This window comes from Dermacentor variabilis, chromosome 10 (assembly GCF_050947875.1).
Source record: "Dermacentor variabilis isolate Ectoservices chromosome 10, ASM5094787v1, whole genome shotgun sequence".
Taxonomy (NCBI): Eukaryota; Metazoa; Arthropoda; class Arachnida; order Ixodida; family Ixodidae; genus Dermacentor; species Dermacentor variabilis.
In genome coordinates, this window is record NC_134577.1 from 98,713,342 (window position 1) to 98,857,520 (window position 144,179).

Here is a 144,179-nt window from a genome sequence, read left to right on the forward strand (position 1 = left end):
AGCTATGTGTGGTGCTGGATAACACTCCCAGGGCTCAACATAACACACACACACATAAAAGCAAGAGGGCAGGAAAACAGCTGCCACTGTACCTCAGTTGGTAGAGCATTGCACGCTTAATATGTAGAAGGTATGCGTTCCAACTCCCACCATCAGCAAGTTGTCTTTCCGTCCACTCTTATTTAACCTCTTACTTATTATAGTTCGATATTTCAATCAAAAGAACAGTTCATTTCTCCTATGCTTTCCCTGACTTCATTATCTGTTGGCTTCAAGAGGATGCATCTCAACAAGCATAGCAGGACTACCTGTGGTAATCTGCACAAAGCCATGCATGTGGCTCAGTACGAAAAAACAAAAAACAAAAGGTTTATTCCATTGAGCTTAGAAACAAGCAGGCAGTGGAGCCACATATGTACATGCGCCGAAATGTGATCGTCTAGTGGCCAATGTGGCCTCCTTAGAAGGACAATGTGTCCTTGAGCAGTTTCCGCATGGTGCTGCCCATCGATGGATTGTTACAGGGGCCGGATGTCTGGTAGCCCACCTGCATGTGCAACAGGGAAGCATTTCAGATCCAATGGGAGTCTTCATCATCATCATCACCCTACTGCACTTTTTTTTTTCGAAAATCAGTGCTAATGCAAGCAGACAAAAGGAAAAAAACACCCAGACATACACAAAACTCTAGTGCTGACTAATACCTCTTCGAGCAATTTCAGGCTAAAGTTGCTGACTGATCATTTGGACTCAACGGGGACTACCTAAATGTCTGAATAGTCAGGAGTGTGAAATATTGGATTCACCAGAAAACAAATGACTATTCTACAAGTGAGCAACAAAGCTTGTCAATGCATTGCTGCGCACATATACGCTCGCCTGCTACCTTGTCAGTCTATTTTAACAGTAGTCTACCTGTTGCAACAGATAGATAAAAGTCATAGTGTGTACCTAATCTCTATCCCGTGGTAACATTAAACAGAGGTCAACTGTGCGTCCATAGCAGAATGATTGCAGGTTTATTTGCAATGGTCATTGTCTGGCATTTCCTTGACTTATCACCTGAAGTCATGAGAAAGTACTGTTGCTGATATGACATCACGAAACTGTATTTGTAGAAGAAATCATCGATAGGTGTACCTGCTGCATATTTGTGTGTGAGTATCTTTTAGGACTAGTGTCTTTGCATCAGTGCCTGTTAATGCGTTAACACTAGGAATGTCGAAGTGGAAAAATGTGCATCTGTGTACAGTGGAAGCCCGTTCATTTGTCTTTCACCGGACCTTGGGAAAAAAAACTTAACAGCTAGGACAACGCAGCAGTGAGGAAAGCTCTACAAATGAACGAAAACAAGTGTAGTTTTCACTTGAGGCCACTTATTTCTACGAAGTTGCCTTTCAAGGCTTAATAAGGCTTAATGGAGGCTTGCCATTTTTTTTGCTCGCTGAACAGCACCATACGTTTCTCAATCGCCTGAAAGGTCGCATTGCTCTCAGTGTCGGTTTAAATTGTGATGTACCCGTGCAGCAGGTCCAGAGCCGCGACGGCTTCTGCAATGCTTGGATCTATTAAATCCCCAGAATCTTCTGGCTTGTGCTCATTGTCATCATTGCAGGCATGGGTGTCGTCACTTGTGACCGAGTTTGCAACGATCTCGACGATGCTCTGGCCCTTCGACGTTACGATGACACCGCCATTGTACGAGACCTTGATGGCACACAGTGTATCCATTGCCTCACTGAGCTCTTGGTCACTAGTGGCTGTTCCTGAATTTACAGGCTCTTCAGCTTGCGCCATGGTCGTTTCAACCTCTCCATCCATGCGGAAGCCACACCTCATGAAGCAGTGTCGTGCAGTTGATGTGCTCACTGTAGTCTCAGGGTGTCTACCAAGTTGACATTTCCAAATTCCCTGAGTTTTCCAGGTTTTCCCTGAGTGCCTTTGCACATTTCCCTGAGTGATGCAAAACTATGTTTTGTGTCAAGACAGGCTGAAAACATATCGCCTGATTCTGTCACTTTCGAGTAAGCGCATGAAAAATATAATAAAGCGACTTAATCCAATTTGAATACTAAGGAGTAGTGTTTATTCAGAAAGAGAATAGAAGGCAGGGGTTAGTAAAATGCACAGCAAATAAAGTGTCTTCGAAAAAAATTGCAAATGAAGTCAGACATTCACAAATATGAATAAAAAGGAGATGCAAATAGAAGCAAATATATTCGAATATGAGCTATTTCTATCAACTGATAGCAAGCTCAGTGGTACGAGGCCCGAACTCTGGCACAATTGAGATTCTCTCTCAACCGCTCGTAAGTCAACCTCAACTGTCCTGACATACTCTCAGCCCAAGCATGACGCCTGAGTGTTGTGTTTCACTGCTTTAACGAGTTTATTTTGGTTTGGATGAGGGACACCTGCATCTCGGCATCAGCCAAAACTTTGTTTTTTGAGCTCAAGCTCCTTCAAAACGGTGGCAGCAAGCTTCCTTTCCCATTTATTCCTCAATGCGTACATCATTTCTGTTCTTGTCCTCCTTCTGCCACTCGTTCGCCCCAAGGACCATTTGAAGCATTTTGGTCAGTTGCACAGGCCACGGCCGATTTTTAGAACTCCTTAGGGGTCGCGAATATGTTCGAAAAATCGGCCAGTTGGAAAAGAAATAAATGCGTGCCATTTACTGCCCTTAGGGGCTCAAACCGCCACAGGCACATTCGAAAACACTCTGAAGGCCTGTCGGTACACATATTAGGCATATTGGCGCACGTACTGTGACAGAAAATACCGGGTGCACGTGTGTATAATTAAGGAATACATACTGTTTTCCGTGGCAATAGCCCCTTCCCACGCTTGTTATGCTTCACTGCAATACTTTTGTGTATGCTTCACCATGTAACATTTCTGTACAGAGGCGAAGCTAACTTTCGGGAACCAGCATTATGCTGCGCGCCGTGTTTTTTAAGTTTCTAAGCCAATCGCGAGGAACCCAAAGGCGGAGTCCGTGCCATTGCTGACAGCAGCTAATTCTTTTAATAAAAAACTCGGCACCCAACAGCAAGAAGCTTCATAGTGAACGTCGAAGCAGCTAGGCCTAGCGTTGCCGCAGTGGTGGCAACGGCTGCCAGCGGATCCGCGTGCGAGAGTGCCGGTTCAAGGTGTTGACGTAACCAAAACGGCGGCGGTGGTGCCTTTGATTATTGCCGTTTCGGACCTGCGGTCAGGGCAAAACGTCCGGAAAATCGGACGGCGAAGAGTTCTTGCGTCCGAAATTTCACACGTTCTGATAAGCTGACTCTATGGGGTACGTGGCGGTGACGCGAAGCCGTCCAAATTATCGGGAATCTGCAAAGTCGGTCGTTGAGTGCACACTGGCAACTCCTCCAGCCGACGACAGGGTGTCAAAGACGATTCATTACGATTCCTGTCTGTTGCTCAAGCCAGCATTACCGCGACTTTCGACGCTTTCAATAAAATTGCCGCTAATTTTCCCTGATAGAGGCCCAAATTCCCCGAGTTTTCCCTGACTTTTTCCAGACTACTCAACATCCCTGAGAATTCCCGGTTTGTAGACACCCCGAGTCTATGCTGCAGTGATGTATTGCATCGCGTCAAGTATGGACATAGTTGCAGGCTGCTGTCCACGATCAATACATGCCAGATAGTGCTTCCCGATACACTTCCGACAGGAGTTCTTTAATTTCTTTATTATGCCAGCTTCAAATGGATTGTTAAATTCGGTGGAAGAAACACAAGCTTGATCTTCCGAAGAAATGGCAGATCTCTTGTGTGGGCTGCACAGTTGCCAATAAAAAGAACACTCCTGCACTGTGAACCCATCTTACTGTTGAAGTACCAAAGAAATTCTTCGAACAAAGAACAAGTCATCCACTGTTGCTTTTGTAATGGCATGGCAGTAGGCAAGTGTCCTTCAAGCACTGTTGATTGTGATACTTTCCAATCACCCATGGCTTTAGCTTGCCCGAACCGTCAATATTGCAACAAAGGAGCATGGTCAACTGGTCTTTGCTGCATTTGCCTCCGTGGCATGCTCCACCCTTCAGGCTTAGCGACTTTGATAGCTGTGCCTGAAAGAAGAGGCTGGTTTTGTCAGCACTATATATATTTCAAGGCTCATACCCCTCATTTATAGAGGAAAGTGTGACCTTCCAATCATCCGTTGTGCCCAAGTTGACACTCGCTGCTTCTGTGCTGACTGCCCTATAAGCAATGCCGTGCCTCTTTTGGAAATGGTCAATTCAGTCACGCTGCAAAGTCTATGATGCCCAGCCTGTCGGCTATTTCCACGACCTTCTCGCATGAAATGCTGCTTAAATGTTGCTTATCACAGCACCGTCAGTTTATAGCTGAAAAATACACCAAATCCCGGAGGTACAGAAACGCAAAAGGAAACAACAGATGAACAACTCATTGGCTTGTTCAATGTACCTATCTTCAACTCATATAGCTTGCTCACTTCAAACAAACTGTTAAATCTCTATTTGGCTTAGTTGGTGAAACAAATCTACCAATAAGGTACCAGTGCCAGGTTCAATCACCAAACAGGGTAATTTTTTTTCTTTAACTGTAAAACTTTCTAGGCTACCCGTATGGGTTTTCTTTGTAGCTCATGGGTACTTTCAAGTGGAGGCCGACTTTTCCTTGCACGAAATCCCTCCACCTTGTGAAGTGATGCAGAACTCATTCGCTTATTCAACAGCGGATAATGGCCGGAGCTGCTGGCAACAAAACGCTCTTGCCTTGGAAAGCACCCCCCGGGTGGGAACTTACCTTGAAGTGGTATGGCTGGACGTCAGGATAGCGGGTGTCAAAGACAAGCTCCAGGTCAGGCTCACTGGGCACCCGGGGCAGGTACTGGTGTCGGTTGATGGAGGCTGCCACAGCCACTACCTTCTCGGCCAGCTGCTCACCCAGGTTGGCGCGCTGCCGCTGCCGCTCTGCAAATTGAATTGAACTTTATTGGTGACAATAATGTCACGTAGTAGTGGCGGTGAATAATGCAGCAGCAAAACTGTGAATTACAAGATCTTTTTATTGGGTGAACTTGTGCCCACAAAAGCAAGTTACACTCAAAGCACAGCGATAGTGGTGAACACGGTCGGTGATTGTCGAAATTTGATCTGCCAGTCAAGCGCGTCAGCTTTTATACTTGATCCATCGAAGGTTCCAGAGTAATCGCTGGTGCCCGCGTATCTTCCAGAAAGTCCTACACAATCCACATTGCACATGCAGTCAGGTTACGCAAGCTTCGGTGACAACAGACAGCAGAAAGAACCATAGATATCGAGAAACTTCTGATACATGCAGGCGCGTCCCGTGCTGAGCGATAACATTTGTTAGACGGTGAAAAGCGGTCACCTGAAAAAGATAAACAAGTACTCGTGTCAATAGTCTCAGCTAACTGCTCATTTAGGCAAGCATGCTGCCAATCTGCAAATTGAATTGAATTTTATTTCCGACAATGCCGTGGGAGGTCAGGCTGCTCAAACAGCTTCAAGTGATCTGGTCATTTCAAGCACATGCCAATGCAATGTAGGTTTTATGAAGGGCAAAAGAGATGTGCACACAAATTGCAATGCAGCTTTTGCCTGCTGATGACACTAGGTACACATAAATTTCAATCAGAATTGGAATCAGAATCAGTTTTATTGTGATGATTAGAAAGATTGCAAGCTGTTAATATACAGAAGGAGGTCCCGAAGTCAAAGACTGCAATGGGACCTCATTTACAAAGTAAGCGTAGTGAAAAACACATTACGGCATTTTCAACAAATCATTAGCATGGAAGAATTGCAGGTTTTAGTATGAATAGCATGACTGAAGAATTACATGTGCATAGAGGTCATATAAAAAAGCACTGTAACATAATCTTGTTGACAACTAATAAAGTAACAGTGTAAGTGACATGACGTACACAGCATAGTTTGCGAGCTCGAATATATGTGCATGGCAAGGACATCAAACAGAAACCTAATGGTATCAGAATGAAAATGAAATGAAGGCACCCTGAAAGAATGGTTGCGAGTATGAACTAGGCATCAGTATACGACAGAATGCATTCTTTTATTTGTTTCTTGAATTTGTGAATTTTAAGTGTTTTTATATCTAATGGTAGTGTGTTCCAGAATGCGATAGATGGAAAATAGACGCTCTGCTTGCCATAATTAGTATATATTTTGGGTAAAGTGAAGTTCCTATTTATTGCAAACCTGGTAATATTAGTATTTATTGGAGAAGATTGTGGTATCAAGCTATCGCATCGTGTGTAATTGATTTGACGGAACAAAAAGGTACCTAGGTTATATTTAATGAGTTGTGTGACTGAAAGAATGTGATTAGTTCGTAAAAGATGGGAGGCATTGTTCGTATAATGGTCAAAGATGGGGAGACACAAAGAATACTGTTCATACCTTGCTCGTTGGGCAAGGTGATGACGTTGATGCGGATGCTCCACACCTCCCAGGGGATGTTCTCTGTGGGCAGGAGCCAATGGGTGCGCTTCTTCTGGAAGAACTCCAGCCAGATCTGTAGGACAGTCACCAGGAGAAGCAGTCATGCAGGAAATGAGACAAGCTAACAGCCCTTGTGACATAAAAAAAATTGCCAGCCTAACGATATGCTTTCTATCCGATTACGGCATATATTGAAGAACGGATAAAAATGCTGAGCTTTGCCTTGAGGCTGTGTTCCAATACCAAAGGGGACACCTGAAATATTTTGCGGCAGAATGGTACCCAATGTTCTGGGAGGTCTTCTCAAGATTTCATTGAGTCCAACACTGCTTAAAGGGGTCCTGAACCACTCCTTAGGCTTGGCGAAAAGACACAGTCCACAGACAGCATGCGCTGCTGTGAACATCTTGGCTATATTTTGCAGTCGTGTGCAGCACTTGAAAAAGTGGAGCGCAAAGTCACCTTTTTCTCAAACACTCTCTTTTCAACAGAAGCCCTCTCACTTTTTCCTGGCTGCTATATTTCATCATATAGCAGATTCCCATATGTGGCTGCTATTGGCATATAGCTGACATCAATCAAGAAGAGTGTCTGGGTCAGCGCGCTTCTTACTACAGCTACTGTGTATATTTAATGATGCAGTTTATTGAACAGGCTAAATTAAGCGAAAATCTTCATTTCGAATTTCAATAGGAATTAGTATGTACTTCTAGAAGTATGGCGTACTATCACCATCTATCGTCTGCAGACACTCAGCCGTGCCTGCCTGCATAGGAACGAAGCTTCGGCAACACTGCTTATCAGTGTCGTAGCTGTCGGGTCTCGCTAATATCTATTAGTTCTGAGCGTTCAACTAGCCTCGAACCATGCGAAACTTAAGGTCAGACCAGACGTACACGTTCCAGCATACAATCACTCCTGGCCACTCCTAACTAGATGCCTTCGCAGATTGTGCTTCGGATTAAGCTTTGCGCAAAATGCGCAATCTGGATGTGGCTACTATCAATGGGTCAATCTGGTGCAGAACAAAGCTGCTCTGCACCACATAGCACAGCCAGACTGGAGCACATGAGAGAGAGCTTCAGCACTGTTGTCCACATAAGTAGCCACTACTGTTGCATGCAGCTGCATCTGCAGCGTAGTGCAGAAACTGCGGCCGCTGCAGGGTGGCGCGAAAAGCATGCTCCGATTGGCATCCGTGGGTGACGTGACCAAAGCCTGAGCTACAACATCTGACGAACAAGCCATCTGCTTCCCGAGTTGCACACCCTCAAGGTGCATTGCCATTGCGGTAGAAGCTTATGTTAAGAATCCTTTCCACGGGAGTCCGAAGTGTGGCATCCATGGCTTAGCTGGATGTGCTCATTTCCGACGCACTCGCACGAGTGAACATGAAGATGAAGTTTGTTTGACCCTCAGAAACTGTGTGATTGTTGTAGAGATAAGTGCGAAACGACATGTGCTACTCATGTCACTCGGTGCGAGAATAGCCGTACGTAGCCACCCAGAACACTGTAGGCCGGACTCAAGCGTAAGCTCAGGCATAGCCCCCTAGTTTGGCAAGTCGTAGGCACCAAAGTTGGAAGCAGTTGCCTCAATGTGAACATCCAAAATCAGATTTGAACTGTGCGGTACGGTGTCATTCAGTATGCGGAGCATTGTAGGCACATGCCGCTCCGCTGTAGCCTTCGCATTGCAAGAGATTGAAGAAGGACTGGGAGCACCGCGAAGGGGATCATAGGCGATCTTTGATTGCCAATAGCTACGCTTCTGCATTGAAGTACAGTGGAACCTCGATAAACAGAAATCACTTAATTAAATGGAACTGCCTCTTAAATGGAACACCAGCCTCACGATTGGATGGTTTTGTATTCATATAGTTGTATTCAGCTTTGTCTCTCAGTAAATGGAACTCCTGATAAACAGAACCAATTTCCCTGGTCTCTTGAGCTTTCGTTTAAAGAGAGCCTACTGTGCGTTTTGCAGCAAAGTATCTCTGAAATACTGCATTTACTCGCATAATGATCGCACCCCTGAATTTTGTCATCAAAATTGGATTTTTTTATCTCCTGTGTAATGATCGCACCACGAACTTGCCGCAGCGATATGTCGTATGTTAAGTCTAGCTAATAATGATTGCGCTTACCATCTCTCGTATGCTACGCAAACGTCTCTTCAAGACAAACCAAGTGGTCTGCATGCACCAAACATTCTTAAGTAGATGCCTCATTTCATTACTTTCATCAGTTTCCGCACTTCCATGACAAAAAGCGGTACAACCAAACTTGCCTTTATTATGTGTAGGCTTTATAATGGCTGTGGTCAACAACAAAAAAGGCGTCTTTCGATTCTTCTCGTCTGCACTCGTGGGTACGCAACAAATCGAGAGCGGCAACAATAGTAGCCACATTTACACTGATACGTTAAAAGTTTACCCTATTCATACGCTGACGCTAGTAACACAGCTAAGATATTTGCCCACCCTTAGCGGAAACATGCCGTATTAGGATAGTAGTGAAGACAGACGCCGCAGTTTCTGCAGCATGCCGGCCATGTGTTTCTATGTCACTGGCAGCTAAGCGCGCCCATCTGCTTCTCAAAGTGGACATGGCTCCTCAAAGTGGACATGGCTACATTATTGCCGCAAGCTTGCCAATATTAAAGATATTATTCATTACAGATACGGAAGAAATTGTTTTAATGCATGTAATGTACTCACGAAAAAAAAAAAAAAGCGTTCGGCGCGTTCTGCTTGCTCCGCCGGCTGCCATATTTGTTTTGGTGTTCCGCACCAACGCGGGACACCAGCATCCTGCAGCAAACGCGAGACGACTTTTTTTTTTTTTTTTTTGCGGGAAATTTAACTCGCGTAATGATCGCACCCCTGAAATTGCGTCAATTTTTCTGACAAAAAAGTGTGATCATTATGCAAGTAAATACGGTAGTCTGTTTAACGTCAAATGCATTTTTTGACTTCGATAAAAAGTGGTTCAGGACCCCTTTAAGGCTAAGTGAGACAAAATTTCTTTAGCTAAATTGGTTACAAAGGAGTAGCGTACTTGATTTTATTTAATTTCCTCAATCATAGCCTTTAAATAGCACCAGAGCAGAGAAACGGTGGTTAGCGAATATGACACAAATCGAGGACCATGGCGTCCGAGATTTTAAGCGTGCTGCCAAATCTTGGAGGTCATAATGAGAGGTTACACTGCCTCTAAAGATTAAAAATATTTAAAAGAAGGGAAAAAAAAATGTCACACAACCAGATGTAAAATGAAGCCAAAAGAGCTTTGCAGCTGATGAACCTGCATTACTGCCTTTCTAGGGCAGTCGCTCCACTGACTCAGCTGATTAGCAGGCTAGCAGACGGTATAGTAAGTGCAAATTATTCGGCACAACTTGATGTGCAGAAACATAGAACAAGCAAATAAGTTGCTGCATTCGAGTAGTGACGCCAGCTTTTTCCCTTTCATGAAATTTCCTTGCCCTTGCATATTTCTGTAGAACTCATTTGGGCCTATTCAATATCACAAAGCGAGAGTGGCATCTGGATGGATTTTATATAGCTATAAATCACATGTTCACTCTGCCAAAGAGAGCAAGTAAGAAAGGCCAGTGCCCTCAAGAATTTTACAGCAATTGGCAGCCTACGTTAACACTTTCTGTGTTGGCCCTAAACTTGCCCAAAGCAGCACCACAACTGCAACTCACCTGGCCAGTGCGTGGACCATCATGGCTGCGCAGGCGGTCGCTGAAGGCGGTCACGTCGCGACACACCGCCTCGTTCAGCTCGTCTGAGGCACAGCGTACCTGGGCATAGCCAGCAAAAAGATGTCCGCTCAACAAGAAGGCCCCGCAAAGGAAGACTGAACCTGTCCCAGCAGCTCCTTGCCAGTTACACATGTCAAAACACTTTCATATCTAAGACAAATGTGATGGAATGCTACATTAGCATGGAAACAAGATTATTTCCATACTCTGTCTCATAATTAGCATGAAACTTTGAGGAAACTACACAAGTAGCCCAATCATGGAAACCTCACCCTGCATTTTGCAGCGTAGTTGTGTTGGATTTGTAAAGCCTTCTAGGGAATACCATATTCACTCAAATGTAATGCGAATTTTTCCCCAAGATTTTTGTTGCTTAAGTCGACCCTCGCAATAGAGTCAAATAACAGCAAAACTCACCATATTCTAAATCCCTATGAAAAACACAATGTAGCTTACATTAGGTACAAAAAAAAATCGGGCTACGTTTTCTTAAGCACAGATGACTCCTGCTCAGCTGGCATCTTGTTTGGACATCAAAGCATCCTGCATCATATTTTACTTTGACGCTGTCTTTGCAAAGTTGTCATCTTTGATGGCTTGGTCAGTAAACAGTGCTGTTCGCTTAGCCACCTACTTTGCCATATACAGAAAGTATTGGGACACAGCCTTTGTTTCCACAAACCAAAAGATGCCATTTCCACTGTGCTCGTGAGTGGTGGCATGGTTACGGTGCTTCGGTATGCTGAAGCTTCTCATGCTTGAGCTCCGTTCATTCGTGACGTTATGGTGACAATGCAAGTTTGGCATGACACCCACTTTAAGAAACAAGCAATTTTGATGGATAAAGAGGTGGGAAATTCTGCTGCAGCTTGGCATCAATGAGCTGCCAATTCGCGGATGGTGGGGCCAGTGGGAGGCCCTCTTTAAAGTAAGGCCGATCAGAAGGGCTTCCGTGGATCTTGTCGAGGCATGGTATGGTTTACTGGATGAAATGGTCGCACAGTCTTTAAGTTCTCAATTTCAAACGAGCTCAATGGCACGGGTGATGACTTGATCTGGAAGTTGGATAAGAACAAAGAAAGCAACGCCTCCTTCTCCTCAGATGAGTTAAGAGAACTTGTTTCCAAATACAACCAAAGCCACTTACAACAACATTCAAGTGCCAAGAAAATCCCATTGTTAAATCCGGTAATTGTTATAAGCAGGCTGCACGAAAAATAATAATAATAATATTTGGGGTTTTACGTGCCAAAACCACTTTCTGATTATGAGGCACGCCGTAGTGGAGGACTCCGGAAATTTTGACCACCTGGGGTTCTTTAACGTGCACCTAAATCTAAGCACACGGGTGTTTTCGCATTTCGCCCCCATCGAAATGCGGCCGCCGTGGCCGGGATTCGATCCCGCGACCTCGTGCGCTGCACGAAAAAAGCAGAGGGGATAAACATCCAAATATTCTAATTAGACAGAAAGACATACAATCGAACCCACTTATAGCACTGCCTGTTTTAACAATACTCGTATGTAACATTGAGACACTGAAGCACCGTGAACACTTGTGCGCCTACTATGGTAAAATAAATCACTTACTACAGTGTTCACATGCCACATTATTGGCTATACCAATGATATGTGGCTACTGGGTGTCTGCGGCAAAAAAATAAAAGGAACACGAAATCCAGAAAAAGAAAGAAAATGCGAGCTGCTCACACAAGTTTACTGTGCCGCATTGTACTAAGCAGTTTGTTTTGCCATAGAACACATACAAAAGTTGATGCATCGGTTGCTCATTGTTATAGAAAATACATTGTTAAAACCGGTTATCGCTACAAACGATTTCAACTGTAGTGATTCCTTGAATAAAGGTACAGTAAAACCTCGTTAAACTGCGCCCGCTTAAACAGTAGTTTCGTTTTAAAAGTAGTAAAGTCAAATACCTGACTCAGCGGCCATTGAACATAATGTGTTTTGTATCAGCATAAACCGTACCAGCTTATTGCGTACACATCAGTTAAAACGTAGCATTTCCACTTTTCTTTGCGCGAACACGGCGGTGCGTCATTTCCATCGGGCAGCCCTGCAGTACAACAAGCCTCAGACATCGGAACAACGGCCTCCAAGCGCCCTGTGCGTTTGCGCATGAAGCCACATCAACATCAACATCATTTCGATGCCCTGCCAGAGAGTGTTGTGGCGTCGTGCAAGCGAGGACTCTCGTCACGCCGAAGCTCGGATAAAAAGGACGCCGAGTGTTCAGCATAGAAGAAAAATTAGACGTCGTCCGTGCTATTGAACGTGACATGAAGAAGTTGGCACTGGCACGTGACAGAGATCTGCTGTTGACTACAGTGTGTGGCATTTGGAATGTGAAGAAGTTGCTCGGCAGCGCTGCTGTGACCGCGAAGAGATGTCAGCTACGAGGAGGTTCCACTTTTCGACATCGTTGCCTCTGTTGTTGCCGAAGTGTCGACTAGCGACAGTGATAAGGACAACACGGAAAGCGACAGCACGGGCGATTCAGGCCCGACAGTGGCAGAAGGTGTGCGTTACGCGCAGCCTCATGAATGCAATCGTCGCGACGAGAACAGGGGCGTGATAACGTAACTATTCCAAACGAAAATTATTCTGAACTCCCGCACCCGGCAATGAAAAAGGCACCCCGGGACTTCTGCAGCACTACTAAGCGCGTGCACGGAGAATACGTAACGCCAACGAGGAATCTGCCATGCGAGTGTTTGCCGAGAAGAGCGGGCTGGCTGAAAAGCTGGCACACAGCTTCAGTAAGTTTGAGGCCGCTGTCATCGTGCTGGGCCGCTGCAACATCAAACGAAAACAACACTTTTGTCACGCGAAGTGAATAAATACTGCATGTTTTTTTCCCCTTTCATCGCACTCTCTCTGAGTTCAGTTTCCTACAAGTAAGTGGGCAAGCTCATGCTATTTCAGTTTAACAGTACTACTGTTTAGTACATACTTTTTCCGAGCTCCGGCCAACTACGGTTTAACGAGGTTTCACTGTACCATCTCTTTTGCCGTTCATCTCGTGTTACACTCGAGTTTTTTTTTTCTGTCAAGTTACAATTAAGTAACTACGGTAACTACTACTTTAAAATAACAGTCGCACTACATTCGAGCAAATACATTAACTACTGCATTCAACAATCCTTATATGCTGAGGAGCTCAACAGATGTTGAGGACCTCGTCTACTCGATACTGCATCAAAGTCTCTGCTTCTGTACGTGAGCACGTCGAACAATCTGGAGAGGTGAGCTTCCAAAATACAACTAAACACTCTTTACAACTTTTAGGTTTTTTTCTTCGGTTGACTGTTACCACGCTTAATACTCAGAATTAGCTTCAAAAAGCTGGCATACGGTATAGGCTCATTCGTAGCACCGGTGTTATGCGACATCTACTTAGCACTAGATGACATGCGTATTAAGGCTAGGAACGCCGATTCTGAAGTCATCAGTGTTTTTAGATATGTTGACTACTACCTAGTATTATTGCCCACCCCATGTATGACCGATTGTGAAAATGTCATCGAGATTATTACTAACATTTTTGCTTAAAAATCATGTAATCACAATACAATCACAATAACTGCATAAAGTTCCTAGACCTCAAGCTAATTTTTACCAATGACCACGTGTGCTGGATGGATAACCCCCGCACAAACGAGAACCTTTGTCCTTATGACAGTGTGCACACTAAGCTTGTGAGATCACAATGTATCACAATGACTGCTGTAAAAGATTCGCTAACGGAAAGTTGTTGCCGCACCACCTCAGAAAGTATAAGCAATCCAGTTGAGCATGTAGCCACTGCTGGATTTCCCATAGCTCTAGTCACAGCCGTGTGCGAGTCAGTCCAGGATTTCAAGACGAGAGACCCAGGTCAGAAATTGGAAAACGACAAATGACAACCTCAGGTTATTCCCTACATCCATAGGGTTTTACACAATATTAAAGGTAGCTAACAGGTATGACGTCTGAGTCGTTTTTTCTGCCACATGTAGGTTAGCACAAATTTGTCCTCTGCTAGCCAATAAAAAGCGGGAATCTTGTACGAAGCATGTTCACTGATACACTGATTGTACAATGCAAGTGGTGTACAAAGTTCTGCTAAGTTGTGGCTGAATGTACAACGGTCAGATGGGACACTGATTCAATGTGAGAGCGCATGTACATGACCTTAAAGTAAACAACAAATTCGGAGGACAGCTCACTGTAACCGATGTGGGTGCACACAACACTTAGATAAGACCACATTCTTAAAACATTAATAAACAAAACGAGAGATAACAGAAGGAGTGCACATTAAGAAAACTGGCGATATCTGTGCGGCGCCCCTAGCGCCAACATCACTGATAAAGAAGTGCAGTTTCTGAATGGTCATTTTTGAAACCTATTCTTTGCCTGACAATATGCATGCATGTATTTAAGTTTATGCAACGTTTTTTAAAGTAAAGTAGCTGGAAGTCAACGCCTGTCTACATCGTTCTGTGTTTCTTCATCTCCTGTTTATTTTGCAATGAACAAAGTAAGTCACAAATGGTGGGGGACAAAAAATTAATGCATTGAAATTCTGTAAGTTGGTGTTACGACTTCACGACAGAGTTCTGGCACAACGAGGGTGCACATTCAACAAGAATTCTGCTACTCGGCTTTCCTTTCAGTTGTCACAGGGAGAAAACAAACAAGCACGAGAGAAAGAAATCCAGAACCAGGCCAGCAATACTCACGTATGTAAAGTCGACAAAGTCGCATGTGACATCTTCAAATCCAACAGTGCCCACAGAGTAGCTGCCTTCCCTCTTGTAGTGGAACTGCAAATGGGCAATAATTGAGAGCGAATGCTGCTTCACATGAAAAAGACAACCCCTAGACATGGCAGCAGTTCCACACTGAATCTGTATTTACATGCAGAACTGTCAGTTGATTTGACTCCAGTTAACTAGAATGTTTGGACCTGCTGAAGGTCCCGGCCAGCGCCCAAACATTTCTATAAGCCCACTTATTTCGATACTAAAATTGGCCTTTGCTGGGTAATTCAAACTTGACTGGTTGGCACGCCTGACCCGAATAGCGACTCCAGTAGCGCCACTTTTAGCGGTGTCGGTCTCGGTCGAGCTTATAAGGGTACAGTTAATGTGTTGAACATATTTCATCCCAGTTGAAGACGGATATTTTCAGCCTGCCCTAGGAAGATTTTCAAGCAGAAAATGTAGTTCACAATGAACGATTACAGTATTTACCTGATTCTAAGCTGAGACATTTTTTTCCCCGGATGAAATTGGTATGAAAATTGCTTCAGTGCAATCTGATATGAAACCACAACCACGTTCGCGATGTTTTCAACAGCCTACCGTCAGCACCAGCCTAGCCGGCGTCATTGCCACTACCATCTCAAGATGGCAACAGAAGTATATTTCATGTAGCGTGAGACAACGATGCACCACTTTTCCAATTATGAAAGCTCTTTCAAAAGATCAAACTATTTTACATGCTAAGCTAGCGACAAGTCCTGTCACGCTGCAGGATGAAATAGTGAAGTGGCTAGTCTAGGCATATCCCACCATCCCGTTGGTGACTGTAGTGCAGTCGTTTCATAAACGTAGAATAACAAATGCGAGATAGACCGTCTGAAGGATATCTTGCGGTTCATAGACAGCGATAAAGTGCTGCCCGACAGTGATGATGATGTACAACAGGCATAAATTAAATTCTTTTTTCCAATTTGCTGGTTTTATATTTTTCTCATTGCTAGAATCACAGGCATGCTACATTTCTCTAGCTAAGAAATTGTGTGCGCACTCAATTTCTACCTTGTTAAGGAACTTGAATGCCATTTCTATTTTGGTCTTCTATTTTGAACATGCAGAAGGTGGGTGTGTATTCAATTTGGGGGGCACGTTAGAATTGAGCAAATACCGCCACATGAATCAGTGGCACGTTTCAGCATTATCTGCTGGTTCTTGCGTAATTTAGCCAACCAGACAACCCAATCACTTTGGTGGTCTCGTCAGGGTCGAATTCACGGAAGTCGACTGTATTGTATATCTGTGAAGCCTTACAATCGAGGTCATGAACTCACCACCATGAGGTGTTGAGGGCAAAGACGGCAAACAAGTCAGGAGAGAAAATTTGTGTGGCAACACAAATGACTGTGTCTTGCTTTCTAAGGCCTGAGTTGGCTGCTAAGGGCAAGACATACAGGAGAAAATGTTCGTAACAAGGCAAGACTTTGCCTGCTGATGGAATGCGAGTATATCTGGGATGTGAGGACAACTTTAGGGAACATCCACCTTCCAGAAGTGCTGAGGCTCAAACCTGATCGGAGCATTAACTGGTCATCCGTTGAGATAAGCAAGAGATGTTTACAGTGTCGGAGATAAAAAAAAAGGAAGATAGAGAAGGTGGCGGCATTGCTGCAGATTTAGGTAACTTTACGAGATAAAGCAGAAAAAAAAAATTAAATTATAGGGTTTTAAGTGCCAAAACCACTTTCTGATTATGAGGCACGCCGTAGTGGAGGACTCCAGTGATTTTGACCACCTGGGGTTCTTTAACATGAACCTAAATCTAAGTACACGTGTGTTTTCGCATTTCGCCAACATAAAGCAGAGATAGCCAGAGCGCTAGACTACGATATAGTAACATGTAAGTAGCTCATGCAGTCTAGGTGACTATTTGCCACCACCACGATTTAAGGAGAATGCCATTAGAAATCATCATCGTACAAGCAGCTCGGTAAGATCTTGGTACTTCAGCGCCTCACAGCAATGTTTACGCAAGAGAGACAGAGAGGTTTCAAAGGCAGCTCGAGATGATGGCCCAGGTAAAAACCCAACGTGCCACTACAGATGATTAGGGTGAAAGATAGAACAATAGCTTGGTGCTCAGTGATGTACATTATCGTTTATGCATGTGTGCGTGGTCATGAAAATGTTTGAGTAGGAATTACAGCAGCAAACAAATGTCACATTTTCTTTTGTGTAAAACTGGGAAAGAGTGGGAGTGAAATATGAGAAACGTTAATCGAGGTATATGGAGAGAATGGCATGAAAAAAACAAAAAAACAGTGGTGCACAAATAGATTAACAGTTTGCTCAAAGGGAAGGAAACAAACTTGTGCTCCTCAGACCTTGGCTCCAGATGCCGTCCTCCTTTACCCAAAAATCAAAGACGTTTTGAAAGAAAGATATTCTGACGACACTGAAGGTGTTAAGGCGAGAGCTCCAAGAGTGTTTCGAAAAGTGGAGTAGGTGCTGGCACAGCTTTCCAAGGGGAGCACATTGAAGGTGAACACTACAGTATTCAGCAGTAAGGTATACAGCACATTTTCAAGTTTAAATCGTCAGTCCTTGCGTGCCTTGCACATTTATGCATGGCACTGCAAGTTGCGCTGTCAAAAGCAACAAATATTTCAATAATTTGCGGGGCAAGAAGCATTTAAGTGAAGTGTTCAACATCAGAAACACTGAAATGTTTGAACAAGCCCACAGATAATGACAAGGAATTGTAGCTATGCTCTTTGCATAGCCTGACATGTACTGGCACGAACTGGTGGCTTCACGGCACCCAAGGGCAGGTGCACACATGTTCTGAGCATGGTCAGACCATTTGATTTCTGGTTACCACGGTTTCCAGAATTGAACTTATCCTCTCTTTCTTTGAGAGGTCTATGGTACAAACTACTGGGGATCTCATCAAAAGCAAGGTCCCAGCACTGGCACACTCACCTTTCCGAGCGTACGATGGAAGAGAAGTGTGTGGAAGATGCCAGAGACAGCCTCCTGGACCTGGCGCCCTTCCAGGCACTGGAAACGCCATACCCAAGAATCCTTGTTAACTCTTTCATGAAGACGCATAATTTTTGTAATAGAACTGAATATCTTTTTCAGGCACCAATTTCATTGTTCGCATTGAAAACTTAGCTTCGCCTAATTTCTTGTACGTATCTTCAGAATCATGAAATGCATAGAACTGCAGAACAGATTATGAAATTGAAATTATTCGTTGAGCTCAGTCAAGTAACAGAAGGTGAACTCCATGCAAGCAACTCTCTACAGGAACTGTTTCATGTCTTGCATAGTAGGAAAGCACCTGTCCAGGACTTCATAGTGAAATATTTAGCGCGCACAATCGACAAGGACACAGTGAAGGGGAACACTCGAGCGCTTCTTGTCCTCGTCGATTGTGCGCGCTAAATATTTCACTATGTATTCATACCAAATCGCCCAACTATTTCTGCTGCAGACCTATCCAGGAACTTAAAAAAAATGTAGCTGATGCAAAACATCTTAAAAAAGAATTAAAGAAGCGAAGCCACTACATCACAACATCCAGGCAGTTAGAGCAAATGCCTGGCCTTTCAATTGATTTTACTGAAACACATATTAGTTGAATTTGAAGCAAAGGTCTGATAAGAATGGTTTTGAGATGTTATGCGAAACAATTAAAATACACTTATTTTCACTAGTGCTTATGCTTTTGGTATACTATTTTGACATGCACAATTGTACACACAGTACAGAGAGAGAGAGAGAGAGAGAGAGAGAGAGAGAGAGAGAGAGAGAGAGAGAGAGAGAGAGAGAGGTCCGTTTCACATGGTGCAATTTCACACATGTGATGGCAGATGGCACTAGTGCAGCAGATGAGTTGTTGGCTTCTTTGTACGCATGTTTTTTTTAAGGCTCAGCCTTGCTAAACCTTCATGTGAAAGCACTCGTGTGATATGAATGGAGAAAGATAACAGTGCAGCAAGTCAAACATGTCACTATGCGTCTTGTTCACAGAAAATTATGTAAAACACAAGTATGAAGTAGCTCCATGGAAATGTTTTCTAATTTGATATATTTTGTTTTTATCAGAGCAGACTAAGTAAACTGAGGTTAGTAATAACTGATTCTTCACAAACACTAAAATGCTGCCACACTGAGTTTTAACAGCCAGGGCATGCTTAGCAAACATGATGTCAAGCAGTCGTGTCACAATTTCAAGCGATTACACGAAAGAGAAGTTCTACTTTGTTTCTTACAGTCCACATTTTATTAAGGCTTCACATATTAGGTTAAGTACTTGCAGGTTGCATTGCTGCGTGCCTGCGGTAGCTGTTGTGTGCACTTGTACAAACTGGCTTGTTGCTGTTGCAAATGTGCCCCACTTGCCTAGATGGTTGCACATGGATTCCTGACAGATAAAGGGCACTGCTTGCTAGTAATTGAGCAACAATGTCTGCCTGATTGATGCACGATTACTTCGGCAGCATTATTTGTTTGCCCCCGGCTATCACATGTAGGGCAGAAAGCAGCAAATCGAAGTCTGCTCAACCCTTGTTTGTATCTCTGTCACCTTTCAACTACAAGGCACACACGCTACATGTGGAGTAATGGCAATGTGCAGTGCCGTAGAGGTTCCACAGTAAATGATAAAATCTGGAATGGGCTACTACAAAAATAATCTACACACTTATCACTACACGAATTGCACCTGCCGTATTTTTTCTAAATCGGTCAGTTAGCCATGTGTTGTTGTACGGCAGCACATTTGATCTGCTGCCAATCAACCTATAAACAGGCCTGCATTGTGCTGTGTGGATACCGCCCCCCCCCCCCCCCTTTCCTCCTGTGAACGTTTTTATCTAACCCATTTTTCGAAAACACGCAAGACGAGCCAAACCACACACCAGCTCTCAATCAGCAGGGGCATTTAGATGACGTAGGAAACCGTTGGGCTAGTTTGGCTTGCGTAACGGTTGAAGGAAACTATAGCGCTAATTCCCCTCAACGTTTGGACTGCGAACCTGAACAGTGTTTTCGCTTTTCTCAAAAGGCGATCGCTTTCGGCGACACCTTCACGTGACTAGTGCAGGACGCAGCAGTTTCTACACTTGACATCGTAATCCTAATAACACGACACATGCTAGGAACGCTGCCCTCCGTAGAGGCGCCTACGCTTATCGCGCGAAAGCGTCTGCCTGCGACTGCGTCACCGAAGCCCTGCGTGTGGTGTGGAGCCGAACCACGAGGGTGTTAGTGGCAACAAAACAGCGCCGACGAGCACAACATACAACGGCGCGCGTGCGCACGCTCAATTAAGCACAAGGGATCGAGCTTTCCATTTTTTAAAGTCCTCAGCGCAACTAGATGAACGCAGTGCTTACCTGAAATAATAGTCACGATTATTTGAACTGTGCACACAGCAAAAACACTTTCAACGGGCTGCTTTCATCGTGCCTCCTTTCTTTAGATCATGGTAAAAGCAGCGAGCACTTTCGTTTCTAGCGCGGTTATGAATGGGGTAGCCCAGACCCAAGCTTTTCTCAACGGTGCTATGAACGCGCACGAGGAACCAACTTCCGAAGCCCGAACGATTGCAGGAGCTCAAACGGGGCATCTGTCAGCGAGGACGACGTAACAAAGAACTGCGAGAACAGCTGATCGCTCAGCGGGCTACACATATGCTTACCAACTCGAAAACCTCGGATCTTGCATTCATGTCTCCCTCATTACAATGCAGGCAAGGAAAGGCGCCTCAACGTTCAATCCGGGACGATATTTTCCAACGCTGCTATTGCGGTTAGCACAAAGGGCACAACAATCGCCACTCACGAGTACACACAAACTACTGCTGGCTCGCGTTGTCTGCAAACTCTGGTGAGTGCTGTAGGCGATGATAATTGCTTTCCTTTAGTTAGCGGCACGTCTCTAGTTTCGTTTTCTGTGGCTTTGCTATCAGTTTCGTTTTTTCCACTCCTGTTACAGCCCCTGAATGAGGCTGACAGTATTAATAAATGAAATGAAAATGAAAGCACCAGTCGCCATGCCGGAAGCACATCATTGCTGTGTGAGATTAGTGGGTGTCAGATTGTAGTGGAAGCGGACATTTATGTGTGAATATATGTGAATATGAATCAGGATAAGGCTAGCGCTATGTGTCACGACTCTTTTTCGAACTTCGCCATATTGTCACTCTGGGGAATTTCAGTAGAACGTGTGCACGTTTTGTTGTGTCGTGGCTTCTATAGAGAGACAATTATGTCAAGTTTAGTGCAACACGCACCATACTTTCCACTATTCCAGTATGATTTGCGCAACACAGCCGATACTTCTGCTTTGCAGGGGTCTCGCATGCAGAGACTTCAAGCGGTATCTTTTAGCAGCACACGAAAACAAAGTGCAACTGCCGAATGGTGCACTAAAGACGATCTCATCAGCCACGGTCGGTAGCGTTTGTTGGCTATATAGGAAGCTATGATTGGCTCAGCGGCTCGGCTTTGGCTTGCACTTGGCGGTTCGCTAGTGGCGCGCTCAGCAGCCAAGCAGCAGCGATACAAGCGAGGAAATGCGGGGGGGGGGGGGGGGGGGGGGAGAGAGCCTTTGACTGCTTCGACCACTTGGACGGGACGCAGCGGTGTGTGTTGTATCAATGGTTGTGTAGTGCTCGTTGTAGGCACCGCTGTCAGCTGCCGCAGGATAGCAGCTTGGGTTTGGAGTTAAGTCAGTGCAGCTCTTGTGAAATAGTTTGGCATGCAGTCGTGAGTTCGGATGCGGGCGGCATCAATGACACTGTTTGGAGTTCATTTCTCGCGCTGGACCGCCGATTTGTCGACCAGTTCGCATCGTTGTTTGCGCCGGCGTTATCAATGCTAGGCCTACTGCAGCCGCCTTCAGCTGGTCGCTTTGCCTCCAGACAAGCCAGCATACCAGCAAGACCAGAAGGATTGCGCCAGCTGGGACCGACCTTGAAGGCTTTTTCTGTCGCACCTGCGCTGTCGCCAAGCGGGAAGATGCGGCTCGCTTGAGCACCTTTTGTTCCCAACCGGTGCGCGTGTGTTAGTGCGTGAGCGCCAGTGCGACCAGTCTCTTCCTTCCTGCCTCACCATGGATCGTGCCAGCCGGGCCATCCGACGGTGAGTGTGCTCGGAAAGGTACTTTACACGTTGTCTTCGTCTCGACGTGCTCGTCGAGCGCCCGCGCAACGAGCGTGAATAAGCGCTTTTGCACGCTCGCGTGCCGTGTCGATTCGCTCGACTGGACGCTCGGCAACTGGCGCTGCTGCCAAGTCTGGCCGTGCCGTGCTTGTGCGCCAGTCCGCGTCGGGCAAAAAGGACACCGGCGCGTCGTCGAGCACGATGGTACTACGCCGCGTTTATTCTTGGCCACGATGGTGGCTGGACCGCAGTGCGAAGCGACCTGAAGGCAAAGGACAACAGCTGCCTGTGTTCATTATATCTGACTCGCGTTATGACTGGCTGCAAACTAGAGACGTTGAGCAAAAAGTCGTCGTTTAACGCGCTTTGTTTACTGTAGCTGCGCTTTCGAGTCGCTCGCGTGTTTGGCGCGGAGTCCAAGGGCGCATGCTTGGGTTAGATTTAGGCAAGCGCCGCGCGTTTGAGATTCCTATAGGGGAAAAAAAAAAAAGAAAAACGCGCGTTGAAAAACACGTTAAACGTAACGCGAGCAAGTGAATGGGGGCCGCTGCTGGCCGGTGTGCGGGCCGCTTCACGTATTTATCTCTGCTTTAACGTTTTTGCCCACCTTCTCATCCGCAAAAAAGTGAAACTTTTCAGAACACTTGTAATGCCCTTCTTCTCGTCCATTTGAATGCACCATGGGACGCGCAAACACAGCCGTATCTACATGTCATGTTTGATAGCTCGCACGCATCGTTAATCGCCTGACGTTACCTATTGAACACCGGTTCCAAAATGTTTGCACAATTTATCGTGCGATTTCGTCGCACGAAAACAGTCGCCGTCACTTCAGAGTGAATGTTTCACCTCCCACATGTGCGCCGTGTACTTCCCGGTGGGATCGCGTTTCCGAGTTGACGGAAGGAGAGGCTCACAAGAATGGTGACTATCATTATTATTAATTTAGGAGGCTGCTCCTCAAGAGGCGTAAAGACAGGGGGCAAAATGGGTCTGTTCGATTCGCTAACACCACCTGAACCAGTTCACAAGGTGCTGCATCCTGCCATTCATTTCAGTAATGGGGCCCTCTGAACCGCGCTGTTCATTTAAAAAAGTGCAGGGCTGGTTCACTATTTTTCTGCACCCTCCCTACTGTTGGTGCCAACTTGTTGGACATACAGGTGGGAAGCAGTACACATGCGTAACCGCCATTGAGAGCCTGCTTACACTTGCCTTCTTTGTCTGCACAAGCGCGCGGTGTAGTTGCGCCTCGGAAGCCAGTCGTACCTCCGTTTCGGAACCTCAAACTTGCGCACAAGGCACGCACTAGTTGGACAAAACGTACAGTCTGCACCTCGGCATTCATTTCGAGTGTCACTTTGTGCTGAAATCATGCTCAATAATGTCTCAATTTCTTGTGCTCCACCAGGAACTGGTTCACAGTGGTGCAAGCAAATTGAATGGACCTAATAATACGGGATCTGTGAGTGCATGTCAAATTGAATTTGTGCACTCTCTGACAAAGCAAGCGCCCGGTGTCGAGACATGGCACAGAGCATGCTCATCCTTTCTTGCTTGTCTGCCAATAGGCCCACATTTTGTCAACCTGCAGTCATAATTGCGATGATTGAAGAAGGTTACACTAGTAGAGTGGGGTCTGTTTTGGCCTTTGTGTTGTGCAACAGTACACTGCTGCACTCGTCGTCGGCCGAAACACACCGCTACGCTGTGCACGACGCGAAGTTCGCAACAGACACCACTGTCCTATCGTAATCTTCTGCAGTCTGAATTCTAACTTCGGGCAGACAAAAAAAGGGGCCTGTAGACGTGTTTACATGAATGCGACAGTAGCACATCACGAGTAATGCGATGCACTTGCGTTTACATGTGGCGCATCACCCCTGGTGCAATGGTGGTGGCACATGGTGTCACACATTGAAGGCAAAGTAGTGCTTGCAGACACTTTCGGCATCATGCCACACTGCGGCTTGGCAAGTGCAGCAGATCCAAAGCAAATTGCATTTCCTATAATTGCTAATGCAATGCGATCATGCTTACATGCACTGCGAAAGTCAGCTTACTCACAGAAGACAGGACAACAAGGGAGACACGGACAACAGCACTGACTTACAACCAAGTGTCTTTAGTCTTTCAGTCAGCCTATATATATATATTCTCTACCACTAGTGCAAAACACGATAAAAGCAACAGAAATTCAGCATGCACAAGGGTAATAAATTGTAATCGGTGAGATAAGAAGGCTACCTCCTTCGGGAGGAGTGAAATCGAGGGGAAGCTTACACATGCGCTGCTACTATTATGGATGTGAAAGGCTATGCCCCTCTTTTTGCCCTGTCATTTACCGTTGTTTTCTGCTCGTAATCATGAACCAAACAGCCCAAATGTGTACTCTTCTACTTGTCTCTATCCACCCCTTTCTGGTGCATTATTGTGACGTGCTTTCCTAGCACATTAGCCTCATTTACGTTAATCAGATGCGATACGCTATAAAGTTGATGCGATGGGCCAGTTGTCTTATTCACACGAGCATGAAAGGACGTGCATGCGCTGTGCCATGTCTCGACATCAGGTGCTTGCTTCTCCAGAGGGCGCAAGAATGTAGTTAGATCCACACTATTATTAGATCGCAGATCCCGTACTATTTTGTCCCCGTCTGTATATACATTTAGAAGTGAGCTCAGTAATGTGTGAACAGTCAGTGGTATGTCGGGCCAGCAGTTGGAAAGAAATGGCCATGCCACTTGAGTGTAGCAGCTGACATACCAAAAGCTTTTGGCTGCAACATGTGCTTATTATTTTTTTCTTGCATAATACCTGTTATTTCTTGTGTGCAGCAGAGAATGCATGTATAGTGTACTGCGAAGCTTCTTTGCTGCCCTTGTGATGAGAGCGAGACTTCTGAACAATCAAGGTGCTTGTCACTTTCGTTGGGGCAGTTGCCATGTCACTTATTGGTCAGTTAGTGAATGCTTCTTCTAATACTTAGAAATTCCCTATACATTTTTGGTGAAAAAAAGGTGAAGACGTGAGTTGTCACTGCATCGGTGACACTATGCAAACTTTTTTGGAGGAAAAAGGACGATCCTAATAAGCAACACTTTGAGTCTTTGTGGGTTGGGAAAGTTCAGAACATGGGAAGGCATTGTCCTAGAACACATCCGTAACTGGACTTGAATGTATTGCCCCTCTATGTGTGTGCTGCCTTTGGGCCACTAGGTTGGCAGATCTGTTTTACTGTAAGCTGGAAATGACTCTACGTGGCTGCCGTGCCTTGTGTTTGTTGCAGGAGTGGTGCCCGGCTCAAAGCGCTCAATGGGGGTCACGCTGACCTGAACTTGGTCATCTCGGAGCTCCGGGACATCCGCCTTGCCATGAAGTCCTTCCTTACGGCACAGAATGCAGGTGAGTCCACTGTCAGCTGCCTGCGGTGTCAGTGGATCACGTCACTGCCATCAGGTTGTAATCAGCTGTTAGCAGGACACTAGGAGTGTTGTTCTTCACACTGCCAAATTCTGTCATGTTGACGTTAAGCCAGTCGGAGATGGTGGTGATGGCCGCCATCTCAGTCTGTCGGAGTGCAGAAAATGCTAAATATGTCAGTGTGCATAAGGATGTCTGGGGCTGGATGTCCTGCTGCAGTGTGCATTTCAATGTCCAGAAAATTCATGTGACAGGTTTGCATCTCACTGATGCCTTGTATGAATGCTGACAGCCTTCAGTTCTGCAATTGTGACTTGAGCCACAATATCCTAGGGATGCCTTTTGATGCTATTGCTTTTTGTGTTTTTCATGCTTTGTCAGTGGTCAGAGCAATGCTGCACCCCATGTTTCCAGTTGGGATCAGCTGGTTGTGAACGATAGATAATAAGAATCCGAACGACATAGAATCAAGCAAAAGGCATTGCTAAAAATTTGCGGCCCTGTGCTAAAGTCAATTAAGGACTCCCTTCAGACTGTATGAAAGCACTTGATTTTTATTTCAGGTACATGTACAGTTGGCTTTCCAGCTGTTAAAGGGTGTGCTGTGGTTTAAAATAAGTTTTCCATATGATATATTGCTCCTGAAAAACAAGGAATGTACAAGGTTGGTACGCAACAAAGTGAATACTTATGCATAGTAGCATCTGAAAACGTACAATGTAGTACACTTCAGAGTCGTAAAATAAACGAACTACATAAATGCAAGCATTCACGATAAAATGTACATGAATGCGAGCATAGTCTGTGTAAAAAGTTATAGGGCACGAGGTCTTCAAACAACTGGAATATTCTTGCAGCCTCGAATTAAGACCCGCAGACCAAACTGTTGTCTCCTTCAGAAGCTGTGTCCCCAATTTTCAAAACAGTGCACAAAATACAATATACGGATGAAACTAATGGTATTTAAAACATGTCTTCAGACACTTCTGATTGGGCTTGTGCTGGAAGTTTCATCAATATTTAGTGAAATGAGTTGAAAGGTTAGGTGTTCGCTCCTGTTTTCAGTACCTCATCATGTAGAGGGTTTACTCTTTCATTGTCGTTTTACGTGGTTTTATATCAGGCATACTTTTCAAGCGGTTGGACAGGTGCTTTAAAAAAATATATTTCTGTGGTTTTGCATACCAAAAGCACAATATGATTTATGAGGCGTGCCGTAGTGTGGGACTCATAGGTTTTTCTTTTTTGACCACCTGGTTTTCTCTAATGGGCACCCAATGCATGGTACACAGGTGTTTCTGCATTTCTCCCCCATCAAAATGCGTTTGATTCCGCTCCCTCTGGCTTAACAGTGCAATGCCAAAGCCATAGTACTATGCCACCGCGGTGGGTATAGGTATTTTCCAAGTATGCTAGATAAGATATAGATGATAGTCTCGTTTAATGTCTGACATTCCTGTAGAGAGCTCTCTTATGAAGTCCACATTCTCTAAGCTTGATAAAGCTCTCTTAAAGACTGAAAATTCTTAGTTTGTTCTGCAACTGTGTGCACTGCATTATTCTGAAAATGCGAGAAGTGAGAAGTGAAAATAGATTTTCAGTGCACATACTTAATTGGCACCTCAAGGGGTGTATGCGACCAATGCAATGGTGTGCCATGTTACTGGCTTCAGGCAATAAATGAGTGAGAACAGAGTTACTTCACAGAATGTGCTTCCGGTAAACTTTTCACATTTTCATCATTTTTGTAAAGTTCTGTTAATGCTCTCACGAAGGGTACTTCCAAGACACTAACACCGGAGCTACAGTAAACTTGCCAGCTGTCCTGAATTTTGTGGGGGTGATCCAGTTTTGCAGTAGTGCAAGTACTGCCTGTCGTCAGAAGCAAGTCAGCAGCCGACAGAAATCGGATGCATATGTGACACATTCTGTTCAGAGCTTAATGATAGAGTGAGTTCCTTCTAAAATTCGATTGCATAAAATAATAGATTGCATCTACTGTGCACAGAAAAAAAGCCAAGACAAGCATAGTTTGAATCTTAAAATCGACCCAAATTCCAGTTTCATCACTACTCTTTGCGACTTTTTGCCTGCACCGTTTTTATAACCTGGTGCAACAGTGTTGGCAACATAAATTATGACCATCGTTACCATATGGTACTGTTGCCAGGATTTTATATGGAGAGAGATTTCCAGTATGCCATTTACATGTATTACATATATTGTGAGAAGGGGTGGGACCGGGCCTAATGCGCTGCCCATTTCCTTCCTTTGTACACAGCTGCCGGCATGTGGTTTGCACATACCACTGAAAAAAAATTTAAAAAAAGACGGAACTTGCATTAGTGTTGCGTCTTGGGCTGTTAATAGCAAAGTAGTATACAATTGTCCCTGAACGTTTAATTACCACTGTGCATACTGTTGCAATGAATGGAGAGCATCTGTGCGTTTTATGTTTGCCAGGAAGCAGATTTTAGCCCATGTGTTAAGACGAGAGCTCGTTACTACCTGTTTGTACAGTAAAAGCAGTTATGCAGCAAATGCATTTTTTCATAGGCTGAGGAGAATGTTTTGGTGCATGCTGCTGTAGTGCCGAGTGCAAGCTGCAGTTGTTACGCATCACTGAAAGTTCGTTTTCCCCATTGACATGTCAGGTGCATCGAAGCAGAGTTCCCTGCACTGTCATTTCGTGGTGATGGTGATTACCTTGACTTCTGGCAGCTTCAAAGCAGCAGCCTACTTGCAAACACTGCACAGCTTTGCACATCTGTTTCATTCGAACATCACAATTTGTGCAGTGATTGTTTCAAGCACGCATTTGCATCAGTCTTTCAGAAGGAGCACTGTTGACGGGAAAAACTCTTACTTCAATATATGGCCACAGTGGGGCCCATTGTGTTCAGAAGACTTGCATCAGTGTGACTCGTACGTGTTAAGCCACGCTGTCTGAGGTTATGATTCATCTTTCTAATCTTGCTTATCTTTGGACTGACAAGCTACTATCGGTCCAGTAATACTCTTGAAAGTGGCTATTTTTGTTTCCTGGGTGTCTGTTGCCTCGAAAGGCCCAGATGCCCACTTGGTAGTGGCTTATCAGATGGCACATTCAATGCGCTTTAAATGCAAGCGTGTTGACACATAGTGCAATTTTACATAAGAACATTGGTGCATTTTGGATGGAAAAACAAGACACATTCTATGCACCCTAATTTTTTGGTCATTGCAGCCTTCTTGACTTCTAGCAGCGCTTTGTACCAGCCTACTTGACAAACTCAGTGACAGCTTCTAAAGTTTCATTGAATGTCAAAGACCGCGCAGTGATTGTTTCAACCGCTTGTTTACACAAAAGTCTTAAAGCTCTTACTTCAAGAGATATGACTACAGTGAGACTTATCGTGTTCAGTAGACTTGCATTCATGTGACTTGTACATGTCTATGGGTCAACTGTGCTTCTTCAAATCGTGATTCATCCTTTGAACCTTATCTTTGAACTAAGTGGCTGCTGCTTCTACGGTCATACTGATAAGAGTGGTTATATTTGTTCAGTGGCTATCTGTTTACTGAAAAGGCTCAACAGGTAAGCTGTAGGTGCATATGTGCCAGTGCAATCACTGCAGTTTGCTTTTCTTTATATGGATGACATGTTGTGGGTGACAAGCAAGAAGTACACAATAAGCTCACATTGCGTAAAGGTCAACTGCAGCCATGTTCAGACCATGTGAAAAGCTTAGTTTCAGTGATCGTGTATGGAGCAGCCCCCATGCAAAATTGTGCGTTTAAAATGTGAGTGGATGTGGCACAAAAAAACTAGTGCAGATAGATAGATGTTTTTATGATGAAAACTAAACATCCACCTGTATTGCTTGCTGGAAATTATGGACATAGAATGTTGAGAAACAGTGCAGTGCCTGGGCCCGACTTCCGAGATCAGGTGGCACCTGTGGCAAGCTGGAAATCTGAGGCCATGTCCTGAGATTTGTTTCATATCCACTTACCACCAGATGCATGCATCATCTGCCTAATCCTATTTAAATTCTGTTAATAAATAAGTTAGTGAATTACCAGCCATGCATCTTTGTTAAAATTACCTATATGACGTATGCTATTCATTTAATAACCAGGTTAGGCAAAATGAAATTTCATTGCTAAGCAGTGCCAAAAAAACTCGCAGACAAGGTGGAGCACAGGACCAGTGCTGTTTTTTTTTCTGTTTTTTCTTTCGGAAGGCGTGCACAAGAGCTGAACAAATCGATAACTCAGAGAAAACACTAAAAGGAACACTGCTCGCAGATTATAAATGATAAATTAGAAGGGTTTTGGGTTGCTATTATTGGCCTTTCACTATCTCGGCACAGACCTCGCACTTCGCCTTTTCCTTCTGTATTCATTCAGTACTGTCAAATTGTTAAGAGCCGCTGAATTGGCGAGACCGTATGAATCTAGAATTCTTTGGTGAATTTTTGGAATGGTTAAGTTATCGGACCTGCCGTTGTGTTTTAGTGGCTTTGGCATTGCGCTGCTGAGCCTGAAGTTGCGGGATCAAATAGCGGTTGTGGTAGTTGCATTTTGACGGGGTAGAAATGCAATGACGCCCGTGTGCCAGGCATTGGGTGCATGTCAAAGAAACCCAACTGGTCTAAATTGATCTGCAGTCCCCCACACAGTGTGCCGCATGATCATATTCTAGTTTTGGCACGTGAAACCTCAATGAAATATAAAAAAAAATAACTTTTTGAGTTACCATGTCTGTGAAACTGCCTAATAACACGAGACCATATGCCCCGTGAAGCGGAAAATCTGGTGCTGGTGTGACCATGCTGTGGTCTGGAAAGGCTACGAACCCACGGCCTTTGGTGTTCAAACGAAATTAAAAAAAAGTGGTGTTTGCATGACTGCACCATGGTCCTAAAAAGCTACAGACCCACAACCTTTAGTGTTAATTGAGGCGATATTAATTCAGGCCAGCATTGGCGTGACCACGCCATGGTCTGAAATAAGAGTCGGATCCACAGCCTTTGGTGTTAAAGGGACACTAAAGGCGAATATTAAGTCAAGCTAAAGTGATAGATTAGTGCTTGAGAAACTAAAGCGTAAATATTGCTGCGAACAAAGCCTTAATAATAGAGACATTTAGGTAAATGTAGGACATGATTAAAGACTCCCCCGGAATATTCAAGTACTTGCCCAATGATGGAAGCACTCCTCAGTTAGATTCTGGCACTACTACTCAACCACTCATTACAAAAAAAAAATCCTTGTATTGTATTATTAGAGGAAATAAAATGCTGCTTGTCCAGTTCTATTTCATATTTAGAAAAAAGAACTCATTCAAATTAACCTCGACAATGATGCGTGCGGTTTAAAGGTTTTGTTTTCGCTCCACTCTGCCCATGCTTTCGCGTTTCAGTAGTTTCGTTATCGCTTATTCGTGTGCTGATTTTGCTGGCTCGCGAAACTCGCACAATCTGCAAGTAGCAGAGAATTGAACTTCCATGTGACGTCGCGGGATGCCTGAATGGTCTGCGTCACTTAACCAAGAAGCAGCTGCAGCAGCTAATCCTCCTGGCTTCGCTTGGTAATGTCATCTGTCGAGCACCCTTTTAATCACCGACGGCAGCAGAGGGTGTTGATGGCATATGCAACGTCACCACTTCCTGTGTTGGGTGGCGGGAGATTTGAATTTGGACAAAGGTATTCGGACTGTTCCGATGCAATTTTATCATAAATGAAGTCTTTTCTTGGCATGAAACAAGCGTTGCAAAGTTTCTGGAATGGCATAAAAAGGCGTAAATATTACTGCTAACAAAGCCTTAATAATCGAGAAATTGAGGTAAATGTAGGACATGATTAGAGAGACTCCCCCGGAATATTCAAGTTCCGATGCAATTTTATCATCGGAACATCGGCTTACATTGACTTATTATTTGCCTTTAGTGTCCCTTTAATTCAGGCTGGCATTGGCATGATCCCGCCATGGTCTGAAAAGGCTACGAACCCACAACCTTTGGTGTTAATTTAGTGTTAAAAAATTATGCAGATCCCACGCACTATGGGAATCGATGTAAGCGAGGCTTTCCATGCTGGATGCTTTGATTGACAATAATTAGCAGTGATGTTGACGGCTAAAGCTTAGTTTCTTCCAACATTTAGGCTGACACGAGAGTGGCGAGTGGATGTTGAATGTTACCTTACATGCACCACTGCTGTTTGTCTGCGTAGTACACAGAACACACAGGGAGAGGTGTTTGCTTGAGGTGGTGTTGTCCACCATACTTTATAACCTCTTAGAGGGTTGAGCGTTGTCATTTCCTCATATGGCACATTGCATTGTGGCAGAAGTCTTAAACTTGAATTAGATTATGGGTCTGTATGTGTCAAAACCACACTCGGACTATGAGGCAAGCTGTAGTGGCGGACTCCGGATTAATTTTGACACTGTGATGTTCTTTACAATATCATCATCATCATTATCTTCATGATCGTCATATTTTATGTCCACTGCAGGACGAAGGCCTCTCCCTGCGATATCCAATTACCCCTTTTCTGCGCCAGCTGATTCCAACTAGCACCCGCAAATTTCTTAATTTCGTCGCACCACCTAGTCATCTGTCATCCTCTACTGCGCTTCCCTTCTTTTGATACCCATTCTGTCACCCTAATGGTCCAACGGTTATCTACTCTACGCATTATATGGCCTACCCAGTACCATTTTTTTCACTTCATGTCAATTATAATGTCGTCTATACCTGTTTGCTCTCTGATCCAAACAGTTCTCTTTCTGCCTCCTAAAATTATGCCTAGCATTCTTCGTTCCATTGCTCTTTGCGCAGTCCTTAATTTGTTCTCAAGCTTTTGTCAGTCTCCAAGTCTCTGCCCCATATGTCATCACTGGTAAAATGTACTGATTGTATACCTTCCTTTTCAATGATCACTGTAAGTTTCCAGTCAGTGCTCACAGTGCTCACTCACAGTGCTCACTCACAGTGCTCACTCACAGTGCTCAGTCACAGTGCTCAGTCCAGTGCTCACAATGTCTGCCGTGTGCAATCCAACCCATTTTTATTCTTCTATGAATTTCCTTCTCATGGTCAGGGTTCCCTGTGATTAGTTGACCTAGGTAAACATACACCTTCACAGACTCTAGAAGCTGACTGACAATCCTGAATGTTCTTTAACGTGTCCCAAAATCTAAGTACACGTGCGTTTTCTGTTTTGCCCCAGTCGAAATGTGGCTGCGGCAATTGGGATCAAATCCACAACCTCTAACAATGCCATAGCCGCAAAGCTAATGTGGCGGGTACAGAAGTGTTGATTTGATGGTTGACGGCTTCCGTAGTGTCTCCTGGACCCTGCGGTGCGCTTTAATTAATGCAGCTCTGCTTCTGCACGCCCTGCATAAGTTGCCCGCTTGACATATTTGCTTGTTGTTTATATTGTCATATTCAGAAATAGCAGCAATGTACTGTACCGTATCTTGAACTTAAGCTTAACCTGTTTCCCCGAAACCGCTGTCGTATAGTAGCGGAGTTTCCTTGTCTTCTCACGTCACCTCCCCGCTCTCTTATATAGGAGCTCCCTCTCCTCCTCCTCTTCGTCTCCTCTATACAGTTCCATCTGTGTCCCCCCTCTGGCCTCCCACGTTAGTAAAGAGAAGCACTGTAGTTTCTGCAATGCTTCTGAGAGGAGTCACGGATAATTACAGCTGTCAAGTGGCTAACGTGGCGATGGCCAGGAAGCTCCAGAGTTCATTCTGCAGATTCGACACGGTGGGGTGAAAATGTTTCTGGGGTCGCCTTTCCTATCTTACTCCTCCGGCCTGCCATCTATATGTCATCTATGTGCGACAGCAGCAGCAGCAGTGGGAAAGTCAAAGGAAGAGGCAAAGAAAGCTTGGCTTTAATAATTGGTGGGGATTGCACCCATGACCTTAGGTGTTAGTTAAGGCTGGCGCTGGCATGACCACGCCGTGGTCCAAAAACTAGTGTGTTATTAATGTGTGTGAATGCGTGCTATGTCTTCTAAGCCAAGTACGTAAAAAAGTACACTCCTCATGCACATCAAAACGTTTCGGTCAAGAAGATAACGACTAAAAGAGCATAGGCATTGCGCGGGGCTCTCAATGCTTTCGCATTCACCCACATAGTGATAACTAAGTTTCCTTTGAATTTTTCATCGCAGAATCAAAAAGCGTAGTGATGGAAGGAGCACTGCCTTCTTATTTGTGCTCGAATGAGCTTATGGTGTCTTTTTCCTTCATCAGTTTAATGTTGCCGCTCATCATATTTTTAGCTTTTGTCGGTGACCACTTTCAATAAACTGTCATTGAGTCATGACCCTTGCCCAAAACATGCGAGCATTGTCCTGAATTTTGTGGTGAGAAGGCGTGTCCAGAAGGACTGTACGTATCATGCGAACTGTGTTGTGCAATCTCAAGTATTCAGTATCCATGCACACCCTGCGATTGCCCTAGAATGTACAGCAGTGCTTGTATTGTGGGGGCTCCGGCTAATGTGGCTGGTACTGTCTAGCTAAGGTCTAAATGTTGGACACGTGCCTCGTCTTGACACGTGCCTTGTCAGGTGCTGCAGTCTGCTCACTGTCAATGCATAGGCAGACAACTCCTGTGACAGATCCAAAGAAGGGGGTTATTATCTTGTGGTTACAACAAAGGATTCAGGCACTAGTGTGCAGTTGAGGGCGAGGGCGGAGACTTCCTGGGAAGTTTGCTCAGCTACATTGGTGCTAAAGAGTGTCTGGTTCACCACAAAGGGAAGGAGGCTGCTTTGCTCAGTGGGGAATGACCCCCTTGCTTCTTCCCCCCACCTCACTACGGCCAGTTCTTCACAGTATAAATATTTGACCAGCTTGAGCCATTCAAATGACTTGACGATTGTGTTTGCCTCTTATCATTGTCATTGGAGAGTTTCTCAAATGACAAAGGGGCCCTTAATATTTCTTAAAAACAGCTTTTTGTGAACTCCTTGAAACGCTGTAGGCACAAAGGAAAATCTCTGTATAGTAACTAACATGACTTCAAAAGGCAGTGCGGAGCTTGGCAGAACTTCATAATGTAGCCCATCTCGCAATCAGTTGCCTTCATTACATGACAAGGTCATACTACCGTCATGACAGGAGCTTCAGAATGGGTGCACAGCTTTTGCACATACCAAGGCTAAACATGATGCATCTCTTTTCATGCATAGTTTGCTACAAAAATTACAAGATAAAGGCACTACAATGTCTATGGAAGGTGCAAGCACGGTGGCTCGGTCAGTAGTGCAATGATTGGTATAGTTCACGAGTTTGCCTAAGTGTCGCCTATCTCACTTCAAACATCTTTGTGTCTTTGCAGTTGTATAATTTTCAATGAAATATTCCATTATAACTTCAGCAATTCACAATGATCATGCAAATTGTTGTATTGCTAATTATTACATTGCTTTGTAAAGAAAAATACGAGCAACTTTGGCATTGCATTGTTGAGCACAAGGCTGCATGTTTGCACCTGGCCATAGTGGCCTCATTCCCATAGAGGTGGAATGCAAAAGTAATTATATACCATGCAGTGAGTGCACCTTAAAGAACTCCTGGTGGTAAAAATTGATTCAGATTCCCCTACTATAGCATGGCATGTTAAACCACAGAATTTCGTTTCTTTAAAAAACGAAGATTGCTTGGAAATTTAGAAATTGAGCATAATAAATAATGGAACAAGAATTTCTGAAGCCACACACACAGATTGTACAAGTTTGTGTATGTCTTACTATTTCCACGGCATTTGAACAATCGCAGACGCAGAGTTTCCTCTAGTAGTTTGTCGAAAATAGTTATGTAGGAAACTGTCTTAGTCTGTGCTAACAGCTTCTGACAAAATGGCCATGCAAGAAGCGGTCTTCTAGTTACAATTTGCAGGTTAAATAAAGGGAATGTGAACATCCATCAATTCAAGTTTGTGAATGAGGCCTGCTTCGGGTGTCATCGAATTTTGCCGTCGTCATCCTGGGAGTCTTTGAATTTTGAGTCGGATATACTCTATGAACCCTGTGGAGACACATTGTTGAGCGCTGACTCTGGCATGTTCTTGCAGTGGCCCAGGACATGGTGCTGTGGGCCCAGGCTGACGAGAACAGGATAATTCAGGTGAGAACAGCCTTGAAAGTACGGGCCAGAAATAGGCTCCCTGTTGTGTCCCGGCAGCTTTTACGTCAGCTACGTTCTATAGGCTGCAAGCATGCTTAAGTATGCTAGAAGAGTGAGCGTTTGTGCAAGGTTGTGTACCTGCTGCAGTGCTTAGTGTGAGATGGCTTTGACAGCTTGTTGCTGTAACCCTTTGCAATCGTGTCGGGCCCCTCCCAGAATTTGAAAATATCAGTTCGAGTCAGATGCCAGCGCATGAGCGATGCGCACTTGTTGGTTTTTCTTTGTGATTGTTGCAGCACATTTCTGAAGCTTTTTTTAGCTATAGATAACTGTGTTGTGTAGTGTCTGTGTGGAAGGACAGCACTTTTTGATGGTACACTTGAAGGAACCCATATACATGGTTTTTGTTGCGCGAGGCACTGGGGATGGTGTCGTTTTCTTTGTGCACGTTTTACTGAAACAACTTGCATGAGTCTAGGGAATCTGAAGCTTATCTTATTTATCAGGAGGAGTATGGTATTCCACTTTCAGACGACCAACAAACGTTCTCGGATCAAAGCACTGAAAATAAAAGTTATGATGAGGACCCTACAGAAAACAGTTTGTGTGCTGATCACCCACTGTGTGATGCAGGCTGGAGACTGCAAAGTGTACGAGATCACTGGTTATTGAAAAAAAATTTCTGAAATAAGTAAAATACATGTTAGCTCACCGAAAAGCTCTTCCTGCATGGCATCGTAAACTTGAAATTACCGTATTTACTTGCATAATGATTGCACTTTCTTGTAAAAAAAATTGATGCAAATTCAGAGGTGGGATCATGACACGGGTAAAATTTTCTGCGAAAATGTTTTTTTTTTTTTCATCCCGCATTTGCTGCGGGGTGACAACAGGTCAACAAATAGACGGCTGCCGCTGTAACAGAGCACACCAAAGCAAAAATAGCGGCCGGCGGAGCAAGCGGATTGCGCTGAACACGATTTTTGTTCTTTTCGTGAGTACATTACGCGCATTGAAACAGTTTCTTCTGTATCAGTAATGAGTAATGTCGTTGCTATCGGCAAGTTTGCAACAATAAGGTAGCCATCACCACTTTGAGGGGACAGAAACAGAGATGGGCCCACTTAGCTACCAGTGACATAGAAACGCAAGGCGGGCATGCTGTGGAAACTGCGGCATTTGTCTTCACTAGTATCTGAATATGGCACGCTTCCGCTAAGGGTGGGCGACTATCTTAGCTGTGTTACAAGTGTCGGCGTAGGAATAGGGTACACTTATAACGTATCAGTGTAAACGGGGCGACTATCGTTGCTGCTCGCGATTTGTTGCATGCCCATGAGTGCAGACGAGAATAATCGAAAGGCGCCTTTTTTGTTGTTGTTGACCACAACCATTATAAAGCCTACAAATACCGTAATAATAAAGCCAAGGCAAGTTTGGTTGTAGCTTTTCTTTTTTTTTTTTTCATGGAAGTGTGGAAAGTTATGAAATGGGGGCATCTGCTTAAGAATGTTTGGTGCGTGCGGACCGCTTGGTATGTCTTGAAGAGACGTTCGCGCAGCATTCGACAGATGCTAAGTGCGATCATCATTAGCTAGACATGGCACACAACATATTGCTGTGGTAAGTTAGGGGTGCGATCATTACACGGGAAAGGAAAAAAATGGTATTTTGACGACAAAATTCAGGGGTATGATCATTACGCGAGTGCGATCATTATGCAAGTAAATACGGTAATTTTAATCTGAAGTTGGCTGATATTTGTCGTGTGCATTGTCATGTCTTTCGCTTGGCTGTCCTTTGTTTTCGGTAAAAAGTTCATCTGCTAACTTGAAATGCAAAGGGGATGATTTGCATATAGTATATATCTTTTTCGCCTTGATTCATGCAGGACGTCATGGCGCAGTTGGTAGAACTGAATGCTCTCTGGACGGACATCCAGAAGGATTTTGTGGGTGAGTGACATTTAGTCGATCACCAGTTACTTTCGAGGGAGTGTACCCTCCTTCTTGATGTGCCCACATAAGTTGTGCCAGCACTGTTTAGAAAATTTTTGTGAAGTTTAATGTTCTAGCTTAGAATTGTTACTCAATAAGGAGGTTTAGAACAGGGGTCTACACCTGAAGGTACCCCAAAAGGCAACCGCTTTGTGTTCACGGTCTGCCCTGTTAAAAAGTATACCTGAGAGTTTATTATTTTCAATGAGGAGACGTGACATTTATTATTTTCGATGAGGAGATGTTGAGATGACACAAAGCTGGTTTGGGGCACCCACATTATTTTTGAAATTTACCATAGGGGCGTGTGAAAACCAAGACCCAACGATACTGTTTATGTTCGGCGCATGTGCTGTGAGGTACTAATCCATAGGGGCCCCCTATCTTTGAGGACCCCTATTCTAAAACAGCGTATTGTACACGTTTTCAATGGCACTTGTGAACACTCAAGTTTGGTGGGCAGCGGGAAGTTGAAGTGTTTGTTCTTCTTTAAGGCGGGACACTGCTTCATGTAATCGAAAATTGGTCCAGGTTGGTGTAGAGCATTTATTTTTGCATAATAGGACACCTGTACCATCCTTGATCAATTCAGCCTTGGCCATAATCACCATGATAATCTCGTGAAATGTTTTTCTACATTTTCTCAAAACAGAATTTCTGATGGTATTGCAGTTTTGGAGTGACGATATCTCTGGTTCTACTTGTCCTATGGCAATAATTTTTTTCCCAGTAAGGTAGATAAGAGCGAAGTAGGCCTAAAATATTGAGACCGCCCTTTCACTTAGTGCCAACTGTTTAAGTTATTGCTCGGCACAAGGCGTGCCGACGTATATGAACATTCTCGTTTGTCGAAGATTTTATGCGTTGTCTATGTCGTTGCTAAACATTGTATAATTGGATTTCATGCATGATGCAACAGTGTTGTACATTCTAGAATGTATGTGAGCGCTTGCAATTACACTGGAATGTATGCCAAATCATGCATAAATAGCCGATGCCACCTTATCTGCAGATCAGATTTAGACGATTGACGTATGGGCTCATCACTATTGTTCTGCCTGAGTATAACTTGTTCATACCTGCCAACTCTTCCGAATTTTCCTTAAATTTATGAATTTCAAGCAGTCTTACGATTTTGTATTTGCAAAAAGAAAAACATTGTACTTGCAAAAAAAAAGTGAAAATGTAGTAGAACTACACCCTGGTGCCTGGCGCTGCCACGCGAGGCCAATATGTATGCATGGTATCATCAGCAGCTGCAAGGTTATAGTGACTTCTGTCTTCTTCTAGGGTGGTCACGAAACCATATCCAAAGCTTAATGGTGCCTTTAGCGCCACCACAAACCTGTTGCCATGCCGTTGCCTTTGTTTGTGCTGGCACGTGGGTTTGGACATGAGTCTCTACTGTGTTGGCCTCGCCTTTTGTGTGACTAGCTGCCGCGTCGGACGCAGTGCGACTCTTGGAAATCTTGGAAACCCCGACAGTACTTCCAAGTGCTTTTTAAATCATACACAGCAGAATTTCTGTGCTTCGTGCTGTCGAAGAAAGGGGAGAAGTTCGGATTCTGCACGATGTGTGCCTGTGATGTGAACATCTCGCATGGCGGCAAGTCTGACATCAAGGTCCACAACGCTTTGAGAAAGCATCAGGGATACACGGGAGCCGTTGACAGTCAGCCAAGGCTAGAAAGTTTTGTACGCAGTGACAGCGACCTCGGTATGATTTGTGCAGAGTGCCTCTTTGAGGTAGAAGTTCTGCGGAAACCCGCAAGGTGGAGAGAAGTAATGAATAAAGGGAAATTGCTACGAACGGGTGGATGTCTGATTTTCCCTTTATTCAGAGCGCCTCTTAACGGCATATTTAGTTGAACATAATATCTCAATGAATGTCAGCGATCATGCCAGACCGCATTTCCGGAAGATGTTCCCCAAGTGCGAAAAAGCGAAACGCTATGCCTGTGGACAAACGACGACGTCAATTGTTCGGGAAATGGCCACTAGTGCAGAGTCTCCTTTGCTGGATGCCCTAAAAAAAGTATTTTTGATCACTGATAACAGTAGGGGTATGCAGCATTACACTATTGTTGCGACATATTTCGTTAAAGAAACGAGTTGAGTTGAAAGCCACCTTCTTTGCCTTGGGACAGTCCGAGTGGAAGTGACAAATCACAAGATTGCAAATCTGGTTCTGGACGAGATGAAGTCTCGGAATTTGCCTGTTGGAAACCTGTTGGCTGGTATTTAAACAGTCCACATCGTCTTGGATGTTGCTGTGGGTTCTTACTTTTATATGTTTGACATGGCACAAGTCACACTGTGGCATGGCATAAGTCACTGGGCATAGGGCTAGAACATTCATTCTTGCAGCACAACTCTGATCATTCAAGATTATTTCGATCTGTCAGTTTCCTTTATAACAACTGGCATTTATAATACCTCACCTCACACAGAAACATATTTCGTAATATTTTAAGTACTCCTTGTAGCACAGGTAAATAAACTGCATATTTGAAATCAGTATGTCTAAATTCATGTGATGCAAAAGAGAACTTCTTGCTGGGCAAGTTGGTATTGAATCATTATGCCTATTTTGAAGGCACCAAAAAACAACATATAGCACACATGAGGGGACAGCGGGACAGAGTGCCACTCACAACTACTATATTTTTATAGAAGACACATGCATATAGTATACCCTCAGTGAGTGCCTGCGCAACAAGCCCCCAAGCATCAAATGCGGCACGATAAGTACCTTTCAACAAACTTTTTCTCTGACTTAGACAATGATAGGCGTCTCACTGACACACAAGCTACCTTTCTTACTGATATGAAATGCTTCCATTATTTCACTAGCTTTTGTATTTTTGCTTCTGGCCAGAATCCGCGCACCAGAAACTGCCCCTCGTGTTCTTGTGAGGCACCCTTGAGCATTGTCCTGACACCATCAGAAAAAAAAAAAAAAAAAGAAAAACTGCAGCCAGCAGTGGTCCACTGTCACTACCTTGTTAACCAGTATCATTAAACAGGGTAGCTGGGCATGAGTACATGTGCTCTGGTGCCGACTGCCTTAGCTCGTAGCCCTGTAAGTACTGCCAAGTTCAGTTCGCAGACCTCAGAAAATATCTGCCCTATTTCTGCATAGCCCTTGCCTTCATTCGGTTACATGACACCTTGGAACCTGTTCTTGCCTGGGATCCTTGACCCTCCCTCCCTCTCTTGTCTTAGGCATTCATTAACTGCTCAAGGCGTTGATCAAGGTTCTAATGGTCGTCTGCTCGAGAGCATTGTTTCGTGCACAACATGCAACCGATGTGGTGTGGCAGGCTGACACCGCTTACCGTTTGTGTGCGGCAGAGCACCTGAAGACGTTCCGACACCAGTTTGAGCTGATCCTGGAAGGGGAGCGGCAGGTGGACCACTCCCGCAATGCCCTGGCCGCTTGCGAGCAGAAGGAGCTGCGCATCAAGAAGGAACTCAAACGGGCTGCCAAGGTAATGCACGCACCTTGCACACTCTTCTGTTGGGCCAAGCGTGTGCACGTGCTTTGTGTGTCCAAGCAAGATATACCTCAGCCTGGAGCCGATGTTTCGACAGTAGAACTTTGTCAGGGAGAAAGGGCTACATTGACACCAGGTGCAACCTGTCTATAGGCCCCGAACTGTCAGCTGGCCTTCGGCCCAGCTTGTCCCTGCTGCCCCCGGCTCCCCTTGTGTTGCCGTCAAGGCACTGGGACCTGTCAAAAGTGTAGCTGTGCCCAAGTTGCCCACCTGACTACCATCTGCGGATCTATGGTCCCCACCATAAAACCCTGCTGAAGTTCTTTGAGTGTAACACTGTACGTGTGACATGCTTCACTTGTTTTATGCCACCGGGCAAACTTGTCAAAATGGACAAAAATTGATGTCCCCTTGTCAAAATGTTGGCTTTGGGCTGCTCTTGTGGGGCCACTGAGGATCACTTCGTCCCTGGCTTACCCTGGGCCATTTATAGTGTGTAATGTTTCATATGTGCTAATAAACTATGCCTCATAATGTGTACTGACAGAGATTGGCTAAATGGCAAATAATATTAATGTGAACATCGTTTTATAATGATACATAAGAATTCTGTTCATCATATTTGGTGTTTGATTTAAGTCTCAATGACTGCTATTTGCCCACCCCTAGCGTATTGTCCTGTACCTTGAAAAAAAAATTAGCTTGTTCAGCAATGAAGCTTGCAGTGTTGCACTCTTGAGTGTTAACCGTTGTGTGTCTGGTTGTGCTCTGCAGAAGGCCACTGTGGAGGAGATTAGCAACCTGGAACTGAAGCTGGCTCAGGCTGAGCGGGCCAAGGACCTTGCCCAGTTCGAAAGTGAGTTGCACGGTTTGCCATTGCAAGCTGGTCTAGCACTGCATGCATTGGGCTACTTTGCATCACGCTGCAGGATCCATGTGACACATTATCTGCTGCTATGATTCAGTGGTTATGGCATTCTGTTGCCAAGTGCAACATCACGGGTTTAATTCCATGCTGTGACGGCTGGATTAAGAGCAGGGCGGAATGTATGTAATCCCGTGTACCATGCTTTGGGTGTTTGTTTTAGAATCCCGGGTGGTCAAAATTTATCTGGAGTCCCTCATCACCCATTATGCAGTTGCAGGAAATTAAGCCACAATATTTTAACATGCAATGTGTGGTGATGCATTGTCCACAAAAGCAAATGTGAACACTTGTCGGGGTTTCGAAAGTGAGTTAACTGGAATGTGAGGGTTTTGACAAGGGAGTTTTTGTGTTCCACAAACACCTGAATCAATGTGTGCAGCCCTGTTCTGTGCACGTTCCTCTTAAGTTTGACAGCTTGGTGCAAACTTCTTAGTTCAGCGTGCACCTGTCAACAAGTATTTACTTAAATGGCCTGTGCCAAAGTGTACTAGAAGTGGCTGCAGGTAGTAGTCTCCTATGTTCTTGCTTGTTCAGTGTGGCATCTTGTGAAATGGTCTTCTGACCTTTCTGTTGTACGAGACTCAAGACTGGCCTTGAATGTACGTTCAAGGCCAGAATGTACGTACATTCTTGCCTAAAGCACCACTGATCTGTTTTCCACATCTGTGCGGCTTCTGTGCTCGTTTCTATTCTGTTGTATAATAAATCTTTCATTGCAAGATCAGCGCAGGCCCCTTGCTTTTAGGAGCTAAGGGCATAGCTGGCCCAGAACTGGCAAGTCTTAAAGTGCCGATTTGCAAGTCAAAGTGTTGATGGTGTAAAAATTGACAGGATTGTGTCGCTTGAATTAACAAACGTTGGATGCGCAGAACTTGCTCAACAAACTGTAAATGCAGCTGTTACAGCTTCGCAGCGTGGCTTGTCTCGTGGTTTGGATGTGGCAGGAGATTACTGGATCAACTACCGTAAAAACCAGAATGTTTTTAGAAAAACAGTTGGGGGGGGGGGGGGGGCGACCTATATTCCAGTTCTAACGGTAGGCTTTGCTATCTTAGGGTCTCGAGGCGGTACCGGCAACATCACCAAAGACCATGCTGGTGATGTGCCAAGACAAAAACATCGCTCTATCTGCTCGATAATTGGCGAATTATCAAATGGTGCGCTGGAAGGTCTCTGAAATTTCTGTCGTCCGTGTGCATTGTTTGTGGAACCGTGGCAATGCCTTTCAGTTGTCAGAATTATTGGCGTCTGAGTTATCGGTCTGATTGGATATATTAACGATACTTTTATGTGAGATGTGATTACGTTTTAGCAAGGTGTGATTTCAATATATGGGACACCTGTGGCAATTTGTCGGTGTGCAGCACTAGAGAAGGTGCAGGAGCACGAAGCTGTCAAGTTGATCCGGCTCAAGCAGGGTCTGCTGCAGCTGAGCGACGCCTACCTCGCCCTGGCCAACAAGGGGGCCCTGCTGTTTGAGGCCCAGCGCGAAATTGCTGCCCACATGCCGGACGTGCCACCCCACTCAGCCCTACACGACTTCAAGTACACCGGTAGGCCCCTTCCCCTCTCCAGGTTGCCCTTTGGTACCAGCGACAGCGTGTCTGGTTCTTAAACATTTCGTGTGGCAGTAAAATTTCAAAAATTGGCTCGCCATCCTGGCCCTGCGAAAGTGGATGAGCAACAAAGCTGTTGAAAACTACCACTACAACTGCTGAGGGGGTATGAAATGCTTTATTGCTGTATAGTGGCGGTAGTAATGGTAATGTAGAGTAATCGGAGTAATGCTTATTTGGGAAAGCATGGTCGTAGTGCCGTCTTTTCCCCTATGTCGCTCCTCGTATTGACACTGCTCCTGCTTGAGACACTTGTTATGTGGGTTTTAATCTGTCCAGCACCGGATGAGTTCCAAATAATTTTTTTTTAAATTGAAGACCGGTGCTAGAACGACATACAGGCACAAGGTGGCCTAAGTAGGGTAAGAATGCTAATTGCGTTAAAGGTGTTGCAATGGAGGAAGCTCAGCAAGAGTGACATCCACCCTTCAGCCATTGGATGTACAGACGATCCCGGATCCAGCAGTCCGAAAAATCAAACAGTCCGAAAACTTATCCACCTAAAAAAATTGTTAGGCTTACTGCGGCTTAAAAAATCTCTTATAATGCTCTGCCTTATGCTACACTTTGAAGTCATTGATTTGCTTGGATTTGCACAAGAGTGACGTGTCCATATACAACTGACAAGAGCATCACCGCGTTGGCGATCTCCATTGCCGGAGATCGCCATAGAAATAGAAGAAATGAGCCACATTTTTTTGCACGACTTGGCTCTTCTAAAGGCTTCACAGGAGGTGGTGCCGTTCAAAGAGATGTGAAGCCGCACAAACACGCAGAAAGATGCAGCAGAATCTTTGAGACACCGCATGCAAAAAGCAACCGAAACGAAAAAAGAACATACAAATAAAATGGATCCTGCATTAACACCTTGCCGATCATGACAACCTAACTTACAAAACGGGCACAATGCCTTCGAAAGCACAGCCCCTTCAGCTGCAGGCTTCTTGGATTACAGCAATTTTTGATCCCACTGCTAATAGCTTGTCAGTATTGTAGCTTTGGTTCCATCATCCTCAGCTTATTTTATGTCCATTGCAGGCTGAAGGCCTGTCCCTGTGATCTCCAATTACCACTGTCCTGTGCCAACCGATTCCAACTAGCACCCGCGAATTTCCCAATTTCATCTCACCACCTAGTCTTCTGCCGTCCTCCACTGCGCTTTCCTTCTCTTGGTACCCATTCTGTAGCCCTAATGGACCAACGGTTATCTAACCTGTGCATTACATGACCAGCCCAGCGCACTTTTTTTCTCTTACTGTGAATTAGAATATCGGTTATACCAGCTTGCTCTCTGATCCAAGCTGCTTTTTTCCTGTCTCATAACGTTATGCCTAGCATTCTTCTTTCCATCACTCTTTGCGTGATCAATAACATGTTCTCAAGCCTCTTTGTCAGTCTCCAAGTCTCTGCCCCATACGTCAGCACTAATAAAATGCACTGATTGTACACCTTCCTTTTCAATGATAATGGTAAGTTTCCAGTCTGGAGCTGACAATGTCTGCCATATGTGCTCCAGCCCATGTTTATTCTTCTGTAAATTTACTTCTCATGATCAGAGTTCCCTGTGATTAATTGGCCTAGGTAAACATACTCCTTAACAGACTCTAGAGGCTGACTGGCGATTCTGAACTCTTGTTCCGTTGTCTGGCTATTGATGCATTTATCTTCGTCTTCTGCATATTAATCTTCAACCCCACTCTTACACTCTCTCTGTTAAGGTCTTCAATCATTTGTTGTAACTTGTCTGCAGTGTTGCTGAATAGAACAATGTCACCTGCGAACCGAAGGTTGCTGATATATTCACCGTCGATCCTTACTCCTAAGCCTTCCCAGTTTAATAGCTTGAATACTTCCAAGCATGCAGAGAATAGCATCGGAGAGATTGTCTCTCCTTGTCTGACCCCTTTCTTTATAAGTATATTCCTACTTTTCTTTTGTAGAAATAAGGTAGCTGTGGGAATCTCTGGAGATATTTTCCAAGATATTTACGTAAGCGGTCTGTGTACTCCTCATCATGTAATGCCTTTATGACTGCTGGTATATGTACTGAATCAAATGCCTTTTCGTAATCTATGAAAGCCACATAGGCTGATTGTACTCTGCGATTTCTCGATTACCTGATTGATGACATGGATGTGATCCATTGTAGAGTATCCCTTCCTGAAACCTGCCTGTCCCCTTGGTTTACTAAAGTCCAGTGTTGCCCTCATTCTATTGGAGATTATCTTGGTGAATATATAATACTGGGAGTAAGCTAATGGGCCTATAATTTTTCAAATCTTTAACATCTCCCTTTTTGCGGATTACTGTAATGTTTGCATTCTTGCAGTTTTCTAGGACCCTTGCAGCTGATAGACGCTTCGTATAGAGAATTGCTAGTTTTCCAAGCATTATATGTCTCCTTCATCTTGGATTAAATCAACTGTTGTTCGATCTTCTCCTGCCACTCTTCCTGGTTTCATGTCTTGCAAGGCCCTTGTGACTCCTTCGCTAGTTATAGCAGGCGTTTCTGTATCCTGTTCATTACTGTTTCGAATGGAGTTATCCCGAGTCATCCGGATACTGCACAGGTCAGTATAGAATTCTTCCGCTGCTTTTACTATACCTTCGAGATTGCTTATGATATTGCCTTGCTTATCTTTCAGTGCATACATCTTGGCTTGTCCTATGCCGAGTTTCCTTCTCACTGATTTCAGGCTGCATCTGTTTCTTACAGCTTTTTTAGTCTTTGTCATGTTATAATTTTTAATATCACTTATTCTTGCCTTGTTGATCAGTTTTGACAGCTCCGTGAATTTTATCTTATCTCTTGTGTTGGACACTTTCATTCTTTGTTGTTTCTTTATTAGATCCTTTGCTGCTTGGGAGAGCTTGCCTACTGGTTGCCTTGGTGGCTTGCCTCCTACTTCAGTTGCTTCCTCTGAAGCCAGCTTATTTCCGGTTTCATTCATTACCTCTATGTCATCTTCATCTCTCTTCTAATGCTGCATATTTGTTTGAAAGTACCAGCCTGAATTTGCCCACTTTTGCCCTTACTGCCTCTAGGTTGACCTGTTTTTTCTTGACCAATTTTACTCTGTCTCTGTTCAAATTGAGGTGAATCTTGGCCCTCACTAACTTATAATCGCTGCACTTTACACTACCTATCACTTCTACATCCTGCACTATACTGGTATTGGCAGAAAGTACGAAATCAATTTCATTTCTTGTTTCACCATTAGGGCTTTTTCAGGTCCACTTTCTCTTGTTATGCTACCTGAAAAAGGTGTTCATTATTCTCAGCTTATTCCTTTTTGCAAATTCTATCAGCATCTCTCCTCTAGCACTCCAAGAATTGACACCATAGTTGCCAATTGCTTGTTCACCAGCCTGCTTTTTCCCCATTTTTGCATTGAAGTCGGCCCATGACTACAGTATACTGAGTTTGCACTTCTCTCATCGGTAATTCATCATTTTCATAAAACTGATTTACTTTATCATCATTGTGACTAGATTTTGGGGCGTAGGCTTGTACTACCTTTAATCTATACCTCTTAAGTTTGATTATGACTACTGCTACCCTCTCTACAATGCTGTAGAATTCATCAGTGTTGCCTGCTATATCCTTCTAAATTAGGAATGCTAGCCGGTATTGCTTCTTGTCTGGGAGACCTCTATAGCAGAGGACATGGCTGTTAGTCAGCTCTGTATAAGCCTCACCAGTTCTTCTGATCTCACTAGGGCCGATGATATCTCAAACAATGTCTAATAGTTCCTCAAAGAATCCTGCTGAGCTAGTCTCACTTGGCAGAGTTTGGGTGTTAAAGGTTGCCAGGGTCACTTTCCATTGAGGGTGCTAAGAATCTCTCTGAGTCCAGAGATTTTTAGCACCCTCTGCTGCATTGCAGGTCTGACCACCGCCTTGGTCAGCTGCTTCGCAGCTGCTGGGGACTGAGGGCCATGGGATAATTGTAGGAGTCATGAGGGGAGGGGGTGGCTGAATAACCGCACCAGGGAGGCCGATTCCTGTTCTGGGGAGGGAGTGTCTTTGTTGAAGTTTGGTGGGCCTTCCTAATTTGGTTTTATCTGGATTAGTATAGCCTCACTCGCTCTCGGCATCTTTTGCCGATGTTAGGCGTCACTTCAAGGCTTCAGATGTAGTGCACTGGAGGAGGTCAAATTCAGGCACATCATGGTTAGATTAAAAAAAAAACGAAGAGGGGGATTCGAACTTCCGATTATCGCAACCGAGCATTCGACATAGCCCAGTCAGATAATCCTGCAGGTGGCGAGGCTACCCCATCACCGAAAATTACAGCACAATGGGCCCTACATGCCTAAGAGATTCGTCGATTTATCCGCTACTGCAGGTTTTACCGACTGTCATAAGTTGCACAATACAGTGTCAATTCTCAGTGGTCCTGACATTGCGTTTCCCGAATCTCAACGCACGCATGTGGCTTTGAACGCGCCTAGGTACACAACATACTTTTGATGAATTTGAACAACACTTAAATCTTCTGTGAAAAAAGTAAGAAAAGGAAAATGTTCTCAGCGCTTACAGAGAAGCCCTAAGCCATGTATCGTCTGCTCGTTGTCTTGTATGCCTGCCTCCTGCCGTCCGAAACTTGTGCTCCCGGGTAAATATGAAGAGTGGGGAGAACGGCCGCCTGATCAATGCGGTGCTGAGCCTTGGTTCCATACTCGATTCTAATGCGCATGGGATTTCCCACTGAAATTTCTATTCTGTGGTGTTCATGGCAAAATAGGACAAGTTCTTGCCCTGCCCTCCTCTCTGCCCCTGGGACTGCGTCTTTTCCGTGCTGCTTTTGCCATTACTGATGTGAACTTGCGGTGTTCTTGTGCTGCCCACGAAGAGCAGCATTTGAGCGTCGGTGATGCGGGGTCTTGATTGCAGGCTCGGGGGCCATGAAGCAAGCCGTGCAGCGAGCCAAGGACCGCGTCGAGCAGTACCACTGCTACCAGTACCGCCTCATCCCCCACTGCCCCTCCGTCGGTGAGTTTAGCTCTGCTGCACAGTTTTGAGCCTTTCCTCTTTGCCACCGCGCTCAGACGTATGACTCTTGTTTCGTCCACTTGTTTGCTTCAGCATACAACGTGTTGCTACGTGCAAACCAACTCTGACTGCAACATCTTCGTTTCTGAATTGGGCTCTTGGGGCAAAGGAACGACAACGTAGTAGTGCAGACAATCACTGTAACCACTGTAACCACTGTAAGTTGCTGGTGACAGCGACGTCCTATGCCGTCACCACCACTCTGCACCTTGTCGCAATGTGGAAATAGGAGACAGCAGGCCGGCAGAGCGCCAGACCACTGCTGTAACTGGCCAGCGGCTTGCCAGCCACTCCTGGAATGTCTTGGTTCCCAGCACGAAGCACTGCACCAGGCTGCTATGAGAACATGTTGGCAGTGCGCAGGAGAGCACAGTCACGAGTGGGATCTGAGCTCAGGTCCACACGGTAGCAGGACACCCGGTCGCCAGTACTCGAGCCTCGACCGCTTGTCAGCAAGCTGCCGTTTCAGCCGCCTACTCGCTTTTACGCTCTCACGCACGCCGCTTCCTTGTTCGTCTCACGTGGTCGTCGTCCGTAATCACCATCATTAATTCTCCTCTTCTTGCCACATAATCACCATCACTCCAAGCTGGCTCGTCAAACAGTTTGTCTTGTCACGGCCACGTGCCACAATCCGCATCGTCACAAGTTTAGAGGGTTGTCTCACCCTCCGAGCTGTCATTTCATGCTGTCGACAGGGTGTCGACGGGGCTTCCATATACCGTATTTACTCGCATAATGATCGCACTTTTTGGTCAGAAAAAACTGATGCAAATTCAGGGGTGCGATCATTACGGGGGTTAAATTTCCCGCGAAAAAAAATTTTTTGCGTCCCGCGTTTGCTGCGGGATGCGGGTGCGGGACACCAAAACAAAAATGGCGGCCGGCGGAGCAAGCTGAATGCGCCGAACGCGATTTGTTTTTCTTCTCGCGAGTACATTACATGCATCGAAACAGTTTCTTCCGTATCAGTAATGAATAATACCGTTAATATCGGCAAGTTTGCGGCAATAACGTAGCTATGTCCACTTTGAGGGGGCAGAAACAGATGGGCGCGCTTCGCTGCCAGTGACATAGAAACACACGGCTGGCATGCTGCGGAAACTGCGGCATCTGTCTTCATTATTACCGTATTTACACGATTGTAAGTCGACTCGAATGTAAGTCAACCCCCCCATATCGCTTGACCGGAAAAAAAAAAAAAAACCGAGGGCGCATTCGATAACGAAAATTTATTAGTAGCTGACATGGTCACTGGACTACTCGTCTTCACTGGTGCTGCCATCGTCATCGTTGCTGCGGTCCCACAGCCCACCGTGGTCCAGCGATATTTCAAATTTGGCAAACGACCGCACCAGGACATCTTGCAGAACAGCAGCCTACGCCAAATGCACCGAACCACACGCAGACGTCAGGGAGGCTCTTTTGACAGGTCCGGTTGGCGTAATTTCGCAGTGTTCTGCCGCCAGCCACTCGTTGTACTCACGGCGGAGCAGAACCTTAAAATTAAGGTGAAGGTCCGGGTTTATTTCATGACCACGTCGCACTTCAATGGCAGGGACCGATCACGCATTTCAGCGACGTACGCCGCAAGCTTAGCCTACAGCTCCGGAAAGCGTCGACTTCGGCACGTGGGAAATTTCTCACTTGCCGCCACAGGGTGAAAATTTCGCTTCGCTGCAGTCGCCACTCTCGCACCACCCGTTTAGAAACATCGAAATTGCGGCCCGCTGCGCAGTGATTTGTTTCTTCAGCGTAAAGGATGGCAGCCCTCTTGAGCACTGCTGTGAACGAGTGCCGAACGATTAGTGGGCCTGCAGCACTCATGACTGGGGAAGCATAGAAGTAGCACGTAGCCGGCAGTCAAGTGGAGCGTGTCAAAAAGTTGGTCAAACCAATACCAATGCCTTTAAACAGAGAAAGAGAAACCCGCGAGCGGTGTCTGCTCTTCCATGAACTACCGATCGCCCGTTAAGAGGGTGCCGCTACCGAAGCGCCGCCGTTCTGAGGGTGCCGCCGCAAATGGGAACAGCGGCGCTTCCATCAACTATCGACACCCCCCATGAGTGTTGCATGCACTGTAAGACTCTCAAAAATGTTGAAAAACCCTTCCGAAAAGCGAAAAAACACGCGGGATAGCGAAAAGATATGGGTAGGGCCATAGAGCAAACATAAAATTGTAACTACGTTGTAGCTCTCGTTGGTATCGCTTTTTTTGGCGGGGCCATGTTTTGGTTTCGATTGTAAGTCGACCCCCCAACTTTAGACTTCCAAATTTTAAAAAAGGGGTCGACTTACAATCGTGTAAATACGGTATCCTAATACCGCACGTCTGCGCTAAGGGTGGGTGAATATCTTAGCTGTGTTACAAACGTTGGCGTATGAATAAGGTACACTTCTGACGTATCAGTGTAAACATGGCTACTATCATTGCGGCTCGCGATTTGTTGTAAGCCCATGAGTGCAGATGAGAAGAATCGAAAGGCGCTTTTTTTTTTTGTTCTTGTTGACCACAACCATTATAAAGCCGACACATAATAAAGGCAAGTTTGGTTGTGCCTCTTTTTGTCATGGAAGTGCGGAAAGTGATGAAAGTAATGAAATGAGGCATCTACTTAGGAATGTTTGGTGCGTGCAGACCGCTTGGTTTGTCTTGAAGAGTCGTTCGCGTAGCATTCGACAGATGGTAAGCGCGATCATTATTAGCTAGACTCGGCACGCGACATATCGCTGCGGCAAGTTCGGGGTGCAATCATTACACGGGGAAATAAAAAAAATCGAATTTTGACGACAAAATTCAGGGGTGCGATCATTACGCGAGTGCGATCATTATGCGAGTAAATACGGTAATTTGTAATCTACACATTCGAGTGACATGCCCTTGCTTAACGTATTGGCGGCATGCTGTACGAGTGTAGTAGCGCTGTTCCTCCTGGTGAGCTTCACTCTCACACCTACCGTATTTACACGATTGTAAGTCGACTCGAATGTAAGTCGACCCCCCATATTAGTAGCTGACATGGTAACTGGACTACTCGTCTTCACTAGTGCTGCCATCGTCATCGTTGCTGCAGTCCGACAGCGCGTCGTGGTCCAGCGAAATTTCACATTTCGCAAACGACCGCACCACGACATCTTGTGGAACAGCAGCCCACGCCGAATGCATCCAACCACACGCAGCCATCAGTGACGCTCTTTTGACAGGTCCGGTTGGCGTAATTTCGCGGTATTCTGCCGCCAGCCACTCGTACTCACGTCGGAGCAGGGCCTTAAAAGGCGAAGGTCCGGGCTTGTTTCATCACCATGTCGCACTTCACTGGCAGAGACCGATCACACATTTCAGCGACGTACACCGCAAGCCTAGCCTACAGCTCCGGAAAGCGTCCAGACTTCGGCATGTGGGAAATTTCTCACTTTCCGTCACAGGTGCAAATTTCGCTTCGCTGCGGTCGCCACTCTTGCACCACCCGTTCAGAAACATAGAAATTGCGGCCCGCTGTGCAGTGATTTGTTTCTTCGGCGTAAAGGATTGCAGCCCTCTTAAACGCTGCTGTGAACGAGTGCCGAACGATTAGTGGGCCTGGAGCATTCATGAAGACTGGGTAAGCATAGAAGTAGCACGTAGCCGGCAGTCAAGTGGAACGCGTCCCAATGCCTTTCAAACATGGAGGAAGGAAACTTTCAGCAGAGAAAGAGAAACCCGCTAGCGGTGTCTGCTCTTCCATGAACTGCCGATACTCTCCCCAAGCGCCGCCGTTCTGAGGGTGCCGCCGCAAATAGGAACAGCGGCGCTTCTATCAACTTTTGACTCCCCCCCCCCCCCATGAGTGTTGCGTGCACTGTAAAACTCTCCAAAATGTTGAAAAACCCTTCTGAAAAGCAAACAAACGCGAGATAGCGAACAGATACGGGTAGGGCCATAGAGCAAACATAAAATTGTAACTACGTTGTAGCTCCCGTTGGTCTCACTTTTTCGGCGGGGCGCCATGTTTTGGTTTCGATTGTAAGTCGACCCCCCAACTTCAGACTTTCAAATTTTAAAAAAGTGGTCGGCTTACAATCGTGTAAATACGGTAAGGCGAGGTGTCGTCTTTTCAGACTTTGGTTGCGTTTTTCCTGCCTGCATCTGTTGCTGCATGAAGGGGATGCTACGTTGATCTGTTGGCGGCATGTTTCGCACATTAGTGGCAGCGTTTTGAGCTGAGATGACAAAATCCTCTGCTTCCGCTAGCGTTAACTTCCTCAATGTGAGTGTCTTTTGTCTTCATCTGATACGCTGCACACGATTTGGTCTCACAGCATGTGTTCGAGAGATGCTCCAAAATAGCATTTTCCTGCCAGCTGCCATATTTCTGCAGTAAATTCCTGTATGCTTTCTTTTTCCGATCGGGTGAAAAAAAGCATGACTTGCCGCTATTTTGTTGACTTCCAGGGCATAGTATTTCTCGAGGTACCCCACGACTTCGTCGTAGTTGAGTACCTTGATCTGCTTCGGGGGACAGTGTCCCTTGACAACTTGAATTGCACTGTCCGGTCAGTGCGGCCATTAGCATTACTCGTCGTTTTGTCTAGTCTGGGAAGTCTTGTGCTTCAAAGTAGGCTTTGAGGCGAATTCGGAACGTTGACCACGCTCCTTCAAACACTGGCGGCCGTCCCATGCTCGTGGCTGAGTGGACAAATGGGGTCGGACGCGGGGACTTGTCGGCGCGGTATTTCTACATAGTGAATAGGTGGGTGAAGGAAATTGTGGCAGGAAATTGAAGAAGAAAGTACAGTCGAAACCCGCAATAACGAAATCGCCGGGGAAAGCAAAACATTTCGCTCTTGCGGGAATTTCGTTAGCGCGAGAATTAGGCAGAAAAAACAGGGATGGGAATTGGCTTGCAAAAAGAAAAAAGAAAAACAATAAAGCCGACTTCGTGATCTGTGCTGGACGAACTTGCGACGGGATGCTCGCGTATGGCGGGACGCTCACGTACGGCGAGACTCACTGGCATGCCGATTGTCACCGGTGAAGTAACACTGCGCCCGCGCTTCGACGGCGAAAGATTATGGTTCGTCTCACTATCGCTGGCTGATGCTCGACTCGGCGCAAGATCCCGCAGCCCGTTGGGCGAGAGATTGCACAGCACGTTGGGCGCATACTCCGCCGATTCTGAACAGACGCTCGGCTCGGCCGAACCACCTGCTGACAATTGCCGCTTCTTCCTTGCTGTGACGGGCTTGCGTTTACGCTTCTCGTAGGCATGCTTTGTCCGGTACTTTTTTTCGAACGTGCGCGGATCCATTGCACGTGGTCGAAGTCCTCGAAACACAAGAGAAGGAAAGGCCAGAAAGGCTTCCCAGCAGTGGACAAAAGCAGACTCTCCTTGCCTCAGCCGCCATTATGCCGCGGCGTCGGCCAATGAGGAGGCGCCTTACAACGCGCCGCGGCGCAGAGCCAATCGGGGCGCGGCAGCCATTGGCTACTCCGTGCAGCCACCCTCCAGTTTTTCTTTTTTTGTGCACTTTCTGGCTAGCAGGGGAGGAAGGGAAGGGCTGGGACAAAGAGTCGGGAGTCGGGCTTTCCAACGATACCAAAATGGCGGCGCTCTGTGGCGGGAAAGCCGAGCAGTCGCGCCTTGAACTTCGTGGCTTTTTTGCGATTTCGGGCGGATGTGGGGATGCCGGCACCGACAAATATATTTATTTTTAGTGCTTAGAGTTTGTTTTTAAGTGAAATACTTCAGTACAATATAGAAATGATGCTGTAGATACTGAAAAGCGTACCTTTCAAAAATCGATTTTTTTCGCGAACATTGCGATCTGATCCCCACTTCCCCCATCAAGTACTCTCCTATGCGCGGGCGGGGTGAGATGCGCAGCGTGGTAATGGCGGCAGATACGAACTTACGGAGGTAAGTATCACCTCGTCTCGACATCGTTCGTTTCAGGGAACTAAGCAACGCAAATGTTTCGATTATTTCGCGCGGAAATAGCCATCCGGATGGCAAAATTTTGATCGTTATATCCGATATGCAGTGAATAACCTATCGTTATAAATGGTTTTTTCCCCATAGACCTAATGCATAAAATGACACTCTCATGTCGACCCATCGTTATCGTTATATGTGGCATCGTTATAAGTGGACTGCACTGTACAGTAAAAGCTAGTTAATTCTGACTTCTAGGGACTGTAAATTATGTCAGAATTAACCGAGTGTCCGAATTATCGAGTGGACAAGAAAAACAATAAATGCACGACTTTCACCAACATATATTTACTGCGCAAAGTAATCGAGGATGCTTGTCTGCTTTCGCGCAGAAACTCGCACGGATACTATTTTTCGAAGTCCTTCCAGGTTCTTAGCAGCTCACATGCTGTCTGCAGTGTCCCAACAAAATTCTTCCAACACAGCGATGGCCTCCGCGGCTTCCTTCGCAGTGCTAGGGGGCCGAGGCTGCTCCTCTCGTGAGCCCTTCCTCCTCAGAATCTTCGCCGTGCAGCACGTCCCTGACAATTTTTTCATCGCTAAGAGAGCCGGCTGTAACAACGCCGTCATCAATGCTGACGTAATCAGCGAGTGTCACCGCATCTGGCAGAACTCCTCCGAAATCCTCGCAGTCATCTCCATTGTTGTCTAGCGACACTTCGGCCACTGCATCATCGCCAGGCTCACGCACAACGAAGCCACTGTGCCTGAAGCAGTTGGCGACGACGTGTGCGGGCGTGTTGTGCCAGACACGCTCAAGGTTCACGTCGTACTGCTTGCCGACTTCATGGCACAGGAGCATACGTTCCAGCATGCGCCTGGGGTATTTGGTCTTGACATACTGATATATGCCTTGGTCCATCGGTTGGAGGGCCAATGTTGTGTTCGGCGGCAAGAAAACAACTTCTATGTTGTCCAATCCGGTGACACTGTTATGCGCACTACAATTGTGCAGCACCATTAAGGGGGGACATGGGTTGCAAAGATAACGTCACTTATTTCTTAAGCAAATTAGATGAAACTGCACAGACTTGTTCAGTTTCTTCAGCTGATTTTAAATATGTAATTATATTTTAAATAGGTCAATTATTTCCTGAAATAATTAGTAATCATATTCTATTTGCTGAAACAATAAAAATATATTTTTTTAACATAACATTGTTATTAACACATGGATAGATCCTAGAATGCATAGATAGATACTAGAACGGCAACCTTTGATGCGGAAAAAGTGCCATTTTTGCTTAAATTTGTGTGCAGATTCACCTCACAGACATGTTACAAATTGAATTTGCGGCGAAAATAATAAGCTAGAAACTTGGCAAATTAGTGCAAAAATGGTTCTAGATTTCGAAAATGTCAGCTTCAAAAAGTCAATTTTTTCGCGATTTTCGGCCTTTTAAGACCCCTGTCTTTTTTTTTTTTTTTGTTAATGAGTGTATGTAAGCCGGCAAACATGGTTTATGCAGTCGTTTTTTTTTTAAACCTTGATGTAGCCGTAGACTGCATTTTCATTGAGGGTGTGGTAGGTTTTGCTGCCACCATCTGAAAGCATTGTAGTATACTGAAGCATATGCATATCGAGTGACCGCTGAAATACAGTCGCCGACCGATTTTCCGGACTCCAAAAATTCGGTCATGCTCGATTATTCGGTCTGCTTCGCGGCACCGCCATTCTCCCCATAGACCATAATGTATAACAACTGCCGAAAGTTCGGACACCTTGCAACCCCTCGTCCGATTTTTCGGACACTCCTTGAGCCAACTCGATCGAGAGCACCATGCACCGACTCTGACCGGTGCGTGGTTCGACTTGCTGAACGCCATTTTTGTTTTGAACGGAGCCTCCTTGCTGCCCCACGAAGTGGCGCTACTGCAAATCGCCGCTCATCATCATCGTTTCTGGCTGGTCCGATAGAGTGGCTCTGCAGCAGTTCCGGTTTCAGCTTAGTAAGCCATGTCAAGACAATCCAGCAGCTGATTTGTTTCTTCGCGCACGACGCTGCGAGTAGGCCACGTTTTTCGTTTGTGCGACTGGTGTCGGCATGGTGGTGTTTGCTTTGTGCGCTGTGTCGAGGTTTCGGTGATGCAACATGGCATACGGAAACATCGCTTCAATGTCTAAAGGCCGCCCCACATTCAGCGTTTCTACCGGCGTTTTTTGGCGTTGCGTCTCCCGGCGTGGTCGCATGAACGGCGCCAGAGAGGGCGTCCAGCCACATGAGCGGCACGCGGACCAGCGCTAGCGCAGCGTCGCACAATGTGACCAGATTTATTTTACCAGATACCTCCTAAGCTAATTGTGTAATATCAATAAAAAGAGCTGTCATAAGTATTCTTCAATGCAATACTTATGCCTTTTGCATAGTTTTACGCTAAATAAAATATTCAGGGCTGTGTAGAAAAATTACACAAGGCTAAGCTTCAGAAAACTGGCAGCAATATCGGCGTGAACATCACGAGCGGTCGGCGCGTCGGCGCGCGAAGCTGAGCATCGAGGGTTCTTTATTCTATGATAGAGGTGCGATAGGTGCTTTTTATTGCTAGACGCCATACGCCACATCATGGAAAGAAGGCAGCAGCCTTGCAGACTTGCATAAACAAGACTGCTCCAGAATCATTTTTACCTGCTTGAAAAATCACTGCAGGATCACTTTTGACATTCCCAACTCCTGTATGCGCATCAACTGTACTGTTTCTGTCAAAATGGAGTGACAATAAAAAATTCAGTTGTGGTGAGAGTCTGGTCTGTTTTCGGGTCATCGGTGTAGCACATCTCAGTACAGCAGGTAATTTACATTGTCCACGTTACACACATGAACACTAATTTCATGAAAAGTTAACTAGGTATATACTGCTACTTTCTGTCACGATTTTGTTCAGAAGAGAGTGGCTGTATTCATCATTTTTACTAAGCTAACGTCAACAGGTGTTGCGAAACTTGTCATACTCAATGCCAGCAATAGTGGCACTGTGTGCACAGATGCTCTCTCTGCTCGCAGTTTTCAAGTACAGCTGGTTATTTTACACATACGTACACATAGGGGCTGCAGTATGTGTAAAATAAATAACCAGCTGTACTGGCCTTTGCGATAAAATAGAATTCTGCGACATTATCACATTACATCAGAAGGCCATGCAAGCATTACTGTCCTTCTTGATTTTCATTGGCCTGAGTAAATGCCTTTTTCCACTACCTCCTAGTACAGGGCAGCAAAGTCAACCGATTAGGTGAATGGAAGTGAACCTTTAAAATTCTTTGTTTGTGTAGTCCTACAATGCAAATGATATTTATTCTGGAAGACAAAATCAGTTTCATATGTCCATTTATTTTCACTAGTCTTTAAATTCTTTTACAACCTGCAGCAGCTTCAGCTGCAGGTCAATCTTCTTTTCCGGCCTTACAGTTCGCATGTGTTCAAACAACGCGAGGGAGAAATGTTCGTCCACATCTCTTGGTTTGTAATTATTGAGTTGGTTAGCGACATTCTGCAGCTCCTTCTCATACACGTCCCTATTTCGTTTCTTTTTTGGTTGTGGCTGGATGGGCGTACAGGTTGGCTCGTTCAGTGTGCTCTCGTCCGAGATTGTGTCCTCTGCTGTGCCGGATGCCGGTGTCAGTGGCACATCTTGTGTGCACTCGGATGTCACTGACACAGCATCTATATCGCTGCAGCTGCCTTGGCTGCTGATGTCAAGCAGCAGTTGTTCGGCCGCTTTCATGTTGCCAGATGTTCTGAAAATGTATATATGATCACATTCAACACCAGTAAAAAAGACTAACAAGCATCCACATTTCTCCAAGTTGCCAAATGATGTTTGCGACATTTGATAAGTTGGGCTGCCAGCCTTTTTAAGGGAGCTATTTTAAGATGAACGCCCTTTCTCCAGAGTTTACAAGAATTGCTCACCATCTGACCAATCTGTTTATCATAAAGAAAAAGCTGCTGAAAGCACTGTAGCTTCTACCATGAACAAGCTATCCTACCTGCCTGAGTGTAAATGAGTCAAAGGTACTTTTATTTCTCCATGAGAAATATTGTGGTAGTGGGGAAAGAAAGCTGCATATTGCAGCTTGACGAGCCCCCTACAGAATTCAACAGCAAGTGAGCCATGGTTTAAGTCTAAATTATGTATGTGCAGGAACAAAAACTAAGTTCTGCACACCCAATAAACATAGAAAAAGGTATCAGTTGAGATGCATTCTTACAAAAAGCTGTGCAAAGCATTAAAAACCAAAACTATGACCGAAATAGAATAACACTTGGCTTATTAAACCCCAGGGTGTGCACTGAAGACAGGTTAGAATGCTAGCCATCCCGAATCTGCTATCTACTTGCACCACTCATTCTTGCACAAGAGCCTGTGACTGGTAATAACAATTGGCAATGAATTTTTAAATGTTTATCGCAACAACCAGTTGCACCATTCCATACCATGTATAAATGAAGGCCCCCAGTGATGCAAAGCAGAGATAAAACTCGGCTTTGCATACTTTAGAAGTGCAATGAACTGCAGTCCGACTATACACAGCATGAAGGAAGCGAGATTGATCTACCGATAATTAGTTCGTTAAAAGTGAACTTACAACTAATGTGTGCAGCAGCAATGTGTCACTATTTTTTTCTTTAGCTGAGCTGTAATGCTAAAGTTTATTTTAAGCCTGCACTAAATCTGGAAATTTAAGTTTTTTTTTTTCTTGCTTTCAACACAGTTTATGGGTGTTCTTTCTGCAATACAGGTTTTACAAAGTAGGCACTGCTGCCTAAACAGGTTCACCGATGAAAACATGACTGGTTCTAGAAGGTCACAAAATTTACCCAAAAAAACTTACGGCCTTCCTTCAACACTGTCTTTTAAGAACATTAGCCAAGAACAAATATGGCCAAGCCACGTGCTCTGTTGTATCCGTCTCCTCCGCACCGGCTCCACTCTTTTGTTCTTTCTTCATTGCCATAAGCAAGCGGCGGAACTTATCCCGCAGGGATTTCCATCGGGTCTGCACAATATTCTCTGCAAAAATCATAACACCTGTTAGCTTCGCAACTCCACACCTGGCAACCATGAACCTCAACTGCCCCAGACACTACACCTGCGTGTTTGGGGGGGGGGGGGGGGGGGGCAAAATGGCATGCATCTTTTTCTAGCCATGAACACTATTTGACGCATATATTTACCTTTTATTTAAGATCATTCACCTTCGGATGCAGCACACGCGGGGAAATAAAACTGGCACGGCACCCACTGACAAGAAACAGTCTTTAGTTTGCAGTTACTGTTTCAGTAGCTTCAACATTGTCAACTTTGCCTGCTTAAAGAACTTGTCTCTTGAAGTGTGTAAAAATTGGAGGCTTTCCAATAACGAGAAGAATATGGTCCTACTGCAATCAATCATCGAATCAAATAGTCATATTTTGAAATAAAATGCTGCGAATACTTTGTTGCGAGTACTCTGTTGCCGGCAGTACATGATGAAACAATGCAGTTAAGCAAAAATGCGATATTAATCCAATCCACAATGGCCATAACACACTGGAGCACGAAGCATTGCTCAGTTGGCCACACTTTCTCGGCTAAACATTATCACATGCAATAAATTGTTTAATCGCGGAATTCAGCAATGGGTAAAGTTTGACACCATTTACAGATTCAGCACCTGTGTCCACTCATCGCAGCATACTTTATACCATAGTAGTAGCATCAGCTGTGACAATTCAAAGAGAAAAAACAGCTTTCTGTTACAGCGAAGCTGTACATGACACCCGGGATCGTCTCCGTCGACACATCAATCTGCGAATTGAAGCGAAAAATGCACACCCCAGTGTTCGTTCAAATAAAAAACACGCAAGAGGTGTCAAAATTACATGCGCGTTCGAACAATGCAAAGCACATGGGGTCATTGCATGAGTTTCCCGGGAAGCAGCACTGTAGCCGTCACAGTGTGGATTGGTGCTGATTTTTTTTTCACTAACCCTAATTTTTTTTTTTCACTCTGCCATCGCCGCAGACTAGCATATCTGGTCGCGATGGTATACTGCGATATTAGGTTGATACGACATTCGTAAAATATTGTTAAACGATCCTGCATTCGTAAACGTTAAGACACATTTCAGAGAGTTGGAAGGCATGCAATTCAAACGCAGAAATCTTACCAGCATTTGGTACACCCGGCAGGACGATGGCGGCGACTTCAATCCACAAAACGTTTTTTTTAACACGATTCTTGTGTTCCTTGTGTTTGGTCTGCCACAATATCGGCCTTGCTTCTACGATGGCTATAAGAAGCTCGTTATCGATGTTCGCCGGTAGCATGATTGAAGCAACCAAACAAACAGCAATGGCGGCGCGAACTGCGAATCTGCGGAAGTTTCTTGCAAGAGTTGCCAGCAGCGCGGCCACGCCCTGCCACGCGCTGATTGGTCGGCGCTGTCGAGCCGCTTCCGACGGCGGCGGCGAGATCTGGTGTCCCTTGAGCACGACGTTTTGGCTTGGCGCCAGCCTCAGCGTCGACGCCGAGCGACGCCGGGTGACAAAACGCCAGAAAACGCCGGGAAAACGCTGAATGTGGGGCGGCCTTAATGGCGCCGACAGTGCCCGCGCAGACTGCGCTGGGGAATGCCGGCAAGCGGGTGCCGGGAGGCATAAGATTTATCGCCTTCCGATGTGCTCCCTACTGACGCAGAAAATGTTCTGCCGAGACCTGGGCAGTGGTTGCATTGCGATTCCGGACACCGTCTCATTTGACAGTTTCACAGGTGCTGATACTGCTGTACTCACATGCGCAGAACTCTACAACAGCGAGATCATTCGTCAGGTTTCTGCTGCACCACCGAACGATGACTCTGAGTCGTTAGATGACGCACCATGTGCTATGCTGCCGTCGCATGCGGAGCGTGTACAAGTAGTGACTGTGCTTTCAGCGGCCTTCAGTGACCATACGACCCCCTCCGAGATTCAGGCTTATCTGATTGTGCGTAAACGGAACAGCGTGCAACGGCGCATTCACGATTTCTTCAAGCCTACTGCCGAGCCCAAATAAGTGCGTGGAAATAAAGGATTTCATTTTTTTTTCTTAATCTGCTTTTTTGGACACCTGTTTATTCGGACATTTCCGCAGTCCCCGTGAGGTCCGAATAAATGGTCGGTGACTGTAATTGTAGGGCTGCTTCTACTTCCATCTGGCCAGCCTTACAATCAACATTTTTTTGGCACACAAGTGAATGCTCGATGAGCCAGGCAGCGACACACCTTCGTCGTCTTCTTTAGATCCTAAGGTGCACCCCAGGCAAAAGTTAGACAGCACAACATGGTCTCTTACTAAGCCTCTTTACATTTCAATTATACAGCCGACACATATATGCGAACTCTGCCCACGGGTCAAACAGATGCCGTCGTAGATAACTTCGACGTTCCCGGGTGTGTTGCCCAACTCCGCATACAAGACCTTGACGTGAGCAACATTAGCAGCTTCGCATTCCGCGGCAGTCGCACTGCAGGCTTTCCGCATTGTCTTCATGTGGCTTTGGTAGGTCTTGTGGTGAAGGCCTCGATGTAAAACATTCATGGCTGCAAAAAAAGTCCAATAGAGCTGTTGCCCCTTTACCGATACTGTTGATAGCTTTCATGGCACGAAAATTTACTTCAAAAGGCCTTATCTTGGCGTCACTATCACCGGATACTCTTGGGGACGAAAAACGTTCCTCAAGGAAGTCGCAGTCGTTGCACGAGAGCACAAGCTTTTAACGCAGCCCATAGTCTTTTCTCCCTTTCGAAAAGGCATGCTTTTCACGCCGCACTGCGGCGGGCAGACGACAAGCACAAAAAATGAGGTAATCACAGCCATATCGATAGTAGAGAATTCTGTGCCGTTTTCTTTGCCGTCGCTCTCCAGCTGAATGTCCAGTAGCTTGAACTTATGTTCAGTCTCGCACTGCGGTGCCAAGTGTGGGGCTTCGAGCTAACGTGCCCGGACCCGGCTAGCTAAGGTCTAAGGAGACAGGTAGCTTGTCCACACTCCGCAGCGCTTGCGAAGGGCTGCCGCGGTGGGTTCGCTGACTCACCGGCAAGGCGTAGAGACGACTCCAGCCGTTGTACCAACGAGGGGGGGTTTATTCCCTGTTATGTACAAATTGCGCGTACAATACCATACAATACAACGGCTGCCACTAGGGTGGCAGTCGCAGACTGTGGGTGAAAGCTCCCCGGAAGTCTGCTCCGCCACACTGGCTCTTCCGAGCAGGTTTGCCACACAGAAAGGGGTCGCCTTGCTCAGAGGGGCGTGGGACCAAGTGGGTCTGCCCGTCTGACAGCCAAGGGCACCGAAAGTCAATCTGTCGAGCGAAAGCACCTGCATACCTCCAATGCTAAAGGAGAGAGAAGCCAAAGAAAGGGCGAGAGGTGTCCGCTCCTCAGGCACTGTTCCTACGTGAAGCGCGTGGCATAACGTGAGCCGACCACGCAAGCAGCAGGCTCCGCGTCACGCCGGCACCAGCGGCCACGGGGAATGTATGTACACTATCCAAAATAAGGCTGGAACTGTGTGTCCCCAGCGATCGCACGGGTGAATGGCCCAAGTCGTGTGTGAACAGGAGATAGGGGTCTAAAAGGGGTCCCCACATCCCCCCCTCCTGAAGACTCGGGCTGGCCCATAATGGAGCCGACCGGAATCGGTGACAAAGCTGACGTCTGACCTGTTTTATTTCCTTAAGCAAAAATATCGAAGTCGGGACTCTCCAGGCAGGTCGCTGCCTCCGGCTTGCGGCGAAAGGACAGAACTGTGGAGGGGTGCCAGTGTAGTCGCCTGCTGGACAGCTGCCGCTATGGTTGCCGCGAACGCAGGGTCCGAAGTGAGAGTGCCGACAACTGAACGCAACACGGCAGGGTTGACGTCCGGGTCCATGTTCTTCAGGACCTGTGTGGCTGGATCCGTTCTGGGCTCCTCGGCGGCTGGCTCTGTCTTCTTCATGTGAAGCTTGTGCACCCTGCTGGAGTCATGGGACCAGCACAGCCGCAGTACACTGCCGAAGGGTCAGGGCTGATACCATGCGGCCGCGGAAGATGCGTGGGATCTCTCACCCGTTCATGTCATTCTCCACCTTTCTGTGTTCTCTCCGGCGTTTCGTCGACACGAAGCAAAGTGGCGCTTCGGAGCCGGATTGGAAGACCCACCTAGTAACATGGCGGCGTGAAGTCAAACGGGAACCTGGCTGTGGAGACGAAGGTAACGACAGCACCGGGAAGACTCTGGAGGTGGCATAAGCGCTAGATTGGACCATGGACATGCTGTGGTCTCAGGAGCGAGTACAACCGTACTGGGCTTCCCGGACGGCTTGCGACTGGAGGTGCCCGCGGCGGCGGTGATGGCTCCTGTGAAACCTGGACGAGTCGGTCGACGTCCTCAAGGCGTGTTGGGACGGGTTCATTGTAGGCGTCTGTGTAGCACGCCTCAGGATATTAGCACTTCAAGCAACTAAGTTTGCACTCCGATGATAATAACTATACTCCAACAGCGAATTTCACAGTCCGACGACAATGTTCATACACTGAACATGAAGCTTGCACTTGTCCGTCAGCTTGCCAAATAGGACATCGCTCTGGCGCATTCACCTTGTGGGGGTTCCACTCTGCGTGCGGCTAGGGCTGAAGGCGAGCTCCGAAACTAGCCACACGCAGTCGCTTCGTGGTACTCCCAACCCGTAGCGCGGGAATCGCGGCTACATCGGGTTCGAACAAATAAGGCAACCAGCGGCGTCAACTGTAACAGCGTTTGTTGCTACCAGCAATAACGAACACTCGCAGAGGGACATCCTCTCAGTAAAAGTAATAAATAAGCTTGCCTCGTTGCCTGGGTGGGTCAGGCAAACGAAGTCACTCGCGGGTCGCGGCAGGTGGCTTCGTACAGGCGGTGCAGATGTCCGGCGTCCCAAGAGAGCGGGTCTCCCCCGGTCGTGCTGTTTTGTACATTTTTACTTGGGCGAGGGGAATGTACTCACCCGTGAGTCGGGGGGAAAGGGTGCGCGCGCGTTGCGAGAGCGAGGGAGACTCAAGAGAGGGTGTAGTGCGCCTCTCCCGTGTCTATGCCGGCTCTCGACGCAACGACGCGGGGCAAGATGGGCACGTGTGCTCCCCACAACCTTTGCAGGTGGCTGCCAGAGGGAAGGAGGAGGCACTTGGAAAAGGGCATATTGGGCTTATGGTAGCCTCGTGCGCCCCTCCGGCCAGCACTGACACGCTAACTGTGCCTTTCATGTCATTCGAGCGCCACTGGAGGGATAGAGTTCCCCGGGCACGAGCAGTAAGGCAACGTCTAGGTCTGCTTTCGCAGCTCACACCGGCGGGCTCGCGAAAATGTGGAGGCCGTTGTTCCGATCTCTGAGGCTTGTTGTTCTGCCGGGCCGCCCGATGGAGACGACGCACCGCCGAGTTTACACGACGCAAAATGGAAACGGTACGTTTTAGCCGATGCATACGCGATAAGTTGGTACGGTTTATGCGGATAAAAAACACATTATGTTCAATGGCCACTGAGTCGGGGATTTGACTTTACTACTTTTAAAACTAAACTACTGTTTAAGCGGGTACGGTTTAATGAGGTTTTAATGTACCACTGTCACAAACAGATGCAGCCACAAGTCTTTGCTGCCTTGCCCGCGAGCTTGCGCAGAATCTGTGGAACGCTAGTGAATTCACGAACGCACGTCTGCAACTCCGTCTACCCCAAGGGTTACCACGAGCGGAAGCAACACTTCTGTGCTGCCTGTGGCTCAGTGTGGCATTCACGAACTCCTATTCATTTCGCATTGGAACGGCCGACAGCCCTACTTGCGACACCTGCGGCTGCGAGGAAACGATTGAGCAACTCCTTTGTGACTGTCCCCGTTACAAAGTGCCAAGAAAAGTGCTCGTCACCGCACTTGAAAAACTGGACAATCGCCCCTTTACAGAGGAAAAAGCTCTAGGACGCTGGTCCAGACGGGCTTCGGCACTCAAGGCCTTAAAGGGAGGCTGAAACACTATTAGAAAAAAATGAGTTCTTTACGGCATTCTACAGTTTTGAGTCCCCTGAACACGAATATCTGGTTCAAAAAAGGCGGAAACAAGCACAAGCGGCTGTTTTTCCATGAAAACGCGCACCAGCGCCTCAGGGCATCGCGCGAACGCCGCTGTTGCCCGTGATTGGTCGGGGCCGCTGTGACGTCACTCGCGGCAGTCGCCGGTCGGCGCCGCCGTTTCAGAGCGTAAGCACGCTGTTCTGTTCTGGCTTCATAGCTGAGTTGTAAGCATTATGGAACGTTCTCGCTGTCTCTGACAGCTTGTATTTTCGCCGTACATGTTCGAACCGACAGCCGATACGGAAAACGATGGCGGCAACGGCGATGTTGAGTGTGCCAAAAGCGAGAGCGATGTGTGCACCTTCTCGCGCGTTGGAAATCTTAGCTGGTACGTATGTTTTTTTTTTTTTTTTTTCATGTAGCTGCACGTTCCAATGATGGGAGAAAAAATGCGCTAATGTGTCACTGGGAACTTGCTGCTGGAAGAATGCCAAAGCACTAACTTCTCATTAGATTGTAAACACGGGTGCAATTCCGCGATGTCAAGCACCTTGCCGCTGCTTGTCTAAAGTCCCGTGGTTTGAGTGTTGATACTCGATCGCGAACATAAGTGCCGCGTTTCAAAGTGCATACATGCAGTGCTGCGAGGTACAGTCATGGAAGTTGCTTATCATACACATCCAGAGATGGCCAGAGGTATTACAGTAAAAGCTCGTTAATTCGAACTCGTGGGGGACTGAAAAATTGTTCGAATTAAGCGGAGTTTGAATTAACGAGCAGGCGGCAAAAAAAAAAAAAATGGCCATTGCATTTGGCTGCTAGGGCCGAAGCCAAAATAGCCATATCTGGGATCGTCATCGAGGAATACACACTACTACTCTTTGAGGTCGGCGATTGCGGGTATTAAAATCATGCGAGTCCAAACACCAAAGGAAATAAAGATATCCAATCAATTTATGCGCCTGGAACTAATGATAAATGTACCCACGTGAGCGTCAGGCTTAATGATGAAATATGACACTATTTATGCTTCAAAAACATGTTTACAGTTGAATCCCGCTATAACGAAATTCACGGTGCACGAAAAAAAGTTCGTTCTCGCGGAACTTCGTTATCGCAAAAATTTGACGTGAAACGCAGAAAGAATTGCCCAAGCAGCAGCAAAGGCGTTTAATGCCAAAAATCTGTAAGCTTGGTTTGCTTACGCTTCACGGCGAGCAACGCCGTCACGCGATTTTCGCACTCGGTCAGCAAACCCATTGCAACATCGTCGTCTCGGACAGCAACGAAATTCCTGATGACATCAAAAGCGTCCATCACCTGTACGGCGGTTGCCGCAGCCGGCGCTTCCTGTACGTCGTCGTCTTCTTCATCGGAAGAGTCCTTATCATTCCGGGCAGCTTTTATGATCTGCTCATCACTCACATCTTCGTGAACAACAACACAAGCGTCAGCGCCGATGTATTCGTCGAGCTCGAGATTAGGCGGCACGGTTCCTATTTCTCCCAGCGTTTTCCAGGCGGCCGCGATCCCCGGAGCCGGTGACGCCTCTTCGTCGTCGTCTGTAACGCCTGGTGTTAGGCCAGCAGAGTGTACGGGTCGACCTTCGGCAAATCCGGCGTGCCTGAAACAGTTCACAATTACTGAGCGCCCCAGTGTGCTCCAGGCAGCAGACATAATCTGCAGTGCCACGTACAAGTCCACCTTCGTGTCTCGGCCGGTTTCAGTGTTAAAAAGCAGCCGCTGAATTAACCTCCCGCGGTAAGCGCGCTTCAGGCTAAGAATCACGCCCTGATCGAGAGGCTGTAAGACAGACGTGCAATTGGGAGGGAAAAACCTCAGCTCCGTGTTAGTGAGCTTGACTTCGTCGGAGTGATGCGCTGAACAATTGTCCAAAAGCAAGCAAACTTTACGGCCCTGCCGCTTCATGTCGCGGTCGAATGCCATCATCCACTCGGAGAAAATAGCGCGGGTCATCCATGACTTGTTGTTCGCCTTGTACTGCACAGGTAGGCTACGAGTTCCCTTAAAACAGCGCGGCTTGGCACTTTTGCCTATGACTAACGGCGGACGCTTGTCCGAGCCATCCATGTTTGTGCAAAGCAGCACTGTGATGCGTTTTTTGCTGTGTTTGCCGCCGTGACAGCGCTGCCCCTTGAAGTCGAGCGTCCTAGCCGGCAACATCTCGTAGAATAGCCCGGTCTCGTCGGCGTTGTAAATGTCTGCAGGCGCGAAGTTGCTTAAAATTCCGGCCATGTTACTCGCCTTCCAAGCAGCTGCTCCGTCCACGTCTGCTGACATTGACTCGCCGCACAACACTTTTCCAACGATGTTATGGCGGGCCTTGAAACGGTTTAGCCAGCCAATGCTGGCTTTAAAATCATCAATGCCAAGTAGGCATGCTAGTTCAAGGCTTTCTGCTGGACGATGCTTCCGGACAGGGGGACGTTGCTGGCTCGTGCTTCCACAAACCACGCATGCACTGCTTTGTCCAACTCTTCATGGAGGGGCCGCGTCACCTTTTTGTGCTTCGAGGATGTGCCTGAAGCAAGTGCCATTCTCACGCTGTCCTTATTGCCTAGAATCGTTGACAGCGAACTTGCAGGAATTCCGAAGTCTTCAGCAATTGCCGCTTTCTTCCTTCCGCTTTCTGCTTGGGCGATTATTTGAGCTTTTTGCTCAAGGGAAAGAGTTTTGCGTTTTTTCACTTGCGTTGCCATCGTGTCCTGCGGATGAAAACTCGTCGTTGTCGAAGAGAAAGGCAGCGAGTGAACAACGCGACCACGACACAAAGCCAAAATGGCGGAACTGCAATCACGTGATTTCATGCTTAATGTGGCTTTGGATTTGACTTGGACTTCTCGCCAATAAAACTAGTTTCGGTTTCGATTTTGAACGCGAAAATTTCGTTGAAGCGGAAACGCTCTGCAAAAATGGTTCGTTGTGCAGAGAAATTTAGGCCATTAATTCTTATAGGATACTCGCGGGGAATAAAAAATTATTCGTTGTCGCGGAAATTTCGTTGTGGCGGTATTCGTTGTGGCGGGATTCAACTGTATTAACAAAAGAATAATGATCGAAGCATATCAACATGAAAAATAATCGGTGATTTGCATTTGTTTGCGCTTTCTTCGCCGCGACTCGAGAAGCATTGTCTGCAACTTGCCCAACATCTCCAGCGCAGCATCCGAATTCTCATCGGTGGAGAAATAGCGCGCAGCCAGATCAAGTCCCGATGCTGCTTCACATGCGCTCGGAGGAGGCAACGGATCGTCCTCTTTGTCGGACTCGTCGTCGCTGTCAGGCATGCTCGCCGCGCTGCTGACTGGACGCAGCCTCGATAATCTCGGCGTCAGTTAAAGGCCCCGTTGTCTCCACGCCGTTGTCTACGTCGACAAAGCTCTCGAAGTCCACACCCTCCGATAAAACAGCGTAGGCAGGGTCCAGCACGATGGAGCCATCATCTTGATCCACTTGAACATCAAAGTCGGCTGTGCAGCAGGCTTCTGTGGTTTCACTGAAGCCACACTTGTGGAAACAGTTAGCGATAGTGTCTGCCTTGACGGCGTTCCACGATGTTGCCAGCATGTGGCAAGCTCCGAGCAGGTTGACATCATACGGCTTCCCGCTTTCCATGCATAGAAGAATCCGTTCTAGGAGGTGGCGCCTGTACAGAGTCTTTAGATTTTTAATAATCCCGAGGTCCATAGGCTGCAGTACAGCCGTAGTGTTTTTTGGCAAAAATGCCAGACGGATCGGCTTCAGTCCATTGATGTCACAATGCGCCGAACAGTTGTCGACGAACAAAAGAATATTTCTACTATTCTGTGCCGCGAACTTTCTGTCTAGTGTGCGCAACCAGTCCGTGAAGATTGCTCGCGTCATCCGCGACTTCTTGTTCGAAGTGTACTCAACAGGGAGAGTCTTCACGCCTTTAAAGCAACGAGGCTTCGCTGCTTTGCCTATCACGAGCAAGCGGCACCGTTCCGTGCCCGTCACATTCGCGCACACTAGCACGGTAACTCTTTCCTTGCTGCGCTTTCCGCCCGAGCACGTATCACCTTTATAGCTCACAGTCTTGTTTGGGAGCAACTTAAAATAAAGTGCGGTTTCATCAGCATTGAAAACATCGCTGAGCGGGTAATCGGCAAGATATTCCTTCAATTCGCCTGAGACCCAATTTTCGCAGGTTTCTTTGTCGACTGCGGCTGCCTCTCCGCAGACGTTCTTAGTCAGCCCGTCATCATCATCATCATCATCAGCCTGGTTACGCCCACTGCAGGGCAAAGGCCTCTCCCATACTTCTCCAACTGCCCCGGTCCTGTACTAATTGTGGCCATGTTGACCCTCCAAACTTCCTAATCTCATCTGCCCACCTAACTTTCTGTCGCCCCCTGCTACGCTTCCCTTCCCTCGGAATCCAGTCCGTAACCCTTAATGACCATCGGTTATCTTCCCTCCTCATTACATGTCCTGCCCATGCCCATTTCTTTTTCTTGATTTCAACTAAGATGTCATTAACGCGCGTTTGTTCCCTCACCAAATCTGCTCTTTTCTTATCCCTTAATGTTACACCTATCATTCTTCTTTCCATAGCTCGTTGCGTCGTCCTCAATTTAAGTAGGACCCTTTTCGTAAGCCTCCAGGTTTCTGCCCCGTACGTGAGTACTGGTAAGACACAGCTGTTATAAACTTTTCTCTTGAGGGATATTGGCAACCTGCTGTTCATGATCTCAGAATACCTGCCAAACGCACCCCAGCCCATTCTTATTCTTCTGATTATTTCACTCTCATGATCCGGATCAGCAGTCACTACCTGTCCTAAGTAGATGTATTCCCTTACCACTTCCAGTGCCTCACTACCTATTGTAAACTGCTGTTCCCTTCCGAGACTGTTAAACATTACTTTAGTTTTCTGCAGATTAATTTTTAGACCCACCCTTCGGCTTTGCCTCTCCAGGTCAGTGAGCATGCATTGCAGTTGGTCCCCTGAGTTACTAAGCAAGGCAATATCATCAGCGAAGCTCAAGTTACTAAGGTATTCTCCATTTACTCTTATCCCCAGTTCTTCCCAATCCAGGTCTCTGAATACCTCCTGTAAACATGCTGTGAATAGCATTGGAGAGATCGTATCTCCCTGCCTGACGCCTTTCTTTATAGGGATTTTGTTGCTTTCTTTATGGAGGGCTACAGTGGCTGTGGAGCCGCTATAGATATCCTTCAGTATTTTTACGTATGGCTCGTCTACACCCTGATTCCGCAATGCCTTTATGACTGCTGAGGTTTCGATTGAATCAAACGCTTTCTCATAATCAATGAAAGCTATATATAATGGTTGGTTATATTCTGCACATTTCTCTATCACCTGATTGATAGTGTGAATATGATCTATTGTTGAGTAGCCTTTACGGAATCCTGCCTGGTCCTTTGGCTGACGGAAGTCTAAGGTGTTCCTGATTCTATTTGCAATTACCTTAGTAAATACTTTGTAGGCAACGGACAGTAAGCTGATCGGTCTATAATTTTTCAAGTCTTTGGCGTCAGCCCGTGGCGGGCCTTAAAATGTGATAACCAGCCTTCCGATGCATTGAAGTCGCTGATGCCCATTTGGTTGGCGAAGTCCGCTGCCTTCGCAGCAATTATGGGTCCACTTAATGGAATATTCCTGCTGCGAACATCCTTTATCCACGTAATGACAGCAGTCTCCATCTCGTGGTGAGCCGACGTCCGTAGTCTTTTCCGCGAGGGCTCAATCTCCTTTTGGTAAGAATCGATGATAGAGTCCTTGTTCTTGATGTAGGTAGACAACGTGCTTTTTTTGATGCCATACTTCTCGGCAATCGCTGTCTTCGTTAAGAGACCACGTTCAACCGCCTGCAATATTTCAACTTTAGTCTTTAAATCCTTTGCCGAGTACTTTCCACGGCTCGCCATGATCGGCACAGTCGATGAGACGTCAGCGGCGAGATACCACACAAACGAGCAAGCTCATGCAAAATGCGACAAGAAAAGACTACTCGTGCATTCCACCGATTGCAGCCGCCGCAGCGCAACGAAAACCTGAAACGGCTTGCTCCGGAGCATCGGCAGCGGCGGCGGCGCCCGCGCGTCAGAGAGAAGCTGCTACGGCATGCGCCGGAGAGTGGTGTGCAGCGAGCGATGAGCGAGCGCGGCTTCGGCCGCTTATCTGTTTTTTCTGCCAGCGTCCGCTGCGGCGTACGCGGTTGTTGCGACGTGCGTCTTTTCTTTTCTTTCTTTCCTCTTATCTTTGAACTCTCCTCTATCTGCACGCGGCAGCGGTGATGGCTTGGCCTGAGCCAATCGGCAGGCCCGTGCACTTTCCTTTTCATCCTTCCCTCAGTCGCAACAACAACAACGCCGGAGGCTCCAGCAAGGAAATTGGCGGCTCGCCTCGTGCGTGCAAAAATGCGCGCTGGCTTATTTATTCTCGTCGCTGTGCATATTAAAAAAAAAATTTCAATGCATTGTACTCGTTACGAGGCGACTTCTATTTACGAGAAGCAATGTCAGCTGCCGGCTCCTAGTTCGAATTAACCGACGTGAGTACCGGTACGTTCGAATTATCGGGCGTTCCGGCCCATTGATATACATAGGGCTTTGCAGGGACCCGGGCATCAGTTCGAATTAAGCGATTTCGAATTAACGAGCTTTTACTGTATATGTGCAATATTCATACTATGGTTCGACGACTTTGCGATTGTGGCTCAATCAAGAATCTGTATGCGTGCTCCATGCTAGTGTTGACAAAGATATTAGGCAGTTTTAGCACCGCCGTGTGGTAAACATGATAACTGCAAGCGTATGTCGAATGTCACTAGGCAAGCCTATACTCCATTTCATACCTCAGGTGCAACGCTGTGGAAGCTACGCACGAAGTCCGGTCACCAAAATTTATTACTGCGCCCGTTTCCGTCTATGCTTCGCAGCGTGCCAGCGGCGTTTGCTCGCGCAAGCATGCATGTGAAGCTGCCGCGACAGGCTGCAATTAAAAAATGCCAAAAAGAAAATTGATTTAAAAGAACGTGTTAGCAGCCATATTGTTTCTATGGGTAAATTCTTTTTTTTTTTTAATTCAGAACTGCGCTTATATATGAAAAATTTTCTAAAAAATCGGGTCAAGAAACACCGAACTTTTTCTAAGTGCGAACTCAGCCACTGCAAGAAGTATCTCAAGCCTCCACAGCGTTGCACCTGATGTATGTAACGGAGTATAGCAATGCTAGCAACAGCGCGTTTCCGCATTTGTCGTAAGGCTATCCGGCTATCGCGGAAATGGTCCGAGCACAGCACAGTTGATTTCGTCGGCACGAACTTCTCTCCTCACCGCACTGCGCTGCAAGCTTCTTGTCCTTCAGGAACCTGTGAAACACCACATCGTCTCGCCCGCCTGTGTTCGCGCAGCGGAATGCTGCACAGAAAGAGGGCATGTTGGGCGCCCTTGGCTGTAGGCACTCGCGCAGCACCGAAGGAAAGAACAGTTACGAAAATCGCGAAAGAAAACAAACGTGAGCGGCGGCGGCGGCAAATCTCTCGTAGCGTCGTTCAGTAAAGCGCAGGACGGAAAGAGGCATGCCAGCACATGCCAGCACGCTGGTCCGGCAGCTCGGTCCCCGCGCGTGACATCACTCTCGCCGGTTCTATCCTCTGGCAACCACCTCACCCGGCGCTCCGGGAAGCGATGGGAGCGTGTCCGCGGGGGTGATTTAGAAAGCGATTTCCGCCTCTTATATTAACAAAACGAAGAAAAAAATTTTGGAACCGTAAATTATTAGCTCTGTTCTTCCCAATCCCAGCAATTCATGGAAATTGAAAACCGTTTCAGCTTCCCTTTAAGGGCTTTGCTGAAGTTTTTAAGGACATGCGAATTTTGCGACCGTCTTTTGAGTGTTGCAGCGCGTAGTATCACATTACTTTGTAAATTTTCCGGTTTCCCTTTTTCTTCTTCTTTTTTCTCCTTTTATTCCCTTTACCCCTTTCCTCAGTACAGGGTAGCCAGCCGGTACTTACACTGGCTAACCTCTGTCTTTCCTCCCCTTTGTCTCTCCCTTGATACTCAGGGGGAGGAGGGTCTTGAAAACTTTTTTTTTATTGTTTAACATATGTTGCTTAAATTTTGTGTGCAGATGTATTGCAGAATGCTGATTTCAGATCTGTATTTAGATTTTGAATATCCAACTTAGGAAGAAAAGATATGACAGAATGCAATAGTCCTAATTAGGTCATTTCTTACGAGCCTTTCTCATTAAAATAAAGTGCTTTTTAAGAATGTGCAGAGATTTTCAAAGGCCCGCTGCGTATCCTAAAGCTAAGCAAATGCCAATAAAATAATTGTGATTATCACAAATAAATACGAAAGTTGGAAAACAGTAATTAGCCTACGTTTGATCTAATTAATAATCTATCACATTTAAGAAAGAACGGAAACCTTTAGAATGTAGCTGAGATATCACTAGAAAAAAATGATACCTAGTTCACTTAAATCACATGAAGAAAACATTATCAGAACTTCCGTACGGCAAAATCACAAAAAAAAAAAATTAAGTTGAGAAAATTGCACTTAAAGTTTTACTGCCACTACCTCTTTTGTGTATTCAACATATGGAAAACCTTTAGGCTCTAGCATGTTGACCAGGTGTTGTTGAGCACAAGAACGCCAAATTCACTGAAATTAATCCATAGAAACTTTATCGAACCTTTCGTAAGGAAAAGGCAGTTGACGAAAAAACACCCAGAACTTTCAAGTTTTTGAATGCTCTCAGAAGTTCACACAAGAGCTGAGCAGTAGTCTTGCGTCCTGTCAGGCTTGTGCTTCTTGGCCTTTCTCATCCTCATCTCTCCAGTCTCTTCGTGACCCTTGTTAGACCTGTAGGGACTTTGTCCTTCTCGAGGCTCTTTCGAATGAGGGAGCTGCCAGGACTACAGCCAAGCTGCACTGCAACAGCCTTGCTGGTTTGTGGCACTCCCAGATTGTAGCATGACACTGCTTCAGCAACAGCCCTTTCCACAGTAAGTACCGAGTCATGGCTGTTTTTGCATCTTTGGGTCAAATCAAAGTGCAGGCACTCAATGGCACTTTGTGTCATGCCATCACAGCAGCGCTGTAAGAGGGCCCGGTCACCTAGTCTTCTGAAGACTGGCTCTAGTGCAATGCAAATAAACCTTGGCAGGTAGTTTTTATGCGGTGGTGGCTCCTCTTGGTTAGCCAGGGCACTGTTAAAAAAGCACCAGGAGTCATCACCCTCAGGACAGTGACAGTGATCAAGGTCCACTGAAGTCATTTGCAACAATGTGGCCTGCACTGCCTTCTGCATTGCAGGAACGTCATGCCTGTGGCTCCTCTGAGCATACCCATAATAGTTTGTCTTTGTTTAATTTTATGCTGGGTAAGTCTCCCCTTCCCACCAAGAGACTCTCCTTGGGCTTTCTTTTTCTCCACCGAGGTGCAAGGGGCTGTTCCTATTCGTTTATGGACATGGTTCAGTCTTTCTTTTTCGATGTCTAAGTATACGTAGATGTATACATACTTGAGTTAGTGCATGACAAGTGTAGTTATCACCATCAGACAGAATCGTGTAGCGCAGCCTATTCTGCAAAGACCACCTGAACAGGATCAGTGCTGCTTCCATCTCCATCCGTCCGGCATTGCAATAAATGTTTTTTTGACACTTGTAGGGCATAGCCCAGTCACCGCAGCCATCATCAGCGGGGTCAGGTGCTCCTCGGCAGCCAAGGTAGTACTGAGAAAGGACAACATAGTCCAGCCCAGATCTATTCAGTAATGAACCCCACAGCTGTTTGAATTGTGGCCACGAGTTTTCCAGGTGCCATCAAAAATGATGTCCACGTTTCCTACAGGGTTTAGGAAGTGCTTGTAGAGGGTTTTGACTACTTACACGCTTGCTGCCTCTGTGGCTGTGGCTGCTGCCTTGCAAGCTCGCACCATATTGTCCATGTGTCCCCTGAAGGTCTTGTGGGGAAGACCCTACTGGGAGAGGCTCAGGCTGGCACAAAAGTCCATGAGGGCAGTCACTCCCTTTCCAGTGCTTTGTATGCCCTTCATTTCCCTGAGGTTGACCTCAAAGGACTCTTGGGGACGAAAAGTGCTGCTCCTCGAAAGCGCAACTTGAGCACATGAGCAGTAGCCTCACCGCTAGGCTGTACTGTCTCTCATTGCACTTTGTGAGCTCAAGAGTAGCCACACTTACTGTGCGTTGTAGACGTGAAAAGCGTCTGCAAAACTTTCATGTCTTCATCGTTATAACTGATATGTTATGTGTGATGCGCAATGTTCATCGTCGCAAACATGTCGTTCAATGTAGTTTGCCTATTGCCAGTAGGCTGAATTGCACATGCGGCGAGTCGGTTCACGGTAAATGGGTTGATCTTTTGATCTCCATCGACGCGCGGCGAACTCCACTTTGACGATACGTCACCGCAGTTTGTACACATGAGCTGAAGCTTGACGGCAAGACCGTATTCCCGCTCACCTCTCATGAGCCCCGTGTAAAGTTCATGATACCATTCTGCGTAGTTTCTTCTCAAATTACATTTTGTGTAATCAACTGTGGGTACATAGTTTAGCTGCATTTCTTAATAAAGAACTCAATGGTTGATGCCAATCAACGAGAACGCTTCATTGAGTGCTGTTTGTGTTTCTGGTTGCCTGCACGGCACGCATAGCAAGAATGGTTATTGAGAAGGGCTTCATTTTCTTAACAATGAGGGTCTTGAAAACTTTTTTATTTCTTAACATATCTTCCTAAAAATTGGCATGCAGATATATCTTTGAATGCTGATCCCAAATACATATTCAGATTTTATATATCTCGTCTAGGAAATGAAGATATTGCAAAATAATTTATCCCACATAGGTCTTTTCTTACGGGCCATTATGATAATTTCTTAATTAAAAAAAACTTGTTTTAAAGAATAGCTGTCATTTCCAAAGGCCCACTGCACATACTAAAGCTAAAGAAATTATTAAAAAGTCATATAGGTCATGAATGAATGACAAAGTAGGAAGGAAAAAAACAATGCGGGAGTAATTAGCTTACATCTGACCTAATTGCTAGTCCATTGAGTTTAATGAAAAATGGAAAGCTTTAGGATGTAGCTGAGGTTTTACTGAAAAAAAAAATGATACCTAATTCAATAAAATCAGTTGATGCAAACATTATGAAAAGTTCCGTAAGGCAAAGGCATTTGATCGACAAAGCAAAGCTGAGAAAATTGCATTCAAAGTTTTGCTTACTCTGCCACTTTTGTTTACCTATCACATGGAAAAATTTAATGCTTTAGCATGCAGCCCAGTCATTACTGAACACAATAACACCAAATTCACAGAAATCTGTTCATGTAAAGATTGTGAAAACCTCTGTATTGTATTGGCACTTTACAAAAAAAAAGGCTCAGAAAGTCACTTGCTATTTTCTATGAATCTGCCACACATTCACAAAAGTCCTGGGCAGTAGTCCTAGGTTCTGTCAGGCTTGTGCTTCTTGGCCATCCTCTTCTTCACCTTTTTAGCATTGGTGTGACTTTTATCAGACCTGCACAGCCTCTGTTTATCTTTTTCAAGGCTCCTACGAATGAGGCTGCTCCCAGGACTGTAACCAAGCTGTGCTGCAACAGCTCTGCTGGTTGCTGCCATTCATTGACTGAAGCAAGAAACTGCTTCTGCAACAGCTCTTTCAACAGCCAGCAAAGAGTCATGCGTGTTCTTGGGGCTTTGGCTCCAAATGACAAGAGTGTAGGCACTCGATGGCGTTCTGTGTCATGCCATCTTTGCAGCGCTTCAAGAGGGCCTTGTCGCCCAGCCTTGCAAAGATTGGCTCAAGAGCAGTGCGAACGTGGCCTGGCAGAGGGTTTTTGTGTGGGGGTGGCTCCACTTGGTTCGCCAAAGCACGATTGAAGGCACACCACGAATCAACCCCTTGAGGACAGGAACTGTGGTCTGGGGCTTCATCGGTCGAGGTCATGTGCAACAGCGTGGCATGCACTGCCTTTTTCATGCCTGCAACGTCGTGGCTGTGGCTCCGCAAGGCATACCCATAGTAGTTAGTAATTTTCTTTATCTTATCTTGGGTAAGGTTGCCCTTTCCGCCAAGAGATTCTCCTTGTGCCTTCTTCTCAACCAAGTTGCGAAGAGCCGTTCCCATCCGTTTGTGGACATGGTTTAAGCAGTCTTTCTTTTCAATGGATACATATCCATACACTCCTTCTGAGGTCAATGCATGAAAGGTGCGGCTATCACCATCAGAAAGTATAGTTGTGTACCGCAACCCATTTTTTTCCAGCGACCTGTTGAACAAGATGATAGCTGCTTCAGTCTCCATCCGGCCGGCACTGCAGTCAATGTTTTTCATGCACTTGTGGTTCACAGCCCAGTCACCGTACCCATCATCACTGGGATCAGGTGCCCCGTGGCACCCACAACAGTACCTCGAGAGCACAACGGGGTCCAGTACTAGGCCAATATATAGCTATATGATGCAGCCAACTGCAATATTTGAATTGTGACCACGTGTTTTCCATGTGCCATCAAATATAACATCTACATTTCCTGGTGGATTCAGGAAGTTCTTGTACATGTCCTTCACCACTTTGACGCTTGCTGCTTCTGTAGCAGTAGCTACTGCCTGGCAAGCTTTCACCATGGTGTCCATATGCCCCCTGAAAGTCTTGTGGTGAAGTCCTCGGTGAGAGAGGTTCATGGTGGCACAAAAATCTGCTAGGGCAGTTGCTCCCTTGCCTATACTTTGAATTCCCTTCATTGCCCGCAAATTGACCTCAAGGGGCGTGATGTTGGATTTCCCGGGCACTCGTGGCGACGAGAAGTGCCGCTCGGCGAAATCGCAATTTGAGCATGTGAGCTCCAACTTCACTGCTAGGCTGTATTTTCTCTCACTGCACTTTGCGAGTTGGAGAGTGGCCATCCCACACTTGCTGCAGCTTGTGGACGCAAACAGCTTCCTTAGCACAGAGAGATCCACGATGATGTACTCTGTGCCGCGATCGTAGTCTTCACTTGCTGTGCCGACGTTCATTAGCTCGAACTTGCAGGAAGTCGCGGACTTCTTCACCAATGAAGTTTTAATGTTGTCTGCGTATTTTTCGCGCCCCGCGCACTCCGCCTCCGTGAAAAACACCTTGTCGAAGCGTTGAGCATGCGAGTTCGGTTCAGCCGCGTCCGTCGGCACGGAAGTGGCATGCGGAAACGCCGAAGTCGACGTTAGGCTTAGGTCAGCCGGCTCGGCCGCTTCCCACGACACGGAATCCGAAGCGACTTGCAGCGTCTCAAAAGTTGGCATTTTCTTAGTTGGCTTAGTCCAGGCTCATCCACCGGCACTGCAGAGACTTGCGGTAACACCGAAGTTGACACCGATCGGCACTGTCCAGCCGCGTCCACCGGCGAAGCTGTTGTTGGCGAGCTCAGTCCAGCCGCATCCACCAAGGGCACAGCAGCTTGCGGCATTACCGAAGCTGGGGTTCTCGATGATGTAGCACTCTTCTTATTCCGTGCGCGTCTCTTTTTGTTGACTGCTTTTCGCGTGCTTGCTTTCAAGCGCGCAAAGACACCAGGCATGCAAAAGCAAGAAATTCGTGGTTAAAAGAAGCGACTCAATAGCCAAAATATCTGCAAGAACGATAAAGAAAAAGGCAGAACGAAAAATCCTAGGAAACAAAGAGGAGCGCGAAAAATGACGTGCGTGCAGGTGAAAGCAGACGACGTGAAGGAGTCGAACAACGCGGCCGCGGGGCCGCGGCAGGCGAAGCATGCGTCACGGCCAATCAGAGGGCTGCGCCTCGAGGAGGCGCCCGTTTCACCCAATCAGCAGCTGTCCTGCGACGATTTCCCGCTTGAGAATGGGTGCCAATCGCTCCGCTGCACGAGGGTCTACAGCGTGCCGAGGGGCGCCAGAATGGAGAGCTGGAAACCAGCTTTCAAACGAAACCAAGATGGCGCCGATCGGTTCGCGTCAACGTTACTAGACTAGCTTCAGCTGTAGAACTCCCCGACCGCGCGCTTACCGCCGCTGTCGCCACTTCTGCGACAGCCACCAGATGGCAACGCTGTTCCATCGGGCTCCACTGCAGACGCCTCGTCACAGCCTTGAGCTTGTGCGGACGGGCAGTTTGCGTGTGTTTCACACTTGCTGGCGTTCTCCCTTGTCCGAATTAGTGATACCACGAGAAAGCGGTATCCACCTACAGCAATAAGATTTATTGCGCCAGTTCGTTAATACTGAAAGAAGGGTAAACTGCACGAAAGGAAGAAACGCATACAGTGAAGCGCAGAAGCTGCGTTTCTAAATGTCGTGTGTTTATTTCTGTCGTCTTAACGTTTCGCGCAGTTGAGGCTCACGAGCCTGAATATCTAACCAAAGTGCGTGATTGTAGGATGATCTTCATCCCCACCGAAGCTTCTCACCAGGCCAAAGAAACACTACAAAAAGAAAGATGAGGTCGGCCTTTGTACACACAAGCCACAAAAAAAAAAGAAAGAAGTCGAATTTTTTTATTCCGTGAAGATGCTTAATCAGAGCAGCTGAAACGTGCAGCCCCTGTGTTTATTACTGGGTTAATCCCGAGGGTTCATTAAAGTACAGTGGAACCCCGTTCATACGTTTTTCAGCGGACCGAGGAAAAAAAAACGTAACAGCCGGGAAAACGCAACAGTGAGGAAAGCTCCAAAAATGAATGAAAAAAGTGCAGCTTCAACTATAGACAATTTATTTCCACAGAGTGCGCTTAGAACTTAAAGAAAGTCTAAATGGTGGCTTGCCGTTTCTTTCGCTCGCTAGAAATCGCCACATGTTTCTCAATAGCCTGGAAGGCCGCATTGCTGTCAGCGTCGCTGTGAGGTGCGACGTACGTGCGGGGGACGTCCAGAGCCGCGACTGCTTCTCCAAAGCTAGGATCGCTGTGAGGTGCGACGTGCGGGGGACGTCCAGAGCTGCGACGGCTTCTCCAAAGCTAGGATTTGACAACTCCCCGGCATCATGCGGCTCGTGCTCCTCGTCGTCACCGCGCCACGGCAATGGCAACGGACGAAGGAATATCCGCGGGAAATTTTGCCCTCTTTGGCGTAATCATGCTAACGTGCTAACAATTGTTTGGTATTGCTGCGGAGCGCGCGCGTCCGAGCAGCCCGGTTGCGTGCAGCGCGGCGTGGTTTCGCGAGAAATGTAAACAAGAGAGGAGAGCTGGCCCGATAGGCAGAGCAACGCCAACTTCCGGCTTCCCTTTAGCTATAGCTTCACAAAGAGTGACGTCAGGGCCTCTCCTGAGTTTCCTTCCTCCGCGAGTCGACCCGTCCAACAAACCATGCGGTGACTGTAATCACAGTGATGATATTAAGAGCATTTTTCACAAATGGCCACCTAGTGGCGGCCTTTCGAACTGGCGTGCGGCTTCTTGCAGCCAGTTCCATAGCCAAGCCCGGTCAAAACTCGTCGAAAGCCAAAATGGCGCTTGGAGCACGTTGCCTACTTTAGCCCAGGCGGGTTCGGGTTGCGATGCATCATGCGAGAACGTTTTCACAGCTACTACGTAACAGCGGGGTTCCTTATACATTGTATCCTATGGAAGCTATGCCGGGACCGGATGAAAACGACGTAGCAGCCGGGAAAACGCAGCAGTGAGGAACGTAACAGTGGGGTTCTACTGTATTTCTGTTATGAGGTTACACACACAATCGGCTGCGACGAAGAGAACGGCGTCACTGACGGTATGCCCGCAGTCCGCAGTTGTCGCTTGCGTTCGATGTCTCGAGTTTGCTCGGCGGCGTGATTAGCAGCCTTCGCCTGCGATTTGCTGCTTGTGATTCTTCGAAATCAAATTTCTTCAAAATTAAATCTTTCCGTTACGCAAGACCATGAGTGGCTCATACTCCCTTAAGCACGAGCGCGTGCCGTAGATTTCGCAGAAAGTTCCCGGTCGGCACGAGGAATCGCCCTGTTACATGCCGAGCGAAGCGTCGCATTGCTGGGAGCACAGAAAATGTGGTGCGCCGAACTGTCGACACCGTTCCGATGGTGGCCTATGCAGCCAGGTACGCAGCATGTCGGCATCGTCTGCTGATATTCTTAAGAAACTCGGTGAAGGCTACAGTTCCACAGATGACATGCTTGCTGAAATTCGCTGTAAACAACGAACCACTGGACACACCAACGCTGCACCGCGTGCTTAGTCCGGCCCGCCCACGTAGCCGGTTAGTGAGGAAGTGAAGCCGGGTGCGACTGCAGCGCCACGAAGGCACGGGCGGGTGGCGGTTCCGCGCAATGGCGCCGAGTTTTAAAACTGAAGCTAGTCTAGTAACCTTGGTTCGCGTCGCGTGGAGCTACGGCAGCTTGAAAATGAGGCAAACCTTCGCGCTTGGCCTTCAATTTTGGCTCACCGACGTTTCTAAATTGCCGTTTTTTTTTGTACTTTGAGTAGAAATTGAGCCATAATATTTTGTAGAGGCATAGTTGGGACATTAAAGACTCCAAAACCAAATTTTTGAAAATTGCCATTTTTGACCATTTTTCGCGATTTCAAGACCCGCATCCCCCCTTTACAACAGTGCACAGTGACCTCCATGCTGACGAAGTCATAGCACAGTCCGTGCACAGTCCGTGCACATCAGAAGCAACTACATAGCGAGTCTGTACTCGTTTGTCCTTGTGGATTTGCACTTCAGAACTTCAGGTTTTGCACTTAGCAAGCGATAATAAAACAGTGTTGTCCCTGGTCGAGCATTGTGGAGCAGAAGCTTGGAAGCTTGCGGATGACTGACTTTCAGCAGCTTGACGCCGCAATGAGATTAGTAATCTGCTGCACCTGCATGTTGACATCAATGCGTCGCTAGCAATGACGGGATTTTGTACGTAGGCTACTTGCTGAGATTGATGTTTGTCCCCAGGCGAAAATGACTGTCTAGGGCTTGAAAAATTGTTGCACTCTGGAGAGTATCTGAAAATTCCCAGTTTCCCACTACTATTCATTGAAGCATCGCATTGTTGTAAATCATTGCGGATAAGCTTTCCCTTTATGTTGATGAAGTCATCGGTTTCAGTAGTACCTTCACAAAAAGTGTTCCTAGGGATATGTGAATTACTTTGGGCAGGTAAGCCTAAGTCGACGAGGATGCGAGGCTTGCCATGCCACGTGTAGTGCCTTGGGTACCCCCACCTGGGGGCAGCAATTTTAGTTGATGCAGATAGATGCTTGCAGAGAGGTAGTTTGGCATGTCCGCTCTCGAAGAGTGACCATAGTGTTTCAAGCCAAACAAAAGAGCAAAATGCCTCTTCAGCACAGAGCAGAGGTCTATTCATCTAGCAGAGGTCTCGTCATCTGCCTGGAGGAAACCTTTTCACAATTTGGCTTGCAGCTTTAACACAAGACTGCTAGCATTTCAGGTGGCAGTTATGCCCAGCAGTAGGGTCTATGTCATTCTAGTTAGACAGTTCCGACGTTTGGATTTTCTCGAGCGTGACGGAAGTTCCTTGGGTCTTTGTGATGCAGGTGCTAATGTGGCATGTCATTCAGGCATTGAGGATGTATGTAAATTTCCACAATTGCTTTTAAAGCAGTAGAACCGGAGTCATAAAATCCATGGACTTTTTGTGCCTGCATTTACTTGTTGAGAGTTGGGAACATTGGTACAGCATAATCGAGGGGACAATAATACAGTCTCGTAGGTACAGTCCTAGAGCTTGCTGAGTATGCTGTCGACGATTAAGAGTTCGGTCCTCACTGCATAGCCTCTGAAAGGAGCTAAAAACAGAACATGTTTGTATTGGCAGTATGTACTGAATTGCAAGACTTTGTGCCTTATCTGATTAGGGTGAGATAAGCAGCTATGGCTGAAGCAGACAGAAACGTGAGACGTTAAATTTATTTGCAGTTCTCGTGGGTTCTGTTAACTATGTTCAGGAGCAGGTAAGTGCTAATGTGGTTCTGCTGCAGTGTGTATCAGAAGCAGTTGTTCAGGCCGTAACTTTATGGTCATCTCTTTGCAGTTTAGTTGAATTAAATGAAATCCTAGCATGTGAAATGACAACTAGGTAAAAGTATTTATAGTTTGCTTGTGGTGATTCCTCGTCGAGCTGCCAATGCACACCACATATTCTCCACTCCACTGCATGGAATTGATGAGCACAGGCATGCTGCGCATTGATGTTAAGTCTCGTCACATTTCTTGGCAATGCTTGGAGCTCACAGGGTCGCCTTTATTTAGGTATAAAGATTTTATGCTGTTATTTGCAAAATTGTTTGTTCTCCAAGGGTTGTAGTTGAGCTCTGGGCAGGGGCTAGTAATGCACCCAAAAATGCCATATTTGGAAAGGGGCTCTGGTGTCATATCAATTTTTGGTACTGTTCCTGCTCCCTTCTTACTTGGCTGTTCTTCCCTGCTATGGACATTGAAGCATAATGTTGCACATTGCTTTCATATTGCAAAAATATATTGAGAAATGTTTCAAGGCAGTACTAGTGTCAACTAGGCTTTTTTCCTCCTAGTGTCCCTTTGTGCTCGTTTAGTTGTGTTCATTTGTGCTCGTGTTAGTTGTGCTCCAAGGTGTTGGTTTCTGTAAGTTAATTCAGCATTCCAGGGAAGCTCATATTTTAGGTTTCAAGTGTAGCTAGGCTGTGCGCCAGTGATTGTTTTTTCTGGGAGGGTATGCCCGTAACTGCAGTAGCTGAGGTAGGCAAGAAGGTGCACAGGACCTTGAATCTACACATTCCTTGAGTCGAGACACAAGTACAAGTGTTGAGACTGCTGACCAAATGTAAACCCAATTTGAAACTGAGCAATTCTGCAGACTGCATGTGGGTGTCTTGAGGTTGCAGGGAAGGCAAGAGGTGCCAAGTTAGAGCGGAGGAACTTGATGGTGCAAGATCATCACTGTAGCTTTGTAATACATTTCTGAAAAATGGAAGGCCTCAAGATGCTGGAACTTTTGAAGCCACAAGTGGCTCCTTCTGTAAGGAAATTTTATGACTGACGCTTGCAAGGCCAATGTGCTTTCACTGGAGGTCTGCAGAGATGGTACATTTTTATTTCATCCTTTTCTTTTTTTAGGGTGCAGTGGTATAAAGCAAGGAACAGAGTAATGCTCGGCATGCTTGCTTAACGAGGCAAGCTGTTCATGTGAAGGAGCCACTGACATGTCGTGTGGATGGTAACGCCAGTGCCCATGTGGGTCTCCATGCGGCGCTCATGCTACAGCGAAGTGCTCTGTCTGGTGCAGAAGAGCCACCTCCTCCGTACACGCCGGGATATTACGACCCAACCACGGGGCTTCCATACCAGGCAGCGCTTGGCGGCGGTGACTGCTGGGCAGGCTCGTCGGTGCGGCAACGGGTCACGCCGTCGTGTCCCTCCGGGCCGCTCCTCGTTCGTGGTGTCCGCAGCCCGCCGCCGGTGCCGCAGTCAACGCCATCGCAGCGACCGCACGTGCCCCCTGCCGTGGAGCGAGGGGCGTCGCTGTGGCCCTCGCCTCCATGGGGGGCATCGCCCGAGGATGAGGAGCGCCTTGCTGGAGCCATGGGCGCGGCGAGAATCGGATGACGCTCCTCATAGCTTACTACTGCACAACCAGGAGAGCCTTTGACAGCACCACAATCGGCGACTGTGCCCTGGCGGCCGGTGTCTACATAAGCGACACGTTCGCCAGCGGCTGTGCGAGTTGTTGGTGCTGAGTCTGCCTACATGCTCAGTCTGTGTGATTGGCACACATCTCTATAATCGGAATGTTGTTTTTAGTAACCAAAAGCTAAGCTTTTGTGAGGTAGCACCAACTGACTCAGTTTCACACACTGAATTCTCGGAGGGCTGTGAGCAAACTGCCGCGTTAGGGCAACTTTCTCATGTGATGATCTGGGAGCCGCAGCAGGTGGGGCAGCAGAAGCACACTGCATGGGAAGCATGTGAGCTTGGTCTGTTGGTTTGTTTTCTTGTACGAAGCTTTTTGTGATCTTTAGTGGCACTGTTTATTGCAAGTGCCTGCATGAAATTAGCACTGTGCTGCAGTGACATTAGGTTGGTCGTATCTTGGCTTTTGATGCGAAACAAAGTTTGAACTACTCGTTACTTTTCTAGACCCGTGAACAAATAACACGATTGCAGGCCTGCAGGATGGCAGAGGAGCAAGGAAAGAATAACTTTCATCCTTCGTTAGCGGAAGTAGTAAGCCACAGACGCAAGCTTGATTCAGATCAATTTGTTTTTAAATTATGGTAATCGTTTGACTGAACACACACCTTTCTTTGCATGTCATGTTCTCCTGCTGCTTTGACTATCGCCAAAGAGGTGAAAAGGCTCTCTACAGCTAGCCATTGTGCACCGTTTCAAATAGTGGTGGAATATAATGGCATGCCACGGGTTTGCACCTGTTGTGCACAGAAGGCACTAGCAGAGAAACAAAGCTTGTCGTCGGCATTACGGCAGTGGTTGGAGACTGTTGTTGACTTTTCTAAGTGTGTAGTTGTTGCTGTTTGAGTCAGCAGTCCACAACCTTTTATCCGAATGTCTTGTCTCGTGCAGCTTTGGACGTGTGTGTGTGTGTGTGTGTGCGTGAGAACATGTCGGCACACAGGCTGGCCTGTGCTGCGTGAAGTGACGAGTTCCATCGTGGGCGTTCCCTTTGTCTTCCCTCGGCCAGTGTGTCGTATGTTGAAAAAAAAAAAAGGAAACACCTGGTCACAATTCACCCGGGCTGCATTGGAGCAAAGGCTTTTTCCCCCCTTACCGATTTCACTGTACTTGCTTGTAAACCTTCTCTCCCACTCTTCTGCTATGCTTGCCGCTCTGATCAGGAGCTGCTCTGTCTGGCTTTTCCACAATTGTGGTGCAAGTTCTGCTCAGTGACGCATTCACCGCTGTTGACGCACACATCTGCCATGGCAACCATATCACCCTGGTACTATGTTGAACAATTGTTGGCCTATGCTGTTGCTCGACCAAGTGGGCAAGTTGTGACCTTGACTAAGACGACACTGCAGGTGTTCTTTCAGAGAGATAACTTTGTTGTGGTCATTGCTTCTCTTCCTTTCTACAGATTCCTCATTTTCTTTCCTTGTTTTTTTCTTTTTCTGTTTTGTTGACCGTAGTATAGTTTTTAGCAGGAGAAAGCTCTGCGTGGTACTTCCCCGCAAACCAGCTTGCGATGGTACTCGCTCGGGGTACCATTCAGCTGCATTTTCTGTGGTGCTAACTGCACCAACCTGATGCCTTCGCAACCAGATTCGTGCATTTTGGCGAAGCTTCTTTACACTTGGGTTTTTGTTTAATATTGAGTAGGCTTAGGGAATTTTTTCTTTAGTATATTCCTTTACCAAGCTCTTGATCTTGTCTAAAGAAATTGCATGTACAGCTGTTCTGAGAAATTGTGTAGGGTAAGTGTCATGCCAGTAGATTTGAATAATAAAACTAGTACCATGTTTGTTTTGTAGCAGTGCCTCTTTTTCCTTCATTTGGAAACTGCAGAATTGCATAAGGCTAGCAGATGGTGGTATGAGATTAATTTGATGTTCTGAAATGATTAAGTGTAGGCTTTAGAAGGTTATAACCTTTATTTAAGAAGGTTTCACAAGCCTTGGCCAGCCTGGCACAATGCACAATTACCATTATAAATAAAAAGTTACGGCACCAGTTTGTCCTGGCAAAAATGAATATTCACCGTACAATGTCATATTAGCTGACAAGCGCACAAAAACAGTACATAGACAAACTGTCGTTGTGCTGTATTGTACAAAGTCTATTGTACTGTAACTTTTTTTTTCTGTCTGCTAGTTGGCAAATGTGAAATACTAACAAGCTCAATGTCGCTAGCACATCTTGTCAGCCCAAATAAACTTCGCTACGAAAGAAATAAAGACAAGGCGAAGGCATTTGCACAGTTCCTATTGAGTAGTGATTGCACAGGCCTTCTTCCTACAGGGCTCGCAGCCGAGATGTACCTTTTGGAAAAATATGCCCTGTGGCGGATAGTGTGTGCATCTCCAATACTTCCCGCGCCCGTGTTTTCACCAGACGTGCAAATGATACGGTCAGTGGAACGCATTTCCAGAACACCTATGTCATACACTGGAGACAGCACGTACCTAAATTTGAAGTGTTTAGTTTTTGAGGAGTGTGAAGGGGTTTTCTGAACCTTCAACAGCATCTGCTTGGAGCTCAAACCAGGTTGACCATCGGAGAGGGTTCGGCTGGGAAGACGAGGTGACGTAAGAACAAATAACAGTAGTTTAATACATCGTTACGGGTGAGCTGTGCGCTACAAAAAGAAAACTTTAGGGTGCATGTACCTGCACGCGATGGCAAAGAAAATGTAACGTCCCGTTACAGCTTGCTAGCTTTCTTATGCTCTCTACAATCCGGGAATTCTCTTTCGCCACTGCCCTCACTGCAGAGGGCCTTGTCGGGACACGTCGGGGCAACCCAGACGGAGTGGCGTGCGACGAGTCCGCCACTTGGCGGAGAGGGGTTGAACGACCGAAGGTGGCGAGTCCGATTTGTACATTCTGCGCAAGTCTGTTCATGTTGACGAGCATGACTCTTTGGCATGCGGTGTTCCATTCATGGCCGTGCAAAGTGAACCATAGCGGGAGGCAATCCTGTCTTTTCTGGGGTGTGCTGCTAGTGTTTCTTTGCCTGGTATTTCAAGACTGCTGACTCTACACTGTGCCAAGGTGCCTTGCACTGTCTTTACCAGACCCGTGAAACACAACGCAACCTTTTGGCGCAAATGCAACTTTTCAAAAATGGCTAACCTATGGCATTCCATGCTTATGAGGCCTTTTATTGATTTTTGCAGTGTATAGTGATTTGTCACTGAAATTGACACGCAACAGCAGACGTGGCGTGGATCTGGCAGTCAGCCTTTTGCCATATTAGGGCTAGCAAGTGTTGGTCACATACTCGAAAAGATGAGTTGTCGTGCACTGGTTATCAGTCTAAATGCACCATCTGAACACCCATCAGTTTTGGGCTCTGACATGATCAGGTGCCCCCTGCACTTGGCTTTGGTTGGGTAACAGGCTTAGGTATGGTTATTGCAGGTTTTAAGTAGGCTTTTGCCTGATCACCTATGACATTTGGAGGCACAGGGATGCCCTCAAGTAGAAAGTGTAGGAAGCTTAAACACTTCTCTTTCAATGAATCTGCACAGTGATGATCTGCCATAGACAAATGGATCACGACGTCACCCTGGGGAGCCGACTTTCATGCGGAGGGATCCATATCAATGATCCACCATTGCCCACAGGATCACGCTGTATTAGTACATAGAGCAACAACAAAAATTAATCTGTCAGTACTGTTTGCTGTGCAGAAAACGTTAAATCCTGTGCAAGTAGAAATGTGGAACTTGGAATAATAAACATTATTAAAACAAAAGTATATGACAGCCATTAATAGAATCTAATGGAACAAAAAAAGATTTCAATTTGAAAGCAAGAAATGCAGATGTAACACTTTATAATTTACCACCTTTTATAATAGTGCTAAACTGAGGCGACAGTCGGGAGGTGACACAGTGAAGTGGCAGCCATCCAAAGCTCAAACGCGATGCAGAAATCGAGTGATAAGAAACCGTCAAGCTGAGTGGAACACCCCTCGACACAACATGCCTGGTACGGGCCCAGAACAGTGTTGAGTACTGGAGTGAGTCACGTACAGAGACACTTTGCCATGAGCTCGTGGGAATGGGAGCAAAGAAGATATGAGGGAGGTAGGTTAAGGTGTTGCCTGGCAGTGGCAGAGCAAAATGGCAGGAAGGGCCTAGTGGGTCCATCTGGAGGGGTGGTCTGGCGATAGGCCATTGGGGGTGGCCCAGCAGGTGTCGGATGGTTGGGGCAGGTGAGGAAGCCTTGAGTGGGTTAGACAGCCGTGACGCTATCGATCTTTGCAGAAAGTCCAAAGTCTCGCCGAGAGCCCTGACGAGTCGATGTACTTCACGACACTTAGGAGGGCTGGTAGCTCGTTGTGACCAAGGAAAAAGATGTCTTCCTCTCGTGCGAAAAGAATTCCCAGGTGGCAGAACTCCTGCAGGAGACTGTCTCACAGGGCAGGCCAGCGGGATGTGCTCCAGTGTCTGTGGCTCCCCACAGGAGCCACAGGCTGGGGAGTTAATGATCCCCAGACGGCGATGGCGAGCCACTGTCCAGTGACAGCCGACCCTCAGGCGCAGTAGCAGCCAGGTCTCTGCGTCAGGGGCCGCGCAGTGGAAGCAGCCGGGGAGGTCGGCCCAGCGATACCTGCCTGTCCGGGTGGCAAGCTATGAGGTACTGACCGGCTGTTATAGCAAGGCTGAGAGCGGGGGTGGAGTGGTGGGCACTCTTTGCGAAAGCATCAGCCTCCTCGTTGTCTGGCATCCCCACGTGCACCGGTAGCCAGTGCAGGGGCACCAGGCAGCTGGCTTCTTGGAGAGCAGACAGCCTGGACGAGAGCAGGGCAACCTCAAGGCTGGCCCTTTCAGGCCTCTGCGGGCCGCCTTGGAATCACAGATAGCTGCCAGTGTCGATGGCAGCTCCTCTGCGAGTAGATCGACAGCAAGGTGGAGGCCTGCCACCTCCGCTGCAGTGGAGCTTGCGTGTGCAGGAAGGTGGCACTGCTTGCTCCTCTGCAGAGCAGGTACAATGCAGGCTGCTGTCAATGTGCCCGTGTCCGGCATCACCGACCTGTCGACGAATGTGTGGAGGTGATCTCCAAGCTTCTTCTGGAGGAGTGAGGCAGCCGTCTGCTGGAGGACGCCTCTTTGAAATGCCCGGCAGGTCCGTGGTGATGGGGATGCAGGCATTGCAGGATGGTCGCAGTGGTGAAGGAGGCTGAGCAGCATTGGCTGGTGTGTCCGCTATTACATCCTCATAGAGGCCACGCAGCCGTCCCATCTGTGATGCACGCCGGGAACGTAGGCGGGCCAGGAGGGCTTGACCGTCTGCCGCATGGTGGAGCCAGTCGTCGCGTCACAGCCCCTGTTGCAGGAAGAGGAGCGACAGGGGCCATGCTCCTGTCTCAGCATGGGTGGCATCCACTTGTGAGGTGCAGGGAATGTCCAGGCAGAGCCGGACAGCTGATCGGTGCTGCATCTCCATTTTCCTAAGGCTAGGTGGAGGTAGTGCCACCAGTGGGAGGGCGTACAGCAGGTGTTACGTGGCTCGCGAGGCTATTATGCAACACTTCTTATCACTGGAAGACAAGTACAATGCAACATCCTTTTTTTACGGACGCCACATAGACGGCTAAGGAGGTCTCATGCACTGCACATTGTCACTGCTGTAATATTACAAAAATCCTCAATAGCAACTGCAGCATATTCATTGCTGAAGCATATGGTACACGACTGGCTGTGGATCAAATATGACAACATAGCATACAAAAAGCTATCTGCACAGATGCTCCAAAGTGTCGTAACTGCATTAGCCGGGGAAAAGCTTGGGGATAACCCTGTTTTCAATCAGCTGCTAAAATCCATTTATGATGATTACAATTAAGAACTTTCCCTCGTGGTATGCTGGGTACCGGGTCATTGCGACATAGCAGGAAACGAGGTGGCAGATCAGAATGCTAGAGATGCTGATCTACGTGCCAACATTGAGGTTATTAAGGTCCCTAGCCAAGATATTAAACCTTCCGTCTGTAACCGGCTGTGCCAGCACTGGCAGCATTGGTGGGATAAAGAAACTGACAAAAAATTACATGTAATAAAACCTCAACTAGGCAAATTTTTCCAGCAAAAAGTCGCAAGACTAACAGAAATCGCACTGTGCAGGCTACTTATAGGACACACCCATGCAACACACATTTACCTATTAACAGGCACACAACCACCCATATGTGTAAAATGTGGAGAACAACTCGAAGTCCGGCACATCTTAATTGAATGTCCAAGACTTCACCATGCAAGATTACAGCACTTTCAATAACATTACATGCATTACATTAACTATTCACAAAGACTTAGTAGTTTTTTTTACATGTTCCATTTCTGGAACATTGGCGTTTCCCCATATGAAAAACACATTTTGTCTGGAACACCATTTATTGACTGTTAAATGGGGATTGCTTACTCATTTTAACAGAATAATTATTAGCGTCATACAAGGCCTTTCAAAAGTACAAATGTTTATAACAATGCCTGCAAAAAATTTTTTCATCCTACTTGCTGTAGGTCAGTGAACACTTCACAAGCCATGGTATGCTGCAAAGCATTTCGTGTGCAGGCGCTTTTTGCACTGCTGACACTGGTTCGTCGTGTTTTTCTTGCACTCTGCACACCTCCCCTGAGTTGCTGAGATGTAGTGGACATCAGTTTTCCTATCCTCCCGTCTCGAATGAACCCGAGGTCCAGGCCGCACAGTGATTCTCTGCTTGAGGTGCAGCAAGGACATGACAACGTCCTGCTGAAATGCTATGTGCGTCGTGGCGGCATCAGTTCCTTTGTGAAGCTCGCAGGGAAGGAGCCATCCTGCGACGACAGCCATGTTCAGACCACTGCTGAAAAGGTTCCACCACCATTTTTTGCTTCGAAGTCTTAGGCGATAACTTCCAACGAGGCGGCCGAGAACATCTACTCCCCCCATGCCCTCATTGTATTTTTGATCAAATACGGTTGAGGAATGTCTACCTTTTTGTTTGCGCATCGTGAGAAGCGTTTTGCAGTTGCAAGAGGCTCATGGGCCAAAGGTGGTTTGAAGAAACTGTGACGACTGCATTGTCGTTCCACCTGCATGTGTAGACCACCCCGTCACACTTGTAGGGGAAAAAACCTATTTTCTCTCTTCCGACGTCTTTCAAGCTCTTCAGTGGACAACCACTGGTTCTTGTATCTCGTACAGTCCCTGTCGCTTGAATCCCCTTGTCAGCCAGTTTCGTTAGGAGACCATACAAAGTGAAAAAGTTGTCAAAGTAGACTTCGTGCTGTTCAGGGGCGGGCAGTACAGATGCCATATTGCTAACAACCCTCAGCCCGAGTGGTGCCTTAGCGTCCTTCTTGTTTCTTCTGCAATATATTTCCACTGCATAGGGTTACCCATTCGAAGAGCACATCATCCATACCTTATACCCAAATCGAATAGCTTTACTGCGAATGAACGTCTTGCACGAGTGCATTGACTCGTCACTGCTGAGGCTTTCGTGGAGCACTCCAAACTGGCGGAAACATTTGGAGATTTCGTCGTGAAATGGCTCAGTCCTGCCCAACTTCTTGCCTGCTTTCAACTGAGTGTTGTCCACTACATGAAAAAACCTATTCAGCTGCCCGAACCTATTGCAGGCCATCACTGTTGCAACTAAAGGCACACGAAAGTCTTCTGCGGTGTTCCAATACGAGTCCTCAGATGGAACGGAGTGATATCTGCTCAAAAATAAGACCGATAAACTGACCTGTCCCCCTTTTGGAGTGCATACCTTGCAGTCAATTCAGCCAGTGAACCAAGATATTCTGGAGAAATAATTTTGCTGAACAGCACAAATGGGCTCATGTCCGCTAGCTCAGGAAATGCCTTTAGCAACAACAGAGGGTTCTCTCTGGGAAGTGTTTTGTTGAACATAGCATGGTCACCCCATACTGTGCTAAGGGAGCGCTTTGGGGTTTTTGTTTTTCCAGCCTTGTTTGAAGACTTGTGCCCTCTTCCACCAGTCGACTGCCTCCGCGCTGGTTTCTTTTGTTGTGGCTCAGGACTCGAAACATGCAGTAGGCGAATCAACGTCTTCATTGCAGCACTGCGTAACTTCAACGTGCCCGCAAACATCATCGGGAACAACTTCAGAAAAGTCATTTTTGTTCACATGCTCCTCGTCAGTAATATTGCCATCTTCATCAGGTGGCAATTGGCATATAGACGCACCTTCGCGTTCGTCATCGGAAAGGCTGAAGAAAAGGTCAATTGCAGCCTTCAGTGTGAGGAAGCGCTGTGTCATGACTTACGAGAGTTATGGCATTGAGAAGTGTAGTACTACAATATAAAACTAGCTGCGAAGTCGTTTTCTACTTATATTCACAAGGATTGATGCGGCTATGCTTTTCAGTTGAATGCTGCTCTTTCCATGTGCCATGCAAAAATGCAATGTCAAAACAATGCCAAGGAAAGACAATGTACAAGTTTGTGCCAAATGACACCTAGAGGGCACCATCAACATGCCGAAAAAAAAAAAGACACGGCGAAATGCATGCGAGTCTACGCTGCTTCTGACACTGTAAAATGCATTGTTTAAAAAATGGAACATTCGCATAAAACTCTAAAAACTGAAAACTAGTCTTTATTATTTTTTTTTGCCCAGTAATACCTAACTATATGCCGTTATTTTAGTTCTGCTTTGCTCATTGCAACATTAAATTTTTCCTGTGAAATAATTCAACAAACATATCGCGCTGAAGGAACACAAAGTATGCCTGTTTGTGAGCATTTATCCAAAGCTTCTAAATAGGTTGATAATAAAAATTAAAATTGCTGTTTTCTACAAGTATTAGTAAGTATGCGAAAACAAAAAGAAACTGCAATAGATGGGGAAGAAAAAGAAAGTCAGGTTTCGTATGTTCCACTTTTGGAACATTGGCAAGTAAAAGGTTAATTTTTGCCCCCCCCCCCCCGCTCCCCCCTCGACATAGCCGAGCGTGAGATGACCGAGTGTCACGCGCATGGAGTGACTGTCAGGTGTGGTGGCGTCGGCCGGGTGAGAGCACAAGCCAGAGGCGCCGTCACGGTCATTCCTACACAAAGGCTACCCCGAATTGACGAACTCGAAGCCGTCACGGAAAAAAGAAGAAACAGGGGCCCGTGGCATGCTCACGTCTCGAAACCACCCCCCTGTGAGAAAGTGTCCCACCTGTTACAAAGCACTTCAAAAGGAAAGGGGGCTCAAGAAATTGAACGCGTACATGACAGCTCCCTATAAAAAAAAAGTAAGTAGCAGTAAGAAAAAAGACAAAACAAAAAGAAGCGCGTTTTAACAAAATGGAAAGAAACCCAAGTTGTCGCGAAAGATAAGAAAATGAACGCCAAAGTTTATTCGCCCGTGCTACAGAAAAAAAATTAACACTTAAGTTCATTCACATGCGCTGTAATGCATATCAGTGTCCGTGTCGTAAGCAGAGATGGTTCCAGGTTCGGCCTCGTTCGAGTTCACGGCTCTCTGTCTCACACACACGATCAGACACGATCACTCGAGGCAAGCCTCCAGTCACCACGCGAACTGCACTTGTGAACAGCACGATGAACATCACACATTTTCTTTTTCTCACACTTTAAGAAAAAAGGACTAAAAGGGGTTGGGAGGTTAGTCCTTTTGGGGACTAACATGGGATGAACCGTTAGTCCCCTTGCATTTAGTTTATCCTAACACTTTATCTTTCCAGTTACTCCCGAAGAGACCAAAGGATGCTCCCAAAAGGACTACCAATTTATCCTTCCGAAGCTCCCAAAGGGCTAACAGATCCTCCTTCCAATCCTGCCACAAAGGCTAACTTATGAACCCAAGTTCTCCACTTGCCGCAAGTGTTCATCCAATAGCTTTTCATCAGGGAGATTAACCGTTACTGCACTTGTCCCTTTAGGCTCGCTTTTGACAAGCTTTCAACAGACTTGGGACAACTCGGCCTGGCAACGCGTCTGTTAGCACCTTTATAGGGTTGTACAAAACCACAAGCATTGCACTGGAACAATTTATTGTCTCAAAAGGCTATGTGATAACGGACGAGTTGTGTCGCCGGGATACCACTATCCACTTGAATTAGGCGGCGCACTAATAAATCAAGTGACTTCCAACCTTTTTTTAACAAAAACAATGTTGAAGGCCCAGTACAGGGCCAGTAAGGTGGCTATTGCAGTTAACAAAGCTGTCTTCTTAAATCTTCAGCTCTTCAAGGCAGACGGCAAATGACTTTGCTTTCAAAAGTGGACCCTCAAACTTAATAGTGGGCACATAATGCACCACTGTGGGGTCTGCAAGAAATTTAATGCAAATTATAATTTACAAAAAGGACGTTACGGTAAGGTTTTAAAGAGACCTACGTTGCTTTCGATCAATCAGTATTCTATTGCTAATACTTTGCAACATACTCTGTAAGGAAATATACGTCAAACATAAAATAAGCACATACCTACTGGCCCCAAGGGCATATCGCCATGTGAATGACCCACATTTTAAAAATTCTCAATTGCCTAGGACAGAGCAAGTGCAATGTGCATCTTTATAGCATTCTGGAAGCAACCCACACATAGTGGAACTGCACTCGAGGGAACCCTCAAACTATCACTTGGTTGGCACTTTTTTTTTACATAAATAATTCATTACTTATATTTAAATGAAGGCTTATTAGCCACCCAATAAAAGTAATCTTCGTGTGCGTATCCTTTATTTAAGATTTCTTCAGCACTTGAATATCGGCGCGTAGTTTTGCCAGAGCATCACCACTTCTGTCTGGGTGCTTCACGAAAATGCTTAGACACATGGAAAGAAAACTGGTCTGACAATACCAAGAATGCTATCTGCAATAAAAGAATATTTACATTGACAATGCATGAACTTGGGAAATGAATATGTAAGAATTCGATCTATAATTTCGTATTACCAAGCTACATCATCATTAGCCAATTTGCATGCAGACGATTCCGTGCTCGTCATGGAGCCCTTGAACCGAGTCACTATAACATAAATTGTATGCTACATGCTCTTGAATGTGCTAGTGCTAACATAGCCAAGGGATCTTGCAACATTTCAGCCTCATATAAAAGCAAAGCCAGTAAAATAGTTTTCACAAGAGAGTAACGATCATGGACTAAATTCCTCACAACTGCCAGCAAACAGTGGTATTCTACTTGAGGGCAGGGTCTACGCTGCACTGGAGCCTATTGAGAGTAAAGAGCACCTTAAAGATTACCCTAGAAAATACTATCTTACATGTCCAACTACATGCAAATGGGGTGTCAGGTGCACCATACCGCCAAACATATGTCCTCACGGTGGTGGCGGGGAATATGCCGCCCACTGCTCTGGTTCACTGCTAACCTATTATTATTGTTACTATTTATGCTAAAGAACTTATTTGCAGTGTACCCTTTCGAGTCACAACATGTTCACTCCCATATAGTTTATGGGGAGACTTTCACATGATAAAATATTAGTTGTGGCTTGCTGATATCATAAGTACCATATTGTGAGGCCTCCGAGACGGCACTAATGGTTTCATCAAAGCTTTGGAGGAAGCTCTGGAGTTGGCGCTTCTTCCTTGAAACCATAATGATTTTTTCTGCAGATGGTCCTAGAATCTCTTCAAATTTGTCCATCACTGCAACCTCTGTCATGTGCTGAAACTTCAGCCAAGCCTTAAGAAAATGAATAACAAGGCAGAAGATCACATCACAGGTTTTGGCCGGACCAAAGTTGTCATGCAATGGTATTGGCTCATAGCAGCTCCAAGTTATGCTTTGCCATATTGATGGACGCATTAAATTAGTAGCACATATGTCCATGGGCTAGTTGGTTGGTACGCTCTGCATCACATGAAAAATAAAGGACGAAAGAATACAAAACCATGCTCTTGGTATCAGTTTCACGTTCTTGCATTCCCTCTAAACAGCATGTGGCGTACACCGCACGCCGTATACCACATGTCTGTATACCGACGAAGTGTGTGTGTCAGCGCATGTCACTGATATCCCCAGAATGGACCATCAGATAGAGCACAGCATGCGTTGTGTGCACAAATGCAATCCGAGTTTTTCTTCTTTCCTGTGAAGCAGTTTACAGGGTGAGTGGGTTCGCTTGCGTTTGAATGCTTGGCTGTACATGGATGGTACTCCAGTGGTGGTGTCTTAGGCACCACAGACAAAGAATTCTGCAAGTCGAGCAATGACTTGCGCGTTTAATAGATATTGTCCATTTATTTCAACGCATGGCTCATCATAGTCTGCCTTTTAATTTCATGGACTTTCGTCACGAATAGGCCTATAGTGCTGCTAGTGTATGTAGTTCATTATACAAGGCATATATGTTTCAAATTATTCAGGTTTTCATTTCCGCACCTCTTCACATGATGACGTGGAGGGAAACGTGGGTCTGCAGGGGGACTAACTGTTGCCTTTCATCTTGCCGTTGCTCTCTTTTTGACCAGGGACTAAACAGTTACCCTGAACAATTTGCGCATGGCATGCACACTACTGCAGTTAGTCCTTTGAGGGACAAAAGCGAACTTTTTTTAGGACTAGCTGTCCAGTTACTCCCATTTTCCCCGGCATTTTTCTTAGAGTGTAGGATGTTCGTCAACAGGCTTGTGTGCATTGCCATCGGAGCACTGTCGGATGTGGCAAGGTTGTAACTGCATAACATTCATGCTTTCTCGTTTTTTTTCCAGTTCGGTTCACTATATTGTGATAAGGTTGGAGTTGGCGGGCCACTTTCTTGGCGTCTTTGATTCCACGTTCCACGACTTGACCTTCATCTACCTCGAGTGTCGGCTCATTCTTGGAGGTCACAAAGGGGGCGACATTGGATGGCTTTCTGGGTGCGAGCTTTTGATTCTGGAAGTCATAGCAGGAGGGGACGTGAGCCGGAAACAACGTGCGGCTCTTTTCAGCATTCTCATGATGGGCGTCTCAGGATTTTCCAAATGCTGTATTATCTGCCTTATCCAAGTGTTATACCTCTGTTTTGCACCGACATCCACATAATCGAGCGTGAGTGGCGGTAGTACGTTTTCTTCACTAGTCAGCAGACGATCATGGGGCATTCAGGAAAGTGTGCAAACTGAACGGCCAAGCTGGCCTCGGTATGTCTGGCTGTTCCAGTTTCCCGAGTCAAAACGACGTTACGGCCCTCTTAGTCCCTTCGTTGTCACTGTTAGTCTCAGTACTGCCTCTGGTACTGGCGCACGACGTGGCCGATGCGATGGAAATAATAGCATCGGGGGCGCCTATCGTCGCCGCGCCATGTTCAAGAGGTCACTGTGCAGGCAGCCGGCACACCTGTGCCTCTACAGCTTTCAACTGTTCGGCAAGTGAGCCACTCGACTCAGCGATGGCCTTCATTTTCATGTTGCCCATGGACGTGTCTTGCTGGTAATTGTTGGTGTCCGCCATGCACGTCGACACAGCATGTTGGTGCTCGCGAATGGGGAAGCTCACCAGAGAGGGCTGTGCTGCATCAGAACCATTCGGTTCCCCAGGAACGGTCGCTGACGATGGCTACAGGCCAGTGGGAGGAGGCCAGCAGTTCGAAGGTGTCAAGTGGGCACAAACTATTGATGCAGTGCCGCTTATATGCGTAGAGTTAGCAAAAATTCTGTGCAACTTCTCGGGTAGGCAAGGATCGTTTTCTCCAGCATATTGGCACAAAATCCGCACAAATGACGACATAAGCGGTCCTCCTCCTTCATGACTGGGTTCAGTTGGGCGCAAGCTGCAGCATGTTGTAATGATACTGCTCTGGGCTCTCAGAGGGCAGTCGCACTCTGTTTTCTAATCGCAGGTGCGCTATCTCTGCTGTGTGGCAGCTATATTTAGTGGAAGCAATATTTCAGCGGCGTAGCCCACTCTTCCCACATATTTGAGGCAATGGTGCAAATTTTGGTCGTATACCATTTTCTTGCGTCGCCTTCCAAAGCTAAATAAAGAAACTGCCTTGGTGTCATCGCCTCAGGTGGTGAGTGACGAGACATGTTCATAGCAGGTTATCCACTCCGAGACAGATTCTTCAGGGGTACCTTTGAAGATTGGGGGTCCAATGAAGGGTCTTGATGTCACAGCAGTTGGAAGGTGGGCCATTTTCACAGCGTTGTTCACACTGTTGTGGCTTCTGCAGGTTAGCTTCATCACCGTGGGAGTCTTCCGGTACCGCGCGACCTCCACCACTTTGTAGCATAGAATGTTTTCCCTACTATTTACGTGCCAGAGAGATAAAGCGAGCAAGCAAGAGTTTCGTAGGCATTTTCCTGATTTGGCTTATTTAACCTTAATTACCCGAATTGCATAATTATGATATAAGAGCTGCACTCGCTGCGACTTGGTTTCTTGGCGTCTTCGGCACGAGCTCCCACCGGGTGCCTCAGGAAGCGTCCGAGCACCCCACCAGAGAGCAAACAAAACACCAATCCCAACTGCTCGTTGACCAGGACTGGTCAGACCGCACAAATTCAAATACACACAGCCAATCATGGGTGGGCTTCGCCAAGGTTGAACTCGATGACAGCTGCCTGCCTAAAAAATTGTAGCCCAAAGCAAACTAACTACGTATTGAAAACTAGAGACAGCCGTTGGGCTTTTGACAGGCCAGAGCGAAAAACTATGGGTGTCTAGAAATGGAAAGTGCACAAAAGAATTGGGAAGGGGGGGGCATTTACCAAACAGTTTGAGAAATTAGAAGACGGAGCTTCTGTGGCCAGTACAAAAGGCAGGCGACAACTTGGTCGCCCGGCCAGACCCTCAGGCGAAACAGGTGGTGAGCCGCCTGAGGTTCCCCCAACTGGCCTCCTCACTTGTGTGCGAAAAGACATATGGAGAGAAAAAATAACAAAACACTGCTACACAACACAGGTCACGAAAAATCGTGAAGATAGCAGTAAAATTTCGTTCGTTCTCTGTTCTCGCTTCACCGCTGGAACTTGAAGCTTCTCGGACGATGATCGGCAGTTGTTGATCAAACGCAGACAGGAAGCGATGCAGATCAGATGTACAAGAAATATTTATACGTAAAATTTTCTATATACATGGCAGGTAAAACAAATACATTACAAACTTGAACAACTGAGAAACAAAGTCTCACTCTTCGACTGTCTCAATGACTGTTAGAGCCCAGACTCGTTTTAACGTACATAGTACGGAGGCTCACTGATCTATCAGCAATCCTGATTTCAGCCAAGTCTGAGGGACAGCATGTCGTCCCGATTTTTATAGCCCAAATATACAAAGAAAAAAAAGCCGGTAGGGCCGTTGGCCCATCCCACAGGTTCAGTTGCCAATCAGAGTCAACCGTTTGTTAAGCCACAACCCACAGGGATGGGCTTACTCTAAAAAATAAACATATTGGAAAACAAAGCTCTTTTCCTTCTTCGCCAAAACTCCGTTGCCCTCTCATTTCTCCGTTGTTAGTGACGGGCTCAGCAAAACACGCCAGGCCCGAACAAGTTATCGCTAGACCGTTTCAAATCCCAACGGCGTCTCTGGGCCGCAACTGTCTCGGAAGCAGGGGCATCGATACCACGTAGTGCGGCCGTACTCAAAGTTTGTCCGCGTGGGAGACTGATGGCCCTCCTTGTCCTTCAAACTTATTGTCTACAAGACAAAGTTCTCCGAGTGCGTGTTTCCAAGACGCCGTCGTCCGAATGCACTTTTTACGTGTGCACCGCATTCCTACAGCGTGCACTGTAAGCTGGCCTTCGACACCAGGCAGGCAGTCGCACCCAACAACAAGGCTGGCGATTGCGTTCCGGACGCGTAGAAGATTAGGTCCATGCTCACTGCATGCGGCACGGGGTCAGGGTTGCTAAGCCCTTCTTAACCTCGGCGGCGCCTCCACGTAGTCAGGTACTCGGGCGCCAGATCCACAATACCGTGTACAGCGCTCCCTTTCAAGGCTGGTCTGTGTGGACACGTGTGACCGTCGGCGGACTGCCAACACCGTGCGCACAATACCAACTTCCCGGAATCGGGACTCGCCCTCCTGGCGCCTGCCGCGACGCGTCACCCAACACCGCGCGGTCCGTGACCCCACATAACACAGAAACGGTTGCCCCGCTGAAATGGGGGGGGGGGGGAGTGCACCCCCTCTCTATACACACAGCACGTGGCCGATTCGTGACACTTAAGAACACGAACAATCAGAGGGACCTTACAATAGCTACACGGCAATGTCTTTTTGCAAATGCTTTGTTGAATGAAGCATCCAGTTCAGGCACGCAAAATCCTGAGGAATCATTTACAATTTAACATTTTCTATTCAATGGTTTCGAAGAAAAACCCTTGTAGAAGTCATTCTTGTCGGTGGCTGCACTAGCGTAGTTGAGCAGTGGTTTGATAGGTTTGTAACACAGCTAAGTCTTTGAGGTGCTGACTAAGTCTTTGAGGAGTGGTCCTGCTCTATGGAAGGCCTGATTTAATTATGGCCGGCACTGCCATTCTCAACATAGGCCTGGATGAACCAGGGTGAGAAAAGCTGGAGAGATGACGGTTTGTGCCTGAAGCTGGCGCCAGGTAGTTTGCTGGAATTTCGTTAACGATTTGTGTGGGGGGCAGAATATCTCAACTGCATTTCATGGTAGTGGAGGGTGATGTCATGATATGCTACCAATCGATCTCTAGCGTTGTCCTGGTCATCTGACGGTGTGGCTCAGTTGATGGCTACTCGAGCGATATAATGGGCCATCTCGTTGCCTGAATGGCCCACGTGCGCGGTCACCCATATGAGCTTAATTGCTCTGAGGGGGGTCTGACAGGGTTGCCCTGCGTGCCTGCAAAAAAAGCCTGAGCCCTACGACCCACCCTCGTCCCTTCCTGTCATCCTGCAGGTGTCGTGCGGTGAACGTCACCCGGCCCGAAAGGGGGGAAGTTTCTCCCCCCTGATCATTCTGCTCACATCCACCACATCACACCTGAGGAATTGTCCCAACTCCCTAATCATTACATTGGCCGTCACTACCTGTTCTTCAATGAAAGGGCCCTGTCCCCTGACCTTAGGGACAGTACACAGGGCAATGTGCACCGCCTCAGAAGTCGCCCTTAGTTTTGCCACTCCCTGTTGAATCTGTCTGCCCAGCATTCGCCCCCTATTATGCACGACGTCATTCACCCCAGCGTGCAAAATTACTAGGTTTTTTTCCCTCCCTATTTTCCTTCAGTTTGTTCTTGGCTCTCTCCCTGCCACAGCTTCGAATCACGCACCCGGCATGCATTCAACCTTCACCTGTCTGTCGTACTGAACTATTCTGACGAGTGTTGATTGCAGTCAGGATATGTTTTGGAGTTCGTTGACAATATCGATGTCGATGACCGTGTATGTCGTGGCAGATGTCGACAGGCCCTTGTCGTAGCGCATCATTGCGAGCGTCTGCAGCTTCCGCTTGATGGCTGAGAGAGACGATAAATCCGCAGTTTTTTCGTCTGCCTTTTAGTGGAGCTGATTGCGATCATCCTTGCTGAGGAACGTTGTGTCAATTCTCCGTCGCTGTTCCTGGCCACCACTCCCAAGGGAGCCGGCAGCAGGTATCGCGGACTCGCTCAACGTCGTCGTCTCGTGCGCCGATTCGTTTTCTGATAGCGCGCTGTTGCCCAATGTATCCTTGCTGAGGAATGTTGCGTCAATTCTCCATCACTGTTCCTGGCTGCCACAACCTGAGCAGCTCATCTAGCTGCTCGGGTCTAAGAGCATGCAAGCTTACCAAATGTTTTACCACTTCTTCCTGGCTGATTTCAGAGTTAGAGGTCACCTTATACTCATTAAACTCGGTACTAGTGTCATCCTGCTCCTTGATGGTGAAGTTAATGACTATGCTCCGCTCCACGTACGGTTTCATCAAATTGCAGTGGTGTATCCCCACCTCCTTCCTGCGACCAGGCACTTTGAGAGCGTAGTTAGTATCTGAAAGCTTATGCAACACTTTAACGGGTCCATCCCAGTGAACTTCAAGCTTGTTCTTTCTTGAAGGTTTGAGGATCATTACCTGGTCTCCGGCGGTAAACGTACGAAGTCTCGCATTGTTGTCGTAATAGAACTTGGCATTCTTTTGAGCTACTTCCATGTTTTTTTTTACTAGTTCTTGGATTGCATTTAGCCATTCCAGCTGATTTAGCACATATTCCACCACTGTTGTACTCACTCCTCTTTCCTCTCACATCTCTCTTAACATTCTCAGTGGAGAATGGAGTGTCCTCCCATACACTAGTTCTGCTGGCGAGAACCCTGCAGCCTCATGAGAAACCGTTTGCAAAGCAAACAAAAGGTTTGTTCGATTCAGAAAAGGTGCACAGCGCCGGAAACGAAAAGGTGCAAGTGGTGCTGACACACTCACAGAAGTTTTGGCACCTTTTGCGAGGTTGCAAGATGCAACCTGTCTGCAGCGCCACCGCTAAAATGTCAATCTAATATGTAGGTGCAGGCCTGTCGTCTGCTGCGTCTACAAAAACGGTAAACCTGGCGAGATGACAGCAACGACAGCAGACGTGTCCAAAGAAGCCGTTTTATTTATCCTGTGCGTCCACAAACCTGCTGACTTGGACAACGAAATGGATGACCTGCACGTTGTTATGGAACTCATAGAATCTGAGAGCGAAGACGAGGAACTCGATGCAGTGTTGTGCCAAGTTGGTGCTGAACTGGTCCGCAACGATCGCAACCGCATTCCTAGATATTACGAGGAAGTTGTGGCCAGGTATTTTGATCACGAGTTCAAGTGCCTTTTTCAGCTCTCCAGAGGCACATTTCAGACCTTTGCGGAGCAGTTCAAGGCATCTGTTTATTTTTTCCAACCCCTCGGGGAGGTCGCCCGCAAATACCCACAGAGAAAACCTGCCTAATTCCTTTGTCTTATTTAGGTACTTGGAACATTATGTACAGAATTGCTGATACCTTCGATGTGTCAGAGTCAGCAGTGTCTCTGTGCCTTAAAAGGTTTCTGGACTTGATTGTTATTACCAAAGAAGTGATTGCTTGGCCTAGCAATGAAGAGCGAGTGAATATCAAAGCACGCTTTCTTGCTAGAAGCAATGGCAAAGGACCAAGGAACACTATTGGGTGTGCTGACGACTGTCACATTGATATTCCTCACCAGAAAGAGTCCCCGCCATCCTACTGTTACAGTAAAAAATTCACTTCAATCGTTCTGCAAAGAACCTGCGATTCAAGCAGCCGTTTCATAGACATTTTCGTTAGATATCCTTGCTGCGCACACGACGCGCACATGCTGAAAGAAAGGCCCATCTACGTTGTAGCCGGGACGAAGTGCGCCAATGACTACTTGCTGGGCGACGCAGTGTATCCGCTTCTCCCATGGCTGATGTCACCATATAGGGATAATAGGGCGACGTTTGAGCGTTACAAGCGGAATTTGAATAAGGTTCACAGCCAACAACGTGTGGAAATTGAGCACGCATTCTGCATTCTGAAACAGCTTTTCAGGAGACTATCTTGTAGACGCAGATTCAATTGACCAGTGTTGTCTTATTGTGCTTGGTGCATGTGTGCTACATAATCTGTGTCGTAGTAGCATGGACTTAAGTGACTGCGAGGACCCCCCCCAGGGAGGACAACATCGAAAATGAAAACAATGGTGCAATCACCAGCACTGCAGCTGTTAAGCAGATGTGCGAGCTTAGAAGCAAGAATATTGCGGAAACAGTACGGAATGTTTACTGCTGCAGCCTCCATTTTTCTCAAAAATGCACTTTGCTTTCTGACTTGTTCTGACCACTATAATTTTGTTTTGAATGCTTTGCACTGTTCCCAGCCTCGTACCTTCTGTTTCATGTCTCGGTTGAATAAATGCCAGAAAACATGATTTGATAAACACAAGGTGTTTATTTTTTCACTTCATAGGCGCTCGTGAAGTGCTCTAGAAGGGCCATCTTCTCTGTGTGCCGACTTGCCCTATTTTTTTCAATCTCGTCCAGTTTTTGAAGGAGCTGCAATAAGGGCAAGTCCTTCTTCTGTTTGTGCAGCTACACTTGTGCAGTTTGGCTGTCCAGCGCTTCTGGGGCCTGCAGTTCCCTGCAGCAAATGTATTGTTCATTAGTAGAAATTTACACTTGTTTAGAGAGGCTTGCCTGGTGACATGCCTAACATATTGCTCAAGATTGCTATGAAGAAAAACGCAATGTGCACAGCGCATGACGGAAACCTCAACAATCAACGGACTGAAGTACCTCAATGAGACCCGTGTCCGGTGCCTTCATTGGCACAACACACGCAGGCAATGTTACTCAATGGGGCAAGAAAGTGATAGCTGAAGAGATGGCAGTCAATGAATGTTCAGTGTGGAAATTGAGGCTCTTTTCAAATAAACAGCCTGTAAGCACAGATAAAGTGGACTATATCATCATGTATGTTGCACACAAGCCACCAGTGTTGACCACATCCATATTATTTTAAATTAGAAATGTTTATTTGTGGCATTTAGTCAAATGCTGTGTAGGCATGCCTGATAGTGCATCCTAAAGCCACATGGCATGACAAACTAGCTTATAGGATTGCAAGTACAAATAGATCAGTACTAGCTGCTGTTCTAGAGTCTGACAGAACACCAAGTCCATGCAGACAGCATGCAGGATGCAACACAAAACATGAGTTGCCACCTTTATACGATCACGCTCACCCCTCCCCGTCGTCGGGCACCATTTTACGTCCCTGTGTGTAACAACAGGACTCGCGTGGCGTTGCTTTTCCATAAAGTCCTACAGGTGTCTAAAAAATTAAATGCAAGTAGCACCAGAACTTTAGTACACAAGCAAAGCTGGTGCACTTGCACAGGCAAAACTTGGCACATTGTAACAAAACAGAGAAACGAAGTTTCTGCTCTTTAATTGATTTGTACGCACTTATACATATCCCATTGCCAACAGGGACCAGGCAGGAGTGAAAAACATTGGCGTCAAACAAATCACTTAGCCAAATTGCACACATGGCTTGTGGGAAGCATAACTGCATACGACAGTGGTACAATTTCCTATAAATTGAATGATAAACAAGGACACACTACCAGAATAAGCTATTCTCTGAAGCTGACACTTGTTAACATTGCATGCTCAGTCATTTTTAATTCTTTAGCATAAAGTATTTCACAAATTTGCTAGGTCTATAAACAGCCAGTTTTGTTACTAATTTCATGTACACGCTGTGAATAAGATGTTAGGTACGTCTTAGCTGAACTATGTACTGGCATAAGAGACCACGAATAAAATAAAAGCAGCACTGTAAACATTTACCGCTCAAAACTGCACTTGGCAGCTGCACTGCCGGATTTATTATTGTTGGTTTGCACTCTCTTATAAGCCCTCTGAAGGGACTTCCATTTATTAGTCACTTGAAGGACGGTGAGGCAGCACCCGAATTCTTCATTCAGTGCGTCCGTTAAAAACAGCATCAGCTGCTTTTTGGTCCTGCGTGCAGAACAATACAAAATGCATCGCAAATACAAACGCATCGAATGCTAAGCCTCACCTTAGTCCCCCCTTTTGCCTAATGCAGCCGAAGTGTTCGTTATAGCTTTCTATAAGGAATTTTGTCCTTCGGCCGCGCCACAAAGCTTCTTCAGCGTCGTGTTGCCGAGATAGCATGGCTGACGCGTCCACGGCAGCAGCTTCAGTGGTCCGCGGCGTGGCGTCTCCGCAACGCAAAGTTGCGGCTCTTGGCCGCTCTGTGAAAGCGGAATCGACGGCAAAACCGCCTGGTGTGCAAATTACCTGCACCCTTCTTCCATATGCAAAAATAAGGGAAGAAATGTCACCACTTCGCACATATACAAACCATGCTATTATGTTTACAGAGTATAATGGCAAACTTACCTGCTGTAGTGTAAAGCTCGGCATCTCCGTCAAAGGCAATTACGCCAAACTCGTCATGAATTGGGAACAGCTCTGTCGGGCTGCCATCAATTTCAACAAGCACAGACATTATTTGCCGTCGTCTAGCTGCAACCCATCTGCTATGGCGGTAGGTTTGCGTGGCTGCACCTCTTTCCAGCAAGGTTCAAAGGTGCACTGCACCACGGCGACACCTAACCTCGCGCCCCGCGCAATTGAGGACGAGAGTGCAGGGGGCGCCTCTGCACCTCGGGGAATTGAGGGTTTAGGTGCAGCGCACCGTGGATGAGTGCAGAAAGTTCAGAGAACCCAAGCTGAATTGAACAGACCTAAAGTGTCCAGAAAATAATTCTCCCAGTCCTTGTGCTCGTAACAGAGCACCCGCAATAATCGCTTAAGCACTGAATGCCCCCTCTCTACACTATTTGACTGAGCGTGATAGATGGAACTGTGTATCAACTTTACCCCGCACTTTTGTAAAAATGTGGAAGTCAGTGAGCTGATGAATACTGACCCTTGATCCACCTGAATTCGGCTGGAAACTCAACTCGTGCGAATACTGTCAAAAGCGCTTCTACTAATTTGGTGGAGCTGAGCTCCTTCAGAGGGATTGCTTCCGGAAACTTCGTAGCTGGACACAGCACGGTAAACAAGTACCTGTAACCTGACTTTGTCTTTGGTAGAGGTCCTACCGTGTCTATCACAAGTCGTCTGAAAGGTTCCGATATGAAGGGCACTACCTTTAGTGGAGCTTTCCATGTTTCTCCTGGTTTGCCCGAGTGCTGGCAGGCATTGCATGATCTTACCAAATTTTCTATGTCTTTGAAACAGCCAGGCCAGTACTATTCCGTAAGCAATTTTTCCTTCGATTTGTTTATGCCTAGGTGGTCAGACCACCTATTTCCATGACACAGACCCAAAAGGTCCTCCCTGTACTTAGTAGGTATCTCTTTTGCTACTTCCACTGAAGCAGCTTTTGCATTTTCAGCCGAAAGTGACGCGATTTTACGAGCTTGCCCTTGTGTCAACGCCTGTATTACGCCCTCTCCCAGTTCAAGCCCCTTGTCACGCAGGAACTGATTCGACCGAAACGAAAAAATGTAAGGGTACTGCAGCAACAAGAATTTGGAAACTGCAGCCTCGGCCATGAGCTCCCCTAACGGTCCACTGATTTTGACTTTGGCCATGGGCAGACACACGCTGTGTTCTTCCACAACCTGTTTGATCCATGCTATTTCTCCAGTGAAGTCTTCTACCGTCACGTAAGACGGATGGACAATAAAGCATGTTGCCCAGCCCCTGCTTGCTTTAAAATTGGCTCATGCCTTCATGTTGGCAATTTCCCTGGCTTTCGCCTGGATAATCTCTGTCACCACAGGCATTCCCGCTTCCCTTTTTTTCCGTGATAAAATCAGCGACAACTTCTTCCACCTCATGGTGTTAGCCCGTTTTTGGTCCATTGTACGCCAAGTGGGTTGCTGCACAGCTGAACAGTTCGGTTCGTTGTTTGCACCATCGTCGCACATTATTTTTGTGCACACCAAGCGCTTGCAGGTTCGAAGTTTTCTCCGCATGCAAAACGACCTTTCGCTTAAAGGCCACATTGTAGTGGCACCACTTGGTTGGTGCCATTGCTTCTCAAACACAGATGGCGCAGGCGTTTTACGAGCACATGGTTAAGGCGCGACACTTCCAAAACTCGACCAACACGACTGCACTGAATGATCACTTTCATAAAAGTGCCAACTCCGTGCCCGCGGCATGCTGGAGGAAGAGAGAAGAGGGTGTCAAAGTGCATGGCAATCGCCTGCGCCATAATCACGTGACACAATCCACCCTTGCCGGCTAAATTCCCTATATAAGAAAAGTACCACCATCTACTCTCTCCTCCGCTGTCTCCTTTCCTCGCCTGCACATGGCAGCCTGAGACTGGTGCATGGCGAGCCGTCATGTCGCTCGTCCGCCTCGAGGCTCCATGCTTTGACACACAGGACACGAGGGGTCATAGCGAATCACGTACCATTTCATGCCTGGCCAGTTACCGAAGCAACACAACTTAACATGAGTCTTAGGGCTGCTCACGTGCCCAACGAAGCATGAGTCCTAATAAATGTGGTGTTGCAGTTTCCCTCTCAACACGCGCAGTATCACATCTATAGACGCCTCGTATGTGTCGTCCTCGTTGGGAATATACCTCAGCAGGACGCCGCCGGAAGCCAGCACATAAAGAATCCAGCGCGCCGGCGGCATTACCAGCTGTTCCCGAGTGCTCTGCACCGACAGGAATACCAGCTGCCTCTACGTACGCAGTGGCCGTGCCACCCGATTCCCATCGAGCACTTTTCGACAAAACGGATACTTCTGCTGAGCCTCGAGCAGCTCCTTTCTGCTGAAGACAACTCCTGCGGAACAGACACCATATGCGTGGTTCATGCTCTTGCCCAGGATGGACGGTTGTTCCGTGATCCCTACTTGGGCTACAGTTAGGCTTTCACCCTTGCCTCAGACGGGTGCTCCCGAAAGTGTGTCAGTCGCGTAATTTTAGAGCGCAGCTTTTAGCGGCTCATTCACACTAGGCCGACACAACACTGATTTTGGTCTGTCGACTGTTGGCAACAGCGTTTTCCGTCTTGTTGGCGACCGTGTATTTCTTCAAAATATATTTCTAACTTTTACATGCTATTCCAAAAGATACTATGTCAAGATGACTGCCAAGAGCACGTGAGAATTTTCATCTTGGTGTGACATACAGTCTTTTGAAAGTTTTGGTGACGTTTAGTCAAATGGTACACCCAGTACACCAACATTTAAATTTTTTTTTCATTCCAATTGCATGGCAACGCATTTTGATGCTTTGGAGCGCACTTCTCTGCACCGTGTGGAGTCATGCTGGTTTAGCTCCTTGGCATCTTTGTGTCCTTGCAGCTGCCTTCTTGCATTATATCAAGCGGGTGCCCAAACATTTTTGTTCAAAGAAAATACGAGGACATAGTGTAAAACCACATCGAGACAGTAAAAAAAAAGGGGGCCTTTGCACTAAAAGAATGTCGTAGCTCTTAGTCTTCCTAATGAAATGCACATGAAACATCTAATTGACTGCAATAGCGAACTGCTAAACTAATTTCTATTTTTAGATAAAAAAAAGAAATAACCGACAGTTCACCTTTCATTCAGCACCTATGTTACACTACTTCTACTAATGAATAGAATATTGGTCATTGTCAGATGTCATAAGCCTGTCATTAGTGTGGTGTGTCACAAACACCACCTATGACATATCCTATGCATGGGCCCAGTGTGGCCCCTACACCATCTCTAGTTGCGCCACTGCTCGAGCCATAATTTGAGGATCATGTCTGCAAATGTGATGCTCAGTAGGCGTGACAATACGGTCCGCCTATTCAATGGATATAACTGGGTGTGCCTGTAAGAATGGGCAGCAAGGCTTGTTATGGCAAGCTTACACACATTTCAAGACTAACATGAAACAGTTTGCTGCAGCCTGCATCTGAGCTTACTGAAAGGCATGAACTTTTCATTTATGAGGTATGCCATGCAGTTCATTTTTTGACAGACTCGACTATTGGTGCAGTTCGAAATGTTTAATTTTACATTTTACATCTGTGTCCTTGCATAGATGGTTATGTTAACTATATGCCACTACGAATTCACTTCAAAAGTTCCTGTGCGAGCTCTATGACATAACACAAGGGGGGGGGAGTGTGATTCAGCGACTAACTATACCAATTACCATTGCCAAAAGTAGCAAGAAAGTAGTCAAATCGCCAAGCTTTATTTCTGCTCGCCAGGAGCCTCTAGATGTAGCCAATTTGGCAAGAAATCGGCAAATATGGCCACCCTGGTTCCTGCCCGCTGGACGGATCATCTGCCTCCGGTGCTATGCTGTTCCGCGATGTTGTATGTGCGTGTGGTGGGGCAACTTCGAGTCAAAAGGTAGAGTGCTGACTCCGCTTCCATTTGTACTGTGGCTGCCTGGTCTCTTACAAGCAGAATGGTGTGCTTTTTGCTCGGCGCACATGAGTGATGCATCACCATGTTTGGGACCAGCCTCCTACAGTTGAAGCAGGAGCTTTTCGCGTTGAGTTGATCAGTCGGCCTACTCTCTCTCAGAAGGGCAAAGTGAAAAGAACATTTCACTCTCTCCTTGCTGACGGAGTGAGCAATACATTTCACTCCACTCCATTTCACTCCACACGACATTTTGTGAGAGTAAAACAATGCTGTGGAGAGTAAATCCAATCCTTCACTCCTGCAATACTTTCCCTAGTTTTTAGAGGGCAGGTTTCCCCCCGAGTGCCCTTGCAATGTTGCCTGAGTGACACAGAACTTTGTTTTATGTCAAGACGGGCTGACACCATGTTCTCCGATGCTGCCATTCTCGGGTGATTCCACAAGAGATCAACACGGGTAAAAAAAATTCATATTTTAGGTTTCATTGAGTATTCTATATTTTGTGTAGTTTAGGCAAGTCAGAGCCTTATGCACGTTGTGTTTACCTCGATGTCCCTTTTTCTTAGCACCTTGCTGCATTTTGGCAAAGCTCTCATTTCTACCACCTGTATGTCATTACAAACAAAATAATGCAACATGTTTTTTAATATTATTCTTCACGTGCCTGCGAACAGCTGTTTACGAGATTTTGAGAAAAATTTACGATGGTTCTTTTTTATTTTGATTTTTAGATAGCGTTCATTTTCGTCAAAATTTCAAATATGAGGCAAAGTGTAGAAATGATAACTTTTGATACAGCAAGATTATTCAGCACAGTTGTTGAATAGGTTAAGGTCTCACAGTCCATCAAATTCCAAAAGGCTACATGGATTGGTTTAGTTGATAAAAGATCGTAAACATAGCAACTATTGAATATAGTAGGAAATTAAGGAATTTTTCTAAAACACTTAACTTTTGCACAGAAGCCTCCAACAGTGGTAGCTGACCCTTCTTTATGTCTACATTTCACACACAAAAATGTGTTCTTTGTAGCTGTAATGTATTGTATTTCACATTGTTGTGAATTTGTGAAATGCCTTGTGCATATGAAATAGGCGTCTCCACACTGAAGAATCGCGTTATTTTTTTCCTCCTAAAATATTGATTTGACAAAAAAGTCACGTTCATTCTAATTAGTGCTACCGAGTGATTATGTATAATGAAATCTAAACTATGATTTTTTTTACCCGTGTTGATCTCTCGTGGAATTGCCCTCTCTAGTAAGCAGGGTAAAAAAAAAAACTGCTTAATCCAGTTTGAATAGTTAGGAGGAGTGCCTATGTAATTAAAATAAAAATAGAATAGAGGGGTTGGTAAAATGCACAGCGAATCAAATGTCTTTAAAAACATAAGGTAAAACCCATTTCAAATCGAGCCAAACATTTTCAAATAGTACAGAAATGCATACAGAAGCAAATAAGTTTGAATATCGGCTATTTCTACCAACTGATAGCAAGGTCATTGGTATGAGGCCCGTGCTCTGTCACAAGTGAGATTCTCTCTCAGCAGCTGGAACTGCCCTGACGTACCTTCACCCCGCACACAACGCCTTAATGTTGGGTTTCACTGCTTTAAAGGGTTTATTTTCGTTTGGCTGAGGCACACCTGCTACTCGGCGTCAGCCAATACTTTGTTTTTTGACCTTCAAAGAAGCGGCGGCACACTTCCATTCCCGTTAATTCCTCAATGCGTCGGTCCTTTCTGTTCTCGTCCTCCTTCCACCGCGCGTTCGCCCCACGGTGTACTTGAAGCATCTTCTTGGTAAGTTGCACAGTCAACGTCCGATTTTTCGACTCCCTAGGGGCCGCGAAAACGTCCGAAAAAATGAATGCAAGTCTTTTAATTCTCTTAGGGGCTCAAATCGCCACAGGCGCACACGAAAAAAGCTTTGAAGGCTTGCCAGTACACTAATTAGGCATATCGGCGCGCACTGTGACATGAGATGGCGGGTACACGTGTGTATATTTAAGGGATAAATACTGTGTCCCGGGACTATTGCCCCTACCTACATTTGTTAAGCTCCGCCGCAATGCTTTCCTGCGTTGAGGCGAAGCTGACTTTCGGGAACCGGTATTATGCAACGCGCCGTGCTTTACGAGTGTCGAAGCCAATCGCGAGGACAACAAAGGCGGAGTCGGTGCCGTTGCTGCTTAATATGCTTAATAGCGAGTGTCGAAGCGGCTAGGCCTAGCGTTGCCACGATGATGGCTACACAGCTGCCAGCGTTTGCATGCGAGAGTGCCGGTAGTGGCTTTGATTTATGCCGTTTGGGACCTGCAATCATGGCAAGAAGTCCGGAATTTCAGACGGTGAGGGGTTTTTGCGTTCTTATGCTTTGATTCTGCGGGGTGAATGGTTGTGCCGCGAAGCCGTCGGCATTATTGGGCATATCTGAAAAATCGGTCGCGCGGAAAATCGGTCCCTGACCTGACTGGCTGGGACCTGACTGGTCCCTGACTGGCAACTTGTCCAGCCGATGACACGGCGTCAAATACGATTTGTTACGATTCCTCTGTTGCTCAAACCAGCATTAGCGCGGCTTTCGTTCCCTTTCAATAAAATTGCAGCTAATTTGCCCTGATAGAAACACAAATTCCCTTAGTTTTCCCTGAGTATTTCCAGATTACTCAAGATCCCCAAGAATTGCGGGTTTCCCACTTGGTAGACACCCTGTAAAGACACACATAATAACAGTAGTATTTGCTAAGGATCCTAAGAATCCTAAGGGACAAATAGAATGTAAAGTCCAGGGAACTCGCCACCCCATTGTTCGCTCATGGCTTGGTAAGCAATCACAGCTGGTGATGCTGTTTGGATAGATGGAAGCCAAGGTACAGCTGCGAAGTAGATGAAGCATGCCGAGGGGTCACCAAAGGTTTCATGCTGGTTGCACAGCAGGTTGCCTTATCTCCGGACTCATTTGGCCTTGATGCGTGGGGCCTGGTTATGTGCTGCTCCTAGGAGGTCAGGCCCGACTGTGTGGCATGGCTTGGGTAAAATTTCAAGGCAACCTGAAAAACACAAGCCTATATCTATAAGTACCAAAATATTCTCCACCTTATTACATATCTGAAACATACCATCTACACATTAGAGATAATGAAAACGTACACAAGCCATTAGACTCAAAGTAAATAAATGCGCAAAAACTAAATAACTGTGAAGAACTGATTTAGGATGGAATGCATGTCATTTTGTCTTGTGTGGATCAATTTCGCCTTAACATAATGTCAAGTGTACATTACTTGGGCCCTCCATATGCCCTATTTCCGTATTTAGGCTATTCCTTGCCAACTGTGCCAACCTGGCGCTTGACCACTTCAGACTTCTTTTTGAAACATTGGAGGCCCTTCAATACAGGACAAGTATTCATTTCACAGAATGCTTCCGACGAAAAACATGTTTTGTTGGCGTCAGCACTATGTGAATTTTGTAAGGCACTAAACTACCCGTTATAAAAGGCGTAGCTGAAAAACCGGTTTGCAACACCAGCAGATGCAAGACAGATATTAAGCTCTATCATACCAATTGTCATATACAAACAAAAGCAGCAAATCAACTTCAGTTTAATGAACTTCCATATTCATATCGTGACCAGTGCACAAAAGTTTCATGCATGTGAATTATCTTAGGAAAGGCAAAGTACCAGTCAAAACTGTCGCATCTTTGCTTGGGCACACGCACACGGACGAGTTGACTTAAGTGCGGCACTTAAGGATGAAGAAATGATACAAGTAACATGTAAGCAGTTGAACAGGCATTATGGTTGTTATACAGCTAGATTATAAAATGCTTTTGCTGTACAGGCAGACATTGTCAAAGTGAGCTTCTTACTAAACAGCTTAGCTTTCCACAAGACAGGACATTGTATATCAGTGTACTCATATGACCAGGGTCTCTAACACAAGAATACATATGCCAACAGTAATGACAGTTTTTTAGTTATGGTTGGCAAAGCTTATATTGTAATATGCTATGATAACCAGGTTAATAGTACCAGGAAAGCAAGCGCTACCCTAACGTAGTGCTGAAATTGTCATGGAAAGAGTTTTGTGGAAAACTATGCACAGAATATATTACGATGATTCTTTGTCGTTCACGTACCCAGTATGGCATTGACTCTCTTCAAGTCCACTGACTCCCTCTGCGAAAGGCCTTTATGTGCATTTGAGGGCCGTCCAAAGAGGGACCTCCCTTCAATTTCTTCTTTGGTAAAAACAGCTTTAAGGAGGCCCCTCGCGAACTGCGAGCCTGAATTATTTACGTCCAGGTGCAGCCTCTTCAGCAGGCCTTCTTCGACGTACACTCTGTCAACGATGCTTACTGTGAAGCAGTAGAACAGGCGCATATTCATTTTATCCTCTTCAGTCCCAAGAACACAGTCTTGGTACAGTTTGTATGAAACTTCTTTATTTGACACTTCTAGACACAAATAAGCACAGAAAGAATAACTTTGTCTCAGTTGAAGATGAGAAGTAACGAAACTTTGTTGTCCCCAATTGGGGACTGTGGGACGCAACGGGAGTGAAAGTTGAGGAAGGAGTTGTAGTTTTGCAGGCAAAGAAATGCTCCACTTTTCATGCATTTTACTCTCGATTTCCCACTGTAGCCTGGATTTCGGCATCTGTTGTGTGAGCCTAGCTTTTGGTGCTCCAGAAAGTGTCCAGTCATGTCATACCTTACGTCGTCTGGCTGTGCCAAATGCGGTGGATAAAACTAGGTCAGATTTATTATCCCTCCACTTGACAATGCACAGTTTGCTGTCGCTGCGCACTTTGATGGCTGAATCAACCCGTTGCATATCCCGGTCCTGTGGCTCCTGTCCTGTTTGCTATCATAGTTCCTGTTAAAAACAAAAATTTTTTTTTCTGATTAGGTGCTCAGCAATGTTGAGGTCTGTGAAGTACTTGTCTGTGTAGACAAAAGTATCTCAGTCCGTTTTCACCGTTTCCAGAGGTTTCTTGATGATGCTCCCTCCAAGACCAAACTCCCACATTTCTTCATTGGAGACAGTGGCCTTGCCAACCTTGATAGCAAAGTCCTGAACCAAGCCATCTGATGATGCCATTATGAAGTTCTTTAGGCCTACGGGATTTTACTTGGAAGGGACACATTGCTGCACAGGGCGCCTTCATGAAAAAGGAATCACCTGCTCATCAATTAACACCTCACGAGACCGAGGTAGGTCTAAGCAGTCATTCCTAAATGAGGTGAGAATGTGCTTCACCAGAAACGGTTTGTTTTCTTCTCATTCTTTGGTAGTTATGGATAGGAGGTCAACAAAGTGCACGTAGCTCCTAAGCTCAGAAAACCTATTTATGGTCCTTTCCTGTACAATCAGGTCCACTCTGAACATTCAAGACCAGTAAAGTCTCACCCTCAGAAGCTTTAGAATCCCCATGGCAATGTGGATTCCGACAAAGATCTTGAGTTCTGTTGAATCCGTTTAAACAGACTTCCCTCTAGCCTGAACGGAATACTACATGTTTGTTTGGAACGCACACGGTTCCCAGAACTCTTCCGGAAAGTATTTGAAGAAATACTTCAGAAGTGTGTCCAGGTTTTGGCATCCCTCTCTACACAGCACTTTCTCATCTTCTATCGTCAAGTCAGGAAACCTGAATGAAAGGTAAAGGAATATTTAGGTTGAAACCTTTACTAATATTGGCCTTACGTTGCTCTTTTATTCACTTATTATGAGTTTTGAACGACGAAAGTACTTACGTTCCGCTGCTCCACTTGTGTGTAGTCTGGCCTGTTCGTCGCTGGTGGTTTGCGTCGCCAAGGCTGTTCTCTATATCTGATTCTGAGTCGCTATCTTCGTCCAGATTAATAACAGAACTGTCGACGTCCTCTGAATCTGATAGATCGGTGTCACTCTCTTGCAGCAGCGCCTGTATCTCATCGTCAGTCAAGTACCTCGCTGAAAGTCATGGAGGGATAGTTAAGACCCATGGCCCTCGTTCGGGGACATCGAAGTTGACAAGTGCCTAACAAAAAACTGCAGCGAAGTGCAAACGCTAAACCTGACTCAAACTGTATGCACACCCTTCAAAACAGCTGGGCTATTCTCGAATTACGGATTCAGTGATTATTATGTGATAAGAAGAAAAAGTACTCTCGCCGAGGACGGGAGCGCGTGCTGTTGCTCCCAGATGCCATTTTGGAATGCACTTTGCTATACTGTCGCTAGTTTTTCTGTATATGCTGTATATGTGAGGAGGCAAGTGCCACGCGGTGTTCTATTTGCTTTTATGTATGCTGGTCGCGATGGCACTTTTTAATGCAGGCTATGCTCGAACCATTGGCGTAGCCTAAAAAGGGGAGGGTTCCAACACCCGAAAACACTTTTCGCAATGGAGACATGGGTGTGCATCAGAAAGTCAAAGACGTGTACACAAAAGACACATGTTTGGCTCTCTGCACATCGCTCTGGCACAGAGTACAAGAGACTCAGACATAGATTTTGCATGATCAAAAAAGAAAAGATTCATGGATGCCATTCCTGAGAGACCATTTGACAAATAGCAACAAGTCGGTACACAGCCATCAGCTTTGCCACCTCTAACGGTGGAAGAGCTTACAACATTTTATTCTAACATTGATGATGGAGGAGTCCCACCATCAATATTTCTGATCCTGCCAAACTACAGTGACAGATTTGTACCACCCAAAAGCAGTGAGCCACCCAACCTCAGACAGCTCTCATGTCATGCGTAGCGCAGTCCAAGAACCTGCCAGAACTCCTCTCTCGTGCCGAAAAACATGCTCCCTCAACTAGCCATCACCGAAGAAATGGTGCATCATGTAGAAGAGGTGACAAGGCAGCAGTCCAAATGTCCAGCGTGGTTTAAATATCGTGGGCGGATGACAGCTTCTGTGATGAAGAGCGTATGTGGTACAATTATAACTGAGCCCTCAGCGAGCTTGCTGAAAAGGATGTGCTATCCCAAACTGCAGCAGTTTTCAACAACAGCCACACGGTGGGGTATTGATCATGAAGCAGATGCAATTGCAGAATATGCAGCTCAGATGAAAAAACACCACACTAATTTCCGGCACAATAAGACGGGCATTTTTTTGAGCACTAAGTACCCGTACCTTGCAGCCAGCCCCGACAGTTCAGTAATATGCACATGTTGTGGGAGGGGACTCGCTGAAGTTAAGTGTCCGCGCTCAGCAGCTCATACCACAGTAGAGCAAGTAGCTGTAAACAGTGCCGACTTCTGCCTCGAAGTAGTGAATGGGAAGCTGCACCTGAAGCACAGCCACACCTATTATTACCAAATTCAAACACAGTTGGCAGTGTGTGAGCTTCCGTACTACGATTTCGCTGTACGGACCCCACTATCTATGCGTGTTGAGAGAATGCTGCTGGAAAATATTTTTTTTCGACAACATCAGTGCAATAGCTTCCAATTTTTTTTACTAAGGCAATCTTGCCTGAGCTGTTTGCAGGATATTTCACAAAAAAAGAAGAGCATGAATTCTTCAGCTAGAGCAGGTACATTTTGCTATTGTCAAGGATCAGAGCAAGGAAGAATGCTTGCATGCGACGGCAAAAACTAAATACGGCTGGTTCCACTACAGCTGTATTGGAATAAAGCGGGCACCCAAGCAAAACCAGTGGTTTTGTGACGATTGCATAAGCTTAGACAGCAGCCAACAGTAATTTACTTGCTGTAGCCAAAATCCTGCTCTTTGCTTGTGCAGAACACACCCCTGCAGGATTGACATTTTTGTTCTTATGTATATAGGACTTGCATGGTTGGCAAGGTGCAGTTTCCTTAACCGGGCCTTCTGCTTGAGTAAAACTATCTTACACGCAGTGCGCACTCTAGTCAGCAGAAATGCTACACTAAAGACATTCTACAATGTTTTTTTTTTCCGTGTGGCATAGTCATTTTGTTTGTCCAGAGGGATGCTCTCATGTTTCGGTACTTGTGCTAACTAGGTGCTGTAGTCATTGTATATTAGTCTGATTTATTAGAATTTTGAATTTGCGTGTTCTAGTGTTATATTATGTGCATCCAGGGATGCTACTAGGTTTCTGTATTCATGCACCTTAACTCATTCGCTTTCGCCGCTTCATCCGCGTTCCATGCGCTACCATCCGCGACATTTTTTTAGCGCGCGGCGCGACCGATGTCGCTGCAAACAAACCGCGATAACTTGCGCTAGAAAAGTCATAGTGTAAAAAAATGGTTTTATTTTGCTCTCAAAGCACGCACACATTTTCGGAATTAGAAATTCTTTTGCGTACGATAAATCTTAAAACACTCTGGCTTGTGAAGTGCAACGTTACATTTTTCACACTCCCAGCGGCTTTCACTTCTCTTCCCCTGTGCTTTGCAGACCACACATCTTCGAGACGGATTTTCCTTCACAGCATTGGGGAGTATCTGGCGAGGAAAATGCGCCCACTCAGAAGCTTCTAGCCGCATCGGTGATGGAGCCACATCTGGCTTCCCTCTGCGCTGATATCCTGGCAAAACAGTTTCTTCGACGATCTGTTCCACAAGGTCCACCTTCCAATCCGCGTAGGACATTTTTTTCCCGGTTGCTTTTTGGAACAAGATGTATCTGTTATAAACAGCTAAATCCATAACATAAAAAAAATTTCTTGTATATTTTGGCGTATCTGCGCATTATAGGGAAGGAAGCCAGCTACTGATCATGACGGTCAACGCCTCCCATGCCGATATTATAGTCAAGCACAACACGAGGTTTTCATATCGGTTGACCATCTTTTGTTTTTTTGCACGAGTCAGTGAAGTCTGCAGCAGCGTGGACAGTGGAGAGCATTGTCACTAGTTTTTTGTCCTGCCATTTTGCAGCCATGATGCCATGGGAAAACACAGTGGAGCACTCACCCCGTTGCAAGTTCAATTTCTTGAAATCTTTCGGCATGTTTTTTCTGTGCAATCTCCTGTACCAACAGCATTGGATCCTGAATCTTTGACACGTAGAAACAGGGTCGGAGAACTATACCAATTGTCTACAAAAATGGTATGGCCATTTGGTGTGTACTCGCTTGCAAGTTCAATAACAACGGCCTCGCTGCACAACATTCCAGCCATCGCAGGCGGCTTGTCGCTCTTTCGCAGATCTTGTAAAATTTTATACCGAAGCGTGCTCTCTTCGACGGGTTGAACTGCACAAAGCAGTCAGCCTCGAAACTTCATGAGACTCTCATCCACTGCCAACTGCTCTTCTGGATAATAGGAACTGGAGAAAGCTTCCAAGACATACTCTAACACTGAGTGCAGCTTCCACAACTCATCCCCTTGTGCTTGGCCGCTACTGTCCGAGAAATGCAGGTATTTACAAAGGGCTTGATAACGTTGCCTTGGCATCAGGGATGGGAAGAACGGTGTGCTAATTACTGATCTGTGTGCCCAATATGGCTGAATTGTGTTTTTCTTGACTTGGCCCATAAGCACACATACGGTGAAGAAAACCTTCATCTCACCTGGTGTTGTGGGAAACCAAGACCGATCGTGCGCTGAAGCCTGTTTCAAAACAGCAAATGCATTCGTTTCATCAGCGATCATCTGCCAGAAGTCTTCGCCGATCAAGCATTTGAACGACGTCAAAGCTGTCGGATTTGCAGAGCGGGCTAACTGAACAGTTCTCTTCATTCCTGAATTCCCACTGAACAAACACTTTTCCACTTTCTTGTCGCTGTCAGTCGGATTCCACTTCCAGTCTTCTAACTTCGGTACTTTTGCAGGCGGCACGCAATCCACATCTGATGAGTTTGACTCGGCGTCAGAGCCTACATCCTCGTCGGACGAGCCACTTTCAGAATCACTGCTTTGCAGGTCATCTACAACTACAGTGTCATCGCTGTCGTCATCATCACTCGCAAATGGAACCGATTTAATCTCTGCCTGCGTGAGAGGCTTGCCTCGCCGCGTCGCCATGTTCGACTCAGAAACGCGGGCTTGGAAAATACTTTTCTCCTTGCAAATATTCGAGAATCTTGCAGACATCTCCACCTGGTGTAAAATGTAGTAAACAAAAACCAGGAAACACTTTCATGTGGCGCCATCTCTTATTTATTGCGATAACTAGCGGTTTTCAGTCGGTCGGTGTTTCGCCGTCTTTTGCCACTTCGGCCCTTTCTTTACCGGACAGCGAATCGCCGTCTTTTGTCGCGAATGGTTTAAGACTTGTGGTCATTTTATTCTAGTCTAATTATTAGAACTTTCGACTTGTGCTTCAAGTCATTTTATAACAGTCATTAAAGGACAGTCCTTTTTATCTTAAGTTGACTCTCAAGGTTTACATGCCCAAACAAGCTGTTATGAGCCACGCTGTAGTGTGCTGCATTTATTTTGACCAAGAGGTGTACTTTAATTTGCCCGAAAAAGCACAGTACACAGGTGTTTTTGCATCTTGTCCCCATCTAATCTGGCAGTGGCTGGCCAGGATATGATTCAGCACCCTCGAGCTTTGCGATGTAACAGCACTATGCCACCACTGCGGGTTAAGTTTATCAAATAATGTACACAGCCTACTACTGTAATAGATTTATTTAGGTTATTAGATAAATTTATACATATTTGTTTGATTGTATTATACTCTGCAAATAAAGCACTTTGTAATGCAAATTATTTACATGTGAACAATGCTGCATGATGAACACTTGCTCGACAGACATGTTCTGGCTACAACACATATCTTTAGCTGCTCTGAAGTGACTTCGACCCATTAGATCACTGTGGTTGTCATTATGTGACAACCAGACTTTAAGCTCGGCCTTTGTTGCCGACACAAAGAAAGTGCAGACTCGCAAATAATGACTACATCAGCATTACAGTAAAGAACATCTTCATACAGACACCCAAAGTGCTAGCACACCTGGCTATTTTGATAAATTGTTAGAGTAATAATAGAATTACGGTTGCAAGGCCTTATCAAAACAAATCAGGCAAATAAGTTTGTCACTGCAAACTATTTGTGACTCGCCATTCTATTCAATTAGCTGAGAACAATAAGTCAGCCTTTTGTATACATGCAAAGCACAATCATTAATTGGGACAGCAAAGTGTTCATACAGGTTCTTGCTGGTTTGCTGGAACTACAGATGGACAGAGGTTACAAAGAGCACAAGAAACAGTCACTATTTTGCCCAGGGGTGGAACTGGGTCATCCTACCGACATGCAACAAAATTGATTGGTTGAATAGCCTTCATAATGACGAACTTGTTTCGCACAAGGCCATTTACTCGTTCCACATGGCTTTGGACACTAGCAAGCTTTTTGGTGTTGTGAATCTCTAAAGCTGTGAGCTGATTTCTTCCTTTCGTGAAGGCAGGTACTATCAGCGTCAAATGAAATGTGAACTGCGCAAAGCGGGGCCTCTGCCCCAGCTTATGCCTCAGCCTGTCGACAGGAAGCATAGGCGCGCTCATCCGATTTGCGATACTTTTGCTTCTGTTTTATTTGACGTTCCTTGTCGCGTTTCGCCACTGGAGCGCCACAATCATTCTTTCTGCATGTGGAAAATCGCGCAGCGCGGTTTCGCTGGCAGCAGCGGCTCGGGCCCGCGTGGATGAAGCGAGCGGTTTCATTTTGCTTCCGTCATCGTCGTATTATCAGCGTCTTGCTGCAAAGCAAGCAATAAAAAATCTGACCGGATTAAGGTTGGAGTTCTGAAACCCTTCTTTCTGGTAGTGAGTTATCAAATCCACAATGCTTGCAGACGAGTGCACGAAGTCGAGAGCGACATACATTATGCTGTGTGCGCCGTTCTCGATTTCTTGCCTTCGTCTGTAAGCGCTATCCATCACATGATGACTGAAGGAAACCAGCTTGCCCGCCCAGCAACCAATCCTGTTCTTTTAGTGAGTGCTTTGATTTTCCTTCCGTCATCGCCATGTTATCACCGTCCGTCTGCAATGCGAAGAATAAACGTGGGCCGGTTCGTGGGAATTAAGACAGGAGGTTCATTACGCTTACAACAGCATGCAACATTGCTACCTTCCACCGTATTTGTCCTTGAAAAGTGAAACGTGCGCAGACTACATAAAGGAAACTGGACATCACTCCTTGACTTTTTACCACCTGCAATCCTTTCACTCATTCTCAACTTATGTATCATGGCACAGTTGTCGAATAAAAAAAAGTTGGTATTTTCTCCGTACGCCATTGAAAAAAAGAAAACACTTTATTCAGGGTAACTATATGGATGCGTAAAACCTCGGCATCAGACATACAAGGGACACTCGGGGAGGCCCCGTCAACGGGTCTGGGGCGTGCATCTGGTGAGGAGTAGGCAGCTGTCTGACAAAGAGTCAGTACTTCGTGAAATCGCCTCTAGCGGCGACCACAGCTGCCATTCGCCAAGGGATACTCTCATACAGCCGGGCCGCAAAGTTCGAAGTCCGTAAGCGCTCCCACTCCTTTTGCATAGCGGCCCACAAAGCATCCTGGGAGCCAGCCTGGAGTGGCCGCCGCGAAAGGGCCTTCTTCATAGCACCCCACACACTCTCCAGTATGTTCATGACAGCACCTTGCGGAGGCCACTCCAGCAACATGATTCCCAGTTGTTCCAGCAGACAGGTAACTGACTTGGCTGTGTGTATTGGGCTGCGGTCCTGTTGAAAATAGTACAGCCCGTAGGGCACCACGGCATTCTGGATCACGTCGCGGTAAGCTCCGGCATCAAAATTTCCATGCAGGCGAACCAACGGTCCAAGGCCTTCTTTACACACCGCTCCCCATACACTGACGGAGAAGCGGCCGCTGCTTGCAACGCGATGGAAATTCTTGGGCTCGAACCTGAACAGAGAAAAAGAACCAACGATTTCATGGCTATGATATAATTTTGCGATCACCAGAGACGGCGAAAATGCCTAAACAAAAACGTAGCACAATGAGTATACACATAATCGCGAAGTATCGATAGGTCCCAGAATATAACAAAAACTTCTTTCTGCTTAGCATTTTTAAACATGACGGCTATCGCATAAAAGCAATTGTACCTCAAATGTGGCAGTCTACACGCTCACATGTCAGAAAATACACACCTGGCGTTTGTAGCTCTCAAAATTCGCTGACGCTGACACCAACGTGTCGAAAAATTGAGTCGTCAGAGAACATCACGCAGCGCCAGTCCTCCACCGTCCATGATGAGTGGCCTTGTGCAAATGCAAGTCTTGAATTTCTGTTTGCCTCTGAGACTGCCGGCTTCTGCGACGCTACTCGGCTTCGCAGAGTAGCCTCGTGCAGGAGACGTCTAATAGTCGACATGCTGGCACCCAACTAAAAAGTATCCTTTATCTCACGAGCAGTAATATTGGGTGCGTCTGCTGCAGAGGCGACAATAAGCTCGTCTTCTTCCTTGCTTGTCACCCGCTGTCTGTGCCACGGGGCAAGTTACTGAGCCTTCCCTCAACACGGTATGCCTTGCAAATTCTGTTCATTGACGACAGTGGTCGACCCAGTTCCTTTGCAATGGCACGTTGTTGCACACCGTGGAGGTAAAGGGAGACGATATCTTCCGTCCGGACGCTTGGCATTGTCGCTTTCAAATGACGAGTCAAAGGTTCGTTGCCATTTTATTACAGTCTTCCTGGCGGCAATACAGATATGCTAATAATAATAATATTTGGGGTTTTACGTGCCGAAACCACTTTCTGATTATGAGGCACGCCGTAGTGGAGGACTCCGGAAATTTTGACCACCTGGGGTTCTTTAACGTGCACCTAAATCTAAGCACACGGGTGTTTTCGCATTTCGCCCCCATCGAAATGCGGCCGCAGTGGCCGGGATTCGATCCCGCGACCTCCTGCTCAGCAGCCCAACAGATATGTTCACTAAAAGAACAGGATTGGTTGCTGGGCGGGCGAGCTGGTTTCCTTCAGTCATCATGTGATTGATAGCGCTTACAGACGAAGGCAAGAAATCGAGAACGGCGCACACAGCATAATGTATGTCGCTCTCGACTTCGTGCACTCGTCTGCAAGCATTGTGGATTTGATAACTCACTACCAGAAAGAAGGGATTCAGAACTCCAACCTTAATCCGGTCAGATTTTTTATTGCTTGCTTTGCAGCAAGACGCTGATAATACGACGATGACGGAAGCAAAATGAAACTGCTCGCTTCATCCACGCGGGCCCGAGCCGCTGCTGCCAGCGAAATCATGCTGCGCGAGTTTCCATATGCAGAAAGAATGATTGTGGCGCTCCAGTGGCGAAACGCGACAAAGAACGTCAAATAAAACAGAAGCAAAAGTATCGCAAACCGGATGGGCACGCGCCGCGCCCATGGTTGCTGTCGACAGGCTGAGGCATAAGCTGGGTCAGAGGCCGTGCTTTCCGCGGTTCGCATTTCATTTGACGCTGATAGTACGTGCAACCGTACACAGTAGAGACCAAAAGTGTCTGTTATGTCGAACCGACGATCTGCCAACACATCACCCTGCGTCAACATGTCAAGTATACCACAGTTCTCTGTGATATGTTTGTCACTGCATCTGTCACCCTAACCCTGAGAAATATACATTATGAATCCCTGAAGGCTGACTCCAATAAAATATTTTACAGTGTTGCTGGCTTTGTATTGTGACCAAGTCTCACTACGTGGCTCTAGGGAAGATGGCCACTCAATGTTAATCTCAGAACAATCAATAATCACGGGAACTTTAGTGCCGAACGAGTGTACAAAAGCTTGTGGCATGGTCTTGTGAATACAATTCCTAGATGGCCAAAAAAATCTGTGACTTCAGCCTCCAGAAAGCAGCATTTAACCACTTTTCAAAAGTTTGGCTGACAGTGGAATCTGATACAGCGAACTTGTAACCTAGGTCTTGCAGTGGAAAATCCCACTGCAGTTTCATTAAGGAAATGATAAACTCCCGAAATTTCCCGAGTCCATTTTGCTGTGTGTGCTTCACAACAGACTGAACAATCTGAAAAATGGTAAGGAGCCTAATAAAACTAGAGAAGCCAGTGTAGAAGGCAACTTTGTCAGGATCATCTCAGAGTGAAGCCTCCGTCACTTCCAGTTTCCTTTTTTGTTCCTCCACCTCCCACAGCTCGAATGCAAGCCTCCTCCTGTCCTCCTCCAAAGTGTCAATGTAAGCCATGGTGACTTCAGTTTGCACAGCAGCTTCTGTAAAAATAAAACCAATTTGGGGGCATGAAAAGCCAGCTAAAAGAAATAAGTGCTGCTATTTACTGGATGTAAGAGGTACTTTGGGAGCAAACAAACCTGTGAATGAAATTGTCTCACTGGAACATTCAGCATGCACCTCTTGCTTGGAGGGTTCATTTGCATCCAGCATTTCAGGCGAAGGGTAGTCATCCTTTGTTGGCTGAGTGCTCACTGTGGGCGCCACTGTGGCCACTGCTTTATTCACCTGCTGATCCTTGGCGCGCTTGTACCGAGCCGTAGACTTAACACCTGGTCCTGCGCTGTTGTTTTACACTAAATGCCGGCACGGCGCCCAGTCCAGGTTGGTGTCATCCATTAGTCTCGCTGGATTCCCTGCAAATTATGAAAGATCAGCGAACTTGCCGCAAGCAAGCCGCAGTCTTGCGGATTTGGTAACACCTGGCGTGCCGCTGCGTCTGAAATAACAATTACAGCGCATAAATGACCTTGTTACAAGCTGGCATGAACAGTGTAAAATTATAGAAGGCAATCATGATCACAATCTAGCCCGATACAATTCACTTTTTTCAATCGCAGTCTAGTATCGTGGCTGCGACAAATGGTGCAAAGAATGCGCATCGAGCTGGTTAAACTCAGTTTAATGGTACAGACAACATTTTAGCTTGGTTGCGATACATGGATCGCAATCTACGGTGCTCATGTAACAGCAGCCGATCCAAAATAGGCTCGAACGTAACCCGAAGCGCTCCTGTCACTGTAACCACAGCGATGGGCGTGTTTGCGGGCGATTGTAAGCGATGGCAAGTTTGTTGAGTGTTGGCTTAATCCTCTGTTGCTTACCTGAAGTGAAATAGCGACTGTACACATGGACATATTCCAGGTTCTTTACATCTTTCCGGTTTATGCGAGCGAGGCAGAGACGCCGACGCTCCTCCGACAACACTTTCGTGCACTGGCATTGCCCAGTTATCACTTTCGGCAAGCAGTACAGCCTGGTTCCTGGCTCTATGTTCGTTTTCTGTGTGGCAGACTTGCTTCTCGCACTGCAGCCGATCATCGCACATATCGGCATTGTGACACTGCAATGTTATTGAACCCACACAACACGAAAATATTGGACCCGGCACACGCATCGAAGGCTAGTGCCATGGCAATAGTTCGCCGGAATGGTGGCCACCTATCTCATACGCCCCGGTTGTGACGTCCGTGAAAACTATGTATACAGGAACACTACTGTCACTTGGGGTGCCTCAATGCCCAGCACCGCTTTCAGTGTGGGGACACCCACGCTTTTCGGCACCATCTTGATTCTTTCCAATACGGAGGCGCTAGACGTGTGGCAGCTGCACATTAACCATCGGACAGAAAGAAAGGGCGGCGTGCGTGCTAAGGGCGATACTGCCGCGATTTGACTGCAGATTTTCTGCTTTACCATTTGATAAGCAGTTTGCTTGCATAAATTGCTCATTTCAAAACAGGTTGTTCGACACTTTTTGCGAGTATCGCAACCTGAAGGCGGCATGATTTGTTTGCGAGGGTAGATCCTTTCTTTGCTCATTTCACTCGTAAACGTCCCACAAACATTACTGGAATTGTACATTCGGATGGAGATTTAAGTTTGAAGCTCTTTTAATAGTCATCTTGTTGGTTATGGTTTTCCCGTCATATTTATGAAAGTAGAAAAATTGGGAGGTGTCGCGTGAATAGGCCTGCAGCAGTTCAGGTGCTTACCGAAGAAGGAACAAATGCACTGAGAACATTTTTCAACAGCAAAACACAATTTATTTACAAAAGTAAGCACTAGTTAATTCACTCTATAAGCTCTCAGCGAGGTTATCTGGTTAAAATTTGGTTGCCCTGCTGCAGGCTCACATCTGCTACAGTCTTGCTAGCATAAAACACTCTGCTTTTCAGGAGTGTTAAGCCATACAAGATACATGCGGAAACGTGGCTACAAAGCGCTCAAAAAGTTTTTCGATGAGATTTCCATCACATCAGGGGTTGTGGGCACTGTTGGCTGACATGGAGGCTCCTAAGGCTGGGCCAAGCTGCAAAAATTAAACATAGCAATAATTATAAAACTGCTTCCAAAGTATTAGGGTGAGAAGGAAACTTCCCTGAAATGCATATATCAGGTATGCAAATGGCGGTGTCGCCAAGTATTTGTCCGCCCGCAAAAAGAATGGTATCTTTACAATGTACACACCGAGCCCCTTTCATACTGCTATGCAGTGAAAGCTTAAGCAGGCATATGCATTATGCATTTTCGTGCGCAAGTATGTATCAGGTCTACATGAAGTTTAGTAGCTTGAAGCACACAATACCTTGCACTGCATTCCACCTTGCCGTGATGTTTGCTCCTGAGAAGGCTGACAACACAATACAGTCAAACCTGGATATAATGAAATTGAAGAAAGGTCGCAATTTTTCATTATATCCAGGTTTTTGTTACGTGCAGTTTCAGGTTAAGACTAGTAGGGATCATGATAAAACGAAATAAAAATGCGACAGATATCAATTGAAGTGAACTCGCCATTCAAAGAATTTATTTAATAGAGAAAAACTGCGTAATTTTTGCTTGCTGTTTTTGCCCGATCGAAGCCACTACTCGACGCTCCAAGGAAACTAAGGCATCCAGGGCTGCTTCGTAGTCCTGCGAGCTGACGAAACGGCACAGAATGTCCACCGCGTCCATCAGTTCCCTCGCGGTAGGCACCACACAAAACGTATCAGGCTCTGACGAACCGTCACCTTCAAGGCTTTTTTTAACGGTTTCCACAAGTGCCGCATCACTCATCTCTTCCGTAGACATGGCGCTGTTGTCAACGAACAAAAAGTCGCACAGTTCGACATCGTCGGGCACCCCACCGTTCATGCGTTCAGACGGCCCCCTCACACCGTAGCACCACATGTTCAATGTTTTCGTCCTTTCCGCATGCCCGACACTACACATCACTCACTTCATTGTTTATACTTCGAATGCTTTATGCTTGGAGTGGAGAGAGCGCACCAGCTCTTGCTTCAAAGCGCAACCTACTTCCAAGGGAATTGTCATATAGGTGCACCATGCCAATAGTGTTCTTATGACGTCGGTACACAGCCAACATTGACTTCATTGCCATATTTCACATCCAGTGTATTTCTTCTTCGTCTTGCAGTCGTTCCCACACCTGTTTTTACCCAATCCGCCGGTGATTTTGCGCTGATAAAGTGTGAAACAGGCCATATTTACTTTCTATGCGGTATAAGCGCCTCACCCACGGTATGTGCATGAATTTCACTAACAGGTTATCAAATACACGCCGCGCCCACTGCTCTCAAGGCATGTCGAGCAGGCGACCACGGTATGCGATTTTGCTAACCGCCTCCCGAGCCTCATACTAGCTCGACCAGCCTAAGTCGCCCAGTATAGCATCGTTGGCCACTGCACCATGGCAACCGAGAGCTATCTGACCAACCTCTCGCTGCCGCCACTCTAGCCACTCCCGTGTGGGCACCGAGAGGCAGAGCACAGCATTTGCAAACGTCAGCGCCAGTACGTGAATGATTTTGCATAGGTCACGAACCATCACAGACCAGTTGCAGTCCCACAGACATTGGTGATGAAGGATGGATGGATGGATGTTATGAGCATCCCCAAGCTCTTGTTATTATACTGTCTAATGTCCTACCTAAGTTAAACAATAAAAAAGAGAAAAAAAAACCCACTATGAACTACCCCACCCAAATTTTCTGATACCCAATTTCGAACTGTGCTTTTGTACGTCTCCGTTCTTTGTTGTTTCCCCACTTCTCTTCCACCAATCCTCTGATCGCCTCTTACTAATTCCTATTGCGGACATGTTTACTTTTCCACTGCTCTCGCTGAACCCAAGTGCTTCAAGGAGGCCAGTGGTGCCTAAATCGATCGCTTGGTAGACGTCTTCACATTCTAATAAAACATGCTCCATAGTCTCCCTAGCTTTACCGCAGCAAGCACATGCTGCTTCTTCCGTCTTATATCTCGCTTTATAGGTGCACGTTCTAAGGCATCCCGATCTCGCTTCGAAAAGTAATGAGCTTCCCTTTGAGTTATCATAAATTGTTTCTTTCTTGATTTCGTTTTTTCCTCTTAAGTAGTTACTGATGGCAGGTTTCTTTTCCATTGCCGCCACCCATGAGATTATTTCAGCCTCTCTGACTTTCCGCTTGACCTTATTTGTTGCTGTGTTGCTCACCCTACAGGCCGCATACTTGCTGGTAAGCTTCCTAGTTCTTTTCCTGAACTGTGAATCAATGTTTTTCCTGTACAGATACCTGAACACTCTCCCAGCTCATTTACTTTCTTCCATATTCCTCAGCCGTTCTTCATACTCAAATTTACTGCAAGCTTCCCTCACTTCAAGACCAGTCCAGCCCATATAACCCTGCACAGCTTTATTTGTAGTCTTCCCGTGAGCGCCCAATGCGAGGCGACTCACTGACATTTGGTTCCCATCGAGTCCTGATTGTACCCCTAATTTAAAGCAAACAACTGCATTTCCAAAAGTAAGTCCTGGAACCATTACACCTTTCCACATACCTCGGAGGACCTCGTACCTATTGTATCCCCATAGCGCTCTGTGCTTCATTATGGCTGCATTTCTCTTCCCCTTCACTGTTATTGTTTTTTCATGTGTTTACATATATCTATTGCCTTCGGTTAACCATATACCAAGATATTTATATTCTGTTACCCGAGGTATTTCCTGGCCCTGTATCTCCACTGTCTGTTCACTGTTTTCATTGAATACCATAACACCTGATTTTCTAACACCAAATTTCAAACCTAAATTGCCTTCCTGCCCACAGATATTAGCCAGACGTTGCAAATCACTTTTCTTGTTAGCTAGCAACACAATGTCGTCCGCATAAAATAAACCTGGGAGCTGCTGCTCTATTACTGTACCCGCCTGTTTGTATGAGAGATTAAACCCGATAATACTTACCTCTAGTGCCCTCTCCATCCTCACCATGTACATCATAAACAGCAGCGAGGATAAAGGGCACACCTGCCTGTCCCTTGTTGATATGAACTTTCTCCTCGCTCCTCATCCCTTCCCATTCAACGCAAACGGTATTTTCTAGGTAAATCTCTCTCAAAAGCTGTAGATAATCGTTACCTAAGCCTTCCCCTTCCAGAATATCCCACAAAATGTTGCGGTCTACGTTGTCGTAGGTTCCTGTAATGTCTAAAAAGGCCACGTACAACGGTCTGCTTTCTGCTTTTGATATTTCAATACACTGAGTAAGAATAAATAAGTTATCATCTAAACGCCTACGTATTCTGAAGCCATTCTGAAGTTCTCCCAAAATGCCATTATTCTCTGCCCATGCTTGAAGCTTTGATATGATTGCCTGCATTGCTAGCCTGTATATTACTGATGTAATGGTCAATGGTCTATACGAGTGAATTCTGTCTTTTCCCCCCTTACCTTTATAAATTAAATTCATTCTACTTTGTCGCCAACTGTTTGGTATTCGTCTATCTTTTACAGTTTTTCTCACTGCTTTCACCAGAGCTTCCTTACTTTTTGGTCCTAGTTCATTAATCAGCCTAACCTCGTTTAGCCCCATGGCTGTGCGCTTAGGAATTTTCTCTTCCGATTTCTTCCAGTTGAAATTTGTACAAATACAACCTCGTCATTGGCTTGCAAAGATTCGGCTGTTATTTTTCGTATGTAATTTATTGCCGCTTCTCCTTCCAGTCTGTTTTCATCTTCGTCTAGGATATGTTGTATTGTTGACTTCCTGCCTAATAATTTTGTGCGGTTCCAAAATATTCTAGGTGCGGCCTTCTTTTTCTCACGTATTTCTGACAACTAACGTTCACTTCCACCATTTAATTTTGCTTGCACCAGTATTTGAACCATAGACTTTTTCTGCTGGTATATTTCCCATTTACTGGTTACTTCATCCTGCGGCAACTGCGGCTTCTTTGCCTGCCTGTGCTCTCGAGATGCTTTCTGTCGTTCGGCCATCGCTTCTGGTATCTCGCTGTTCCACCAGCTTTGCAGTTTTTTTCTTCCTTTCCAACGAACATGTTGTTTCTTTTTCCGTATTTCTGTCGTTATTACACTTAGAAGCTCACAATATTCCCACTCTTTATTTGGCCACTTGCCAAGTTCTTCCTCGACTCTTATGACTATATTTGTTATAGGTCTAGCATTGGCTTCCCGTTGTTGTCGGTATAGCCATCTAAATACTGTATGTGGGCGCATTCATATCACCTGTTAAGATTATTTCAGCATCATTCCCGAAACCCTTAATATCAGCGCTTACACATTCCACTAACTCTTTATTCTCTGTGCAGTTATTTCCGGTCCACAAATACGTAATGCCCAGCCAGGTTTTTTTCCCACTCATTGTACCTGATAACCAAAGATGCTCTTGACATTTTGAATTTACTCTTTTCCATTTGGCTCCCTGATGGATGAGCATTCCGACTCCCCGTCGCTTTCTTTCTGACTTAGTTCTGTTGCACCCTTCCCAAACATAATTCTCAATAACTGGCAGCTCTTCTGAGTCTCTAAGGTGCGTTTCTGTAACCGCATACACCCCCTATTTGTTCTCTATGTAACTACTCCTCAATCTCTGCCCAATTTTCCTTTCTTCTGCCGCCCTGCATGTTTATTTGCCTATTGCATGGTGAGCTCTTTTTCTTGCTTTCCTCCCTTTTCTGTTATCGACGGCGATGCTCTTCTGAGGATCCCCTAGGGGATCTTCTTCATTACTATCTACTCCGGCCTCCTGAGCGCCAGCAGGCCCCCTAAAAAAGCAACAGTGCGACCACCACGCCGCCGGCCCACTTCTCGTGCCATCCTGTACTTGAAGTGGATGCCGTCTCGTTTAAAACCACCACAACTTCTCACTTCCCTGTTTACTTTGGCAACCTCGAAGCCTTTCTCTCGGCTCATTTTCCATATTGCTTCATTAGCAGCCACTAGGACTCTTTGTACATGACTGTCACATACAGGCACCTCCGGCACCGTGCACACCACGTTCTGCAGCTGAGGGGATAGCTCACGCAAGTCGTCCACCCCCTTTGCCAAGCGCTGGGCTAGTCCTGTCCCTTTCCTGTTTTGGACGTCATTTAGCCCAGCTGCTGCTATGACAATGTTGCGCACTTGGGCATTTTCTGCGAGCTTTTCTTTTGCTCGCTCCATGACAGAACTCAGTGTCCGCCCTGGAAATGGCCCTATCGGCACTATTTTGTCGCCTTTCACCCTCTCCACAATTGCTTTTGAGCACCCAGCCAGGTTTGAGTCGCCAGCGATAAGCACCCTTTCACTGTCCTACCTCGCCCTGTTTCCCTTTTTCCTTTTCCGCCTGATTCGGACTCGACAAAGGGCATTGTCTCCTGGGCTCCTGCTTTTTCTGCGTGGCGGCCTCAAGGTAGGTGCCGCTTTCCAGTTAACCCTTCATCACTCTGCATGCATTCCACGTATTTCACTGACACTCCCTCGCCTGTCACATCGGGGGTCTGCATTCCATTGTCATGCACATTGTCGTTCACTATGGCGGCCCTGTTCAGCTTTTCCTCGGCTGCTTCGTCTCTTTTCAACTACCTTCCATGCATCACGCTCCCTGTTTAGCTCATTTTCAGCTCTTTCACCTGTTTGAGAAGCTCTTCCTGGAAAACCTCCATTTTCGGCATCCTAATATCGACATATCACATTGTGTGTCGGTTTATTCAATGCCCTCTCCATTCTCATCCGTCTCTTCATCTGCCTTGAGGGACCCCCGCGCACTGCTTGCTTTCCCATATTTCTTGCCATGTATTGCATGGCTTTTTGCAAATACTACAATACTATAATAATGCTACTACTGATGCAAATACTGCAATACTATATCTGTCACAATCCACCCCGGGTCGTGAACAAGGGAGGGCTTGTGGCAGCCTCCGATAGACGGACGCTCCGCGGCGTGGTGGTGCTGAAGGATGACTGACCGGCGAGCAGCCGCGCTCGTCGGTGTTTATTGTGGTGTGGTGACCAATGTTGCCTGCTGAGCTTCAGCAGGCCACCAAGCTTGGCGGGCGAACCAAGATTATGCCCGAGGGGGCGTCACATACTTGCTACACCCCCTTACCCCCAGTTTGTTTGTTAAATGGAAAACAAACGTCCATGTCCACACTATGAGGCTCTGTCTCCAGCCTAGCTGGGTCGACGGTGCCTGCTACCCAGGCGAATAACGGTCTGGTGGCCTCCGCTGTTGAGTACTCCACCTGGGCACCGGTGTTGACGGGTTGGGTGTGGCAACGCCGGGTGCTGCCTGAGCCAGCCTTGCTTCATCCGGAGGGTTCGTAGTGGTCGGCCTTGCGAGTGGTGCTGGGCTCGACACCGGTCCAACGGGTGCCGCACCACTGGATACGGTTTCCGCCTCCGAGGTGGGTGGTACTCCGCTGGAAGTGACTGGTGCTGCCGCTAGTCCTCCTGCGGGCTGGAACTCAGTGGCAGTTGAGGGTGCTGGCCAGGTCCCAAGGCGAGACCTGACATGGTCGGCGTGTCTGTGCCACATGGCCCCATCTGGCATGCGGATGAGCAGCGATGAGGCGCCAGCAGGAGACACCACCTGTCCCGCAGACCACGGTGGGCCAGGACGGAAGTTCCTGGCGAGAACTGGAGCTCCCGACTCTGGTAAAGGCCCGGGACGGCATCCTTGGTCAGCAGCCACCTTCTGCTTCAGCTGCTTCAAAAGCACTGTTGATCGGAGGTCCGGATGCAAGACGTCCAAGGGTGTCTTGACCATCCGACCCAGCAGGAGCTCATAGGGGGCATGGCCAGTGACATCGTGAGGCGTGGTCCGGTACTGAAATAGTATCCGGGCAATCTGTGTCCGGAAGTCCCCAGTCTGGCTCTTCTTGAGCTTGCCTTTGATGGTTTGCACCACCCGCTCGGCTGCACCATATGAAGCAGGGTGGTACGGTGGAACCATCATCTGGTGGATTCCGTTTTTCGTCAGCCAGGCCAGGTACTCTGCACTGGCGAAAGCAGGACCATTGTCGGACACAATGACATCTGGCAACCCCTGGGCGGCGGAGACCTGTCGTAGCGCTGCAATCGTCGCGCCTGCTGATGGAGTGGTGACAGGTATAACCTCCACCCACTTTGAAAAGGCGTCCACCACCACCAGGAAGTAATGGCCCTTGAAGGGTCCCCCAAAATCCACATGTAGGCGGGACCAGGGTCTCTGGGAATGGCCAGGGGGTGATTTCCACACGACGCGAGGCTCGCTGATTCTCCTGGCAGATTTGGCAGCTCTGCACCAAATGAGCGATGTCTTGGTCCGGGCCAGGCCACCAAACATGGGACAGGGCCACCATCTTGGCCTTTTCTATCCCTGGATGACCCGCGTGCAGCAACTGCAAAACCCTGTACCGGAGACTGTGGGATCATCACCCTCGAACCCCACAGTAGGCAGCCCTGCTGCAAGCTCAGCTCAGTGGCCTTGTGGATATAGGCCTGCTGCACCAATTCCTCTCCACGGGACACCGCCTTGACCACCTGAGACAGGACTGGGTCCCGGCTGGTCGCTTGAGATACCGCAGATCTGGAGAGCACCTCCGGGTATGCGTGCTCCAGCATGAACACTTCAGCAGGTTCTGGAACAGCATCAGGCACCTCTGGCAGGGGCAGGCGGCTCAGGGCATCAGCACGTCCCAGCTGCTTTCCCGGAAGGTAAACCAGCTGGTAGCTGTAAGCTGCCAGCCTCAAGGCCCAGTGTACCACTCGAGGTGATGCTTGCACAAGAACTGCCTTGTTGGGCCCCAGCAGCCCCAACAGCAGCTTGTGGTCCGTGACCGCCTCGAACTTCCGGCCCCACAGGTACTGGTGGAAGCGTTCGACACCGAACATGAGGGCCAAACCTTCCTTGTCCAGCTGGCTGTAACGTAGCTCTGCAGCATGAAGCCGTCGAGAAGCAAACGACACAGGGCGTTCCTGACCATCTTTGTCCCGGTGTGCCAGGACGGCTCCCACACCGTACGGCGACACATCTACAGTAAGGACAACAGGCTTAGCAGGATCGAAGTGCACCAGCACTGGAGCCTTGGTGATTAGCTCCTTGCTGTGCTGGAAGGCCTGGTCCTGCTCCTTCTTCCAGACCCATTGTTGACCATCTCGAAGCAGATGGAGCGGCTGTAGATGCTGCGACAGGTTAGGCAGAAAACTCCTGTAGAAGTTGATGAGGCCCAGGTAGCTCTGAAGCTCCTTCTTGTTCTGGGGCTTAGGTGCCTTGAGCCAGGGCTAGGCCTGCCTGGCAAATGACATGTCCCAAGTACTCAACGCTGGGAGCTAGGAAAACGCACTTTTCCAGCTTGAGCTTGAGGCCGGCGTCGCCATCCTCGTCGCCAGCGAGGGGTCGGGAAGCTCCTGGAGTCGCGTCTGCATGGCAGGGTTGTTGATTCCGCAGATGAAACGGTCCCGGAGCAGCGAGTCCAGTTGGTCCCCGAAGGCGCAGGCACTCGCTAACCCTCGTAGCGCAGCAACGAACTGCCCGAGGGTCTCTCCTTCCCGGCGGCTCCGGTTGTTGAAGCGGAAACGCTCCATTAGTGTGGACAGTGCTGGGTTAAAATGCGAGCGCAGTATGGCGAGCAGCCCACCCAGCGTCTTAACGTGCGGTGTGGCTGGCTTGAGAAGGTCGAGCAAGAGGCTGAAGACGCGGGTCCCGCAGCTGGCCAGGAAAATGTCCCGCTGTTTGGCCTCGGGTGTGTCGTTTGCCCGGAAGAACACGTGGACTTGCTCCTCGTAAATTTGCCAGGCGGACCCGCCTTCCATACAGCGGCATGGCGGCAGCAACGGGGGGCAATGTTTCGCCGCTCGTGGCGACTTGGGACGCTCCGTGGGTACTCGTCGCCAGCGGGTTGCCAGATGTCATCGTGTCCGACAATTGTCCTGCTTTCGCCAGCGCAGAGTACCTGGCCTGGCTTCCGGGTACTCTGGTAGACGAATACCCAGTGCATGAATCCAGTTTCGGCCCAGCAGCGTTGGTGACGACCCCTTCGTTAAGTAAAGGGGAAGGGTTGCCTCTCTGTCGCCAAAGCGAACACTGACCTGTGCCTGACCCTGGACCTGAGAGAGTTGCCTGGAGTAGCTGCGCAGCATCACGCCCGAAGCCTCGACGGACACGCCGGGGAAAGCACGCTTGAAGAGCTTCCCGGCCATTACAGACACGCTGGCCCCCGTGTCCAGCTCCATGGAAATGGGGTGCCCGCAGATTTCGACGGTCAGCATGTATGGCGGCACTGACGATGGTACAAAGCCTGTGTGCCACATGTCGTAAATCGGCGGGTCCTCGGCCACGTCGTGGAGCCTGGCCGTGGAAGAACTTGAGCCTGCTGCCACACGCCTCCGCCGCATACGCTGGCGACGGCTACCCTGGCCGTGGGCTTGTCTGCTACCTGGGCTTGAATCAGGCTGCTGTTGCTGTTGGCTGTTCGTACTCCCCCTTCGGCATACACGTGCCAGGTGTCATAATCTTGGCGAACCAAGATTATGCCCGAGTGGGCGTCACATACTTGCTACAATATCAATGCAGAGCGCGTGCCTTTTAACAAAAACCGATACGCACAGGATCCAAATTCTCAAAATGTCGCAAAGCAACTCGCCACTGTTTCAAAAGCAATCAAGGCCGCGGAGATTGAAGGTATGACGCTCTCGCACGCGCTCAACCACGTGGCCATGCTCTCACTTTCCTACCAAAACACGCACAGTAAAACCACTAATAGGTATTTGTCTTGCCACTTCCAAGCTACCATTTAAGGACCACAAACACTCAACGTTCCACCAGGCTGCACGTGTTGGAGCACGTGGCACGAAAGGATGCTCTAACCATCCTGCAAAACCAGATGTACACAAAGCACACCTGCGCACCTGAAATACGAGACAAAAAAGAATGAAAGAAAAAGAAAACCAACCAATTACTATTTAAAGGCAAAAAATCAGCAAATAATAAACAGAAGCAAGCTCAAAGCATGTACAAAAACTTATGAATTCATCGCCACCATGGAGTGTTGGAGCACGTGGCACGAAAGGACGCTCTAACCATCCTGCAAAACCAGATGTACACAAAGCACACCTGTGCACCTGAAATACGAGACAAAAAAGAAGGAAAGAAAAAGAAAACCAACCAATTACTATTTAAAGGCAAAAAATCAGCAAATAATAAACAGAAGCAAGCTCAAAGCATGTACAAAAACTTATGAATTCATCGCCACCATGGAGTGTTGGAGCACGTGGCACGAAAGGATGCTCTAACCATCCTGCAAAACCAGATGTACACAAAGCACACCTGCGCACCTGAAATACGAGACAAAAAAGGAGGAAAGAAAAAGAAAACCAACCAATTACTATTTAAAGGCAAAAAATCAGCAAATAATAAACAGAAGCAAGCTCAAAGCATGTACAAAAACTTATGATTTCATCGCCACCATGGAGTGTTGGAGCACGTGGCGCGAAAGGATGCTCTAACCATCCTGCCAAACCAGATGTACACAAAGCGCACCTGCGCACCTGAAATACGAGACAAAAAAGAAGGAAAGAAAAAGAAAACCAACCAATTACTATTTAAAGGCAAAAAATCAGCAAATAATAAACAGAAGCAAGCTCAAAGCATGTACAAAAACTTATGAATTCATCGCCACCATGGAGTGTTGGAGCACGTTGCACGAAAGGACGCTCTAACCATCCTGCAAAACCAGACGTACACAAAGCACACCTGTGCACCTGAAATACGAGACAAAAAAAGTAGGAAAGAAAAAGAAAACCACCTAATTACTATTTAAAGGCAAAAAATCAGCAAATAATAAACAGAAGCAAGCTCAAAGCATGTACAAAAACTTATGAATTCATCGCCACCATGGAGTGTTGGAGCACGTGGCACGAAAGGATGCTCTAACCATCCTGCAAAACCAGATGTACACAAAGCACACCTGCGCACCTGAAATACGAGACAAAAAAGGAGGAAAGAAAAAGAAAACCAACCAATTACTATTTAAAGGCAAAAAATCAGCAAATAATAAACAGAAGCAAGCTCAAAGCATGTACAAAAACTTATGATTTCATCGCCACCATGGAGTGTTGGAGCACGTGGCGCGAAAGGATGCTCTAACCATCCTGCCAAACCAGATGTACACAAAGCGCACCTGCGCACCTGAAATACGAGACAAAAAAGAAGGAAAGAAGAAGAAAACCAACCAATTACTATTTAAAGGCAAAAAATCAGCAAATAATAAACAGAAGCAAGCTCAAAGCATGTACAAAAACTTATGAATTCATCGCCACCATGGAGTGTTGGAGCACGTTGCACGAAAGGACGCTCTAACCATCCTGCAAAACCAGACGTACACAAAGCACACCTGTGCACCTGAAATACGAGACAAAAAAAGTAGGAAAGAAAAAGAAAACCAACCAATTACTATTTAAAGGCAAAAAATCAGCAAATAATAAACAGAAGCAAGCTCAAAGCATGTACAAAAACTTATGATTTCGTCGCCACCACGGAGCCTCGAAAACCACGTCCATTTGCCACAATATCCAAACCATACGCCTGCACTGCGCCCATGCACTGCGCCCGGAGTGCCTTCTGGTGGAGGATGTCCTCTAGATGGCCACAGAGCTGTGGTCCATTTGATATTAGTACTCCCAAGTATCTGTATGTCGAGCACACCGTCAGAACCTCGTCTCCTAGCTTTATATCGTCCTCATCCATGCCTGGGCCCTCAAAGGGACGATTGCAGATTTTTTTTGCCGTTAAAGCAGAGCGCAATTAAGGTGAGTTATCTCTGCCTCACAGATATAAATAAGTGCCTTTAGGTCCTGAAGGCACTCTGCCATCAATACAAGATCGTCACAAAGGTGAGACCAGGTAATCTACATCTCTCATCCATACCCATTGTACTAAGCTTTAGCTGGAAACAGAGACAACCGTGTAGTATGTGCTCTAGGTTGGCTGCATACAGAATATGTAGCAGTGGGGATAGAGGGCATCCCTGTCGTAGTCCCCTCATAACCTTGACAGGTGCGGATAGTGCACCCCCAGAGTGAGCAATGGTAATGTTGTTTGTGTACAGGCACTGCACTATGGATAGTAACGTAGCCAGGATTTCCATTGCAGACAGGCAGTCAAAAAGTAGTGTGTGGTACATTGACATATGCCTTTGCTGCATGTAGAAATCAGCACAGGAAGGAGCGCTGCTCTGTCTTATCAATCACCATGCACTCACTAAGCACAAACAAATTGTCCTCCAGTCATCGACCTGGACGGAAACCATCTTTGCATTTCTGTAAGCAAGTGCTTTGCCTCTGCCTACCTGCTTATCCACTCTTTGAACATTCCTGTTAACAGCCTGTAGAGCACACCGGTAACTGTTAGTGGGCAGTATTCAATACGATCAACTTGGACTCCTTCCTTTGGTATAAAAACCACACGGCCGAGCTGCCAGTCTCTTGGGATCGGCGCACCTTCTACGATGTCAGAGAACAGTCCAGCAAGCTGTTTCTTCGTCTCCTTACCAAAACCTTTACATACTCCTGCTCTCAGGCTATCCAGTTCAGCTGCTGTGTGGCCACTGACATGCTTCAATGTACCATCAATTTAACCTTCGCTGACTTGCCACCGCACACCCAAACCCTCGTCTGGCAACTCCCCTGGAAAGGCCTCTTGCTCAGGCACATGGGATGACTCTCCTCCAGCTGCAAGCTCGCTTCCCTCTTCTTGACCATACAAGTGGCGCAGATGGGAGGTGAAATGCTTTTGAAGCTTCATAATTGGTTCTCTGGTGTTCGTATTTCGAAGCTGAACTGGTCTATCAGTCCAATCCAGAGACTGGACATATCACTAGAACTTCTGCGCCGCAGATTTACCTTTCGCTTTTAGAGAGGAAAATAGGCGAACATTGACTGTATCAGCGTTTGCAGCTTGTGTTTGAGGTCAATGTAGTCAGCCCAGGCAAATGAGAATGCAAAGTCTGACGTTGCGCTGGAGCCGCTTGATAGAGCCTCTCATTTTGTGCGTATGCGCAGAGGTATCAGTGGGGGTATTGGCCTCGAGCCCCACCACTGGAAAAGCTGGCGCCAATGTCGGCGTGACGTGCTAGGAGGGATCACGTGGACATAGCAGCCGCGTTGGCTGCTTCGGGAGCACCGAAGCGAGCTGAAAACGAGTTTGAATTCCCTCGTACGCTGCAGTCCTCATTTAGTGGCGAAATTTTCCCGCTTCGAGTGTCTCCTTTACAACGCTTGAAAGTACTACAATAGGTAGTGCCTGCCTTTGAAGGCGCGCAACATGGTAGGCTACTGCTCGGTGCCGCAAGGCCGGACGCTCGTAACGGAGGCCAGTGTCAGCCTTATTCACACGTAGCTGCAGGACAAGAAACTGCGTGAAGCTTGGCTCGCGAAACATAAAACCGGCAAAGAGTCATCGGCTACAACTCGGGTATGCAGCAAGCACAGGCGCGAGGAAGATTTCTGCTACGGCGCCCGGTCTGCGATGTTCTGAAGATGCACACTGAGACGCTCGCCCGAGTCCGCTGCCCGACTAATGTCATGACTGTTTGGTCTATGAACTTGTCGATGCTATAGATACTGGCAAGTTCAGTGGAGCGGAAAGGCAGCGGTAAGAAGCACATTTAAGAAAAGCATGGCATATGGTCATGTTTGTGTTATGAATTAATGCACTGGATTACAAAAAAGGAGCAGCGGGAAATTGCAGGCTGAGAACACCGATAAACATACAGTGCGACGCAACTCGGGAAATAATATTGAAAGGTCAAAGAATTTAGAAGAAAGAAAAGATTGAATCGTCGCAACGGCTCATCATAGTCCCTGTAGGCGTCGAAGACTCTACAATGAAATTATTTTTGTACAGCTCTGATAGCTCCCACGCAACAATGGTTGCTTGTATACTGTCGAATGCTCATATTCTGCGGCCTAAAGCTCATGGCACGGTGCGAGAACGTGCGCGCGGAGAGAGCGAAACAGTGCGCGGACAAGCATGCAGACGTGCAGTCAGTCGCTGCCAATCTGCGCGATCGCTGCATTGAGGCTTCTTTCTATTACGCTCCATTTAGTTATACAAACACTATAAGAACATATTTCACATAGTTTGCTCTCAGCGTTTACCTACCTTTCACGCAAGAAGCCGGTTCAGGAGACTCCATCGCGGCGACCGCGCGCAGTGGCGTCCACTGTACGTATTTCGGTAAAGAGATAGCGTCTGTAAATGATTGTGTGCTTTCAGTTTGCCCAAGATTGTTATTTAGACAGTAAACTTCTCTCATTTCGAAAGTACTTACAGAAATGTCCGGGAGAGCTCGCGCGTGGTGTTTTCAGTGAGCGCTGGCAGCAAAACCTATGAGGAGGCCACCGCGTGATCCCTCATGCTACGCCAGCGAGGCGCTTCCGATAGATGGCGACTGTGCAACTCCTCGCCGCCAATACATATAGCGGGGCATTTGCCAGTGTGGTATAGCCATGGAGAAGGAGAGCGAAATTGCTGCTCAGCGGCACAGACGAGCGTAGAAGCTTAACTCATCGGATCCCGAAGTAGTTGCCTGGCAATTAACGGTTGAGCATAGGAAGAGCAAACGGAAGGCTAAACGTGCTGCGGAGACACAGGAGCAAAGGGAGGAACGTCTACCAAAGCGGCGTCGCCAGGAGGCTGAGCGACGTGCTCACGCTACATATATCCTGGCATAGCCGAGCTAAGCCAATGCTAATTTTTTGCTTCTACAGTTCAACCGTGCGCAGTTTTCGCGCGAAATCGTTTTATTATTAAGTAAAAATGATTGCGAATGATCTTTACAAGCCTCCATCGAATATGTGCCTCGTGGAATTTTATAAATACGCAAGACACCTTGTGAAATGAGGAAATGTTTATCTTATTCTATATAAATGCCCATTGCGGGCTTTTTGTGCATTCATCCAACGTTGTGGCACCAAGTAAGCAGCAGTAGTTCCCGTACGAAGCTTCACTGGACGGTGTCAACTGAAAAAAGTAAATTACAAGCATGTGTCATTTTTGTATTAACACATACGAATAATGCGCGTTGAGGCAAAACGTGCGAAAATGGTGAATAGGCAGCATACAAACAAGAGCAGTTAGCTTTTACACACATGGCATAAAACCTACCCGACTCATCCCAAACAATACTGTACAAGTGCTCACAGAATAATTCGGAACGCCGTGAAGGTGGTTGGGCACCGGCAAAGCGCACCGGCAGAAGATTAGAGCCACGTCTTGCGCATGCACTGGTTCCCTATCAATCAAGCCTAGTTCCTTAGTGAACCTAGATAAGCACTTGCTGCTCCTAAAGGCTAGCGCTAGGGACCTTTTAGCGGAATGATAGGTGGGCTAGACAGTGCAGTGACATGCTGTTGTAGCGCCACGGTGATATCACCGATAAATTGCTTGTGGCATGTTGGTATCCATGTCAGAATCCATTCAGCGATACAGCCAAGCTTTCCATCATTCTGGGTGAGCTCTGCGGATCGGTTACCATCTGACTGCTGGCCATAGCACTTGTTAGTTGGGTGTGCGAAATCTCATTTCCTGCGATTTGGGAAAGTTTGTGAAACTCCCTTTATATTGTGACTAAAAGGAACATACATTAGAAGAGTTAACTGCTGGGCTAGTTGGTGATCTTGCATACTAAAA

The 144,179-nt window shown here is 46.7% G+C and overlaps 2 protein-coding genes and 1 long non-coding RNA gene across 3 annotated transcripts; 1 reads left to right on the forward strand and 2 right to left on the reverse strand.

The window, feature by feature from the left end:
- Positions 1-348: 348 nt before the first annotated feature.
- Atg101 (autophagy-related protein 101) lies at positions 349-20,900 on the reverse strand. The gene is made up of 7 exons (XM_075673245.1): positions 20,712-20,900; positions 17,984-18,061; positions 14,984-15,067; positions 10,179-10,277; positions 6,426-6,540; positions 4,786-4,952; positions 349-547 (listed from the first exon to the last, which is right to left on the reverse strand). Exons 1-7 carry the CDS (start codon positions 20,739-20,741, stop codon positions 461-463), a joined length of 660 nt encoding a protein of 219 aa, XP_075529360.1. The 5' UTR covers positions 20,742-20,900; the 3' UTR covers positions 349-460.
- Positions 20,901-21,601: 701 nt separating this feature from the next.
- LOC142560849 (uncharacterized) lies at positions 21,602-87,314 on the forward strand. Its single transcript, XM_075673246.1, has 9 exons — positions 21,602-22,155; positions 25,466-25,581; positions 35,687-35,739; positions 37,631-37,694; positions 41,091-41,227; positions 42,008-42,089; positions 43,526-43,714; positions 48,675-48,773; positions 85,113-87,314. The coding sequence occupies exons 1-9, from the start codon at positions 22,127-22,129 to the stop codon at positions 85,430-85,432; spliced, it is 1,089 nt and encodes a 362-aa protein (XP_075529361.1). The 5' UTR covers positions 21,602-22,126; the 3' UTR covers positions 85,433-87,314.
- Positions 87,315-105,383: 18,069 nt separating this feature from the next.
- Positions 105,384-107,521, reverse strand: LOC142560850 (uncharacterized). The gene is made up of 3 exons (XR_012823446.1): positions 107,350-107,521; positions 107,006-107,257; positions 105,384-105,556 (listed from the first exon to the last, which is right to left on the reverse strand). It is a non-coding gene; the product is annotated as an uncharacterized LOC142560850 (long non-coding RNA).
- Positions 107,522-144,179: the final 36,658 nt, after the last annotated feature.

Bases quoted from the DNA above. Each gene is read 5' to 3' on its own strand.
- Atg101 (XM_075673245.1), bottom strand. From the start codon at position 20,741: ATGAATGCAAGATCCGAGGTTTTCGAGTTG. The intron at 6,541-10,178 runs GTGAGTTGCAGT...ACTGTCCTACAG, and splicing joins ATGGTCCACGCACTGGCCAG to ATCTGGCTGGAGTTCTTCCA. The intron at 4,953-6,425 runs GTATGAACAGTA...TTCAATTTGCAG, and splicing joins CACCTTGCCCAACGAGCAAG to AGCGGCAGCGGCAGCGCGCC.
- LOC142560849 (XM_075673246.1), top strand. From the start codon at position 22,127: ATGGATCGTGCCAGCCGGGCCATCCGACG. The intron at 22,156-25,465 runs GTGAGTGTGCTC...TGTTTGTTGCAG, and splicing joins GCCAGCCGGGCCATCCGACG to GAGTGGTGCCCGGCTCAAAG. The intron at 48,774-85,112 runs GTGAGTTTAGCT...TGTCTGGTGCAG, and splicing joins CCCCCACTGCCCCTCCGTCG to AAGAGCCACCTCCTCCGTAC.